Here is a 144,179-nt window from a genome sequence, read left to right on the forward strand (position 1 = left end):
CTTGGTAGTTGGTTCAACCCTTATACTGGGTTCTTGATCTGTGGGGCAAGAACTATCAGAGTGGGAAAGAATGAGTGGAAGCCTCTGCGACTGTATCCTTGTTTAGAGGTAATTCTCCATAATTCTAGCATTTCTGCCCCTCTTCTGAGCCAAGGGCCCTGCAAGAATGTTTCTATAACAGATAGCCTCAGAAGCTAGAAATAGCATCTCCCTAAAGATAGATACCCTCAGAGACATTCCAGGATAATAAAATCTCCTTCTTCCCAGGAGTAGAGTCTCTTATCTTCCAGAGTAATAAGACTAATCTTTCTCTGGAGAGGAGGATGGGCGTGTTTGCCAGCAGCCCCTTATAAGATTTAGCATTTCCTAAGCTCAATGTTTCTTGGCTGTGACCCAGATTTGTGTGTGCAGCATCTACTAGGTCCACTCCACATCACTCCACGGAAACTGGGTGGGGGGGCAATGGGAATCCATGGCCAAAAGACTGTCTAAATTCATTTTGCCTCATTGTTCTCTTACCAAATTTACAGAAATGTGGAAAGCAAACGTTAGCAACTGCTTGACTGCTTGAACTGACACATTCTCCCCCTCCAAATCAAGATAGTAAATCAAAAACAGTACCACATCCTGGGGAGGATGGCAGGAATTAGTGACACTTTTAAAGACCTAAAGCAGGAATTGGCAAATTACAGCACACAGGCCAAACCTGGCCCACCACGTGTTTCTCTAAATAAAGTTTTATTAGAACACAGCCATGCTCATTTGTTTATATATTGTTTATGGCTGTTTCTGCACTGCAGTAGAAGCATTAAGCAGTAATAACAGAGACTGTATGGCCACAAAGCCTCAAATATTTATTATCTGGCACTTAAAGTTTTGCTAACCCTGATCTAAAGGTTGCAGGGTATGCAATCTCCATTATATCTCAAATCAATTCATCAGTCCGGTCCCTGGCAGAACCAGATGGACCCTGAAAGATGACAATAAACTAAGACAAGCTCAACCAAGTGGTCATCCTAACTGCAGCCATCACGCCTGATGTGTTGACTTTGTTAGCTCAAATTAACATGGCCTCAGATACATGGTATATAGCCATTGATTTGGTAAATAAAATTTTTTATAACCATCAGAAAAGAGGATCTGAAACAGTTTGCATTCACATGGAATGGGCAACAATATACATTCATAGTTTTGTCCCGGGGAAATATGAACTCTCCTGATAAAAATGATAGGAATGATTTGGACATCCCACAGAACATTACATCCATCATCTACATTGATTATATTATGATCATTGGGCCAGATAAGAAAAAATTGGTTAATGCACTGGATGCTTTGGTATGACACATATGCTCTTGATGGTGGAAGGTAGGTTCTGCCACATCAATACAATTTTTAGGGGTGCAGTGGTCAGGGGCCTGCCAGGACATCTTCTCCCAGGTAAAAGGTAAAATATTGCATCCTATATCTCCCCCCACGAAGAAGGAAGGAAACACAGTGCCTGGTAGGCTTCATCAAGTTCTGAAGATATCATATTCCACACCTTGCAGTACTGTTCCAGCCCACAGATGAGTGAATTGAAACACTACATACTTGGAGTGGAGCCCAGAGCCAGAAAAGACTTTGCAGCTGGTCTAGGCTGTAGTGCAAGCAGCCTTGCTACTTTAACCATATGACCCAGCAGAACCTGTGATATTGAATTATTTGTGGTGGGAAAAGATGCTATGTGAAACAAATGGTAAGTTCCAATGAAACAACCACAATGCAGGCCCCTAGGGTTCTGGCAAAGCCATAGTATCTGCAGTGGAGAATTATACAACTTTTGAAAATAGCTCATAGTAGAGATGGAGATCCTGAACGTGGAACACCAGGTGATTTTGAGTCCAGAACTTTCCATTATGATCTAAGTCTGTCGGACCCACCATGTCCTAAAGTTGGGTTGGCCCAGCAGCAGTCCATCATAAAATGGAGTGGGATGAGACTGCATGACGATAGGCCCAGAGAACACAAGCAAGCTGCATGAACAGACAGCCCAGATGCCCATGACTTCTCCCTTAGCTCATGCCTACGGCTGTATGACCAGCGGAAGGAGGAAGACACTCAAGCTTGGTTTATAGATGAGTCACTGTTATGGGGTGAATGTTTATGTGCCACCAAAATTCATATGTTGATGTTCTAACCTCTAATGGGATGGTATTAGGAGGTGGGGCCTTTGGGAGCTAATTAGGTTTAGATGAGTTCACGAGGGTGGGATCCTCATGATGGGTTTAGCGTCCTTCTAAGAAGAGGAAGAAACACAAAAGCTTCCTCTCTCTGTCATGTGAGGATACAAAGAGAAGGCAGCCATCTGCAAGCTAGAAAGAGAGTCTTCACAAAGAACTGAATGTGCCAGCACCTTCATCTTAGACTTCCCTGCCTCCAGAACTGTGAGAAATAAATGTCTGTCCTTTAAGCCACACAGTCTCTGGCACTTTGTTATCGTAGCCTGAGCTGACTAAGATAATCAGCTTGGTATGTGAGTGTGAGCCAAAAATGGATGATGGTTGCACTAAAGTCTCACTCGGGGGTCGCCTTGAAAGACAGTGGTGAGGAAAATCTCTCCAATGTGCAGTTTTTCAGGCAGTGCACCTCGTCATTCACTTTATATGGAAAAAGAAGTGGCCAGAAGTAAGAATACATATGGCTCATGGGTAATGTGAATAGTCTGGCTGGGTGGTCAGGAGCCTGAACAGAGAAAGATTTGGAGATTGAGAACAAAGAGATCTTGGGTGCTTGCATGTGGATGGACATATGGCAGTGCACACAGATGTGAAGACCTTTATATCACATGTTAACTTCTCCCTGAGAGCATCCACCATGGAAGACACTAAACAACCAACAGGACAAGATGACTCAGCCAGTTAAATCAGCCACCCTAGGTCACTGGCCACCCCAGTGCTAACACAATGGGTACGTGAATGAATTGGCCGCAGAGGGAGGGGTAGAGGCTATGCATGGTCGCAACAGCATGGGATCCCACTTAACAAAGCCAGTTTAGCTACTGCTGCTACTGAATGTCCATCTGCCAGCCACAGAGGTAAACCTGAGTGCCCCATATGGCAACATACCTCAAGGACAACAACTGGACACTTCAATCCTTCCATCACAGAAATAGACAATTATTCCAAGTATGGATTTGCCCACATGGCCTTGGCCAGCACCATTATCCAAGGGCTTAAAATATTTTATCCACCAACATGGGATCTTACATAACATTGTATCATAGAGGACACACCATGCAACAAAGGAGATGTGGAAGTTGGCCCACATAGAATCCACCGGTCATAGCAAATAACGTACCACCCAGAAGCTGCCAGGCTCATAGACCAATAGAATGGCTTGCTGAAGGCTCAGGATGAGGATGGGGTGCCATCCTCCAGTGTGCAGAATACACATTGAATTAAAGATCTTTATATGGTACTGTGTGCCCAATAGGAGGAATGCATGGGTCTGGGAACCAACAGATGGAAGCAGAAATGGCCTTAACATACCTACCAGTGACCCACTGGAGAACTTTGTGCTTCCCATCCCTATAACTCTGGGTTCTTTGGAGTTAGATGTCCTGTTTCCCAACGGAGGCACCCCTTTTCCAAGGGCAGAGCAACAGTCCCATTGAATTACAAGCTATGGCTGCCACTTGGGCACTTCCAGCTCCTTAGGTCCAGGGACAAACAGGTGAAGCAAGGAATCATCCACTTGTCTCCCCCTGAATGTGAAGAGAAGCCGGAGCTCCAGGTGATCAACTGGGTCACTCTGGGTCCTCCCTGCCAATTGTGAAGATAAATAGACAAGTGCAGCAATTCTGGCTTGAGAAAGACGTGGTGACCAGGGACTCAGATCTCTGGGTCATTTTAGCAGGTAAGCCACCAAGACCAGCAGAGGTGCTGGCTGAAGGTGAGGGGAATCCAGACTGGGTGGTGGAGGAGAGAACAAGTTCCAGGTAGGGTCCCAAAACCAGCTGCTGTAGCTCCTTCTACTGGTCTTCTAAGATTCCCACAGGAAAGGAGGAGCTCACTAGGATCTTGGAGAAGCTGTTCAAGAACGTATATGAAGAAGTGGGTCTAAACGGTGCAAATAGTGGATTGTGGACACAGAGATGTCCACTGAGATTTCTATGGAAGAAAGGACTTGTTGCCACAGCTGCCGGGCATGCTGAGTAGACAACCTCCAGCTGTCAGCTCTTTCAGGGTTTGCCTCAGCTGCAGAGAATGATCTCCCTCAGGGCACGCCTTTCCAAGGGTAACACATCCATAACCTATTGTTGGAGGAGGGTAGAAAAATCTGGCCTTTTCCACACAGTGGGGGAAGAATCCGGTGGGCCAAATATGGTCAAGACTTCCCTGTGCGATTGAGCAAAACTTGTTAGGTCTGCATAGCAGTTCAACTCCTCGCTCAGTCCTGGCTTACTTCCTTTCCCTCTTTCCACTGTGGTCAATACAGAAATGAGCTGCCCAGAGCCCCATTCAAGGAAAGACATGCTGTCCAGTGCAGGAGATGCAGGCAACAGACAGCCTTTAGCTGTCAGCTCTTTCTGAGTCTGTCTCAGGGGTAGACAGCTGCCTAGTCAGGAGTCTCTCTTCCTGGGGGCAGCCTGTATCCAGTAACTGAGCAAGTAGGGCTATAGAGGCCCAGCCATTTCAGCCCCCTGCAAGAACCTCTGATGGATAACATTTGCCACAGTTCCCCTGTGGGTTGAATGAGGCTCTCCATTGGGCCTGCACTGCAGTTCAACTTCTCCTTCTCCCAATCCTCTCCCTCCCCCTGCTTTCACAGGTGTTGATCCCTAGTATCTTGTAACCTAAACTCTGTTTCAGTGCCTGCTTGCAGAGAACCCAAACTGAAACCAAGAGAAGGGGAAAAAATGTGAGTTAAAGTCACCCCAAATCACAACCACCACCATAAATATAAAGCTTGTCTCAGAGACGTGAGAACTCTGTCATAAGTATATGAAATCAGTCAAATAAATTGTAAACTGTTAAGTCACCCTGCTGTTTATTCGGTGTTTATTCAGCGTGTCAAAATCTCAATTTTTTCATCAGAATAAAATGTAGAAGCTTGCAAGTACCGTATCTAAGTGATCTGTAGCCCCCAAACTTTTTAAGAATGCTACATTTGTGCCATTCAGACGTACCGATGTCCAATATTTTCCAGTGTCTACCTCCAGACCTCTTACCCTGGGTATTAGTTATCTATTACTGAATAACAAATTACCACAAACTTAGCAGCTTAAAACAACACACATTTATCATTTCACAGCTTTGGTGGGTCAGGAATCTGGGCACAGGTTAGCGGGCTCCTCTTTTTTAGTCTCCTACAGGCTGCAATCAAGATGTTGACCAGGGCTGGCGTCTCATCTGAAGGCTCAACTGGGGAGCTCACTCAATAGTTGTTGGCAAGATTCAGTTCCCTCTGGGATATTGGACTGAGGGCCTCAGTTCCCCAATGGCTGTTGGCTGCCCTCAGTTCCTTCCCATCTGGGGCTTTCCAACTTGGTGGTTGGCTGCATCAAAATGAGCAAGGCAAGAAGGCAACAGAGTCTGATAGCAAGACAGAAGTCACAATCTTTTGTAACCTAATCACAGAATTGACATGCCCTCAACATTGCTGTATTCTATTGGTTAGAAAAAAGTTACTCACAGGAAGAGGATTATACAAGCCCATGAATACCAGAAGGTAGACATCACTGGGCGCCATCTTGGAGGATGTCCACCACACCATGGAAATATGTACATGTTTGCAAAAGTGAGATTGTTTTGTTGTATAACCTTCAACTTACTAAAATCCAAACCAAATTCTATATACATAAATGTCACCTATTTATGGTTGTTAATGACTGTATAGTATTCCACTGAATAGTTGTCGCCTGATTTATTCATGAAGCCCTAATGCTAGACATTAGGTTGTTTTTGATTTTTCATTGCTATAAATGACATTGTTATGAACATCCTTGTATTTAAACATTTCCGCTCACTTATATATTTCCTTAGCAAAACACTTCTAGAGATGGGTGGAATTGTTAGGTTGAAGGCATGCTCTTTTTGAAGACTTTTGTTATGTCATGAGATGTTTTTAACTGATCTCTATTTAATGGACTAGTTAGGTTAACGAGAGGCCTCCACTCGTCTCTGTAAATTATACTGCTCCTCCCAGGAGATGCTGGCTGTGCAGGAGGAACAGGCTTCCTTCTGGTGGGTCTGCACACTTCTGTTCTCACTGACCATCAACTCCCCCTATAGAACAGGTGCCCCAGGTGCCTGGGCTTCCATTATATCGCTAAATTGCCTTCCAGAGAAGTTGTTCCAATTTACCCTCCTGTGAACAGTATACGGGATTTATCTCCATTTATTTAAAATCTGTTACATGTGAAGGTGCTGATCCATCTTCAATGAAGTACACACATTCTGAGTTCTTTTTCCTAACAACAATGTGGGTTTCATGTCAATCCATTTCTTAGATGCCCCCGGAGCCAGGCGGAGATCAAAAGTGTGCGAATCAGACTGGATGTGAAATAATAGGGAGTGGTGGACCCTGTTGAGAGCTGGAAAGTCTGTGGCCGACTAGAGGCCTTCAGACTCAAAAACATTTTTAAACACTTTGCTGGCCTGAGAAAATATTTTGGGGGCTTGGATTAAACTTGGGCTATGAGTGTAAGATCCATGATCTATACTTGAGAGACAGTTGGTGAAAAATTGCTTCTGAACATGGGAGAAAAGCATTCCCTAAGCAAAGCCAGCTGCCTCACACAGTGACCTGAAAACAGTAAGTCTTTGCCTCAAAAGAAGTCGTGTGAAATGGGCCAGCAGGAACTCCAAGATGGACAAAGTACACAAAAATAATAAGCTTTCTCTTCCTGGGAAGCAAAACGAGGTGTCATAAAAAGCATAAATGAATGAACAAATGATGCCAGCTTCTGTGTGCTGTGTTCTCGTCTCCTCACCTGCTGCAGGAGCACAGCATTCTTGCTTTCAGAACCTGGGCGTAACGGCGGATGCATTTATAAATACACCCGCACTTACCATGAATCTCAGTAGCTTCAACTCCACATCCCTGGGGGACTACAGGAATCCGGCTAGTTAATGAGGGCTTGGGTGCAGCTATATCTGTGCAACATGTGACAAGCATCACCCGGTAACTGAATCAGGGATCTTTTGCAAAGACTCTTGGGGAAAAGCTCTGGCTTCTATTTCTTAACTATCAGAGTGTTGGACACATAAGGGGAAGGTATTTAATAAAGACCTCATGGCTGGTGTGTGAGCCGTGAGGACGCCAATGCTGGACGATCCCCTCTTCCTCCTTCCCCGAGGAAGCAGATTTGCTGTTTTATATACTTTCCCTAGAGGAGGAGAGGGGCGTCAAGAGTAAGACCCTGATTCTTGGTCTAATTATATGTCAGGATAACTGAGGAAAGGGGGGCGTTGCATATTTTTTAACTTTTCAATTGCAACAGCTAGAGATGCACATCTACTCTGGTTGCACCCAAATCAGGGAGAGAGCAAGGTGTGGATCTACCATTGATTTTCATTGATAGTGCAAGGTGTCAATCTACTATTGATTTCCATTATTGATTATTTGAAGAACTGCTCAAATTTAATTTCTTCACAAGGCTAGAAGAGGCATTAAGAAAAAGACCCTTCTGCAGAGATGAGCTGGATTTTCCAACCGGGTTTTGAGGATCCATGTCCATCTCCCCTCGATTTGTTGGCCTTGAATACTGATTTTCAGAGATACTGTCTACTTTCGATCTCAATTCCAGTTATGTGGTGATTGAAACTGACTTGTCTGAGTTTCACACAGGTCAGTAAGCAAAATGCAAGATTCTTGCCCTTCCAGCATTGTGTCCTCCCTCTAGCCTCATTGTCTGGATTTCTCTTTTGAACCTCCCTGCCCGGGACTCTCCTGGCCCTCCCTGGCCCTCCCAGCAATTCCACTTCATTTCCCGGCCCCTCGTCTCACACAGTGCCACCTGGTGGCTCCATTCCACTATTACAGCAGGATAACAAAAGCAGCAGGAAAAAGCTTATCAAATGAGTGGAAACGAAAACATCCCGATTGAGCGCAAAAAAGAAATCAAAAGACTGATAGAGAAAAAAGTTCCTCCTTTTGTGGAATGGCCCATGAATTCACAAGTTCTATAAGAACAGAGTAAGGATTGATTCAGCCAAGCCTATTTTACAAACATCAAAACTATATTCCTAACCACATCTCCTCTGAAAATATCTTTTATATTGTATTTTGTCAGTGGTTGAGGGTGACTTTTGAGCAGTTAACCACTCCCTACAGAGACCCTGTCTTTACCGGCTTCTGAAAGCAAAACTGTAAAATGGTTTTCTATTATCTAGCAAATTATGATGAATCATCAATATTATTGATACCTAAGAGTTTATCCTTTCAAACGGCAGCAGCAACCCTGGGACCATCATTCCTGCCTCATACAAAGCGTCTCGCTCTTGCTGCAGTAGCTGCCGACTGTACCCCCGGGTCCCGGCTGGTATTTTGCCATGAGGAAATAAAAAAAAAAAGAACAAAGTGGCAGTTGTCTTTTTTAGCAGTTATCTTTTTTTAACTGTACTTTAGAGACAGCAAAAATGTTTGCTGGACGTGATTTTTAAATTTCTCTATTTTTTTCAAGTGGGTGCTGCTTAGCGATTTCCGCCCCATCATTATTTGTGGTCAATTCCATCCTAGAAATGGAGAAAAAGAAGCTATTTTCCTGCCAGCTTCATCTTTCCCATTGGTTCCTCGCACCACACGTGCCCCTAATGGAGCCTGAAATGCATGCAGCCTGGCGCCTGTTTCTTCCCTTGTGGGCACACCTCTACCAGGGGCCAGCTGTGGTCAAGGCCACGGGGCACTGTCTTGCAGGAAGGCGCCTGCCCTCCCAGCAGCTGGCGAGCAGAAGGAAGGCTGGCAGACAGGAACACGCGTTCCCCTTTGCTAGGCCTGGAACCAGAGAGAAACTATCCTTTGAAATGAGCTGCACTGCAGAAAATTAAAACTTTAGGAAATACATGAGAGCCAGAAGTCAGCAATCCAGGTGGAAAGGTAGAATGCCAACGCTAGAAATGTGGGAGGCCCTTATAAAAGGCACAACGAAGTCACTTAGACCTTATGAACTACAAAATACATGTTACAAGGCATATCCCAAATGGTCCCAATGGGGATTACTCCCACAGAGGAAGAGCTAAAAAGAAGGACGTGCTAAAGAAAGTCTTCCAGCTCGGCTGTCACCGGTTCTTCTGCCTTTCAGAGCTTCCCTGTGACTCGAGAACCACAATCCACACAAACAGCTGAATCAGTGGACGTGAGCCCATGGGTCCCTCTGGCAAGATTGAGAGAGTCTGGCCAAGGATCTTAGGGGCTCTTTGAGACGTATAATAGCCCACAATGGGGCCTTTCTGGATCTGAGACCCCAGCTTTTCCCTTTGGAAGAAAACTGAAAGATCAAGCCGGCCTTCCTGATCTTTCTGGGACCCAGGTGCTGCCATACTGGAAAAATCACCGGCCTTTCTCTGACTCAGTATGTGAGTAACTCACATGCTCCGGGAGTTGCTGCAATGTGCCCACTCTACCTTGCAGTGATGTCAGATGGCTGGAGGCCACGGCTGCTCCCAGGGCCACTCAGGAAAATTTACTAAACTGCTTTCAGACCAAAAGAGTGACTCAGCACTCATTTGTCATCTCAATGAATTTCCAGAAACCTGCAAAATGGACTGTATTTTCTCCTTTGGATCAAGGCTATAATTAGGGTTCTGTTACTGACCAAAGACTTCGAAAGAAATAAATCATAGCTATTACCAATAGTATGTTGACATAAAGGCAGGTACACAGCTACAAATCTCTATAATCATTTAAAATGGTCAAAATTATCTCCCTGTGGGTAAACATTTACTCTAAGCTTCAGTTATACTTGGGATTCCACTGTACTATAAAGAATATTTGTAACACAAAACTAGGTCATAAAGATAGTCTTTCAAAAAAATGTTAACTATAATAAATGGTTGCAACACTACTAGGTCATAAAGATAGTCTTTCCAGAAAATGTTAACTATAATACATGTTAAGTAGTGGTAATACCCTCAGAATTTGGAAGAGTTTGAGACAGTTTGCGTTTTACAGATGTCTAAAAAAACCAAAAGCTGTCCAGGGAAACTTAAATTACTGCCTTTTTTTAATCTCAATAAATTTCCTTATAGCAAAATGAAGAGGATATTCCAAAATACGTAGTGATTGCACAGCTGCATTCAAGGTGGGGATTATCGTTCTCAATGAGGGCTGCGCACAGTGGGATGACTTGAACCCCTGGCCAAGGACCTTATTTGTGAAGATTTGAAAGGGAAGGATGTCTTGATTATGATCCTCATGTGTATCTTTCCCCCTCTGCCCCTCACGTTAACATATCCTTGGTACTGTTGCCTGCACAAAACCATTGGCAGCAGGATCTGAGCCATGGTAAGGCAGCGAGGGGAAGCAGGCGCCCAGCCCCTGGGAGATGGCGGCATTTGGGGCACTATGTGGGCGGGAAGTCACTGCCTCCTCTCCCTGCACGCAGCTCTCTGAATCACCCTGTTGCTCCAGAAGCCAGGACTTAGCTGTGTCGCAGAGCCATCAACAAAGAAGTCCAGGTTAGGTGACAATCCGGCAGCATCAGGTGAGAAGGAAGTGAAACGGAAGGATCTCCAGTGCCAGCGGGGCAAAGTTTTGTAGACTGTGTTTTCCTTTATCAGAAATTGCAATGTGAGTATTAGGTAGATGCTTGCAAAACATCAAAGAAAGGCTGGAAATTGTTTGCAAAACCAATTTTCTTTACTAAATATGTGTGTTTACATTGGTTTGAGAAAGAATATTAAACTCTGGCAGAAAAAAAATTCAGTGCAGAGAAAATAGGCACAACAAATTTTAATGACTTTTTTCCTGATTACAGAGTAATTTATGATCATTGTAGAAAATTTACAAAGTGGAGAAAAGCACGGAGAAAAATAAAGAGCAACCCAAATTTCACCATCCAGAGATAACCATTGTTTGTGTTTTATATAGATCCTTTCTATTTTTGCAGTAACCTAAATAATAAATACGGTTAAAGGTCCATATGTAATGAACACTTACTTTATGCTAGCATTCTACTAAGTACTTGAGATACATTATCTTAGTTCATTTTTACTGAAACTTGCGAATTAAGAATTATTATCTTCTCTATTTAATATCAAGGAAACGGAAACTTAGATCAAGATCACACAGAAAGCTAAGTTCTGAACAGTGCTGTGTGGTCTCAAATCAACTCCAAGCCAGAACTACTCAAAGTGTGCTCCATGGACAAGGGTGGTATGTGAACTGTATGTTACTGGTCCACGCTGAGATAAGCAGTCACGTGCCGCATAACAGTATTTTGGTCAATGATGGATTGCATGTACCACGGTCATCCCATAAGATTAGCACCACACAGCCTAGGTGTGTGGTAGGCTATACCACCTATGTGTGTGTAAGTGCACTCTATGATGTTCACACAACGACGAAATCGCCTAACGACACATTTCTCAGAACATATCCCCGTCATTAAGCAACACATGACTGTACGGAAGCTGAAGATGGGCATTTAGAAACTTTCATAGAAATTCACATTTTTCGACATCTATGTTTGCGATCAGTGGCCCCCCTTGATGGAGTTTGGGAGTGCCTGACACACGCAGTGAGTAACGCATGGTGTGAACTGCATACTAGTCATTGCAGTAAGTAGGACATGTATTGGTCTGCAATTGATGTGAAATTTAAAAACAAATAGTAACCTCGGTCCTGCACCACAAATAGTTTGAGAAGCACTGCTCCAAACCAAGTTTTTAAATATAAGTATTATTCTTATTCAGCTATGGTGAGGCCAATGGATCAGGAGCCGACTGCCATTGAAAAGACAGTCTCTTACAGTTCCCAAGAGGAGGGGCACACTGTGCCATGCAGGGCCACATGGAGAAGTCCCAGGGTCACTCAGGAGGCAGAGGGAGTGGGAAGAAGTGTGGGCAAGAGCCTTTATTGTGGCTTCCATGAGAAGAAACAGGCAAGGCAGAGTGAGCAGGCTTAGAATTGGCTGGTTTGCATGATGTCAGCAGGCTCTGGGGTGTATGGTTTCTCCCTACTTGTCTGCTACCTGGCCTTAGGGTGGTTAAGGCATAGGGATAGTGGTCCAGAGTGTGAGACCCCATAAAGGAGGTGGGGGGGCTGTGGGCTCTGGATTGGTTGGCTTGCACAGGAAAGGCACACTCCCAGGCAAGTCCTTTCCCATCCCTGGGAATTGGCTATCCCTCCCAGGGTCAGCAAAGGCCGCAGATGTCAAAGCGTTAGAATAAAGATACAAACCACTACACTGCCTCCCTAGGGCGGTAACAATGAAAGAAATGCAGCAAAGTAGGCTGCTAAGAAACAGAAAGTTGCGATAATCTGAAACTCAGCTCTGTTGCCCACAGACTCAGTCATTTCTGGTCAGTAACTTTGGCAACTCCTTGCTTTCATGCAGGGCTAATGAAGACTCATGTGCAGAGCTGGAGATGGGAGAGAAAAACCTGAGATGGTCTTTTCCACTCCCATTGTGGCAAAGCCTGGCAGTTCACTATACATCTGCCCTTCCCTTCTACTGTAAGACTTCTTAGCTGAGCACACAGAAGGCCACAATAAAGATTTGGTTCATGCTTCCCTTGCAGCTAGGTGTGGTCATGTGACGGTATTCTGGACAAAGGGCTGTAAGGAGAACCATTCTGTGGCAGGTTTCAGGAACTCTCCTTTCTTCTTTATCTCTTTCTCCAACCTATTGCTTGGAACCTGGATGTGATGGGCCATGAGGAAAGGGCCTCACCATAGGGCTGGTGGAGAGGTAAGCTGGAAGGACTTGAATCCCTAAGGACGTTAGGGAGCACCACGGCCAAACCAGCCCTGGCTGCCTGCTTGGGGACTTGCACATGATAGAGAAATAAGCTTCTGTTTTAAATAAGCCTTTGGCATTTGGGGGTCACTGTTGCTTGTAGCTAAACCAAATCCAAATGATACACTCATGCAGCCAAAACCACTGTCTCTTGATTCTCCCACAGTTTTCCCAGTCTGCTTTGTCAAGTTGGACTGGAGGAACTGGGAAGAGAGGATGCACAACCACAAAGACTCCATTGAGCCAGGGGACCTCGAGGTAGAAGAGGATTCCCCAAGGGACATTTTACAGGAAACCACTTGGGGCCCAGGGTCACTCTCCTTTAACCAGTACTTTGTGTTAAGATCCCAGCAGCTCAAGATTCTAGTAAATTCTGCCATGCCTTTGGGGACCACCCCATTGGGAGTTTACTCTAGAGATGGTGTTTCACTAAGTATGTTCACCAAGTTGATTCTGACTGTGGCAACTTCCCGTTGCCACTGATCACTGATGTTGTGCTAGAAATGGCTCATGCTGATCGTTAAATAGGGCCATTATTAAAAATTAAAGTATAAAAAACTTACAATTAAGTAAATTATATTTAAAACAAAGGCAATACATACTCAGAATTCATCACTTCCTAATTTTATTTTCTGCCTTTTACTATGATCTATGATCTTGAGATAATTTCATTTATTGCATATACATAGTTAGAAATACTATATCATGGCATGCCAGTGCAACCTCTTCCCAATGTTGCATTCGGCGACATGATGGTAGTGGCCTGAAATTGGCCATGGTGAGGACAGGTATTCATTGGGTTTCCACCATGCTAGATAATGTGGGACCAGAAGGGAATAAAGGTCCTTACCCCTTGGGAGTTGCACTGAACTCAACTAGGAGACGGGCAAGCTAGAATCTGTTCTCAGCCCTGAAACTAGCCGTAGACCTATGGGAGGTCTCTTGGTCTCTGGGTCCCCGGGTTTCCCATCTGTAAAATCCACTCGACTCCAAGCTCCACAAGGGCTCCTCCAGTTCACTACATCCCAGCCCTGTGGCATTGTTCCAGACACGATAGGTGAGGAAGCAACCCTGGTTAAGTGAATGAATGGACAGGAGCATACTATCTCTACCCATCTTTCCAGCTCTCAGAATGTGGAGGTCTGTGGTCCAAGAGAGGCTAATGGAAGTGACACAAGACTGAGAGTCAGGGACAGTTGACACAGGCCAGCTTCCTAAGATGCTTTATAGGGAGGTGCGTCGTGCTGGACTCTGGGCAAAGTTGGGAGAGCTGATTCAGAAAAATCTGAATCAGAGATCACAGTGATAATTTCACTGAAGCACTGTGACAATCATGAGAGGACACTCTGTTTCATTTATCTCTGTCATCTGGTACCTGACTTCATGCTTTGGTCCAAAACCACCTTTAATCCCAACTGAAAAGACTGGAAAAATCCCAGCAAAATATCAAACCATCTCCCCACTCCTCTGCTATCACTTCCAACTCACTGGGGAGCTCATGCCCACGTCCCTCCCAGGATCTTTTGCTGATAATCCCAGAAACATTTACAGCAATTGCCTGGGTGTATTTCTTTTCTTTCGTTGGCTAATATACAATTTTGCCATTTGCAAAAGCTACAAATGGAATGCAAATGTGCTCTTACACTTTTCCATATTGTCACCACTTGAATTCTGATTTTGAGGGAGGAAATGCCACATTTGTGAGAACATTCAAATTTAGTGTCAATTTCAAAAGCGAAGGCAGGTTCTCTCAGTTATTGGAGGTGCAAAAACACAATAGCCTATAATTCTATTCCAATTGTGATATCTTACCTCTTTACTTTCCCTGCAGATAGCCGTTCACAGCTCCTCCTTCAGAGATGATGAAAAAGCAAGTACCACTGTGTAGTTTTATAACATCCTAAACTGCTTTCTGAGCAAGTTCAAGAGTGTTTGGTACTAGGTCAGAATTTCGGATAGGAAAATTGTTACTTATTATTGAGTTAAAAAAAAAGTTTGGATTGATTGAAAGGACTAATCTCTTCCATGTGGAAAGATGAAAATTGAGATTTATGATTACAGTCTTAGCAGTGATGAAGGGTGTGCAATGAGCAAAGATCAATTTGTTCCCTGAATCCTGGCATACCAGAACTAAGGGGATACAGTAAGACTCAAAGGCAGTGCCAGCTCACAAATCCATTTAGAACTGCCCGAAGCGCTGGGGGGCCTTGGCAATCCCATGATCCCAGACATCGCTGAGGCCCAGGGAAGGCAACTGAATTAAAATTCCCTCTCTGTGACCTAAGCCATCACGGGCAACATAGTCTCTTTTGAACCTCAGTTTCCTCAGATGTAAAATGGAGGTGATGGTACCTATATGAAAGGATTGCCAGGACGATTCTTTATGACTCCCAAGAAGTGGTTCAGGTGAAAACTCTACACATCGGGGAGCGAGAAGTAGGGGGGAGTTTAGTTAGATGTGCAAATAGTAGATAGTCTTGGGGTTTCCGTGAATCTCTGCTCTGGGTGGGAGCTGGCATCTGGAAGGAGACGCACGCTCTTAGCCAGTGTCAGAGACAGGACTGCTGGCTGTCACTCCATTGGGCCCCTTCAGGGTTCTCCAGAGCTTCCTGCTCCGGTATCCCTCATGAATATGCACTTCTCAGGGCCTTATTAGGTGCCAGAATAGCTAATACATTCTATTAGTTTGAGTTAAAATGTTAATAAGTGGTAATGACTTTTAATTTGCTGCCACTCCCATATAACTCCTGTATCTTAACCCAAACAGTCAATGACTTAGCCTAAACCAAGGCAAGGAAAGGGACTTGCTTAAACAGAGGGATCGCAGGGAGGCAGGGGTCAGGGTGGCCAAGCCAAGCATGTGCCATATGGCAGTTTACCCAGCATCAGCAGGCATGACACTTGCTGCCAATCGGATCATTCTTCCTCTTTCCAGATCCGCAGGACAAACTCAGTTTTCAGAGACAGCTGCAAGTGGCCATGAATGTGCACAGATCATGGTAAAAGAAGCTGGTCCACACAGATTCAAACTGAAATGCATACAGACAGCATTTCATGGTCAACTGTCATGAGGGTTCCCCAGCACTCTCCGAGTAAAATCCCGTCTCAATGACTCTCAGTGCAAAGACATCCTCTACATTACAAAGCTCGCTCTATTTCCCAGCAGATGTACTTGAGGGATGTTGCTCTGTGGGTCTGGTGACAAGGATTCCTCTGTAAGGAGTGGAACTGTTCAACAAGTTTCCACTTTTCCTGGCCACTCATAATGACTCTTCTCAAGTGGATCCAAAGAAGGAAGACTCTGAGCCTGGAATGATAGCTTAGGTCACCTAATAGAAAACGGAAATAGACTCTGTTGTAACAGTGCTTGTAGCAATGAGGTTTACCTGTCCTGGGACGGATTGAGGATCACACAGTCTCTCCATGATGATCTGCACAGTAACAGTGTAGTTGGCAGAGAAGCAGAGAGCAGAGAGGCCGGCCAGTTTCTTCCTGCTCTCTTGCGTGATCTTGTTAATCAGTTATAAGCTACACAGGAGACCATAGCTGTATTGTAGCTCACATCCCATACCATAATTATGCAGTTGTATGTCTGTCTTCCTCCTGAACCCTGAGCCACTAGAGGGCAGGAAACGTGTGTCGCCCTCTCTTGGTTTCTCTAGCCCCCAGACAGAGTCGGGCCCAGGGTAGGTGCTCAGTAAATATCACTGAGTCATGAAGCGAATGAATGAGTAATTGAAACATTGAGCAGCCTAACAGGTGCACCCTGCTCTTACCTCTCCCTATTCCGATGTCCCAACCACTCATCTCAGAAAAAAAAGACAAAACATAACAAACATGGCTCCACAACTCCCAAACCACCCATCGAGCAAGACCTAGGGAAAGATCTGTGAGCTTGGAAAAGTTGGAGACAGGACAGTTAGACCACGAGGCCAGCTGAGCTGAAGGGAAACACTCTTTTGATGTCTATTACCACCAGTAAGGGACAGGGAGAGTGACACCCAACATGGTACTCAACATCAGAAAGTCTCGCCCCCCCAAAATGTGTTATTCTGGAGGAAGATACTGGCAAAGGAGTGGAGGCGCACAAATCTTGCAAGAGTTGGTAAGGAACCGAAGCTCTGTCATGGGAATCAGGACATTCCTCCTCTGGGGGAAAGATATCTGCTCCCCACATGCAGAGCTTTCCCCACTTCTCTGTGCCGCTTCTCTTTCCTGCTCTCCAGGCAGGGTGACAGGAACTCCTCCCGCAGGGGAGAGCTTGTCCTGGCTCCCAGGGTCAACAACAGGGGTGCAGCAGCCCCCTGGTTGGAAGCCCCACCTCTGCCCCTCTTTCTGACACACAAAGAGGCAGGAGAACTCCGCACAGGCAGTGCTTTGGTGGGGAAATCCCAAAAGGCTTCTTACCTCTCCAGGGTCCCCCTGAAAGGATTTAGCCACTGCCAGGCCCTACCAGAGCTCCTCTGAGGCCTGGCTCTGGTAAGGGTAGCCCTGGGGGCATAGTCAATCTGCCCCTCCCATTCATTTCCTCTCCAGGAAGTTAGGACATTCCATGTAGCTTCTAGAACAAGACTCTTCCCCAAACTCAACCCCCAAGGACCCTTTCATCAACTACATGATCATTTCTAGGAATTTACAATTCCTGATTTCAAGATTGTTCCAATTAGTGCAAGAACAAGAAATTTAGGTAATTATCTAATTCCAGTAAAACTTAATGGAACCCTTCCCACCCCAGGCTGATGGTTGGTGCAAAATGTAATTTGAGTTAAACTGTCTAATGCTGGGGAGGCGTAAAATATTCGGCATGGGGGGCATTGCCCCTTGTGGGAGCCACATTTTCTAGCAGGCCTTTGGATCAAAACAGGACTCCCGGGGCTACTAATTCTGCGAGGAAAGGGCAAGAGCTGGGGAGGTGATGCCCAGCCTGTAGTGAGCACCGCAAGGGCCAAGGCAGGGCGGGCGCTGAGTCTGCCATTGTGGGAAGAGCAGCCACTTCAGCAGAAGCCGAGGGTTCCAGCCAGGACTGCCTGACCTCAGGCGACTCAGGGAGCCTCTCGGGACCCAGTCTCGGGTCTATCAATGGAGAGCTAGGTGACCTTCGGGAGCGGGTAGTTTCTCGCGGGCCGAGCACCTCGCCCACAAATTGCAATCAGCATCTCCGCCGAAGTTGGCCTGTCGTGGATATTTCTTCCCCCCTCCCCTTCTCCTCACATCCTCTCCTAATTCGTCAACTGCTGAAACATCTGCCTGGCTGAAACCGCCTCCTCGCCGCGCGCTGGGGGCTGTCCCCAGGTGTTGGTCTTTGTGTCGGGAAAACTTTGCGAGAAAGCGAGGGCGCTGGACAAAGAGCGGGCGAGGGAGGGCGTTTACCAGCCGGCGGGGTAGCCGGGCAGTGCGCGCTCTTCCCCGGGCTCAGCTCGGCATCCGGACGCACGCGGTGCCCGGAGCCCAGCCTCCCTAGGAGGGCAGTGGCAGGCTCCGGCCACATCCCAGAGCCCACGGGAGCTAAAAGAAGCCCGGCGGGAGAAGCAAAGGCGGGCGGCTGGACAGTGGAGTTGACTAGGGCGGGAGGAGGCGAGCTGAGGCGCGGAGCAAAGCTGTCAAACTGCGCGCGGAGCCCCGCGCCGGGCGGGGGAAGAGAGGGGAGGAAAGGGGAGGGGAGAGGCGGGGTGGGGAGAGGAGGGGCGGGCAGGAGCCGAGAGGGAGCGAGCGGGCTCGCCGCGCCTGAGCAACCCCTGCCTGCCGCTGTCGCCTCCGCCGCCGCTGGCCCGGACTCCTCCGGAGCGCAGGGTGTCTGCCCAGCAGCGCACAGCGCGCGGAGGCTCCGGCGCCTGGCGCTGCGCCCTCCAGCCCCCGCTCCTCGCGCCGGCCCGCGCGGGTCCCGGCGGGCGCGAACCCACCATGCAGCTGCAGTTCCGGAGCTGGATGCTGGCTGCGCTCACGCTGCTCGTGGTCTTCCTCATCTTCGCAGACATCTCGGAGATCGAAGAAGAAATCGGGTAAATAGCTGCGCCCGGGCCCGTGGCGAGCCCTGGCGGGATCTCTCCCACCCCAGGACTCTCCCACCTCACCCCACAGTCGCTTTGTGTGCGCCGCGCCCCCCTATCGCTCTACTGGAGAGGGGGGGACGGTTTTGGCCTCGGGTGGCGGTGCCGGGGGCACGGGACGGTTTGGGAAGCGGAGGGTGGGGACGCGGCTGTCGTAGGGTGTCCCCGGGCGGGGAGCATGGGCACCCTCCAGCTGACCGGCGTCAGCGATCAGTCTCGCCCACCCTGCCCCCCCTTCCCCGGCTTGTCCACGCGCGATGTCGCCGGGGTCGAGGGAGGGCGCCGGGGAGTGTCTGGGGCGGGTGGAGGGGCTGAGAGTGGAGGAGGCAGGAGTTTCTTTGTCTCCGGCTCGGCCGTTTTCTCGCCTTGGCAAAGTGGGCAGGGGGCGCGCGGGGATCTCTGAGCTGGGGGAGGGGATCCCCGGGCCTGAGCTGAGGGTAGGGGCTCTGCACGAGCTCCCAGGAAGGGGAGTGTCCCCAGTACGTACAGACACACACACGCGCCTCCCGCCGGCCCGGGAGCCCGGCGTTGGGTCGCGGGCTGGTACCGCTAGAGGCAGAGCGCGCGGGGCTGGGCTGAGACCCCCGCCCTCGCCGGGCTTTGGAAGCTCAGCTAACGGCGCGGCGCCCCCTGCGCCCCCCAGGTTCCCGTGCGCTCTCAACGCGGAGACGGAGCCCTTTCAGGAAAGTCTGTACCGCCGCCCGGTGGTCTTTGGGCCCCCAAGAGCACGGGCTCGCCCTCTCTTTTCTCTGATCTCTTGAGGTGGGGCGGGACCGCGAGTCCTTGCCCTGGCGCGGGACTTCAGGAGCGCGCACTTGCGGCGCAGGACGCCTCCGCCGTGGGTCCCTGAGGCTGAGACTCGCGCCCCGCCGGGCAGTCTCCCGCAAGCCGGCCCGGCCCCTTTCCGCTTCGGCCCCACACAGAGCCTCCAACAGCGGTGGGCAGGTGGGGAGGCAGCCAGGGTTCTGAGGGGCCCCGGGAGAGCTTCCAGGCCCCGGGCAGGGAGAAGGTGAGGTCGCAGAGTGGGCAGTAGGTCCTTTCCTCCGTGAGGCTAGTGCCAAGCCAGCTGGGCGCCCTACGCGAGTCCGCGCCGCGTGCGCCCCTCCTTTGTCCCATTTGTTATTTCATTCATTGTCAGCGCGAGTTGAGGGCCCGCTACGCTGACAGATCCCTCCAAAGGAAAATGCCAGTCCAGGGTCCAGGATGCCAGGGCCCTATGGACCCAAACCTGAGGCAGGCTTCACTTCCTGCTCTCTCCTTTTCTCCCTGCCCCTTCCCATCTCCGCCACCCCAGAATTCTTTCTGTGAACTCCACTGCACTTCAAGAACCCCTCTCTCTGCCTCTTCCTCCTCCTCCTCCTCGGTTTCCCTAAGAGCTCCGAAAACTTTCACAAATCCCTGTCGGTTACGACGAGACATGCCACCAGCTCCCATGGGGAGATAGAGAAACGCGCTACTTTCCGTAGCTGTTCTCCTCAAAAACATGGATCGGAAAGGAAATCGGGCAAGCCAAGTCTTGGGGTGATGGACGACACAGTGGGAAGAGCCTTCCTCTTGGCTCCCCCCTCTCCTCCCAAAGGTGGGTTCTGCTTGGCATAGACCACTTGCTGACCTTGACATGTGAGAGGAAAGGACCAGCGGCTGCCCATTGTTCTGCTTTAAAAACGTAAGGTGAGCTGCGGTCATTCAGGCATCCTTCACTTCTCCATGCACCGAACTTTTACCGAATACCTTCTACAGACCAGGGACGTTTGATCTTTAAAATGTAATCAGGAAATCACTTTGCACATAATGCTGCGCTTTCCTGCCAAATGCATTGTAAAGCCTCCACTCCCCACATCTGGTTGTTCCAACAGGGTGTCCGGGCATAAGCTCCAAGGCCTGAGCTGAGAAGGGCACGTACATATATATTTAAAACCCAGGGCTCTTCTGCTATGGATGTGCCCCCTGGGACATGTTTCTCTGGGGTGGGGGGGGGGGGGTCTCTGCCTGGGCTGACCCTGGGAAAAATTGTCAAACAGGCGAAATGGTTTATCTTTCATGGCATTGTCCTTCACTCTGGCTGTCCTCTGGCTGCCCTGTGGCTTGACCAGTCCTGATGTGAGACACCTGTCTCCCCCAGTACCCATGTTTGACTCAGAGGAGTGCAGGCAGATCTGGGATTTGCTGTGGTTGGGGGAGGAAGGAGATGCGGCAGAGGATGGGAACCCCAGCAGCCCCTGTATCTGCTTACAAGCAAGGTTTCACGGTCAGTTATTTAATCCTTGGAACCCCCCAACTTTGAGCGGCCAGCAGGGGCGCAGTGTGGTAAGTGCCCTGGCACAGTGACTAGGGAGGAGCTCCAGGTGTGGGGATCTGTCTTCCTCACCATAGATTCTTCCAGGAGAACTGGAATCAGACTTGAGACCATGGTGCTCTTGTACCAACCCTGCTCACACTTCCCCAACTTGGTCTCCACCTGTGCGAGGGAAGATTGCAAATTACCTGCCAGTGTCAGTCCCTGGGAGAAAACAATGGTTGTGGAGAAGGATGGCTGTTTCTGGAAGGCAGTGAACAATGGGACCCTGTGATCTGTTAGGAGAGAAGGAAGAAACCTTTCTGGAGTAAATTTTCCAAGGATTAAGGAATGAGAAGTGAAAGAGGAAAGAGAATTACACCTGTATTGTCTGGAGGAACAAAACTGAAATAACTTTTCTTAAGCTCTTAATTCCCTTTCTTATAAAATGAGGCTTTTTTATGTGGCGGTCTCAGAGGTCCCGTCCTGCCCGAGGAATCTCATAACGGGTGGTGAGGGGCAGGGCTTTCTTCCAGGATCTTTTTCTAGAGACATGTCTCTTTTCCTAAGTGATGATTTTCAAAGTTCCATTTCTAACTCGCTCACTTGTGGAAATACCTCCCTCGGGCTGAATGAGAAAAAGAAATGTAGAAAGATGAGTTCTCTGCTAAGCACCCAAACAAGGAGTAAGTTGAAATTCTAAATCAGAGGTTGCATGGGGCTTTGGTAACATAGCTCCTGGTCAACTCATGCAACATCCCAAGTTTTAGGGTCAATTGGACCAAGTTATAAGCTAACATGTTTTTCTGACTGTCCCCTGGGGTTTAGTTTTGAGTGTAACCCCCATGAGGGGGATATGGGGCATGGCTGTCTTGCCCACCTTGGTGTCTGCACAACCTGGCATTCGGAAGACATTCAATAAACATCTGTTGGATCTGGTCCAGTGATGGGCACACACAACATCCTTGAGCAGGGCTGATAATCACAGAGCCTTAGGAGGGGAAGGAAGTGCAGAGCTCCCCCTAAGACTCCTCCTCTCTTTTTACCATCAGGGTAAATTTGATTGTGAGAAGCAACATCACTTATCCAAGATCACACCCTGGCTGCTTAAGGAAGGGTGGGCCTGCACAGGTCACCTCGTCTGTAACCCAATGGCCTAATCCCCAGATGAGCTCCTCTAATCATGACAGAGCTACAGAACTCTGGTTAGAGAGGAGGTAACTAGTCATAATAATAGTAATCAAGACAGTGGTGGAGATGAAGAGGATGAAGCTCGTTAGCATTTATTGAGCACTTGCTGTGAGCCAAGAGCTTTATAGACATAACACATGTCATCTTCATGACATCCTAGTCGTCACCTACCCATGGCACCAAGAGCTACTGTTTGTTGAGCTCTGTGTGCCAGACACTGTGCCTACTGCTTTAGAGCACTAGTCCACTCAATCCTTGAACCTCTCTCAGTTAGGTACTGTGGCACTCTCCAGTTTATCAGTGAGGAAACTGAGGCTCAGAGAGTTTGTGTAACCTGCTCGAGATGAAGCAAGTGAACCTCGTTCTACGAGAAGCTGAAGCCTGTGCTCTTGGCCACCCTGCTAGACTGCCCTGTCTCTGAATTCTTTTCCCCCCTGCAGTAATGTTACAGAATAGGTCTCAGAACTAGCCTTCCTAACTCATTCTCCAGGGTTCTTTCAAAGGCCCAGCATTTTCCTAAGAACCTGGTCTGGCCTCAGTAGTTTTTCCCTCAGTAGTTTAGAAAGAAGGAAGGTGAATGATGAGGACTGGAGAAGGACTCAGAGATCATCTCCCTGAAATGCTCCTCTGGTCCGGTCAAGTTCAGGGTGACACTAGAGGACAGAACAGCACTGTCCCCTGGCTAGCCAGACAAGCTCACCTGCCCTGGGCATGGGCATCCCAGACTCACAGGTGGGGCCTTGGGCTAAAGCTTCTTGAGGAAGGAAGACTCCCATTCTATTGTAAACCTGGTTCTGCTCTCAGCTGAATGGGCCTTCCTCGCTTCTACGTGCCACGTGGTTGGGCATCAGGGCATCTGGACCAGAGGTGATCATCAAGATATTTAACAACTGGTCCCTCTAGGCACTGACTTGTTAGAATGGATATCCAACTGGTCAGAACTGACACTGTCCATTACACCATAGCCAGGGGTCCTGGTTCATCCCAGCCGAACATCGGGCCCTGGTTCTGATCATCAGCAGTGACTAGATCTCTGAGCAGGCAGCACTACTGCCATCAGGCGAGAGTCGGGTGAGGTGCACCTTTTAGCGGAGGAGTCCAGGTGGATGTGAAAGAAAATGACCTTGAGCAGTTGCAGTCCAGGCACTCTCTAAGGAGCACACGTTTGCTCAAGATGATGCAACGTTTTTGTTGGAAAAGCCCATTCTTCTCCCCAGTCCTGGTGTACCTCACTCAAGTATAAACATAATTGAGGATAAAATAGGACAGAAAGAGGGTCTGGTTTTTAACTCACTCGCTCCAAGTCCTTGTTGCCAACTGTTCCTAGCATCAAATTTGAATTGTAAATAGATATCCATCTTAGAAACCAATTCACCACCCAGGGCCTCTTCCCCCTTGTTGAGCAGGGTTGCTAGGTTTTAAAATTGTTTAGGTTTTTAAAATTGGAGATGTTGTAAATTGCAAATTATAAATACTTCTCAGAGAGAGTTGAATTCCGTGAAGGCTCCCATTGCTTTTAGCACAGCGTCCAAGGTAATACATAATCTGGCCCCTGCATCCCACATCAGCCTTCCTGGGCTCCAGCCATTCTGTATTGCTCACAGTTCCCTGGAAGGTACTATGACTTCATGCCTCCGTGCCTTTGCACGTGTTCCTCCTCCTTTCTAGAACAACCTCCTTGCACACACTTATCCTTCCTGACTCCTACCCCACACCATTCTTCCTTCCAGTGATTCCTCCTTCAATGCTAACGGCTGGTATCCTTTGCAAAGCATTCCCAGACCCCAGACCCTTTTCAGACAGTCTGGAGTGGCTGCCCCTCCTGTGTGTACTGTTAGCATCCCATCATGCCAGTAGCCTATGGAGATGGGCTCGACAATTATATTTTATTTTTGCCCTTATCCCCAGCCCCAGTGATAAGTATGTGGTTTAGTACATGGAGCATACAAAATATTTTTCAAGTGAACAAACTCAGGTCTAGGATATGGCAAAAATAAGCATTCAGCTTTTCTGCCCCCAAAGGTCTATATTATTCTAATATCCATTAACACCCTGCACTTATTCAGAAAGCCCACTGCTTTTCCCAACGTGTGTATCCAACATGGTGGACACAGTCCACTTAAGGGCGTTGCTCATCATCTTAGAATGTTGGAGTGGGGGGCTGGTGAAAGGGAATGAAAGGCCCTTTCTAGTTTGTAAAAGAGGAGGATCCAGTGGTGTGTTTCCCACTGCCAGCTCAGATAGAAGGCGAGGATGTAGAACCCCCCTTCCAAGCCTCTGTCCAGACTTTTATTCCCCAGAGAGCCCCTTCTAGACCTGCCACTGCCAATAGTGCCACTGCCCCACCCACTGCCTGGAGAGGAGGTGCCAGCTCTGCCTGTCTTTATCACCTGAACAGCTTCCATTTGGGCATTAAGAGCAGGCTTAACTTGGGGCCAACTGTTTCCTTCCAAGGTCTGGTCCCCAAAAAGGGTACTGGAAGTTGTGTGTTTAGAATATTGAGGGAGTAAGAAGTGTGAGTTCAGATCAGTTGTGTGTCAACTCCAAGATTTTCTTTATTAAGCTCTTTTAAGTGGTGGTCTGATTTTCAAACATTGGTCAAACCAGGGAATCGTGATGGATTGGTCAAGACCTATGGCAGCTGCGTGGCCCCTAGATAAAGCTCCGGAGATTCATATCTCTCGGCTGTCTCCAGCAAGAGCGAGTTAGAGAGACAGGTGGGAAGATACAGTGAAAATGACTGAGGGAGGGGCAGGAACATGAACGCCACCAGCCGGGTGCATCAGGTGGGTGTCTCCTGCCAGGGGATGGAGAAAGGCTCATCTCCCCGAGGCTGAGAGCTTAGGTGCCATCGGGCCCAGGGAGCCGTCCCCTGTGTCTGAATGACTGCCTGTCTGGGGCTTGTCCTTAAGTGTTAAGATTAGTCACTCTCCTGGGTGGCAGCTGGGCTTGTTTTAAATTCTCCCCAGTCGCCTGCAATTCGTCACTCGGCTAGGAAGCCGCCCGGTGTCCTGACAGGACCTGTTTGTCCCAGCGTTTTCTCAGCTTCAGCTGTCACAGACTTCATGATGTCGAAGGGAACTGCTTCACCTGGGGAGAGAGCAAGCGTCCTGTAGATGAGGATCCGTATCCCACGTCGGCCGGCAGCGGCTCCTGCGGCGTTTCCAGAACTTGGATTCCGGATCCACCACTCTTGGAAATGCAGCGGCCGCCTTGCTTGCTGTGTGGGTGTGTGTTTGAGTTCTGAGCTCGCTCTTCCAGAATGTGGCTCTCAGTTCTGTCAGAGAGTTCCCCAAGCACTTCCTGGTTATTATTAGGGACACAGAGGGCCTCAGCTCTGCTCCCTGGGCCCTTTTGAAGGCTCAGGGCCACCGTCTCTCCTCCTCCTATAGACTCTCAGTTGACTACTGGAGGTCGAAAGGACCCTTCGGTCGGGGGTTCCCAAATGCCCATCCTAGTGATCCAGGAGGAAAAAGGAAAGGAAAAGCACAATGTAGCCATCACCGTTTTGGTCGTTTCAAGTTGCCATCTGTCATTTCTTGAGAACAACTCTTCTGTATTGTGAGGTGATGTTGTTTTTTTCCTGGGGGCCCTTTCTTTCCTGAAAGAGGGTGATGGTGGATAGAATTGTGATGGTCTTCCGCATCTGAAGAGGTTGGTAACCCTATGACTCCCCAACCCCAATTTTCTGGAAAAGTTACAGATCACTGAAATGTAATAGTCTGTGGTCTGAGTTTACCCTGAAGAGTAGACAGAGGGGATCGCTTCTGGAAACATAGCCCCACTCCTCACGCATCTCTCCTGCACGGAGGCTGACGCCAGCAGAGGATAACAACAGTCATTTTGGCGTGTCTGCTGTGTGCCATGTGCTATCCTAAGCACTTTAGTTATATTCACACCTGTAACCTTCCCAACAGTCCTATGAGGTCTATGTTATTGTCATGTCCATTTTGCAGATGAGGAAACTGAGGCACAGAGCAGTTAAATAACTCGGCCAAAGTCACACAGCTAGTAAGTTGCAGAGCTAGGATTTGAACCCAGGTTCCAGGGAATGAGGAGAACTATTCAAAAATGATGTACTAAATGGCATCCGGTGGGGAAAATATGCATGCTCATATTCCCGAAGGATGAAGTTGGAAACACAAAGGTCTGTGGGAGAGAGAAAGCTGGGAAGCAGAGATGCTGAAAGAGTCCTCAGGGCCAGCATGCTAGAGCAGAGGCCGCAGTGGACTATGGCAGCCCGAAAGAGCCATACGACTTAGGGTTGCCAGCTTGGAGTCCCCTTGTTGTGGATGGCGCCCCCTACTCTGTCCTCTTTCCCTCTCCTCCAGCCACCTCTTTGTCCCACTGAGACTCATCAGAATGGTTCTGGAGCGGGGCATTTGTTTGACCATCTCATTACCAGTGAGAGAGAGGTACACACTGAAGGAAGAGAAAAACAGCACAAATGATTAAGGCCAGGAGAATTCTCGTTTGGGGAAAGAGAGAGGGCTAGCTCCGGCAGCTTCCTCAGGCCGAGTGGAAAGGAAGCAAGTGGGGGGCATGGGCTTCTGCAGGGAGATCGTACTGCCCAGAGAGCCCCGTTTCCCAGGGGCTGACGCTGTGCCCACCGTTCTGCTGAGAGCCCCATGGGTCACTCACTTAACCCTCACAACCACTCTGTTTGCCCATTTGCAGATGAGGAAACAGAGGCTCAGAGAGGTTCCACAACTTGCTAAGGTCACACAGCTAGTAACAAGGAGCTGGGATTGCAACCAGGTTTGCCTGGCTCCGCGGCCCACACTGCTCTTGCTTCTTCTGTGTGCTAGAATGACCGGGCTACCCATTCCTATGCCTCCTGCCTCCCGCCTCCTGCCCTGGGCCTCCTAAGCTCTCGGTGCCATTTTCTGTACCACACAGATAGTTTGTGCAGGGAAGCTGCAAACACTTGAGACATTAGCAAAGACTCAATGGCAGGTCGGATGAGCCCCCCAAACACAGTGGCAGCCATCACCCTCAGACACAACATTTTGGGGGATGTCAGGGAGGCACAGCCATGGTTGGCCTCTGCCCAGGGTTGGTTGGGAGCTTGTTGTTAGGTTTCCCATCTCCAGTTTCAAGAACAAGAATATTGGCTGCACTGAGAGGAGCGATACCAGGACTAATTCTCACCTTCTTTCTCGGTGAATGCCAGCGTAGCTTAAATAATGCAGGGGGAGGAGGATAAGATGTCCTGAGAGAATGAGCTGGTAAGTTGATAGGGCCGGTGACTTGCACTTGCTGTTCTCCTGGAAGCGGCAAAGCCCCACCCACTGCACCTCTGAGGTTCTCGAACTTGAGAATTGACTTTAAGTGGACTTGGCGTGATGTCTGAACTGTACCCTAATCAATACGCTTGGTTCCCAGGAGAAGCAATGAGAAGGGCAAGGGAGAGCCCCCAATGGTTGCGTCCATCCTGGCCTGGGCGGGGAGCCTCGTAGGCCTCTGTCAGGGTGCTGACAAGTGGGACAGTACAGCCTGGGGGGTGGAGCCAGCCAGGGCTCCACAGCCCCTTCCCCAGTCTGCCCGGTGCTGCCCCCCAGAGCTCTAAGCCCCAGCAGAGGCTGACTCACTTAGGTCTTCAATGTACAGCCCTCATCCTGGGGCTGCCTTTTCCCCTATCTATAGAGACTGACACATCCTCCCTAAGGACCAGACTCACTGCTCATGCCTCCAGACTCTGGGCCACACCTTTCTGAGGCTTAAATAAAATGCAAATGATGGGAATGTACAGTGGTGTAGCCCCTGAGGAAAATAGTCTGGTTGTTCCTCAAAAAATTAAAAATGGAATTACCATCTGATCCAGCACTTCCACTTCTGTGTATGTACCCCAAAGAACTGAAAGCAGGACTCGAACAGATATTTGTGCGCCCATGTTGATAGCAGGATTATCTGCAATAGCCAAAAGATGTCTAGCAATGGATGAGTGGATAAGCAACGTGTGGCGTATCCATACAGTGGAACGTTACTCTGCCTTAAAAAGGAAGGTGATTCTGACACAGGCCACAACATGGATGAACCTTGAGGACATGATGCTGAGTGAAATAAGCCAGTCACCAGAGGACAAATCCTGTATGATTCCACTTATATGAGGTCCCTAGAGTGTCAAACTTGTAGAGACAGAAAGTAGAAGGGTGGTTGCCAGGAGTTGGGGGAACAGGGAATTTGTGTTTAATGGGTATGGAGTTTCAGTTTTACAAGATGAGAAGGATTCTGGAGATTGGTTGCATGACCTTGTGAATGTGCGTAACACTGCTGAACTGCGGGGTTAAAAATGATGACTGATGACGATGGTAAATTTTATATTATGTATGTTTTACCACAATTAAACACACACGCAAACACACACAGATGAAAACAGCCAGAAGAGTGCCTGGCAGGTGCTCAAGCCACGTTGATTTATTTCAAGAGCGTAGTTGTGGTCTTAACAAAGCAACATCAATGTGAGTATTATTCAATTCAAAAAATAATATAGTGCCAAAAAGCATGGTGAGGAGGGAGCAGAGGGAGAAAAAGAGGAAAGGACATAGAACTGGAATTAGAGAAATACAAACCATATGCTTGTTATGACTGTATTTGGACACTACTGGAGGTGGCCCCCATACCAACGCCTGGGAGTTAGGATGGTGAGAAGTGCAAACACATACTTTGCTTGTGGGCACTCTGTAAATAATTGTTGGCCTGCCTGCCTGTCTAAATTCGGTGGAGGAGCCCATCAACTCTCATTAAAGCCTAAACCACAGGGAAGGGACGGAGCAGTCCGGGAGGAGGCACGAGAAGGAGGTGGGAGGCCAAGCACGCAGACAACCCAGACCGCCCCCAACACAGACCCAGGTTCCCAGCTGCCCTTTCCTTACCACCTGTATCACGGTAGCCTCGTTTGGTGTTTTTGGCTCAAGGGTGAATCTGAAAAGAGAAGAGACTCCCAAAATGCTGATCCCCAGAGGTCCAGCTCCTGCCGGGCTGAGGACTGCTGAGAGAGCACACATGTATTATAAAACCCCTGGACAACCCATTTTATGGACAAGTCAACTGAGACTTGGGTAAAGGCACTGCTCAATAAACAGAGGAAACAGAACTGACTTTTATCAAAGTCCAGCTGGCTGTTCCCTGGGTGCTGGGGGAATAGCCCTGTGGATTAGCTGCTTCCCTCCCTTGGTCCCTTTCCCAATTGAGGCCCAAAGCATGAGGCAAAGCAAGGGGAAATCTTAACCAAGGGTTGAATTGATTCTTTAAATGAGTCTATGGAGGCTGCAGTATGTCTCTACCAGAAAGACCTTGACCCAGGGCTGGAACACATAATAGAAATTTCCAGAGAAGCTGGCCAGCAAAGTACTGCTTGGCTGTGTCATTAAGCTCTCTCATGAACTTGGCTAGGATGCGACCATTCATACAGTCAATGGCCCCACTTCACGGTTGGCACGTGCAGTAATGGTTCCCCAGAGTTCTGGGGGTTCCTGAGTGGTTTTGGTGGCTTGCCCAGCCTGCATTCCAATACCAGTCTCCACTCTCAGTTGTCAGAAGTGGAGGAATTGAGGAGGGGTGCCTGTAGCGGCGATCGAAGGCAAGGATAGGGGAAGCTTTGGGAACTAGTCTACTCCTCAGATAAAGACAGCCTCCGGGCAAGCTGGAAGCCAAGAACTGAATTGTGTTTATTTTTGCCATTACTTTCTTTTTAGGGCAAGGGATGTTGGTATTCCATTTATGGTAGTGATATAAAGATTCCTTTTATGATAAATTCACTGAAGTTTTTAAGTGAATTGATTTAAAGGAAAGTGTTGTCCATAACATGGAGTTAGCGTAATACACAAAGGTAGACCCAGAAATCCCCCTGACGTCTGTGCAGTGACGGCGTGCTAGCCTTGCTCCCTCCGCATGGCCGTGGTCTGCCCCCATGGCAGCAAGGCTGTTGCAACTCCTTGCAAAACTTCTGTAGAGAGTGAGGTAATCTTCCCAAAAAGTACCTGGTAACAGATATTATTTCTCCCTGAACCTGGGAAATTGCCCAGTACCCAAAAAAAGACTCCTCCAATGAAACAAGCTTGTGGGTGACTCAAAAGACAAGGATGATTTAGGCCCATGCCACCCTTCACCCCCAGCAACACACTAGGTTGGACCCCATCTTATAGTCTGCTGGCGCTCTCTGCTTCTCTTTTGCACCCACCACTCCTCACGCTCTGTGTGTTTCTTGCGTGGCGCCTTTCCTGCCTGCTGGATTGTAGCCCTAGGAGGGCCAGGACCATTTCAGATCTGGGCTGCATTGTGCTTCTAGCTCCTTGCACAGTCCTTGGCAGAGAGTAAGTGCCGTTTTGGAGAATGAAGGAAGGAAAGCTGGGAGGGCAGGAGGGGGGAAGTTGGTTCCTTGAGGAGGCTCAGAAAGGCCTCTGCTACCTACATTCTGCAATCATTTATGTATTTCTCTCCGTGGCCAAAGGAGAGAAAATGTGGTGGGTTATGTGAGCCCCCTGCATAATTGTCTGATTTGGAATACACTGAGTTCCATCATATTTATAGATGAAGCCCACTTTCCTTTTTCCTGATTCCATGGAGAAAGACCAGAGCACTGTTAAAGTAATTTTTCCCAGCCAGGTAATTCATGGTTCTCTACAGGCTCCATGACCTGGTACACAGAAGCCAGAGCACTGGAGAGATGTGGCCAGAATCGGGAATCAGGCCAGCTGGCTCCTGGCAGGCTGAGATCAACCTGATAAAGAGATTAATAAGAGTCTGCAACCTCCTCCATCGTGAAGCATCGAGAAGGGTTTTTAACATCACTGCCGGTCTGGCTGGCTTAATGGTACCTAATCTTACCTTTTGAAGCTGGAACATTTGGGAGTTGAGATCAAGTGAGATAAAATAAAGTAAAGTGTGTTGACTTCTGGATTTTCAGCCTTCATCAGAGTCCCATTGTGTAGTGTTGTTTTTATTTTCTGTCTTGGAAATAGGCTGAGATTAGCCACTGGAGAGGGTTGTTGGGCCTGGAGAAGGTTGTAGTATATTTACTTTTGGTCTTATTTTTTCATCTTCATGAGGTGAGGACCCATTTCCGTTCTGTTCGTCTCTGCACACCCAGTGCGTGGTACCTGCTAAATGCTCGATAACTATTTCTCAAATGCATAACCAGCACACACTGTCTGCCATGGGCCCGTCTGCTGGAAGAGTCAGGCTGTTGCCGATTAGAAACAGCAGCCTTATGAGGCACTCAGAATGCCCCCGGAGAAAAGCCTCAGGATGCCTCCCTGGGCCCTGGGTTCTGTGACGGTCACCGTGATCTTTGTGCAGACGTCACAAAGCTGTGTGAGCAAAATGCATCTGATTCACTAGACACAGGTGCTTACAAGTGGAAAGGAAGAGCGAGTTAGAGTCGTGGTTACAGAGAAGAAAAGACAGCACACCAGGGACTGTCACTCTGGGAACTGCTAGATGCTGGTGACTTGCAAAGATGAACCCAGCACAGAAAAAGTGCTGGAGGAGCTTGTGGTCCGATCGGGGGGAGAGTTCTCGTGTGATCATGAGAAACGTGTCTGGAGAGAGTGAGAGTTCGGAGATCTGGGCTTTGGTTGTAGATCAGACCCCAGCAAGCCATCCCTAAGCTCTCTGGGCCTCAGTTTCCCCATCTGTGAAATGAGGGTTGGACGAACCCAAAGGTCTTCTCTGGTTCTAAAGTGTCACAACTGGGTGCCTCCCTCAATGAGTTCCCCTGTTGAATGGAGTCCAGACTCACTGGAAATAGCTAATGCTTTTGCTATGCCTCTAAATTCCTTGCCCTGAAATTTTAGAGCAGGGCAGTAAATAGGTGCTGATCTATTTTCACCTACCACCTGCTCTACATTCTAAAGAAGAAAGAGAAGAGGAAGGCAACTAACATGCTGAGCATCTGCTCTGTGCCAGGCATTGCAGGAGACACTTTCACGTCTCTGTGAAACCTCTTGATAAACTTGCATGATAGGTTCAATAGCATCGTTCTCCCCCCACCTCTCAGCACCACTTGTAAAACCATCATATTACAGCAGGATTGGTGTTGCAGATAAATTATACTCAATATATCATGTTGTAGAAAAGCACGTGAGTGTGTGTAATAAAACATAGAAAAGCTATTATCAGACGCAGCTAAATTGGGGGATTTGGGGAGCCTTCTTCCATCAGTTATTGGAAGGATTTATTGTCACCAACAAACGTCTTGTGTGTGCAGTGTATCAGCATACTGGCAGTCCTTGTCCTCAGTGGTGAGCCCTGCCATGTAATAAAAACAAAAATGGCAATATCGTGTTAATGGTACTGATGGTTCATACTGTAGGAGGTCCAAAGAGGGAGTCCCCACAAAGGGCTGGGGACAAGGAAGACTTTTTCTGGAGGAGGGCAGATCAGGGTGGGACTTGAAGGAAGGGTGCGAGGACTTAGCTGGACAAAGAATGAAGTTGGTGATCCAGATGGGGAGAATGGCTGGAGCCAAAGAAGGTCCGAGTGCTCAACAAGCAGCTGTTCCTGCCTTCATGGCTCAGCTGGAGTGGAGGCTCCAGGAGCACCTGGAGGTGGAGGAAAATGAGGCAGGACAAAGGGCTCAGAGTCAGCCTGCCAGTCACCGAGGAACTCACACTTGATTTGGAGGTGGATTGCTTTGGTTTAACCTGGGGTCCAATGACCTCTAAAGAGTCTGTGATGAGTTTCAGGAGATCCATGAACCTATTGAAATGTTAAGCATTTTTCTGGGCAAAGGATCCATACATTTTTAAAGATTCTCAAAGGGATCCACAAAGCTGAAGAGGAACTGAGATGGATAGTTGGGACCTTCGAAGTGTTTTGAACAGGAATGTGCAGACAATTTGTAAGTTGCTCAGAGTGGGGCAGGAGCTGGGGAGACCACTCAGGTCATCTCCAGGAGCAGCACTGAGGGTCTGGGCTGGGGTGGCATCAGTGGAAAGGAGGAGAGAGTTAGAGTCTTGGTTACAGAGAAGAAAAGATGGCACTCTGGGGACTGTCAGTGATGCTAGGGACAACGGCTGAACCCACTGTGGGTGTAGGAATCCTTAGGAGAAGCTGTGTCTTATGGTCTGATGGTGAGTATGGTTTTAAGCGTGATGATTTTGAGAGGATGGAGTTCAACTATGTGGGAATGAAGGCATTTGAATATCACTGAATCACCGATTATTGGAGGGTAGGGAAATAGGAGGCCAGCCTGCCTATTCCCCTTTATTTTCCAGGTACAGCAGTGAGGGCCCTGAAATGGGAAGGGACTTACCCATGGTCACCTAGATGGTGGACAACCATGGACCAATTCATACGAGAATGATATTTAGGAGGGAGGTCTGGGCTGGAGACGGAGATAGGAAGCCATTTGTGGGGAGAGGGTAGTTGAAGCCATGAGTGTAGATGAAACCCCTAAAGTAGCAGAGACCCCAGGAGCAAGCCTTGGTCTTTCCCCTTATTTAGAGAGTTGGAAGGAGAAACCAAGGTAGCAAAGGCCACAGAGAAGGACGGTCAAGGAGGTGAGAGGAGAACCGAGGGACCAAAGCCGTGAGCAAGAGAGGCAAGTGCTCCTGGCGGAAGGACCATAGGGATGAGGATGCTCAAGCCTACTGGGCTGGGGCATCAGCGGGTTCCTGGTGACCTGTGAGAGACCTCTTCCCTTAGAGCCAGGAGGTGATGCGAGATTTCAGAGAGATCACCGATGAAAGGGGGCCACAGTTACAACTTGGTCTTGCTAGAGGTTTGAGAAGGAAAGAGAAGCAGCTTAGGGATGGAGACCAGGCAAGAGGAGAACGTTTTTACCAATAAAAGAGTGTATTTATCAAAATAAGATAAAGAAACAATGAGGGGAGGGAGGAAAGGGGGAGGCGGTTATGTGAGAAAGCCACAATCTTGAGGTGGAAATGGGACCAATAAACAGAGGTGGGGAGGGGAAGAGGAGGGATGAAGACTCAGAGACCATCTTCTGGGGTGAGGAGGGCCGAGAAACATCAATTTTAAAGGAGGAAAGACAGGCATCCGTTAGCCCATCTTCCTTCCTTCAGGGCCTGGCCTGAGCCGACTTCTCTTCCTGACACTCTTCCCACAGCCCTTTGCGAGGCTGGCCCTCCGTCGTATTTTAGGTTAAACAGCTCCCCCCTGTCCACCCTCGAGGGTCCCCTCCGTCTGTAATCCTCTATCGCCGCTTCTTCTCTGTTTTCTTCTTGGTGCCTCCCGATGCATGGATAGGTGTTTATGACTCTGTTCCTTTGCTGGGGTATCATCTTTCTTGTTTGCGTATGTGTGTGAGTGTTTCCTGTCTCCAAGTTTAGATTCTAAGCACCTTCAGACTGAGGACCATCTGTCTCCATCCCCACTGTCACCCCAGAGCCCAGCTCAGGTACTGTCACGCCATAGGTGCTCAATAAATGCATGTTAATTGGAAGAAAATGACGGGAAGGCAGAGGAATGCATCTGTGACCTACTCCGTCTTCTCAGAAGAGTTTTAATAAGAACAATAATGAAAATAAAATAAGAATAGCGTCTGCCGGGCTGTTGAGATGTGTTCACGATCTCTATTACTCTCCACAGTTCACTCATTCTATGGAGTGAGGAAGCTCGGTTATAAATACTCCACTAGCGAAGGTGGAACTAGGGATCACACCAAAGCCTGTGTTCTTTTTCGCTATCTCATTTTTTGACAGTATTAGATCAAAGAGGCATTTCTGGCAAGAAAACAGAGAGGCTAGATCCGTTTCTCCCACCCCCTCTGCCAAGTGGTGGGTAGGTTCTGCACATCCTCTCCCCACTCCTGCCCGAATTTCCCCATTCTGGACGTGGCTGTGTGGAGCCCTGCATATGCCAGGGTATTTTACAAGAGGAGATGTCTAGGGAAATGACTAAATTTCCCATTCACTTGTCAGTCCACTCTGGTCATGTGGAGAAGACGGCAGGTAAAGAATTCTCTTCGCCTCTGGATTATTCGAAACCCCAAGGAGAGGCAGGCTCTCCCCACTTACCCCTAGCTTCTTTCCTGGCATTTTCTGCAGGAACTCAATGGCGGGAGAAGTGGGGAGAAGGTGAGGCTCTGAGGCTGCCCCGATACAAAGCCCACAGTGACACCTTGAGCCATTGTCCCCAGAGCCACCAGCCGAGACCCTGGAGGCAGACAGGCCTGTGAGTATGGTGCCCCCTCAGGCCCCAGCCCACCCTGGGGCCCTGGACTGAGGCTCAGAGCAGGAGGGAAAGCAAAGGAGAGGCTGTCTGTTAAGTCTATCTTCGCACCTCTCACTTGTGCGTGTTTCCAGCAGAAACCAGGCTCCCAGCCTTCTGCACAACCTGAACTTCCTGAAAAGCTTCTGGAAACATTCAAAGCATTAGGGCCAAACCCTCCTAGAATGAGAGGGTAAGAATCAAGTCAGATGGGACAACCCCAGGCCCCTGTGCACATTCCCTTTGTCCTGACTTGGCTTCGTACCTCCTTCTCTTAGCTCTGCCAGGTGACGTTTCGGGTGTCTGTCTGGAGTCAGGTGTAGTGTCCCAGGTACGATGACCATCTGGCCCTGCTCTTTGCTTCTCTTCTGGGTTGGCTCCTGTTACACTAAGCTCCAGTTTTGGCTCAGCTCAGGCTCTGACCCCTACCCCACCCCTTGCCCCAAGTTCCCAATTTGGAGACAATCTGTCAGATAGAGCCTGGCTCAAACCCAGCCTCCAGCCCCCTCCTCGCTGTACATTCTTGGATATGATGCTTTACTCTCTAAGCAAGATGGGAATAATAAAAAACGCCAACCTCGTAGGGTTGTGATGGAGGTGAAAGGAGAAAATCCGCAGCAAGGGCTTGCCCCGTGATTGCCGTGTGCTGAGTACCCAGGCAGTGTTAACTGTGGTGATGAGCACTCCTCTTGGCTCTGTCCATCCCAGCAGTCCCTCCCAAGTCCCCTTTCAGGCACTCGATTCTAGCATCCACCTGCACACAGCATTGGGAGCCGCCATCCTCCCTATGCCCATCCCCACTCTACCCTCCACCTACTACAAGCTACAGTGACATTTGTTGAGTGAAGTCATTTTCCATGCCCTAAATCAACAGGGCTGGGGTTCATTTTCTTCCACCCTGAGCACCATCTCTGGGATTTTCTCCGAGGCAATCAGGAGTTGGCTCACGGGAGGACCCAGCCTCCATCCCCGATTTCTCCCCAGAACCTTGAACTCCTACAGAACACGGAGTGGGGCTTGGGGATAGAGGCCACCACTGACACCCGAAGACACTGGGGCTGAGTATCCTTCCAGAGGCAGGGCTGGCTTCATCCTATCAATCTATTCTATCAGTTGGTGATTCAATCAGCAAGCCCTAGACAGCAGCCTCACATCGTGTCATAGGTGTCACCTCTCAAATTTCCTTTGCCAGCACTTTCATCTTCTCAGCATTGCCGGGGGAAAGAACTGTGCTCCTGTATGTTCCTCTTCTGCTTGTGGTTGACTTTATCCATAAGCATCTTGTCAGTTGTCACTGAGAAGGAGCAAGAAGCTAGTGCCCCCACCACTCCTTGCATACCCTCAGGTCCTGCTGGCTTGCTGTACCTGGCATAAGAGGGGCTTCTGAGTCAGGGAAGTTCATGGAGAAGGTGACGTGAGCTGAGTTTTGCTGCCTGAGTAGGAGTGAGTCTAGTGATCTCAAACTCAAATGCCTTCAGGGTCGGAGCAGGTCACAAAATAAATGAAACAGCCCAGTGTAAGACAATAGGGAGCGGTGTGGACTGTGGGAAAATGTAGCGTATATCCCCCAAAATATGAGGCATGGCCACTTAGCAACTCCACCAGTTACAATGATTCAGTGTTGCCAGTTCTTCCGACTATTCAAAAGAAGCCAGAAATTCGAATATTTTATCATTTTTAAATATTGGCCTCTGATTCTAAAAAAGTTGAGCATATGCAAGCCCACCAAATACATATTCGGGCCAGATTTGACCTGGGGCTGGCAGTTCATAAACTCTGAATTAAGGAAATGAAAAGTAGAATCAGGGATTCCTGAGAGAGAGCATCATGTTCAAAGACAGTCTTGTTGTGATCTGACTCACATTCCAGAAACCACCCTTTGCTTGGTGAGTTAGCTGGTGGATGTGTAGGAAGGTGGAAGAGGACAGAGAGGGCCAGCTCAGAAAGGGTCCTTTGTGCTGTGTTGAGGTGTCCGCACTTTATTTTGAAAGCTATGGGGACCTGTGTGGGAACCCCGGAGAGTCTCAAGGAGGCTGTGCCCCATTCCACTTGGCATTTCAGAAAGCTGGGTCCCACGTGGGAGGGGTTGGCTGACGGGAGATAAGGCAGAGGTCCCAGCAGTGCTCCAGAGTGAAGGCTCCTGCTCTCCTCAGGTGGTAAAATCTGAGGGCTGGGTGGTCTTGGAAGGGAGACCCTGGTGAGAGGGAGTGGGGAGTGTTGACACCACCCTGATTCTGAATAGCGTGGTGGGGTGCCGTTCCCAGAGAGAACACTGGGAACGAGTGGGACGGAGAGTGAGTTCTGGTCAGGTTTGAGGTCTGTGTGGAGGGATCCAGGATGTTCTATGGTTCTGGAGCCAGAAGTGAGGTGTGTCTGAAGGTACATCAGGGCATCATCGGCATAGAGATGAACAATGGAAGTTGAAGTTTCACGAGGGCTCAGGGTGGGCTCTGAGCAGCCCCAGCATCTATGGGGAGGACAAATGAGGAAGGGCTGGGAGGAGGTAGGGGAAAGGTTCAAAGAAAACCTGGAGAAGTGTTGCCACTGATGGAGGAGGAAGGAGTCCACGGTCTAAGGGCTATTTTGAGGTCTTACTCAGTTCATCGGCAGAGCAGAGAGAACCGACCTGCTCAAGGACCAGGCCATACTGCGAGGGTCCAGCGTCCACACGAGAGTCCCATTTCTCCTGGCCCTCTGCTCCGGACGGCCCCTGGCACACCATCAGTGAGAGCAGCAGCAGCGAGGATCATGCTTCTGCCAGGATTAACACAATCCGTTTTCTTCCATCCACTGCTCCTGACCTCTCCCTAATGGACTGTGCTGTTGAAAGGGAACTTCCCCAGGACAGCTGTTCCAAGGGGCTCAGCAGAGTCCACACCCAGCAGTGGTTTGTTCTGATCCGGAGGGCCGTGGCCATCACCGTAACTAACAATGCCGCAGCTGACATCATGTCTGTCTGTGCTTCTCACTGTAGTCCCACAGCAGCACCCGCTTTGCAGAGAAGGACATCAAGACCAGGAGAGGCCTTGGGCTGCAAAGCTAGAACCCATCAGGAGCCAGAACTCCGGTCCTCTAACTGATGGTCCAGCCATCCTTCCAGATGACGCGGACGCTCCACGACCAGTGACCGCTGGGCGGAGGGAGCGGGTGTTCATCCAGGATTGGGCAGGGTGGAGAAGGGACACATCAAACCCCCGGAAGAAAGACGACTTCAAAGTCCTCCCCCACCAGGGTGCCCTCCAGGAGTTTTCTTGGGAAAAGGCTGCAGCTGACGTTAATGGGACGCTGTGTCTGAACGTGGGTCTATCAAGAAGTGAATGAAAGAAAGGGAAGAAAGGCTGGCTTAAGCCAGAGAGGCCTTTCAAGTCCCGGCGAGGTGAGTCAAGAGCAGAGCGCGGTCCGTTGGATGGGCGGTGCTCCGTCTCTTTAAAGAACACGGATTTATCCAGACCATGCGGCATGAATGAAATGAGTTTTCAGGGCTGACAACCTCTCAGTTAAGGTTTTGCGGCAGTATATTTCTAATACAATAAAAAAAGGGAAAAACGACAGCCAAGGTTAACACTGTGTCTGCAGCAGGAGGCCCAGTGACTGTCAAAAGTGGACACTAAGTAACTGGCCCATGGAGGCACTATGGTTTGAATGCTTGTGTCCCCCCAGATTCACATGTTGGAGCCCTACTGCCCAATGAGATGGTAATTGGTGGTGGGGCCTTTAGGAAGTGATCAGGTCATGAGGGTGGAGCCCTCATGAATGGGATTAGCGCCCTCATAAAAGAGGCCCCACAGAAATCCCTGGCCCTTTCCACCAGGTGAGGTCACAGTGAAAAGTCTGCAGCTCCCAAGAGGGCCGTCGCCCGACCATGTGGGCATCCTGATCTCGGACTTGCAGCCTCCAGAACGGTGAGCAATAAATTTCTGTTGATTAAGCCACCCAGGCTGTGGTATTGTGTTCCAACAGCCCGAACAGACTAAGACAGGAGGATTGGGTGAATTTTCATATAAAACTGCTCCTAAGCATAGCTTTTAATGGCAGGATCACATTTATCCTTATCGATGTGGTGCAAGTGCAGGATCTAACTAGAATATTTTCCCCGTTAGCTCACCAACTATCTCACAACTGCGTGTCGAGTAGCCTTTGCTTTCTCTTAATTCTCTGGCGCCACCTTGACTGTATGTTAAATCCTTACATGCAGCGGGCGAAGGACGGGGCGCCAGGGGTCAGCTGTCTGCAGACGCACGAGGTTTGGCTACACACAGACCACCCTCTGCCAGTTTGTTCACTGGGTGCCCTGGGGCAAATCACTTAACCATTTTGGGCCTGAGGGCCCTATTTCTAAAACTGAGTAAGAAATACGAAAATTAAAATGCAGCCGGTACAGTGCCTGGCACAAGATGGGCCTCAAACAAATGAAGTTGTTAATATTTTTCACTGGTCTTCGAATCTGCATCCCCTTCCTCGGGATGAGTTCTGTCAACACATCCGTCAGGGACAAGCATTGTCACCTGGGATGAAGGTATCATTCTTAAGGAGTAATTTTTATGGGAGGGAGGGAGGATGTTTCATTTGGGGGAAAAGTATATTCAGCAATATTTTGTATTTGGAAATTTTATAAAACTAGTATTTTGTAAGAGAAACTAAAAAGTATTGTTGGGTGTGAATACAGAGGAAAATCGAGATTTCTAATTGGGGGTACCGTCTGCCAGAAGAACAACAAGGATCAAGGAGGGAATTGATGCCGTTGCAAATGGGACCTTAGAGTGTTGAGAGAAGATGATTTAAAATAACGGATTTTCTGAGCCGGAAGGAATCTTAAAGATGCCTTGAGCACGCTAACCCATCTCTTCATTTGGGATCGTTCATCATGTCACTTCCCAGTAGCATAGTTCCTCCAGAGGGAGAAGGTCTGTCCAGGGCCACCCTGGGCCAGAACCAGGAAGCCCCGGCTGTCCCTATCCAGGAAGGAGTAGGTGATGCCAGCGTCAGACGTTGATGGGGCTGGAATAAGATGAGGACTGAGAAATGTCCATTGCACGGTGTTCACACGAGAGCTCTTTTGATGGAGTGATGGGGACAGAAAGCAGACTGGAGTGGTACCAGGAGAGGATGAGGAATGAGGAAACAGAGACCGTTAGTGTAGACGAGACTTCAAAAATGTTTGCAAAGTGCTGGGGAGAGAGGGAAGTAGCTGAGGGGAATACGGAATTAAGGTTGGGTTGTTTAAATAAGATGAGAAAAGCAAATATATATATAAATGCTGGTGAGTGTGAGCCAGCAACGTGGCAGAGTAATTAGGAGCTGGGCTCCCAAGCCAGTCTGCTGAGTTAAAATCCCGGTGTCCCTACTTAGTAGTTATGTGTCCCTGGGCAAGTTTGTCACCTTCCCTGTGCCTCAGTCTCTTATGTAGAAATAGATAATCATTTCTGCCTCAGAGGGCTATTGCAAGGCTTAAATGAAGTGACATCAAATTTGTAGAAGAGAGCCTGGCATATACTAGGTCCAAAGTGAGCATCAGAATTATTACACAGGTGAAAGGAAGCTGCTGAGTATCTGGAAAGGAGAAGAAATAGTTAATGGAAGAAGGGTCTCGAAAGGCAGGAAGGGGTGCAATTCAGAGCACAGCTGGAGGTACTGGGTTTGGATCAGAGGATGCTGACCCCTCTGTTGTGACAAAGGACAGGAAAAGGCAGATTCCTTCTATTACAGGTATTCATTGACCCCTTCTGATGTCCAGGCACGGTCCTGGCACTGGGCACAGCAGTCAGCAAGGCCCACAGCCGCTCCATCAGGGAGCTCACATTCCAGGGCAGAGTCAGGCCAGGCATTTAATGCTTGAGGATGGTAATAGGAAGATGAAAGGAGATGGGGGTCCCAGAGGGTGGGGAGTAGGGAGGGCCACAGTGCGGGGAATAGCGAGCAGATGCTGTTTCAAATGGAATCATTAGGGGATGCCACTCTGAGAGGGTGACATTGGAGCCAAGATTTGAAGGAGAGGGGAGTGAACCATGGGAATATCCGTAGGAAAAACATTCCAGGGAGAGGGAACAGCCAGTGCAAAGGCCCTGGGCCTGGAGTTCGCCTGGCGGGTACTGGTAGGAGTGGTGGGGATGAGGCTGGGGTTTCTCTCTTTCCTCCCCAAGCCATGCTTCCAGGAGGCGGGCTCCTCTTCTCTACAGCAGAGGGACGCCTTCAGCTTTTTTGAGTCGTCTATTCATTCAGCAATCTTCTCTAGAGCACATTTGATGAACAGATGATACGCTTCCCCCCCCCCCAGGGCAATACAGAGATGAGCATGACCCCAACCCTATGCTAGTTCCCCATCTGGGGGGCTGGTGGGGAAGCTGCAATGGCAGCTGAGTGAGGGAGCATCTTGCTGCAAGTGTGACAAGGACACTGAGGCAGGACAGGGGGCACTGGCTCACTGTAAAGGAGGACCTTCAGAATGGGGTGAGGGGACTCAGAAAAGGCTCTATTGCCATGAACACCTTACAGAAGACATCTTCTGTACTGACAGCTTTCACCACGTCCAGCTCAGCCAACAGCACGAATATCTATCGCCTCTGAGTTTTAAGTCCTTTGGTTTCTGGGTTTTTGAGTGGTTGGGATTTTGGAATGCAGCACTCTCTTAGAAGTCTCTGTATTATAAAGTCTGTCTCCTTTATAAGAAGGGTGTGGATTGGAGGCGTCCCACATGAATTCATAACCGCAGTTCATGGGTCTTCTCTGGTCGGTGCCTCCGTTTACTCAGAGAGTGTGTGGTTTGGACGATAAATTGCGTGGTCCCCCCTGCTTATGGGTGACAGTTTCATGATGAGAAAGGATCAGGAATGAGCGTGATGGGAAATGCTGGGCATCCCAGTGACTCGATTACTTGCGTCGTGATGTGCAGGTGCCTCTAAGTCCTTGTCTATGAAGACTGGGGAAATTGGCTGGAACATAATCAAAGCCCTAAGTTCTCACGGATGTTTTCTGAAGTTGAGCAAACGGAAGAGCCAAGAGTGAGCTGGTTCCTTTTCATCTACCGATGGAAGCTGACTAACAAGCAAACGTTTGCTGAAATCAAAGCAAAAGGTAAACCAAATCAAGCTAATATTTAATGTGAAGGAAGAGAGGATGGCAGAGAAAGGAGCTGAGCAGTCGATGAGGAGAGCTGGGGGCCTGAAGAAAAGAGATGCTCATGAGCTTGCTGACTTAACCCTCCTCGTTGGCACCAACAGCACCGGCGGAAGCCCAAGAGTGGAGATTGCAATTGTCGTGGAAACACCATGGTCAAGGCTGAAACCCACACTGGTCTCTTCAGAGCTCTGTGCCCAGCAGTGCTTCAGAATCTGTGGCTTTCAAGAGCTTCGGTACAACAATAAGACTTGCCCTATAGCAAAAGGTGTCTCAGAGACTGAGCACATCGGTAAAGCTATTAGGCCTGAGCTGATGAGCAAGAAGTTGAGTGGGTGGAATGGGAGGAGAGTAACAAACTGGTGACGGGCCTGGGTGGCACTAGGGATAAATCTAAACTTGGTGCAGTGTGCTAGAAGTTCCGCTTGCTGCCTGTAAAGCTGAAGGTGCTGAAAGGGGGCCCTCTGCACGGCCACACTGACTCCTGACTGCAATCCAGAGGTGACTGGCCAGCTCCAGCTTTCACTGTGACCCACGGAAGTTCTCACGCTCATAGTGAGCTGGCAGCACAGGAGTTCACGGTCCTGGCCGTTGGATCTCTGGCTTCAGGAAAGCTATGCTCATGGGAGCAGAAGCCTGCCTCAGCCAGAAGGATGCCATCAAGCAGAAATATGGCAAAGATGCCTCCCATGTGGAGGATGATGGGTGCTTTGCTCCTAACATCCTAGAGCAGGGGTCATCGAAGTATGGCTCACGGGTTCAATCTGGCCAGCTACCTGTGCTCGTGTGGCCCTCAAACCAAGATGATTTTGCATTTTTAAACGGTTGGGAAAAAAAATCGAAAGAAGTATAACATTAAGTGCTTTACGATATGTTATGCACTGTTCTCAATCTTTGCTTTCCTTAACTCATGGAATCTTTACAACAACTCCATGAAGTAGGTGCTATTACTCATTTCATAGGTGAGGAAACAAAAGGAAGCTTCTAGATAGGTTAAGTAGTAGTCAAAGATCACACAACTAATGATTAGTTCAGCTAGAATTCAGACCCAGGGACTCTAATCTCGGAGCTTGTGCTGTTAGCTTGCTTCCCCATATGAAAGTTCTCGAACGCTGTAAGGGTAGATAGAGCATGAGTCCAAAAGACAGATTCAGGGAACACGTCCCAGTGAGTCCATCAGAGGGAAGATAGTGTTTCAGAGAAGGAAGGGAAGGCTTTGTAGAAGAATGAGGCCACCTTTCTATCATGATGACAGGAACACTAACTTTGAACCTCACTTAAGTAAAATCTTATGCCCCGAAAGGAATTACATTCTTCTCATTAGTAGACCTAGTACCAAAAAATTGTACTTGATCATTATATTATATTTTTAATTTCGCCAATAAGAAATTTGTGGAAATTTCTTTTCTCTCTTGTGGCTTAAGTAGCTTCATCTGCATAAGACCTTTAATTTCTCCTCTTGGCCCACAAAGCCTAAAATATTTGCTGTCTGGCCCTTTAAAAGAAAAGTTTGCCAACTCATAAGGATACAGAACCTTGGAGTTGCTGTGGAAGGTGATTGGGAAGGCTGGCTACACTTATAAGGTGGTGAGTGGCACGGATGCAGTAGCCTCTAGTTCTTAGAGCTTGGAAGGGATGACCTTGACTTTTGGGTCTCCTGATGACCCCAGCCGTTACATCACTCCTAACCATCTGGTGAATGGGTACAAATAATTCATCAGGGACTATCCAGTGGCATCTGCTGAAGACGCCTTAGACCAGGATGACTGGAATCTTGGAAGAAGTTCTCCACTAGTTTCCAGGTGGTAGGGCATGGTCTCACAGTGACCAACCTGAAACGAATTACCAGGCCTATGGACAATGACTCCTGCAACTGCCTTCTGCTCAGAGTGAATCAGAGAGACCCTGTGATGGAGTCTCTTGAGGAGTTGAAACTGGCCCAGTCCAAAGGATGGGGTCCATATTTCCCACGGTGCTAGGGCGACTGAAGCTACTTTCAATGCCAGCCTCGTGGGGAGGATCTATCTGCACTGGATCAGTCTGGGCCGGGGCCCCCTTGCCCGTCTGAGCACTTGGCCAAGTGCAACTAGCTCCTCAGATGGAGGAGGAGATGGGCAGCAAATCTCAATTGCCAGCAACAAATGTGAGAAGTTCCTAATCAAGTAAGCTCTGGGCAGGAGAGCCCCTGAGCTGTTCAGACAGAGGAGCTGGTGAGACCTCTGCTCCTGTTCTGATCACAGGTGCTCAGGGCTCCACACAAACACGTGGGCGGGGCCCGTCCTTCCCCCATCTCTGTGGTGTTCCGCCTCCTTAGAGCTGCCACATCCAAAACCAGGCTTCTTCTAGGTACATGGATTAACCTCCAAAACATTATACTAAATGAAAGAAGCCAGACACAAAAGGACAAATATTGTATGATTCCACTTACATAAAATACCTAGAATAGGCAAATTCATAGACATAGAAAGTAGAATAGAGGGTATCAGGGGCTGGAGGGAGGAGGGATTGGGAAGTTGTTGGTTAATGAGAATAGAGTTGCTGTTGGGGTGATGAAAAGTCCTGGACATAAATAGTGGTAATGGCTACACAACCTTGTGAATATACTTGATGCTGCTGAATTGTATACTTAAAAGGGGATAAAATGGAAATGTTATGTATATTTTATCACAAAACATAAAACAAAACAAAAATACCCTTGAACCCTGTTGGAAGCCCTAGCTGTGTTCATGTGACTGACCCCAAATCATCCTTCTCCTTGCTTTTTTCCCCACCGTGTGTCTGTCAGGCCATATATTTACGGTGTGTCCCTGGGGTGTCAGCAGGCAGGAACCCCAGCAGCTTTTATGCACAAATTAAAAACAAACATTCAGCATCCTCCCAAAACTGTGAAGGAAGAGCCATCTGCAAATTCATGAATTGTCCTTTAGTTTAATCTTCTATTCTCAGGACTAATCAACTGTTTCAGTTGGATCCAGACTCTTAATTCAAGCTGTCAGCTCCTGAAAGTTCGTTTACTGAGCCTGACTCTCTAGTGAAAAACGGAGGACATGGGAGGTTGTAACATAACTCTTGAGATCCCAGTATGTGGACATTACCTTACCTATGAACAGCTGGGCTTGGGTGAAGAGGCCAAACAGAAATGCAGTTTTCAGGCTCGCTAATTGCTTTTCACTAAAGACGAACCCAATAGTGCATGGTGTTATTATTTTTAACATAGCATTTTTCTTTATTGTTTTAGTTTACTGTGCACACTTGATTTGGAGGGAATATCATGTCAGTGGTGGAAAGGAGATTGACATCCTCAAATGCAGAGCTTTAAAGTTGTCAACCTCTGTCGTCACTGTGGCTGAGAATACTTAGGGTCAAATGGACGGTGGTTATTACTAGTATTATATCTTGTTCTATAGAGTTCTTTATAGTGTGCAAACTGCTTTCCCATATCTTTTCTCACTTGGATGACCTAAGCATCTATGTTTCTATGATTTCAGCATGCTGCGAATTATCTCTAGCAAATATTTTTCACCTGGTCGTCCTCTTCTGTCACTCAACCTAGCAGGTGTCCCCATCCACCATCACAAGGAGTATAAGCTTATTTTAACAACACTGGAGGTAAAACCTAAACAGAAAAAAAAAATCCCTTGTCAATTCACATGATTCATTTTGAGCCAGACGTCTGCCATCTGAATTTCTTTGAATGACCGTCTGCCCCATTCTATGGATGTCTGAGGGGTGAAACTGTCTTGTACTCGTGTAAATAATATGTAGGAACACAGCGTGCAAATGGCAAGGAAGACTTTAAAGAAGTCCCATGTAACATTGAGGTTGGCTTTGATTCACTGAGCCCCAGTTGGGCAAGGCACTGTGCAAGGCTAAGAAGATGAACAGACAGGATCCCCACCCCATTTTAATATATATTTTATTATTATTTAGGTATAATCAGGCCAGCAGATCAGGAGACGGCTGCCACTGTAAAGATTGTTATACTCCCTGCCACCGCACGCAGGGCCACGTGGAGAAGCACCAGGTCCTTCAGGAGGCAGCAGGGGAGGAGGGAACTGTGGGCAAGTGCCTTTATTGTGGTTTGTATGGGAAGGAAGGGTGAGGCAAGGCAGGCAGCCTTAGGGTTCCCTAGTTTGAATAATTTCAGCAGGTTCTGGGGCATAGGAGCTGTCCCTGGTTGTCCGGTCCTTGGCCCCAGGTGATAGTGGCCCAGAGTGTGAGACTCCAGTAAAAGAGGTGGCAGGCACATAGGCTCTGGATTGGTTGGTTTGCATTCAAAAGGCAGACTCCCAGGCCAGTTGTTTACTGTCTCTAGGAGTTGGCTGAGTCTGGAAGGGGCAGTCCCTCCAGGGTCAGCAAGGCCCCAGATGTCAAAGCATCAGCATACAGAGGATAAAAGACATGGGTCATACACAGTCTCCAGGGGCTTCCATTCTAGGGTGGCGAGCAGCCAAGGAAACTGAAACCAGGACCAAATAAATCCCTAAGCCTTAGTTTCTTCAACTATAAGAGGAGGAGTTTAGACTATGTAAATGACAAGGTTTCCTTGGAGACTCCCGTCTTTGATCCCATGAAATAATTCAATATGAAAAGGAGGTGACAAATGCTATAACAGAACTGAGTGCTGTCAAGGAAAGGAGAAGGAAAAGGTGGTGAGTCTTGAAAATCCGGATGGTTTTGAAGGGAGGCACAGGTGTTGGGGTTGGGGTTTGGCATGGAAAGGTGATGCAAGTGGGCTGGTTGGTGGATGATTCAGCTCCCCAGAGGCACCAGGCAGAAAACAAGAGAGAGAGCAGAGGTCTGAAATGGAGACACTTGCGCTCCTCTGCCCAAGGGGACATTTGGCAATGTCTCAAGACATTTTTGACTGTCACACCTTGGGGGCTGGGGCGGGCTGCTGCTGGCACAAAGTGGGTAGAGACCAAGGATGCTGCTAAAGATCCTACAGTGCCCAGACAGCCTCCCCCAGACAGGAAAGGAATATCCTGCCCAAAATGTCAATAGGGCTGAGGCCTGGAAACCCTGAGTTAGAGGAAGGATTGGTAGGAAAAAGTACATGGATTTGTGGTGCCCAAGTTGGCAGGACGTGATGCTCCCCAGGACCTGGCCAGGAGGCAGGAGAAGAAACAGACAGTGGGAGACAGTTTGTTGCCAGGATTTGGTCTTCTCCAAGCCCCAGGTTACATTAAACCAGATAGATGCACAGATGTAGCACTCTTCTTACCCGGAGCCCTCTTGGATTTCACAAATGACACTGAGCAGAGTTTGTTGAGGTTTGCTTTTTGTGTAAGCAGAGTTTTAAATTTTTATGCAGTCAAATCTGTCTACATTTTCTCTCATGATTACCTCTTACACTTCTGAATTTAAAAAGTTCTTCACATACATTCCTCATACCTCATCGAAGATTTGATAAATATTCTCTTCCATTTTCTTATCAATTTCTCATGGGTTGCCTTCTTTAAATATTTAACCGTTTAATTCAGTCTTTCCCAGAGGATGCTGGAAGTATTCTTGGTGATAATATGATTTTAGAAATTCCATTGATAAAGATTTTGGTGTTAATGGCTTCGTGTTCTTTTCAAATGAGTATATAATCATGATATCAAACCTGTATTTTCACCGATGGCATTGCTTAGGATAAGAAGTTTTTAAAGATGAGGCAATTTTAAAACTTATACAGATAACAGAATGGGTGGTAAACAAAATACGGCCAGCTGGTGATAGCAATATGAGAATTACTGAAGTTTGGGAAACATTAAATCCGCTTGAAATTCATTTTGCTGTCTAGAGTAGGGTCACGCTCAGCTGATTTGTCTCCGACTCACCTCCAAATGTTAACCAACTACTCCGGACTGTTTATTGAATTTCTCATTGATAATGATTTTTAAAAATCAATTCTTCTATGCAGCATTGCTAGACGATCTTTTTTGTGCCATTAACCTTTCATTAGTCTTGAGCTATTACCACACATTTAATTACTGTACTTGACTTACTATCCAGCCCCACAGGTCTTCCTTCTCCCCCAGGAGTACTGATTTTGAGGACTGGGGTCAGGCTGGGGGGTTGTAAAAGGTCAGTGACATGTGGACAGCAGCACGCCCAGGAAAGCCCTTGGGGGTCTGACTGGAGTGGATTATGGTTCCAGGGCCAGAGCTGGCCAGATATTCCCAGACTCCTGAGTTCAAAGTGCCAGAGCTCCGCCATCCCAAGGGGAGACGAGGAGGGACGAAAAGGAAATGTTAGGCATTGGTTTCAACTGGGAAGAACCAATGATACTCTGTGTTATTTTTTTTTTTTTAAGATTTTATTTTTTCCTTTTTCTCCCCAAAGCCCCCCGGTACATAGTTGTGTATTCTTCGTTGTGGGTCCTTCTAGTTGTGGCATGTGAGACGCCTCAGCGTGGTCTGATGAGCAGTGCCATGTCTGCGGCCAGGATTCGAACCAACGAAACACTGGGCCGCCTGCTGCGGAGCGCGCGAACTTAACCACTAGGCCACGGGGCCAGCCCCGATACTCTGTGTTATTAAGAACTAGACTGGGAGTGATGAAATCTGAGACCCGAAGGGAGACCTGGGACTGGTCCCCGGGGCGGAGCGCGCTTCCTGCTGTCTGGTCGTCCGGCTGCGAGGTGGGAGAATACCGCCTATTGTCAAATAATGTTGAAAAGACATTTCAATCGATCATAAAAAAGACATGTATATATGTTTACACACACACAATTTTATATCCAAATCATACTAATGTTAAAGAAAGCAGATAGAAAAATCCAGACTTAAAACCAGTGTGGAGATAGGCATTGATTTCCCCCAGAGAGTTCTCATTATATCCCAGGATTCCCTTACATACACAGCTTTCTCAGTGATTGTCATTGTTTCTCTGGAGTTCACCCACACCTGCACTGAAAGGCTAGATGGAACTTAAAAAAGTGAGAAAAATACGAAGAAATATCTCCTCAAGCCACACATCCTATAAATCAGTGGAAAAAAATTATTTAATAAAAATAATTAGAGCCTCACACATACAACTTTTTAAGAACACACAGGGCACAAAGTGAGCTGGGTATCAGGGGCAGATCGATTCGACTGTCCCCTGTCCCCGTGTGATAGCAAAGCAGGCTGAAACTTCCTGGCCTGACAGCCCCATCCGGAATGGAATTTGACAGAACTGAATGGGGGGTGGGGAGGGGGGTGTGGAAAGGGCCTTAGGATCCTTTTACTCCAAAAACTTGTCCTCCAGAGGAAGAAGCAAAGGACCCTATTACCCATCTCCTGCTCCCCCTCAAAGTGACACCACTTAATGTTATTTTTCCTGCCACCAAAAAGCAAATTCTTGTCACATTTGGCTGGAGGCAGTGTTGAGTCAATCTTGCTGCCTCTGTTGAACTTCTGGTGTCTCAAGTTTGGAGAAAGTGTGATGGACAACATCTTACCACATGGGAGTGAAAGCAAGAGAAGACCAGGGGCAGATGCTGAGTCATGAGTCATGCTAGAGTAAATGCTGAGTCATGGCAGAGCAGATGCTGAGTCATGCTGAGGCAAGCTATCCTGTGGGATTAACCAGGGGAGATTAATCCCAAAGGGATTTGTCTCAAGACTCAAATGAGAGTCTCAAGTGGAAACCTTGGTGCGAATTGAAACAATGTTCATGTGGGAGGCAGAGGAGGATCTGGGAGGATCAGAGAGGATCTACCTCCCTGCAAAATGCTTGGATTTGTGGCTGGGCTGGGATGTTGCCCATTCTGGAAAGGCCAGAATGAGATCTCATCCTCCCTCTGTAGTTCTCCAGGCGGGCTTCAGGATCTCCTGGTGATTGAAAAGGGCTTTGCGAAGAAGAGCTGGGTTTATAAATAATGCATTTCCTTTGTCTTGCAGGAATTCTGGAGGCAGAGGTACAATCAGATCGGCTGTGAACAGCTTACATAGCAAATCTAATAGGTTTGTAAATTAGATTTTGTGTTCATTTGTTTTTGCTGTAAGGCAGCTATTAATCTGCTTCTCCCCTTTCCTGGATGGTGCCCTTCTTACTTAGCAAATAGATCTGTTTCGTTTCACTTTGGCTTTGCATTTCCCTAATCACTTTTGGGGAGGAGCTGTCCATATGAGAGTCCATGAGATGGCCCGAGGTCTGGAGCCTGCAGAGACGGAAAACTCAGATGGGTGGCAGCGCTTTTCAGAAAACAGCCCACCCACTTTGAAATGCTTGGGCCACCAATGAATTTATTCACAACTTGTATTTTTGCTGAGCAATGGAGACTCTGAAGGGAATCAGGACATGCACCCAATTTTGTTGTGGTAGATCTAAGCTTGTCCAGGTTAAGATGGAAAATAACTCAGGAACTTCACTGATACCTCATAAAAATATTTAGGGAGTCAACTCAGCAATGTTAAACTTGACTATTGAATGCACTCTCTAAATTCTGAAAGAATGCTTCCTCCATAACAGTCCTTGGCCAAGGACAGCTCGATGCTGGGGAGGGAACAAATTCTTTGCAAGTCAGCAGATCCAGGCTGACCACTGGCTGTGGTTGGACCATGCCTCTGAGTCCACCAGTGACAACCACCCCATATCTCTGACCTAGTCTTATAGGCCGGAGTTTAAGGAGCAATGGAAGGGAGAAGAGAATGCCAAGTTGTTTGACATAAACAAAGGCTACTACTCAAAATGAAGGTCTTGTTTCACTTTCTTAATATCCTATTTTGGTCAGTCTGGGAAGGAGAGGTCCAAATTATTCAGAGTAGGGTCTGTTATTTGCCCTTCTGTATTTTTTTTTAGGTCTCTTGACCATATGAGACCTGTCATGTATGTCCATTCCTGACCCTACATGACTGACTCAGTCATGACTGGCTCCCTCCTCTGTTTTTGACATCATGAGAGGGCATGATCTCCAATGACCTCTTAACCACCTTGGAACTACAAATGAAGCTTGCGGTGTGCCTGGTGAAATGCAGATAGATATGGCAGAAGTAAGAGAGGAAGCCATGTGGCCCCAAGCTCCTCTCTCTTCTAGTGGAAAGGTGCCCCCTTTTGGAGAAAGAAGATCCTGCCCCTTGAGCAGGATCCTGGTGCCCTGTGGTAACTTGGGGGCGGGAGGGCACTGTCTTGTTGGGATAGAGTATGAGAAGTGGGAAGAACAGTCTTGGGAGCCAGGCAGACCTGGATTCAGACCCTGTGCTTGTCAGCTGGAGCCTTGGGCAAGTGATTTCACCCCTCTGAGCCTCAGTTGCGTCATTCAATTAGAACAACAATGCAACGCCTTTTTCGAGAGGTGTTTCAAAGGTTAGAACTACTGAATATCAGTGCCTAGTGCCTGATCGGTTAAAGGCACTGAACTGATGCTCATTAACATCACTGTGGATGTGTCCATGGCATCAGGAGATGGCCACTGCGGCAGGCAAAGAAACAAGCCTGAAATGAGACTCTGGTGTCATTGGAGTGGAGGAGATGCTGGAGACAGGAGGACACATTCACCGAAGAGGAATATTTCAACTCACCAATCCAGCCATGTTGGTGCAACACAGAGCGTGTAAATCCAGTGCTCTCAGGTGGTCCCTGGGGTTATCTAATTGAGTCCTTTGGTTTTATTGATAAGAAAGGAGAGGCCAGAGACCCAAAGTGACCTTCCCAAGTCCCCTGGCTAGATAGTACAGAGCCAGGTTAAAGTCCAGTAGGACCATGGCTGGCCGTGCAGGATCCCGTCCAGGGTTTCACTAGGAAGTGGAGACAGAAATGGAATTTCATCGCTATCCATGCCAGTGTTCATCTCCTTCCCTTTCCTACCTCCACCACCGTGTGTCCCAGAGAAGCCCAGAAACCCCTTCTGGAGGTTTCCCACTAAGCCTCTGCAGGCATCCATGATAGAATACCTCTCAGACCCTTCTTTCCTGAGAGAGCCTGGGGTCGCCCAGGGTGCCCCAGGTTCTGAGGAGGATCACCCTAGACTGAGTCCACCTTAAGCCATAAGATGCCAGGCCCCAGTCACTGCTTACTGATGAGAACGTCAGCTGGCCTCTCAGGAAGACAGCTCCTCATCACAAATGTTACAGCGTTTCTATGGCAGACACCTACTGATGTGAGCTTCAGGGAAGCTTGGGGTCTTGGGGTGTGGCAGCTAAATCTGTGGTCCTGAGGACCATTGCTCCTGCCTGTGACCTACACAGAAGTAGGGGGTACCAAAGAGTTGCGGCCACAACCAGCTCCTCCAGGAGCCTCATGAGGTAGCTGCCAGTGGTAGGAGCAGGAGACAGTGGCAGTCCTTATGGAATTCTAGAACCTTAGAGCTGGATATCTTCCTCTTCTATCCTTTTTGTTATAAGTGGGGAAACTGAGGCTCAAAGAGGCCAAGTGACTTACCCAGAGTCACACAGCTTGTGAAATCTTTCTACTATACCCTCTGCTTCTTTTCATGAAAACAGCAAAAATTACAAAGGCTCGGGTCTTCTGTTTCCTCTCAAAGGCTCCCTTAAGCCTGCATCTTGAGTCCATCTGCCTTACTGAAAACCCTTTCATTTCCTATCCTCTGCAAAAGTTACACAGATTTCAATCCAAGACAAGTGATATCAGCCAGAGGAGTCAGGAATATCGAGGAACGGAGGCATGTGGAGAGAATGTGAGGAGACAATGTGTACCCCCAAATGGAGTTCTTCTGTACCTACAAAAAGCAAGAGAGGGCATTAGGTTTAGACCTCGTTAAAAGCATTTCATGTTTTTTAACTGGGCTGTTCCGAGATAAATGCGGAGGACATGGATGTTTGATTTGAATTCTTGAAAGCTCAGAATTTGGCATCACTTATCATCCCAACGGGGAGAATCTGCTGCCACACAGACAAAAGGGACTTCTGATATGACCCACATACATCTGTGTGCAGCCAGCAGAGGCGGGCTGCCTCCTGCACCGCCTTAAGAGATGGAATTGTAACCTAGTTTCTTAGAAACCTACTGGCATAGATTTCAAGGCTTGGAATTTTAAGTGGGTCCTGTAATGTCTGATGTCCCTGAGTCGGGCAGAAAGATGGTATGCACCAGAATTGTGATTTGCCCCCGGCACACAGAGCCAGCCAGCTACTTCATCCACTCCAGCCTCCCCCGGGGCAAAATCAAATTCAAATGCAATAAACATTTATTGAGCACCTGCTACTTTAGACCGTTGAGGAATATAGAAATGAGTGAGGGAGCTCCCTGCTTACGATCTAGTGAGAGAGAGAGACACGGCCCCGATAACTCTGGCAGCAGGCAGATGTTTGAGGTGGCATCTCAGAGTCACCAACAAGAGAGTGACAGGATATGGGGGAGGAGGGAGAAGCCACAGGCTACATCACTTGCTCCAGTATGAGTTTTTGTTTTCTCTTTATTAAGTTTCTAAACTGTCTTATGATAATTGGCTGCTAATGCAACTGCTATTTGGCGTTTTGCAAAGGGAGCTTAAAGAAGTCTTACTCTTCTGACAGTGACTGCTAGGTCCCACCGGGAGGAAACATCGGGGGTGGGGGTGGGGAGAAGAGGAGTTTATCACCCCCTTCCTGTCTCCGAGAATGTATGTAGGTTATCCCTGAGGGAGAGAGTTTGTGCATTCTAGAAGATAAATAGACTTCCTTCCCTTCTCAGGTAATAACAGCAATTTCGCTCTTCTCAAGTTTACATTCAAGCCCGAGCAAAAACAAAACTATTAGACTTGTCGTTGGCATGCTAACAGATCATGTCTACCCTCTTCCTCTTTTTTTTTCTCCTTCCAGAGCTGAAGTTGTAATAAATGGCTCCTCATCGCCAGCTGTTGTTGACAGAAGTAATGAAAGCATTAAGCACAACATCCAGCCAGCCTCGGCCAAATGGAGGCACAACCAGACGCTCTCGCTGAGGATCAGGTAGTGGTAATTACCTATAGGGCAAGAGACAGACCCGGCCTTCTGCCGCACGAGCCGGCAAATTGCCGCTCTCCATCATCTAAAGAAGTCAGGATAGAAATAAAATGTTTACTTCCCGCCGAGGCCGGTTTCGTCTGTAAGCGATCAGTTGGAAATGAAAACCCAGGGCCAGCGCAGCAGCCCAGCACACGTGGGTGGCGACTCAGGCTGGGCTGGTGGCAGGAGCACCTGGCTGAGGTCCCGGGTTCGGAAGGAGTAAGGCTCCTGGATCAGCAGCAACGAGAGCCTGGTCCTCTCTCAGCATCCGTCTCTGGCCTAAAGTGACATCTCCTGGTTGGGCCTGCCTGGCGTCCATGCCCCTTTTCTATGGTGACAGTCATCCCATTTGTCTTTGGAAAGCGGCCCCCTCCCACAGTCCCTGTGGCTGCAGTAGGCTGCCCCTCCCTGACAACGTGAAAATGAAAAACCAGTGCTGGGCATCCGGTGACCCAGGAGCCGATGTGACGCCTGGCTGCCGAGAGAGAGGTCTTGTCCTGCTCTCTGCAGGGTGATGTTGCAGAGCTCCGCGGTCGTTGTTGCGTGGTGGGAATGGGGAAGGCATTACCACATCAGCACTTTGGCCGCTTGACTTCGCTATAACAGTGATTGACCCAGCAAAGGCTGGGCAGTATAATCTAACGATTTGTTTCCAGGCGTTGTGCTGGGGGCCAGGGCTGCTGACATGAATCAGACACACTAGCAGGAAGACACGAATATAGGCAGAGATAGGACGGCACAGTGCGAGATTGCATCTTATAAATAAGTGCAAATAGAGAGGTCCTAGTGAGGAGCCAGTACTCTGTTTTTTAAGGTGATAAGATGGCTGACCAGGAAAAGCTTGCCAGGAGCAATGGGTTTTGGAGAATAAGTAGGAGTTTGCCAGACGTGCGAAGCTGCGTCCCACATGTGCAGAGTCAGAAGTCTGGTGTTTATGCTCAGGGCTGCTGGGACATGAAGACACGGGTAGGGAATGAAAGGATGTGGTTGGCACGGTAGCCAGGACCAGATGGAGAAAACCTTGACTATCACAGCCAACCTTCCCAGGCCATCACCATGGGGAGGGGTGCAGAGAACAGGGGCCTGGGGCACGAAGGACAACCTTGCCCACAGCTACTAAATGTGTCACCACACAGAGCAGGGAGCTGTCCCCTCCAGGCAGGCTCACTGTCAAAATGGAAATGCCCCCAGCCCCTGGGTCTCAAGGCCTCGTGTTGGAACGTGGGGTGTGGGGAATAGAGGGGCATGAGATCTGGGACCTGGCAGCTGAGAAACCAGCTGGAAAACCTCACTCGTCCTGCCCCTGTTCTGCCGGCCCTCACTCAGCGCCTCTTCTGCACCCCCTGGGCGCACCCTCCCCCTCCTGCTGCTCCAACAGCTGCAGGCCTGCGGTACTCACCCTGGGGTCACAGCCCCGTGGCATCAGTGAGAACACTGCATTCGTTTCCTGGGGCTGCCAGAACAAATTCCACCAACGTGGCAGCTTAAAACGGCAGAAATGTGTTCTCCCACAGTTCTGGGGGCCGGAGTTCCGAGCGCTCGCCCTGAAGGCTCCAGGGGAAATCCTCCCTTGCCTCTTCCAGCCTCTGGTGGCTCCAGGCTTTCCTTGTCTTGTGACCACATCGCTCCCATCTCTGCCTCCATCTTCACATGGCTTCTCTTCTGTGTGTGTGTCTTCTGCTCTCCTGTCTCCTATAAGAACCCTTCACATGGGATGTAGGGCCCACCAGGGTATTCCAGGATGATCTCATCTCAAGATCCTTAATTTTTTTTTCTTTTTTTTTTGAGGAAGATTAGCCCTGAGCTAACATCCACCGCCAATCCTCCTCTTTTTGCTGAGGAAGATTGGCCTTGAGCTAACATCTGTGCCTGTCCTCCTCTATTTTATATGTGGGATGCCTGCCACAGCACGGCTTGATGAGCGGTGCTAGGTCTGCATGGGGGTCCGAACCGGCGAACCCCGGGCTGCCAAAGCTGAGCGCACAAACTTAACTGCTATACCGCCGGGCCCGCCCCTCAAGATGCTTAATTTAATTACATCTGCAAAGATCCAAATAAAGTCACATAACAGACTCCAAGGGTTAGGAGGTAGACATTTTGGGGGGCCACTATTCTCCCCAGCACACGTCCACCCACAGCTCCCACTGGGCCTTTCTCCCGCCCTTGGGTGGAGAAATGAACACACACACCCCTTTCAGAGAAGACCGGACTGTGACCTTCATGGGGAGCCTATAGACACACAGCCACCTCGGCAGGAACAGCGTGCCTGCACCCAGGGGGAAAAAGAATTTCCTTCAACTCTCTTCGATGAATCACCAAAATGATTCATAATAAAAGATTCTGTGAGTGATTTGGAATGATGTTTAATAATTGATAGTAATTTCTCATAATGAGTTAGAAATTCATCCCCTCACAGAGGTGTTTATTGATGGGGGCTCTCGTTGCTTGTACGTACTTTGGGGTAAGTAAATGCAAAGATTTTAGCCATTTCCAAACTATATTAGTTTGTCAAGTTGTATAATCTCTGGTGAAACACAGTGGGTAAAAACAATGTGTATGGTTTCCATCAAGAGATACAAATCACTCAGCAAGGGGGACTTCCCGGGCGTGCTAAAAGAGATCCAGATCAGGAGTAAGGAAAGGCGAGTGGAAGAAGCGTGTGGAGCCCTGCCAAACGGTCCAGCTGCCTGTGGCTACGCTCTGGGCTCCCAAACCTGGTTACACATCAGTCACCTGCAGAGCTTTTGAAAGCATGCGGAGACTGGGCCATTCTCAGAATCAGCATTTCTCAGGGGTCAGCCCGGAGCTTCGGAATTCTTTATAGTTCCCCCAAGTGATCGAATGTGTATCCTACTGGGATATGCCACAGGCTGTGAGCATCTCGGATCCCCCAGGCTCTCAGGCATCAGTGTTACTATCTGTGCAATGGGCAACCATTTTGCAAATTCTCACCTTTGTAAAGTATGTGAAGATTGTGTCCCTCCAGGGCTCTGAGGAGAAGGAGACTGGCATCATTGTATCTGTTCTAGATAGGAGCTTTCTGCAGGAAATGAAATCCATTTCAGCTGATCTGCGTACCAGATTTATTTTTCTCTGTATGACCTGAATCATTTCTAAAGATCTTTTGGGCAATTTAGACAGTTCTTTAAGTAAAACCTCCAGCCAGGATCCTCAGATTCCTGGGGGCAGGCTCTCATGGTTTGAGTAAAACTTCCCTGGTGATTCCCAGGGCATCCATCCTTTTTCTGACCACACTCCATCCCATCTGTGCACTTTGCTAGATGATTCTAGAATGTTCCCCCAAATCAAAGTAACCCTAGAGCCCAGAGAGCTGTCCTTTGCTCACCTTTGTTCTGAAACGCAAAGGAACTCTGCTCTGTGGGACCAGAGAGGTATCAATATTTACAAAGCTGGACAGCAGTGAGGAGGATGGGGGAGCACGTTCCCCCGAAACAGACCAGCTCACGGATGGGAGGCGTGTTCTCAGCCTCTCGAAAGTAGGGTGGTTGACGCGCCTCACAGTGTCCACACTCCCATCCACCCCCTAGAGGCCCTTTTGGCCAGAGAAGCCTTCCATGGAAGACAATAGGCCACTGAGGAATGAGGGGCACGTGTCCTCTTGGTTTCCTGTTCCTAGTTCAGAACTGCCTGCCAGATGATGGCCCTGAATCCCACTAATAGAGGGGAGTGTGATGTAGGGTGACCCCTGTCTGGGTTTGCCCAAGACTGAGCGGTTCCCTGGAACACAGAGCTTTCTGTGTGAAAACCAGACTGTCCTGGGCAAGCCAGGACGGTGGGTCACCCTTCCTTCTAGGACCTTCTGTGATGGGCTCACATTGTGTCCTAATGGAGTCATTTCCCAGGGCAGTTGTCACATCTCAGAGGAAGAGGGCATAACCACAGCAACCAGATTGGCCCCCACCGTCGTCATCTCTGGGCCGTTCCTGACAATCCGCATCTGAAACCCGTTCTCAGAGGGCATTTGAGCTCTTAGCCCCACCTGTGCGCTGGCTGCAGCCGCCCTGCAGGGTGACAGAGGATGGGAAGGGCTGGGTTGGCAAACAGCAGCTGGCAGCAGGAAGACTTTTTCCTCATGTGTGTTTGCTTTTTGTAGGAAGCAAATCTTAAAGTTCTTGGATGCTGAAAAGGACATTTCTGTCCTCAAGGGGACCCTGAAGCCTGGAGACATTATTCATTACATCTTCGACCGAGACAGCACGATGAACGTGTCCCAGAACCTCTACGAGCTCCTCCCCAGAACCTCTCCACTGAAGAACAAGCACTTCCAGACTTGTGCCATCGTGGGCAACTCTGGGGTCTTGCTGAACAGCGGCTGCGGGCAGGAGATTGACACTCACAGCTTTGTCATAAGGTAACCACAGCAGGGCCTCTGGGCCCAGAGCGACAGGCAATTTAAGTTAAGCATTGCCAGTTGTCCCAAGAGGTTGAAATAAGATACACTGGTTGGGTTGTTCCCTGCTCTAATTTTTTTTTTTTCCTGCTTTTTTTGGTGAGGAAGATTGGCCCTGAGCCAACATCTGTTGCCAATCTTCCTCTTTTTTTTTTTTTCCTCCCCAAAGCCCCAGTACATAGTTGTATATCTTAGCTGTAGGTCATTCTAGTTCTTCTATGTGGGATGCTGCCACAACATGGCTTGATGAGCAGCGCATAGGTCCGTGCCCAGGATCCGATCCAGTGAACCCTGAGCTACCGAAATGGAGCATGCAAACTTAACTACTTGGCCACAGGGCAGACAGCACCCCCCCCCCACTCTCCCCCACAGCCCCGCCACCTCTAAATCTTGACTACATGTTACAATCGCTTGGGGAGCCTTTAAAGGTCCCAATGCCCAGACTGCACCCCAGATCAATTAAACCAATCTGAAGGCTTGGGGGCAAGTGGCCCAGGGAGCCCAGGTGTTTCTGACGTTCAGCCAAGGGTGAGAACCACTGGTCTAGCACAGAGGTGGGCAGACTGTGGCCCACAGCCTGCTTTTATCAATAAAGCTTTATTGGAACAGAGCCACGCCCATTCGTTTTGATACCCTCAGGGGCTGCTTTCTCACCAGGGTAGAGTTGAATTGGGCAGAGGGAAGAGTTGCAACAGAGAGAGCATATAGCCCACAAGCTGAAAATATTTATTGTCTGGCCGTTTACACACATTTGCCGACTCCTGCCTAGAGCCTGGTATAAAATGTTGGTAAAAAATCTCCTGGGCTGGCCAGTTGTTGGTCCAAGTTTGCAAAACTCTTTTAAGTGTTCTGGAAGGTGGTATTTTACTAGTCACTTTAGTATCCTGTAGTCAAAATCGGGGAAGTTGGGGGCCACAGAGCAACTTGGATTTTGTGCTTGACCATCGTTTTTGCTGAAATATCAGCTCTCATTTTTCAGTCGGCTGATACACAATTACCCCTGGCCCTGACACTTGAACCCCAACCCAGACAGACTCGGAAACAAGGCCTTGCTGTCTCCTGGTCAAAAGTAGGGCACATGGAGCCCTGGGTTTCATCCCAAGCAGCGCCCCAGCCATGGCAGAATGCATGCCGCGTCTCACGCTTCTGTCAGGACTGTCCCGATGCAGAGAGCCTTGTCCCTTGGGGCGCGGCCTTCTCCTAGAGCTCCCGGAACCTCCAGACGTGGGGGTGGACGGTGTGTGTACTCCCACCTCCACGTGATGGAACTGCTGCTGCAGCCTAGCAGCCAAAGTCATTTTAGTTCTGACATGCTTTGCCAGCTTCTGTCTGTGCCTGTCATAGCCAGTGGCTCAGCCCCTATTTCTCAAAGGCCTCCGGTCTGAAGTGTGGCGGGCTTGTCCGACTGGAAGTCAGAGAAGGGTGAGTGGGGGTGGAGTCCTCCTCTGGGTGGGGTTGGATCGCCTCCCGGATGCTGGGCAGCATGGAGGGCAGCCTTTCTGATCTGGTGTCGCACGTGGAAGCCATGCTGCTGCCTTTTTCACGAGTTCCCACCATGAGCTTTCCAGGCTCTACCCGGCCCTGCGTCAGGAAGGTCCAGAGGCAGCGGCAGATTCTGGCCACAGGTCCCTTTGTCGACACGTACACAGCAAGGCAGGCACTGCAGTGTCTGGAGTCCGGTCTTGGCTCTGCTGCCCCCATTTGTCATGTGACTTGATGTGTGTCATTCCTTTTTCTGGGCCTCAGTGTCGTCATCTGTAAAATGGGCTGGTTGGACTGTGTCTTCGAGGTCTGTCCGCTGTGAATACCACCCATTCTTTAGTCCAGTGCCTGTCGAACTCTAACGAGCATACAAAGCACCTGAGCTTATTAAAATGCAGAGTTCTCAGGTCTGGGATGGGGCCCGAGACTCTGCATTTCTTTCTTTTTTTTTTTTGTGAGGAAGACTAGCCCTGAGCTAACATCCATGCCAATCTTCCTCCACTTTGTATGTGAGATGCCTCCGCAGCATGGCTGATGAGTGGAGTAGGTCCACACCTGGGATCCGAACCGGTGAACCTCAGGCTGCCAAAGTGGAGCACACAGAACTTTAACCACTCAGCCATGGGGCCAGCCCCTCAAGACCCTGCATTTCTAACGCCCTGGCTGCAGGTGTGGGGACAGCACTTTGTGAGGCACGACCACAGCATGCTTTGCCTCTCCCCTGGGAGTCCAGTCCGCATCTACTTAGAAAAGAGAGACCTAAAACGCCAAGGAGAGAGCTACTCGAAACAATGCGCAAATGCCCTCTGACCTTTAGGCTTATGCACGTGGCTCTCACAGATCTGTGTGTCTGTGGGGTAGACAGAGTGGTGTTTTAGGACAATACTACACGACCCCAGTATGTATAGACCCCAGGTTTGATGCCAAGTGGCAGCACTGGCTCCCCTGGCCCACCGGGACCAATGCTCTGGGTCCTTCCCACGTAGGGGATTGCTGTGCCGTCCACCTGGAGAGCTCCCGAACAGAGAGCAGACAGAGTGTGGCGCTGGGAGCGCTGCAGGAGACGGCGCCCAGGGCTCGCCCACAACAGGGCACATTAAGTGTTCATTCCCCCGCCTTTCTTTGGGGTCCGTGGAGGTCACCCCACGATTCCACACCACCTCTCCTGTAGCTTTTGCCTCTCTGAACAGTCACTCTCCGTGAGCCCTGTGTCCCCACCCCAGCGCCTCACGCCAACTGTGGGCTCCTCCAAAGCAGAGTGGTTGTGTCCATCTCCGGACTCCAGTCCAAGCCTGTGCCTGGCACAGAGGTGGGGCTCCATGGCATCGCTGAGATAACAGACATGGAGGAGGTCCTGATGGTGTGTTCTCAGCCTCTGTCAACCTGAGACCTTAATCAGGTCTGCCAGCTCCGTGCTTATGGGGCCCCTCCGCCGCGGGGGAAACACTAAGACCTCATCCCATCTCAGAAGACTCGGCACGTGAATCGTGGGAGGACACACTGCATGCAAAATGCATGAGCTTGCAAAACGTGCAGCCTTCTGGGGGAGCGCAGAGCAGGCTTCAAGAAGCCACACTCTGAGTTGGCTGACTTTGTGTCCCAGGAGGAGGACACACCCGAGGAAAGGCACGGAAGCCAGAGGGTAGGTTCACAGACCAGGGAGGCCAGTGCTTGACCGAGCAGAGGTTGCATAGGTGTTGCTGGGAATTGAGGCCAGACGGGAGGGCTGGTCCCCACGAGCCTGCGATGCCAGGGCGAGTGGACTGCCTAACTCAGGGTCACGTGTGTGCAGAGTAAATTCCCAGATGTTTGGGGCTCAAAACTTCATTGTACACACACACACACACTCATGCACACACCCGCATATACACACACTCTTTTCTTAGGGAGCATCCTATGAACAAATGCCCCTTCACAGATAAGTCATCATCATTATCATCATCACTTCACATGCATTCGCGATTAGCATGCTCCAGGTGGGATTCTGCGCTCTGCATGTTTATTCACTTATTTAATTCTCACAACAGCCCTGTCAGGAATTTTGTCTTTTGTCCTGGCTTTTGCAATGCGACAGCCAGAGGTCGAGCAGCTGGTTCAAGCCAGAACCACAGCCTGTCAGGCAGTCTGGCTCAGAGTCCACGCAAGCTGCCTCTCTCACCTGCGGGCTTGCTTCTCCCCGTGTCCCTGTGGACGTGCCTGTTTCTAGAAAGGACTGACTCTTTTCCAGCCCAGAGCCAAGCCCATCCAAGCAACGCAGCCCACCCAGAATTTGCTTTGGGAGGCCTGACCTACTGTTGGAAAAGAGGGAGCTTAGATCAGGCTTGCCCCATCCTGAATCCCCCCACCGCCCCCTAAATGAAGAAATTCACACACGGGGAGGGAGGGGCATGTCTAGAGCATCCACTCAGGGCAGAGCTGCCCTCCAACATCCTCCCTCAAAAAGTGGCCCGAGACGTGGCATGGGAAAAGCCTGGCCCTCACAGCCCGTCCCTGCCTGGAACACCCCTGTGGACGACGCCCCAACTGGCCAGTATTGTAGTGGGGCATGGACTCCCCGGCTTCCGCTACCTGGACCCCCCTGGAAGCCCCTGGGAGTGGCTCCACCTCTTTCTCTCCCGCAGCCCCTCCTGGCCCCTGATAGACTCAGTATATCTGAACCGCACTGACTCCACCTCCCTCTGCGCTCAGGACCTGGAGGCTGGCCAAGGAGGGGCCCCACGTCCTCAGGAAGGTCTGGGAAGCCTGGCTGAGCCGGGCTGCAGGGCAACACGGGTAGCTGAGACCTGGGTGGTCCCAAACTGGCCGACATGACAACAAGGACACTGTGTTCCTCGGAGGTCTGTGATGGGCTCCCGAGGGTGTCCCAGGGCAATTCCACCCCTTTGCATGTTTAGCCACAATCAGATAGAAAGGCCGGGGTGGGAATGGCAAGAGAGGATGTTTTAGGGGGTCCAGGCTGACAGAGTAGATAGGCTTTCGAGGCAGACACGCCTGAGATTGCGTCCTGGTGGGTCTCTGGGACTTGGGCCTTGGTTTCCTCATCTGTAAAATGAGAGCGATTAAATATGGGACCAGAATAAGAGGCGCTGACCTCTGTAAAGAACCAGCCACGGCTGGCACACACCATGGGCTCAATGATTAGTTTTCATTCTCATTATCTTACTTTTTCTCCCCAGTTGTTGAAGGAAGAAACTCCTTCCTTAAAAGGAGGAGTAAGCGGAGTCTTTGGGGATGTCATCATGTGACGATGACCTGTGGCCCTGGTCCTCATGTCTCCAGCTCTGTTCTACAGATGCTTATTCTAATTTCTCAGGCTTCATTCCATTGGGCAAAGAGCTTTTCTGCCATCCAGTCCTCCAAGCCAAGCAACAGCCAGGTCTCCCCAGAGTGTCCCTGTTGCCATCTCAGTCCCGTCAGCTTTCAGCATGGGCCGGAAGCCAAAGTGTGCACACCCAGGCTGGACCCATGAAGGTCCCGCACAAAGCAGACCTCTGGTGACATAACAGAGGCTGTCCACCCAGGGCCCCTGGCTGGTTCAGCAAGAGATTGCCATGGCCTTTTAATTTGCCCTCCCAAACCCAGTTCTCTCCACTCCAGTACCTACTACAACTTCATCTTATTGTTGCCTAAAATGCAAATCTGTCTATGTTACTCTCCTGCTCAAGAACCTTCAGTGACTCCCTATTGCCCTTGGAACCAAGTCCTCAACATACAGACCCTTTGATAGGTCACCCTGCTTGCCTCTCCAGCCCATCTCCTCCACAGAATATGCCCTAGTCAGCCCAATTCACTTGCATTCCTCTAAATACCCACACTGTTTCACAGCGGTATGCCCTTGGTTACCTTTCTTGTGCCAAAAATGCCTTAGCATGATGTTTCCTAAACTGCCTAGTTATAAAACTTACCTGAAGAGTTTGGAAAAATAAATATCAATTCCTAGGCTACTGCCTCAGGCAATTCTTCTGCTCCGGCAAGCTGGAGAAACATTCTCCTAATGTGCCTTATCCATGGATGCACTTCTGCTTATCCATCCTTCTAGACGTCCCTCAATGGTCACCACCTCCAAGAAGACCACCTGAAGCTCTTCCTTCCCATATCAGTGATGACAATAGTTAACATTTATCGAACTCTTATGTGATCCAGCAGTGTGCTAAGTACGGGTGTGTGGTGACCCCTTTAGGCCCTGGGAGGAGGTGCTGTTCCATCTTGGCTAAAGAAACTGTTGTGGATATTCCTTAGCCAGAAGTAAGCTCTCAGAAAGCACAGAGAGGTTGAGCGGATTGTCCAGAATCACACAGATAGGAAATAGTCGAGCTGAACTCTGAACCCAGGAGAGTGCCTGATGTGGCCAGGTCACACCTGCCTACACGACGGTCATCTTGTGGGCCAAGGGCTGGCCTGCTTGCTCCCTTCCTCCTCTACTAGATCCTGAACTCCAGAAGACAGGCATTTTACACCCCAGGGCCAAGCTAAGTTCTACATATGTACTAAGAGCCTGGTAAATATGTGCAGCAGGACGAAAAGGCACAAGGATGACAGGAGGGACTTGGGAGTGCGGGAAGATGTCCTGGGACCTCGTTTTGTGATGAGGAGGAAGCGAGGAGAGGCAAAGGATGGGTAAAGTTGAATACAAGCAGCAGTGTCTCAGCTTTCCCAAAAGGACCATGTTGCCTTTTTCTCCGGCAGGTGCAACTTGGCCCCGGTGCAGGAGTACGCCCGGGATGTGGGGCTCAAGACAGACCTGGTGACCATGAACCCCTCCGTCATCCAGCGGGCCTTCGAGGACCTGGTCAACGCCACATGGCGGGAGAAGCTACTGCAGCGGCTGCACAGCCTCAATGGCAGCATCCTGTGGATCCCCGCCTTCATGGCCAGGGGTGGCAAGGAGCGCGTTGAGTGGGTCAACGAGCTCATCCTGAAACACCGCGTCAACGTGCGTACCGCATACCCCTCTCTGCGCCTGCTGCACGCCGTCCGCGGGTGAGCGGCCCCTCCACGGGGAAGGGGGGCCATCACTGAGTGTGGGAGGTGCTTGGTAGGCAATGCCTTGCCCAGATGCGTTTGCATCCCAGCTCTGCCACTCACTAGTTGTGTGACCTCAGCAAGTCACCTGACCTCTCTGAGCCTCCCTTTCTGGAGAAACGAGGGTGTTGGCAAGTGGGCTTCATCTGAGGATTGGTAGTACCTGCCTGGGGAGCTCTGTGGAGAATGTTCCTCCAACTGCTGCTGTGTGGAGAATAAGCCATAAGGCGACAAGGATGGGAGCAGGAGCATTTGTTGAGAAGCTGTTGGAATAGGAGGTCGGGAATAATTGTGGCTTAGACTAGGGCAGTGGTCATGGAAAGGCCACAGTTCGGTCAGATTTGCTATAAAATTTGGAGTAGGGGCAGCAGGATTTGCTGATAGATTCTATTTAAGGACCTCAAGGGGTGAGAGAAAGAAAAATCCAGGGTGACTGTCAGGATTACAGCCTGGACAAATGAGCGGACAGTGTGCCAGTTTCTGTGATAGCAGAGCCTGGCGGAAGCCCATGCACGTCGGGAATTGTTGAGGAAGAGAGGTCTCTCCTAGGCAGATTGACTTTAAGATGCCTCTTACACATATAGTCCACTCACTCCTGACCTCTCAGCTTGGGGTCAGGCCCTGCATCCAGCTGCCTATCCAACCACATGGCCGTTCACAGTCCTGTTCTACTGACGCAGGAGAGCTCTCTGTCCAGATCCCCAGTGACTGGGGGAAATTGGAATGCTCTCCACTGATGCCTTAGCATAACTCCGTGTGACTGTGGGAAGCCCTCTGAGTCACCCACAAAGAACTCTTGCTGTCCTCATAAAGGTGACCCCCGAGGAACCCAAGCCTGTGACCGGCACTGGTCTCATTAGGGTGAGTGTCAACACAGAAACCCACAGGCCCCAAGAAAGACCCAGAAAGACGTTCGATAAGAGGCAGCCACGTTTGTGGCTGATGGAGCAGAGCGATGCCTGTATGGGCACAGGGCTCAGTGGGCCACATCCCTTATCCTGGAGGTTGACTGTCTTCAGCATCTGTTTCACCCCGTCACAGAGTGGGTCTGCCTCAGCAACTTCCATCTCATAGATTTAGGCCCCATGCCTCCAATGTTGTTTCCTCCTGGAAGGAGGAAAGTGGCTTAGGGGTCAGAGGGCATAAGAGAAGGAGAAGCACTGCCCTTTGGTAACGAGAAAAAGTCCCTTTGATGGGGAATGGGCAACCACCTGGAAAAAACGTATGCAGCCAGAGCTATTTCCAGCTATAATTGACTCACTTTCATCTGTCAAAATAGCATTAAGCGCCAGTAATAAGCCCTTTAAACAAACAGGCTGTTAATCCTGAGATCGCATCATCCTCCTTCACAGGAACTCCCGGGAGGAAATACTGCAGGAGAGACGGACGGGCGGGCCTCTGATTTTAGCAAGCGGGGAGGGTGGCTTCAGGGGCCTTGGAATGGATTTCTGCCAACGGCCCTCTCCCTCTGTGGAGCCAATGGGCCTTGTAGGGTGTGAGGTCCAGTAGGGCATTGCTGAAAAGGTGGGCAGCATTTGTAGTGAGAGGAAGGGCTTGTCTCTGTCTTGGTGGGAACTTAGCTGGTGTTTACTGCAAGAGGAGGAATGGGCTGGTGAGGGATGCAGAGCAAAGCCACATGAGAAAAGACCAAGGGCTCGTGGAGAGGAAGGCTGAGAAGGGACCTGGCCAAGAGGCAGTCTAGCCTAGCATCAAAAACATGGGCTTTGGGGGTAGATACCTGGGTTCAAAGCCCAGCTCTGTTACTTGGTTGTGTGACAACCTTGAACAGGTCACTTGACTCCCTGAGCCCTGCTTTCTCTGTCTCTACTCTGGGGAACACTACCTACATCCTGTGCTGACACAGGAGAGACTTCCGATCAGTCAGCTATGGCTACTGGAGTCATGGCGGCTGCCTCCAACTGCCAACCAAGGGAGCAGACTTGTCCTAAGACTCAAGATTTAGAAGTAAAGCCAGAGGGTGGAACCATAGGAGGAAAGTACATTTAGGCTCAATTTGATAAACGATTCTGTAGAAGTCAGAGCCGTGGACTAAGTCCAATTCACCTGTCGGGAGTTCTTCACCTCAAAGTTCCAATGCGGACTGTAGTTTGCAGAATCACCTTGTTTCCTTATTTAAAAATCTATTGTCCAGTAAACCCCCTGTTTGTAGGGTGGGAGGGGATGAACCTTTTTTATTGTAGTAAAATATACACAACATAAAATTTACCGTGTTGATGCTTTCTATATAGGTCAGTAGTGTTAAGTATATTCACATCGCTGTGAAACAGATCTCCGGAATTTTGTCATCTTGCCAATCTGAAACTCTATACCCATGAAACAACAAATCCCCTTTTCCCCATGCCTCTAGCTCCTGGTGACCGCCATTCTACTTCTGTTTCCATGAATTTGGCTACTTTAGATACCAAATATAAGTAGAGTCGTATAGTATTTGCCTTTTTTTGCTACGGGCTTATTTCACTTAACATAACGTCCTCACAGTTCATCCGTGTTGTAGCGTGTTTCAGACTTTCCTTCCTTTTGAAGGCTGAATAATATGAATAGTATGGCTATGCCACATTTCGTTTGTCTATTCATCCATCTACACACGTTTGGGCTGCTTTCACCTCTTGACTATTGTGAATAGCGCTGTTATGAACATTGGTGTGCGAATATCTCTCAGAGACCTGCTTTCAATTCTTTTGGGTATATACTCAAGTGGAATTGCTGGATCATATGGTAGTTCTATTTTTAATTTTTTAAGGACACTCCATACTGTTTTCCATAATGGCTGCACCATTTTACAACCCACCAACAGTGCACAAGGGTTCCAATTTCTCCACATCCTCACCGACACTTGTTATTCAATTTCTTCACATCCCTGCCAACACTTATTTTCGTTTTTTTCTATAGTAGCCCACTTTAACCCCCTTTTTTTTTAAAAGATTGGCACCTGAGCTAACAACTGTTGCCAATCTTCTTTTTCTTCTTCTTCTTTTGCTCCCCAAAGCGCCCCAGTACGAAGTTGTATATGCTAGTTGTGAGTGCCTCTGGTTGTGCTATGTGGGACACCGCATCAGCATGGCCTGACAAATGGTGTCATGTCCGCGTCCAGGATCCGACCCAGCGAAACCCCAGGCCGCTGAAGCAGAGCGCATGAACTTAACCACTGGGCCACGGGGCCAGCCCCCCGACTTTAACCATTTTTAAGTGTAAAATTCACTTAGAAGAAATTCACTCTTAGAGGAAAATCTTTATGACCTGGGTTTGGCAATGATTTCTTAAGTATGACACCAAAAGCACAGGCAACAAAAGAAAAAATAGGTAAAATGGACTTCGTCGAAATTAAAACTTTTTACGCACCAAAAAGACAATATATCAAGACAGTGAAAAAAAACCATGCATAGAATGGAAGAAAATATTTGCAAATCATATGTCTGATAAGGGATGAATATCCAGAATATATAAAGCACTCCAGCTCAACAACAAAAAAATCAAACAACCCAATTCAAAGGACTTGAATAGACATTTCTCCAAAAGAGGCACACAAATGGCCAATAAGCACATGAAAAGATGCTCAGCATCACTAATCATTAGGGAAATGCTAATCAAAACCACAATGAGATACAACTGCATACCCACTAGGATGGCTATTATCAATTAAAAAAAAAAAAGGAAAATAAGTGTTGGTGAGGATGTGGAGAAACTGGAATCATTGTGCTTGCTGGTGGGAATGTCAAGTGGGAATCAATTTTGAGACACCCTAGTGTCTTCATTTTGCAAATGAGGAATTTGATGCCCAGACATGATGGGTGGTACGCATGAGTCACCCAGCCGGTAAGTGGCGCAACCAGGAGCTGAACCACATCATCTAAGTCTAAGGCAATGCACCAGATGCAGCAGAAATTCGCACCCATCCGGTACTGGATTTGGGGGCCCAATGAGCTCAGTGGGCTGGGAGATGCCACAGTGGAGAAGTGGCATCAGGAGACCACAGTGCTACAGTGTTAGCAGCACACCAGGACTCCATGTGCGCACACAGTCACTCTGAGCACGGGGCAGCTGTCCCACCAGGCAGAACAAGCTGAAAGGTCAGAACACCTCAGGGGCCCCCTAGACGCCTGCTGGCACCTAGGGCTTGTTTCAACAGTCCCGTTGAAATCCCACTTGAGGTTCTCAATGTCATTTGCCCCTTGACCTCGCCTTTGCCCTCCCTGATTTTCCTGACTGTGCCTTCACATCCAAGCCATCTTTCAGAAGAAAAGCAGCCACCCTCAGACAGCACCCGTGCTGAGTGCTACCTGTCCTGAATGCTGCTATGGTGGCTGGAAACGCCCTAGACATGTCCATATACAAGTCAGTGTGCCCCTAGGGCTGGTTTAGTGTCCCAAAGCCATCCATTCATGGGGAGGACACTGAGATATTCTATTAACGGCAAATAGGCTGATTGTGAAGATGAAAAGAAATTGATTGTATCAATCACCTCTCCTGGACCCCAGTGCTGGTCATATTGAGTCCACCTAGCATATGGCAGAGCCAGGCTTCATGTCACGAGACCTAGGTGACGATGGTGTCAGTGCGCCTGAATGAACCATCTCCCAGCACACAGCTGTGGTTGTTAACCTACTCCTTATTACTAACTGTTGTAATCCTAAGTGCCATGTGGCAGGGACGATGCCACTTCAGGCTGCATACTGTCCCTTGCATAGTGCCTGAGACATGAAGGCATCTGATGACTGGCCGGGGGCTCCCCAGTGAACTCAGATTTTAAAGGACATGTAGGAAAATAGACAAGGGGCACAAATAACGTAGCTAACACTTCTGTGCCAGGCACCATGCTAAGCATTATCTCATGTAATGAGAGATCTACTACCATTATGCCACTTGAACGATAAGAGAATTGAGCCTCAGGGAATAAGTAACTTGTACACAGTCAGTGGCCGGTCAGGGACACATCCAGGATTCCTCCCTTGCTCCTGATCACCACCCATTTGCCTCTATTACACAGCATCAGGAAATAGAGAGCTCCTAGAAGAATAATGTCAGGAAGGCCAAACCAGCATGAGTTTGAGCTTATGAAAATATTAAGAAAAACAAAAAGGGCTTTTTGTGATTCAAGTAAGAAGAGCCAAAACGATAAGGGCAGGTGGTGTAGAGGCTGCAAAAAGACAGATGGCAAACGGAGTCCTTGCTCCTGTCCTACACCTCTCCTCTCAGCAAAGATCAGTCTTTTACCTGGTTAGGGTAACGAGGACTGTGATATCTTAAGTCCTACTTCACTGCTCTAAACTAGCGGTTCTCAGCATGGTCCCCGGACCAGCAACATTAACGTCACCTGGTACTTGTTAGAAATTCAGAGTCTAAGGTCCAACCCAGACGTGCTGAATCAGAAAGCCTCGGGGTGGGGCCCAGCACCCTGTTTTAAGAAGCCTTCCAGGTGATTCAGATGCACAGTGTAAGTTTGAGAACCTCTGCTCTCAACAAAATCAAGACCAATTAACATCCCCAGAGAAAATGTGCAGAAAGATCACCAAGCAGCTGGTCATGATCTTCTCCAAATCATGCAAAATTGGAGAAGGGCAATCTGGAACAGGCCATCTTTGCCCTGATTTTCTAAATATGGGGAGACGATGGATACCAGTGAGCTTGATGTCAACCCTAAGCCAGAGCTTGAAAAAGGTTTTCATTCCCGTGGCTCATGAACACCTAAAGATGGAGAAGTGAACATCAGGGATTAGCTCAGTGGAAAATCCCAGGACACATTGTCCTGGTTTGCTTCTCCGAGGGAGGTTGTAGACAGGTAGCCCAGGGATGCCCATGGTCATTTTCTACCTTGATTTAAGTCAGCTACTTTGACAAGGTATTTCTTGAACAACATGGAGAACTGTGATCTGATTGACAATTCAGGGAATGAAAGTTAGCAAACATTAACTTTCTTTTCAGAACCTTATAAGACAGATGCTATTTTACTCATAAGGAAACTGAGGCTCAGAAATGTTAAGTAAATTGCTCAAGATCACTCAGATGAGGAGAAGGGGGATTGGAATCCACATGAACAGGCTTCAAAAGTCTCTACTCTTCCCACCGCCACCCCTCTTCCCATATCCTTGACAGATAGACTGACCACAGATAGACTGACCACTGTCTTTTGATCACTGACACCCAAAGGATGCCAATTAATTCCATTAATGTTGACTTGATGGAGATCTCTAGGAACCTGCCACCCACCTCCTATCCTGCCAACTGTCCCTATTTTTACCAATGCCTTAAATGAGGGCATCAATTGTCTGCTTAGCAAATTCACAGCTGACATAACTTTTGGGGGATTCCCAGTATTAGGGGTTTCAGAGTTGAATCCACATTTCTTTTGACAGGCTGACACAATGAGCCAATCTAAGAGGAAGAAATTTAATATGGGCAAATGCAAGATTCTGTCCTTAGGTTCTAAACAATTGCACAGGTACAGAGGGATGAACGGTACTGACCGTCAGCCTGTGTGTGGTTCCTCAAAGGGGTAACATGACCTTAGGTTGCAGCAATGGACATATATCATGTTGGAGAGTCAAGGAGGTCAGCAATGACCTTGGTCAAGTACCTCTTAGAGACTCACATTCAGTTTGGGGTACCAGGCTGGAAAGGGGCCACAGTGGCAGAGAAATTCGAAAGTTGAAAGGTTTGGGCAAAGAAGCCTCCAAGAAGTATGAGAGGAATCTTTCTTCATTCAGCAAATACATGTAGGCACCTAGAGGGCTCCAGGCCAGTGCTGGGGGAATCCAAAAACCAATAAAACAAGACTCCTGCCCTTGAGGGGCTCACGGATTTGGCCTGCGAGCTTCCAGGTGTAGACCTAGGGTTGGGAGAGGATCTACATGGAGTCAGGTTTCATCCGGACACTGGGAAGAACATTCCAACGAATAGAGATCATCTGAAATTTGTCTCTCAGTTCTGGAGGCTGGAAGTTCAAGATCAAAGCGTTGGCGGGGCTGGTTCCTTCTGAGGGCTCTGAGGGGAGAATCTGTCCCAGGCCTCTATCTCTGGCTTGTAGACAGCCGTCTTCATGTTCACATGGCATTCTCCCTGTATGCTTGTTCCGTCACCAAATTTCCCTGGTTTTTAAGGACATCAGTCATACTAGATTAGGGGCCCCCCTAGTGACCTAATTTTAACTTGATTACCTCTGTAAAGATCCTGATCTCCAAATAAGGTCACATTCTGAGGTACTGGAGGTTATGACTTCAAAATATGAATTTGTGGGAGAAGATATTTGCAAACCATTTATCAGATAAGGGGTTAATATCCAAAATATACAAAGAACTCATATAGCTCAACAACAAAAGAACAACCCAATTAAAAAATGGGCAAAAGATCTGAACATATATTTCTCCAAAGAGATATACAGATGGCCAACAGGCACATGAAAGGATGTTCAACATCATTAACTATCAGGGAAATGCAAATCAAAACTACAATGAGATATCACGTCGCTCCCATCAGAATGGCTATAATTAACAAGACACGAAACAATAAGTGTTGGAGAGGATGTAGAAAGAAGGGAACCCTCGTACACTGCTGGTGGGAGTACAAACTGGTGCAGCCACTATGGAAAACAGTATGGAGTATCCTCAGAAAATTAAGAATAGATCTACCATATGATCCAGCTATCCCACTGCTGGGTATTTATCCAAAGAACATGAAAACACAAATGCATAAAGGTAGATGCATCCCGATGTTCATTGCAGCATTATTCACAATAGCCAAGACTTGGAAGCTACCTAGGTGCCCATCAAGGGACAAATGGATAAAGATGTGGTATATATACACAATGGAATACTACTCAGCCATAAGAAATGATGAAATCTGGTCATTTGTGACAACTTGGATGGACCTTGAGGGTATTATGCTAAGCGAAATAAATCAGAAGGAGAATGTCAAATACTGTATGAACTCACTCATAAATAGAAGATAAAAACAATGACAAACAAACACATAGAAACAGAAATTGGATTGGTGGGTACCAGAGGGGAAGGGGGAAGGGAGGAGGATGAAAGAGGTGATTAGACACGTGTGTGGTGATGGATTGTAATTCTTTGGGTGAACATGATGTAATCTACACAGAAATCAAAATATATAACAATGTACACCTGAAATTTATATAATGTTATAAACCAATGTTACAGTAATAAAATATATATATATATATATACACACATATATATATATGAATTTGAGGGGACACAATTCAACCCATAACATTTGGGCTAGATAGCCGTCTTTCCCACTCAGCGATTCTTTGATTCAGCACAGCTGTGCTAGGAGCATCTCTAACCACTGCGCACTCTCGAGATCCTTGCCCCTCTGAGACTGTTGTGGGGCTGGGCATTGCAGGGAGGGGACAGCGTGGTGCAGAGAACCTGAATAGAAGGCCTGCCCTTCAACTCTCCCTGCCCCCTGCCCCGTCCCAGCCTGAACAGCTCTTCCAGGGAGCTTCTGGCCCTGCCTGCCTGTAGAGTGGCACAGCGCCCGGGCTGGCTGTTGGCAAGGGAGGTGAGCAACCGAGAGGAAGGAAACCCAGGCAATTGAATATGGCCACGGGAAGTGGGAAACTGGTTGGCAGCTGGTAGTAAATGGTTCTAATTCAATTACAAGGGGAAGGCTGTGACCCACAGAAAAGCAGACTGGCCCATTCAGCCTCCCAGCCCACGGGCCTGGTGCAGAGGTGGCCAGTGAATTGGTGCTTAATTAGGCACCAGGAGCGCTGAGCCTCAGCCCTAGGACGGCACTCATCCAGCAGGTGTCCCTGCCAGGGCTGGAGCAGCAGATCAGCAAAGCACACCCTACTGCACGTCAGTGGGGATCAGAAAGCTGAGGGCCGGAGGGCAGGCCCGGGGATGAGAGAAGAAGCATGGTACAGAGAATAAGGCGAGAGGCCAGCGCAGGCTGGAGCTCCCCCTCCCAGACATGCCCATCACGATCCAAAGAGCATGTCCCTAGGGCCAGTCGAAGGAGCCGTGGGCCAGTCTCCTCCAGTGGACATGGCATGTGGAAGTGTGTTCCGTGGTAGTGTTACATGGAAAAGAAGAGGGAGTGTTGCGACACTGAGGCACAAATGGCATCAGGTGATTTTTAATGGATTGTCTATTTTTTTTTAATAACAATGCACATAGTAAAAAGAAGCTCCAAATTGTATAAAAGGATTTAAAGTGACAAGCGAGCCCTCCTTCACAGAGGCAGCGTGTTAAACTGGTTTTCTGTGTGTATCCTTCCAGAAATATTTCCTTTTACACGTAAGGGAGCATGTTTTAAACACTGCACCTTGCTAACTTCTGGAAATTATTCCATATCGACACACACCACCTCGCTCTCCTTCACAGCTGCCTGGCGTTCCACTGTGTCTGGACCATAATTAGTGTAAGCAGAAGCCATTGGTGGGCATGTGGGTGTTCCCAATCTTTCGCTGGTGTAATCAGTGCTACAGTACCCATCTTGTACTGACAGCTGCACACGTATGTGCATCTATATCGTTGCTTTTTAGAAGCATCATTGCTAAAAAGAGATGGATATATGCATTGTTAATTTTTATCTATATTGCCAAGTTGCCCTCCTTCGAGGTAGGTACCAATTTACACTCCCACGCTGATTATTGAAAACACCTGTTTCCCCATAACCTCACCAACGTGATGTATTATCAACATTCGTTGTCTTTGCCAATCCAGTGAAAAACGGCATCTGATTGTTGTTTGAAATTAGATTTCTTTAATTATGGATGAGGTTGAATATAATTTTTTTTTCTGTGTGGAGTAGCATCAGTTTAATTTCCAGAATCCAGCCAGAGGGTTTAAGTCTCCATGAAATGGTCTTACTAGGTCCATGCTGGACGGAGGTGATACCTGTGCGCGAGCAGGGGTCTCTGGAGCCCCTCAAGTAACCAGCATCATGTTTTTTCCGCCTTTGTCTGGCAACACACTATCTAGGATGCTGTTAGCCTGCCTCTCACATGCGCAGACCTGGTGGCTGCCTAGGAGGGTTTAGAGTGAGGCCGGCCTCCTTCCCGTCTCCTGCCAGTGCCCACAAATGGAGCCACTAGCCTCTGCTTGCTCGTTTTTATTCATTGCTTCATTAAATAAAGACTTGTGAAGCACCCACTTCGTGCATGCACTATGCTAGAATCTGGAGCTATCTAGAAGCAAGTCAATCCATTTGCTCACAGAATTTAAAATTGTCGGGGAGGTGAGAGACAAGTAAACCAGTAATTATAATGTAGCACGATAAACGCTATGATAGGAAAAGGACAACATATGGGACACTAAACCATCCGGGGAGGTCCAGGAAGACTTTCTGCAGGAAGTGACACCGAAACTAAAACTATAAGAAGGGGTTGTCAGCCAGGAGACATGGGAGGCAGTGGTGTCCTGGGAGAAACCAAAAAGTTCTTCATGGCAGTGTGGCTGTGCACACCAGGTGGTAGGAGCGATTTTAGTCCAGATCTCAAGGGCTCTACAAGCCTGGCTGAGGCCCCTGGATGTTATCCTGTGGACTCCGGGAGTCACAGGGGAGGTTTTTGGTGGCACGGTCATACTTGAGGTTAGCTGGCTCACTTGAGTGAGAGCACTGGCTTGGGTAAGCATGGAGGCCTAGGTACCAGCAATCAGCCAGGAGTATCACCAGGGCTTGACCAGCTCTGCTCTCCAGCCCCAAAGTCTGAGACAAAACCCCCAGTGCTCCATTACCACAAAGCTGGGCAGCCTTGTCCTGAGGTGTCCCCCAGGATGCCAGAGCCCTAAACGGTGCTCCCAAGGAAAGGACAGCACTGGGCTGTGGAGCCCCCAGATCACCCAAGCCACTGATGTGGATGATGAGACCAGGAGTCAGAGAGTCCTGCTCCCGGCTTTGCTGCTGAGCTTGCACAAAGTGTCACCAAGTGTCCCCTGACAACCACCTGTGAGGCATTCCTGCTCCTAAGGACATATGAGCTCTGTCCCACAAAGTGCTTTTACTGGAGAAAGCCCTTTTGGTCCCTTGTTCCAGAAGTGGCTGCCACCATTCTTGCCACATACCGAGCCCAGGAATCCAGGAAGAAGGACAAATGTGCTTTTTGAGATGATTTTGGCAATCCTCATTTATTGCTGTCCATGCTCATAAAATACAGCGCCTAATCATCTCGGCAATGGGGGTAACCAATTTGAAAAATAATTACTGCCTTCTTTGAGATTACTTTGCCTCCTAATTAAAATCTCAAGACTGGGATATTAAAGGTTCATTGTCAATACAACGTCCCGGATGCACCCAGCTAACCTCATTTGGGAAGGCAAAATTAATTAGTTTGTGTTTTAACACCCAGCTGTTATCCTAAGGAAAGAAATAGTCTACAAGTCAGCCACGCACACAGTCTGTAAATTGGCCAGAGCGACGGAGGAGATACAAAAGAAATCCAGAGTGATTTGTTCCTGCATAACTCAGTCAGCTTCTATCACAAGCTGCTCATTAAACAGTGCCCCCGTGTCGCTGTCAGACATCGCTCAGGAGTTCTTGTTTACCCGTGGAGACAGAAGAGGAAATAAGTGGGTCCCTCCATGCCACCAAGCTCTCAGTTCGTTCTGGAGCCTCGTTGGCTGTTTACACCTTTCCCAGGGGGCGATTCTGGGTGAAAAGCCTGGCGCCAGATCTGAGAGGTTGGGCGTGTCTGTTTCTGGTCCAGCTGCCACAGTGACAAAGCTGTGCATGCTGCTAGCTTCCTCCTTTCCTCTCTACTTCTTGCCATTTTTCAATCCAATTTGAGTCAAACATTTGCTGAGTGCAACAGAAGCCAGGATAATCAATTCTAGACCATGCTACACTAACAAAGCCCAACCCCTCATGGGTTAGCACCACAGAAGTGTATTTCCGGTTCTTGCAAAGCGTGATGGAGGTTGGCAGGGGCTCTCTTCCAACCAGTGATTCAGGGATCGAGGATTCTTCCGTCTCAGGCTGATGCCATCTTACAGGAGGCTTTGAAGTTCTCCGAGGCAGGGGAAGAGGAAGCCAGAGGGCCTGATCTTAAGGAATGTTGGCCCAGAAGAGATACATCTCCTGTTGCAACCTATTGGCCAGAACTGGTCACATGACCCCAGTGCAATAACAAAGGATGCTGGGAGATGTGGGAGAACACATGGAGTATTTGTTGAGTGCTGCTGTCTCTGCCACAGGGCCTTGGCTGCACCACACACCGGAACCAGGTGCCTTTGAACCCTCTACAAAGGAGTGCAAGGCAGGACCCCTGCCACGTGGGAGACCAACCGCTACCCTACTGAGTTATCAGCCCCAGTTGATAAGCACAATAGGAGAAGTAGAAACAAAGCTCATGACCGTAGGTGGAAGGGATGAACTCAGTCTGAGCTGGGAAGAGGGTGGAACAAAGGGAATATTTCCAGGAAGATGTGATTCATGTGCTTAGTTTGAGGGGAGAAAAAAAGAGTTCACCAAGAGGACATGTTGGGGAAAGACACGTCTCCAGGGAGGGCACAGCACGTGTCTGTAACCTCAGACCCACCCATGAGCTATTTCTACCACTGATGAAGCTCTTCCCTCCCTGTCTCTGGGCCTAGCATTGCTGGCCTGAAGAGAGAGTCATTTCTGAAACGCTGCTAAAGTCTTACTCTCAGAAAAGAAACAAACCACAAATCCGTTATATGGCATGTGGCCGGCATTAGGGCTTGAATTTGCTCAGGGAATGAACTGAGATGCTCTCGTGTGGGGTCACTGCCAGTGTCTCATGTGTCCCTGGATAGTGTCAACAGCAGCTGTAGCCAGTTCACTCCTAGCCCCAACCCTCCCAGAACCACCGAGGAGTGAAAAAGGCCCCAGATCCAGAAGCGGGAGGAGCATGTTCCCCGAGCTCTATCTAACCAGCTGCACGAGAAGTTTGCCTCTTCTTAGGCAAGTCACCACGGACTCCCATGTTTTCCTCTGTAAAGTGAAAAAGGACCAGTTGAATCCAGGAGCCTTATGAGTTACCCACAGACATGGTCTGTTTGACTCACTCAATAGGACCTCACATGGTGTTTTAAAAAAAATTTTTAATTAGTTGCCAACATTTAAAAATTTGGCGCATTTGCATAAAAATCCAGATTTCTGATACCCTTGAAAAAATCAGATAATTTGGCATCATCATAACGGACAACAATAAAACTGGCTGCTCCTTTAGATGCCACAGTCCCCACCACTCCTTATTGCCTTGGCAACAGTGAGGCCAGGTGTCGGTTCTCCTTACACACGTCCCAACTCCCAGCTCGCTCTGTTATAAGCCCCTGCCAGGCCTCTGGGCTAAATGAGTTCTCCACGCCCAATCGTCTTTAAAACTCCACGACTATTGCTTACGCTTACTCTTTTTCCTTCTTTTTCTCTAAATATGTCTCATTCTTGGGTTCTTTTGGCAGAACCAGCTACCAGTGAGAGCAGGAGTTCATAGCCTTGTCTGCATTTGAATCGCTGGGTGAGGTCTTAAAAATCCCAGTGCCAGGCTGCCCCTGGAGGTGGGACCCAGGATCTCTTAAAGCTCCAGATGATTCCGTTGTGCAGCCAAGGTTGAGAACCACTGAGCTAGAGCTGAAAATGCAAGGGACTAGCTCAGGAGGGGGTGAGCTCCCCGTTATTGGAGGTGGTTAAGCCAAGGTAGATGAGCACTTTGCCAGGATGCCTCCTACATATTAGCTGTGATTAGGCTCCTCAGCAATGCGGGGAAGAAATGACAAAGGTCTGCAATGTGTCCACAGATGCTTTTTCCTTTTATTTTTCTATTGTGTTTGCCATCACTGGAACCATTGTTCTATATTCTCTGCCTTTGGCCCCTCCATCTGATTCTGAGTTGGAAAATTCAGCTGGAGGGAAGTTTTCTGGCCCAAAGAGGATGAAATAGGAGGAGGTGCAAGGAAAGGGGTTTTCAGCTAATAGACTTGTGAAACAGCGGTTGTCCCGGGGGCCACCCGGAGGGAGTTCACGTTCACTCCGGGAGCCTGGTGTCCATCAGCAACGTCGCAGGGAGATTCAGATCACCCCAGCCTGACAGACAGGTAGGGATGGGAGGGATCTGTGAAATAAGTTTCCTTATATCAAATATCACATGGTTTACTGAAATTATATGGGTTATTAGGAATCTATGACCTTGTCTGATGCCAAAGATAATGCCTCCTCCAAAAAGTAAAGGATTTAAGGTTGTCTCTCTGAAATGTTTTGGGACTCCCATTTGGAGCTGCAGAAGGACCCTCTTGCAAAAAGAAGGACTTACTTGAGCTTCTAGAAAAGCTGCCTGCCCCCCAAACTTTGAATAATGTGAAACAGATTCTCTGCTTTCAGTAATATGTACGTGCTCTGCCTGGCATGCTTTTACTTCTGGCATGAATTTAATTGGTATGTTTGACTATGAAGTCACACACATCACCATGCTGAGGGGTCCTCAGGAACTGTGCTGGCCTGCGCCTCTGGTGGGGAGTGGATGTTTTTCACAGTGGCAAATGGCAGCACATGGGGTGGAAGCCCATAGGGTTTGAGGACAGAAGAGCATGGACAGTGTGTGGTGTAGACACATAGTAGTAAGGAGTTTGTGATAAGGAATTACATCTTTCCACCAAGGCGTATGCATTGCATATAAAGGGGTTCAGCATAGGATAAGTAGAACAAAGAGGTTGGACCACACATCCCAGTGAGTTCTGAATCGAAGCAGGAGAAGAAACACAATGGAAAGCAGGAATGATGGCAAAGAGAATGGATGTCCCACTCCTGGAGAAACTTCTAGATTGTGTTGCAATTTGGAGGATCTCTTGGTGGTCCCCTTGTCTGTGGCGCATCATTGCCTAACTGTGAAGAACTAGGTCCAGCTGGGAGAAGTGACTTGCTCAAAGTCCCACTGATAGTTGGTGACAGAATGTCACTGAAACCCAAGTCTGATAAGATGCTTAGTTCCCCGGGGCCTCTGTTTCTAGCCTGGGAAATAGAGATGGTTCCCTCCTCACTGCATTCTTGATTCGGGTAAACCAAGACCCCCTATGTACAGAGGTAGCTCAGCGCCTCTCTCAGCACAGGGACCCTTCAGCCTAATGCCATGCTCTTCCCACTTCTCTGCATCTCCTCTCATTACCCCTGACAGATTCCTTGCGGCAGGAAGTGGGGACTCTCATTTCAGAGGTGGCTACGCCAAACACAGTGACATGCATTGAGAAGACAGAATGTGGCAGAACTCAGCCTCGCAGGGCAGACAACTGTCTGGTGCCCTCTCAGCTCTTCAGGGAAGCCACTCATGGTCAGAGATGAGCAACCTGCATCAGAGGGTGGGGGTCCTGCAGACAGGGATGGGAAGGCAATTCAGTGATGCCCAAGAGGCAAGAAAGTCGGTCCCTGCCAGAGTCAGGAATAGCGATACAGATGCAAAGGGAAGCACAGTGGGACCCCTGCAAAGGCGAGGCAGTGGGCACCATGCGAGAGTCAGACCTTTATTGGGGGTCAGCACACTGCAGCCAGAGCACCAAGCCTGGCCACACCCATGGGTGTTGTCTGTGGCTCTTTTGTGGTAAAACAGCAGAGACCAAGAGTTGCAATAGAAACCGTTTGGCTAAAAAGCCAACAATATTTACCATCTGGCCATTTACAGAAAATGTGTGCCAGCCCCAGCCTTAGATTTCAGCAGGCCTGAGCTCCAGTCAAGGTCCTACCCTTTCTACCTAGGTGACCTTGCACAAGCCACATTCGTCTCTGAGCCTCATTTCTGCATCCGTACCTATTTTGTTTCCATCAAATCATGTATGTGAAAGCACACAGCATAAGGAGCTGTGGTCGTCAGTCCTCCGTGAAGGGAACCAGGAATCAGTCGCTCGATTGGTCTCCACGGTTCCTGGAGTGGCAGGAGGTGGGCTGTGGGGCGGGCAGGCAGGATAAAATTTTCCTCTTCCTGGAAAAGGATATTTCACAAACCCATGTTTCTTTCTTGTTTCTTTCTTCACTCTTTTTTTTTTTTTTTCAGATATTGGCTGACCAACAAAGTCCACATCAAAAGACCCACCACCGGCCTCTTGATGTACACTCTGGCCACTCGTTTCTGCAATCAGATCTACCTCTATGGCTTCTGGCCCTTTCCGCTGGATCAGAACCAGAACCCCGTCAAGTACCACTATTACGACAGCCTCAAGTACGGCTACACCTCCCAGGCCAGCCCCCACACCATGCCCTTGGAGTTCAAGGCCCTCAAGAGCCTGCACGAGCAGGGGGCTTTGAAACTGACTGTCGGCCAGTGCGATGGGGCCACGTAAGGTGGGCGTCCCGTGAGACTCAGTGGCTCACATTTCCTGCCAGCTACACCACAGGCAGATGGGAGTCGGGGTGGCACAAACTATAGAACAAGCAGGCTAGTGGTTTTCTTTGTTCAAGTGTAAAACAGTGACCAGAATATATATATCTATACCTGCATATATATATTGACCTGAGTATTTATAACTGTGTGGTGTTTATCTAGCATTAGGCAGATAAGCCACAGGAAGAAGGTGTGGAGAACCCACTCGAACTGGATTGAAACTCAGTCCATCTTTGGGGGCAGAAGGACTTGACATGAAAAGAAGTCAGTCCCATGACTTTGAATGACTAACTGCCTCCTGGCTTGGAGGGATCTTTGGGCTCATGGTTGAATGGAGAGCCACCTGTTGGGAGCTGCCCCGAGCCTCTGGGAAATGTGGATTCTGGGTGAGCCGAGACCCAGAGGGGACAACTTAAGCCAAGTCTAAAATGGTGCTGTTCATGGAGGAGAGGGAGGTTGGAGCATTCAGCTCAGCAAAGGAGCACAGGGACACCAAGAAGCAGAGGGCACGTCACAGCTGAGGACCTTGTCCCACGAACTCAACTGCCCACAGGATGGATCACAGTTGACTCACCTGTCCCCGATGGGCCTCCACAGCTATGGAGAGAAGGCTAGAGAAGACACGGTGGATGGTTCATCTTCTGCCTTAGCAAGAACCACCAGGAACCTGGGATGGAGCGGGCAGATGCCACTGACAAGCTGGGGTGTTCCAATCCGTGTTTTTGAAAAATCGTGACCTCCTGCTAAGGCTTGGCCCTCCACCCCAGAATAAGGCAGAAGAGTGTCCAAAATGTGGTGGTTGTGGTGGGTGTCCTTTAAAGCAACTTGAGTCTGCTAAGGAAAAAGGGCCACTGAGATTTCATCTTCAGAGTTAGCCTCCTTCCTGCCCTGTTAGAATGTCACATGGGGGACTGTACCGTCTCCTTCTGCCACCAGGGAAGCCACAGCAAAAGCTTGAAAGGGCACTGCAAAGATAAATGTCATCCTTTTAAAAATATATATGATTGCCTTTCTGGGTGCCAAAACCCCAGAGTATGAGACTTGAACGAATGTTCAGCATCTCACTCCATTTCTCTGCAACCACGCTCTCTGTTTCCTTTCTGCATTGCGCACTCCACGGGGCCTTGCAGCCAGACTGCTGTGGCAACGTCACTTTCTTGTCACTTTTCTATCCTGATGGTCACACTAGCTGGCACTGAGCTCCAACACTGAGATTTTCAATTCTGCAGGGAGAGGCTCCCGTGTCCACCCCCACCCCCCTCTCCCCACAGAGGCAATGATTTTAGAATTTTGCAAAGTCTTTTTTTTCCCCTGTGAAGATTAATAGTTAAGACTTTTTTTTTTTAACCCAAAGCCAAATGCAGTATCCAAATACTGGACATAATCTCCCTGGGGAAATCTGGGCTCAGTGCCAATAACTTAGGGGCTGAAATCACAGGTCACATATAGACAAGCATGAGCCAGCTTGATTTGTTAGATGTGTTCCCTCGCCTGATAAATAACAGTGTTTTAGAACATATTTGAAAGTTAAGTAAAAAACCATTATCTTGAAGGTGAAGGGAGTTAAGAAAAGTAATCAAGATCTGCTCCCAAGCATATGAGACTGGACATAATTAATCAACGGCAACTCAGAATGGGACGTTTGGTCTAAACTAATGGCTGATGGGAAGCGAGTGGAGGGGGCGGAAGGATATTCAGACCCGTTAACCCCACAGGCGGGAGCTCCGGCTCCAGACCAGTTACACATCTCTGTGTTTCCTTCCTTGTTGTTCTGGATGCTGGAAGTTTGAGATTTGGGGTTTGCATTATAAAATGAATATTTAAAAAAGCAACAGCCCTAACCGCCTCTGTGGGAACTAAGTGGTTTGGACTCCTCACAAGAAGCGGAAATAATTAGTATCGTATTTTACACTTCTCCAGAGCCTTTCATGTTGAGGATCTCAGAGGCCTTGGAAGACGTTTAATTTCTGAAGCTTGCGGTGCCCTGGGTAGCACGCAGAATTGTCAACAGGGCGTCAGTGGATTAGCCAAGGTCTTGGGTTCCAGGACGTTCCAGTGGTGAGTTCTGAGGGGAGCCCTGAGGTCAGGTCCGTCCACCTGCCCGCACCCTCCCTGAGGAGTTTAAGGGCCAGAGCTCTTTGGAAAACATGGTTTGCTTTCTCTCCCATCTTGGTTCCTTCAACGGTAACTGATGGCAGTTGAAGTGGAAGGAGCCCTTACAACCCGCCTTCCATTTCTCTCCGGAGAAAGGCTGGAGACCCAGGTCAATCCACCCGTCACCATCCCCCAACTCGTGGGTCCTGAGCTGCCACAATGCCTTGGCCATGTGATGGCAGGAGCTCCAGGGCCCTCGGCTTCCCTCCCTCCTCGTCCTTCTCCATCTGGGCACGCACAGTCAGGAAGCGGCCTGGCCTTCCCTCGAGTTAGAGTTGTTTGAGTGAGGGTCCACTGTCGCCTCCGGCATAGGCCGGCCAGCCTCAGGCTGCCCTGAGGAGTCCCAGCCAGCACCCGGTACCCCGATCTGCTGCCTTGTAATTACAGTTGTCACAGGCATCCCAGGAGCAGGCCGTAGCCAGGTGACCCTTTCAGTCACCTCCTGTTGACCTTCAGCCAATCCTCAGGCACCCCACCATCACCCACCCGGAAGTCCCTCAGACGTTCTCCATTCGCCTCAAGCCCCCATACGACGCCCACCATCAGCTTCCTCCTTCGCGGAAAAGGTGGAGCTTCTGAAATGAGGCCTCTCCTCAGAATCTCTTGATCTCTTCCCTCTTCTTTCACCTTTTTCCTCCCATTTCGAAGGAAGCAACGTCTGTCCTCTTGCCAGAGACATTTTCTCCTACCCCTCAGCCACTCCTCTGCCCTCTCTCCTATCTGTCCATCAATGCACACTCGTTCCACCCACCCTGGCTCCTGTGGACTCTTCCCTCACCTTCCCTTCACCACAGACCTGGGAAGGGGTCTCCGGGCTTGCTCTGCCTTACTTCCTGACCGCCTCTCAGCCTCCATGCCCCCAGGACCAGCAACTTGGGACTCTCTGTGTGCCCATGTCCAAAAGCCCCTTCTCATCACCAGCTCTCTGCATCACCTGGCTCTACAGTGACCCCTCCTGGACACTACCTGTCCCCTTGGTGGACAAGACGCCATGTTTTCATGGTCTTTCTCCTCCCTTCCCAAGGACTATTTGTCATTTATTTATATATTTATTTATTTATGTATTTATGATTTATTTATTGACACTCTCACCTTGATCCAAAAAGGAGCCGAGGTAGACCTGACATTTCCCTCTCTCCTCCTTGCCCCACAGCATAGCCGTTGCCCACATTGGTGTCCTCTCCTCGGCCTGTTTCATTACATCCCTATCCTCTCCATCAGCAACCTCACGGCCTCCCTTGGGATCCACCCTCCGTTCTTCCAGCAGCCCAGCCCCTCTCCCCAGTTCCAGGCTCAGTCTGCACGCTGCTCACTGGACATTCACCCCTCCTGCTCCTGCAGCGCCACAAACTCAACACATCTAAAGCCGAATTTATCGCCTCTGCCTCCCCTTCCTCCTCCTTGTTCTGTTAGAAGACCCATGACCCTCTCAACCATCCAATTCAGAGACCCTAAAGTCATCTTCCAACTCTCCTCCACGTATTCCCACGAGCACCACCCTTGCCTTCTTGTGGTACGGCCAATTTCAGCAGCTGTCTCCTCCCCCCGCTCCCCCAAGCTTTCCTCAGGAGTGCTTGCACATTCTCCAGTCCATCCTGAACATGCATAAGCATTTCTATCTCCAGCCATTCACTAACTTTTCAAAGTTCCCCTGGCCCACATTAATGTACAAGTCTTCATCCTGACATTATAGACCACCCAATAAGGCCCCATTCTTCCTTTATCTCCTGCGCCAGTCCATCTAGAATAGTGTCATTCCTGGAAGGAAGGGGTGCCCAGTTTTCCTGTCTCTGTGCCTTTGCTCTTGCCGTTCTCATCTCCCGGAACACTCTCTTCTATTTCCTTCAAGGCCCCGCAGAAACCACATCTTTCATGACGCCCTTTCTGATCTACCAACCACTGGGATCTCTCCCTCCGCTGAACCACCGTAGCACTTTATTTGTCCCTTTCTCATGGCACTTACCATATTCTGCCTTGTATTATAGTTATTGTGCACTTGTCCTATGACCGTTTTTAGATTGTAAGCTCGCCAAGGGCAGGGACTGTGTTTTCTTCATCCGTGTCCATCACAGCACCGGGGATGGTGCATAGCACACAGCAGTTGCTCAATAAATGTATGTTGGTTTAAATCCTTAATACCTGTCATGGGCCGTATAATTAATGAAGTCGTTTTGCATCTATAATATCACGGGAACCTCCCAAAAAATCATGTGAGTCGGGCAGACACAGAAATCATTATCCCCATTGTAAAGGTCATAAAACTGGGGCAAAAAAACCACGTGAAGCCACATAGCTCACGGGCAGAATTTGCACCCACATCTTCTCATCCCCGCTCCAGGGCTTTTTCTGTTAATCCTTGTGGTTGGGTCACTGTAAACTGAAAACAGACCCTAAGCATCATCCTGGCTGCCATGGCCTGGGCATCACTTTCACAGAGTCAGGCAAAGCTCAGCTCATGTGCCCATCAACACAGGCAAAATCTCACTCCTTTGTAGGAAGGACAAAAGCCACTCAGGTTTTGCCAGGCCCAAGGGGTGGAGCTGTGAGACCTCATAAATCATTCCCGCCGCTGTTGTCACAGGATAGGAAACCATCCGTCCAGATGGCAAAGAGACCAACAGCTCCAAGGGGCTGCTGTTTGATAAATCTCTTCATGCCTAATTAAGGTTCCCCTTCCAGAATGTGTGGAACAGGGACTTTTTTGATGCCAGTCAGATGGGATTCCAGACGTGCATGCTGCCTCATGAATGCCCTTAATAGCATCCCCAATGACACCAGCAGCCTGCCCCAGCTCCTGTCTCTCACTGGAGCTGCTGGATGTCATCATCTCTGCCTGTCTTCACCCCCATCCTTTTGCTTCCCCTCTCCAGGGCTCTTCCCCTTGGCATCCACCAAGAGCAGGGTGAGCCTCGAGAGTTGACTACCAGTAGCTCTTGGGTGTGGGAACCCTGACCTGGCAGGGCAGGGGCAATGCAATGAGGTGGCAGGAAGGGAGGAGGATGGGGAGCACTCTCTGCCATCCCTCAGGGAAGCACAAACCAAGGGGGTCTGTTCTGGTGGTGGGCTGTCCACAGTAATGGGAAGTTTCCATGGTTACTGCCCAGAAGCAATGTTTTTGTTGCCTTTGAGCTTCGTGATGAGGATAGGAGATTCATTTTCATCGTAGAAGTCCACGTGGTGGGGCCAGTTTCCACACACAATGCATTGAGCCATCCAGCTCCAGATCACCAGTTCGTCTAGAATTACCCCAGTTGTCTGTAGCAAAAGCCCAATAGAACCACCCAAGGAGGACACCCAAGGTCCCTTGTGGCCTTTCTCAGTCTTCCTCACCACTTCCTCAGCCACCTCACCTCTCCCTAGAACCTGAGGTGGAAATGGGGCTCCCAAGGGGTTCCAAGAACTGTGTCAAGAAAGACAAATGCACCAGCCATGATGACATGTTCAAGTATTAAAGAGGCTTCTCCAGAACTGACCCAGTGCCAGCTGTGAGCAGCCAGCCCTTGGGGAGTTAACAGAAAATGAGGAACCGATAGCCAAGCAGTGGGGACACTGCCCTGGGGGCCCACGGACCTTAGCAGGGCAGGCCCAGCAGATGAGGAGGGGACTCCAGCGCCAAACACTGAGGTGAGTCAAGTCGGGGTTGGCTCTGCAAAACCCGTTCAGTTTGGTTCAAAGCATCTTCATTTTCTAAAATGAGGTTGTCGCAGTGGAGCTGCTGGACAGAGTCTGTGAAGGGATGACTGGCTCATGAGAAAAATTACCGCTTAATGGAAGCTGAATGTCGCCAAGAAGACCACTCCGGGGCGGGCTGTTTTGCTCAAGGAAAGGCAAGATCGTGCCTTCCCATTCCAGAGGCCAAGGTTGGCGAGAGTGTAACCCACTGAAATAACAGCCATGGCTGCTTCCTGTGCTGGCAAGCATCTCTGGGCAAGAGCTCTGGGACAGGTAACAGATGACCCAGAAGCCTGCCACTCAAGAGCCCGGGAGACATGGATAAGCCCCTCTACTCTGGTGCTTTCTCATCTGTAAAATGGAGAAGACACTGAAGAAGGCCACCTCTTTCAGAGTTATTGTGAAAATGCAAAGAAAGGGTCGGGGAGAGAGAGAGAAGCTGGATCAGGGGAAGGCGAGAGGTTCAGGGCTATAGAGCAAATTAAACGCATGCAGCTGTGTTTTCCAGATTCTGCTGCAGTAATTGCCCTGCTTAAACCCATCAGTGGCTTTCCTTCACCCTTAGAAGAAAATTCCAAGCATCTTTCCGTGGCTTAGAAGGTCTTGAAAACTCCTCCTCTCTGGTTCACTAGATTCCAGCCACACAGGCCTTTTTGCCTCTCCTGGAAACTTCCAGACTCATTCAGTCTCAGGGCCTTTGCACTTGCTGTCCCCTCTGCCTGGAAAGTTCTTCCCCAGCTCCTTGCAAGCTGCCTCCTCCTCATCTTTCAAGTCTGAAGTTGGATGTCACCCCCTGGGGAGTCTGTCCCCGGTCTCCCTCAGCTGATTACCCTCTAGTATGTATCACATCATCCTGCTAGGTGGTCTCTGAATCACCTCATTAATTTTGTAGTCCTCATCCCTGAGAAGCTTCGTAAAAGATCCCAATGCCCAGACCACACTCTGTGTGAGTTTAATCAATAGTTCTGGAAACTGTTAAAAGCTCCTTCTAGAGCGCAGCCAGGATTGAGAAAACTGACGTATTTTCTCTCTTGTTTGTTGTCTGCCTCCCCTTCTAGAATGTTCAGTGGGGACGTGTTTCCATAGTGGTGTCCTGTGCCCTGGGCCGTGGAAGCAGCCACCCTCCAGCGTTATTGTCAGCGTCTCTGCTCTGGGCACTGACAAGAGGCTGGCCGTGTGACCACTGTCCTGGCACTCTCAGGGGATACAGACCAGCCTCGAATTCTCACGGGTGACACTTTGTCCACTGCAGCCCCAGGTAGATGGCCAGTGTTTTACCCCTTTAGCCCAGCTGGCGGGTCAAGTTTTTCTGGTTCCCCTTCACCCACTCAGAGAACTTCATGACTCCAGGCTTGCATGGGGGGCTCATCCCCGGCCCAAGCAGCCATTAGAACCCCAGCCCCACCCCACAGACCTTGGTCAGCTCAGCTGCACACTGGAGTCACTCCAGGAGCTCGACAACCCACTAGTACCTGGGCGCTGCCCCCAGGGACTCTGATGCCCTTGGTCTGGGATGTGGCCTGCGCATCTCTAGAAGCCCCCCAGGTGGCGCTGAGGTGCAGCCCCAGCTGGGAAGCGCTGACCCGGGCCCCGTTTGTGAACACCTGCCCCTCTGCTCTGGCATTTTGTCTGGTGCGTTTTGTTGTTGCTGCTGTTGCATCTGTCACCTCCAGGACAAGGACTGCTGTGTGCTTGCAGGCAGAGGAAAGGCCTGACCGCCATAATGCTGCCTCCCCTTCCAAAAGACAAGCACTAGGACGGGGCCTGTCCGGAGTGTTCACTGGGGCATCCCCAGCTGCTGGGACCGTGCCCAGCACAGAGTAGGCATTTCATAAACTCCTGTTGCACAAATGAAAGAACGAGCATGGGCTGTGTGGATGAGCAAGTGCTTCAAAGGAAGACTTGCACCCCATTACCCCCAGAGTGGGAGGGAGTCGCATCTAATGGAAAGAACACCAGGGTGGCCTCAAGAGAAGCAGGGGTTGTTCCCACTTTCTCAGCCAGTCCCTGCGTTCTCGGCCCTGTGCAAGGTGCTTCCTATAACTCTTACCCTTTCAACAGCCCAGTGTGTTTTATTGCCCCCATTTCACAGGTTGGATAACCAAGGTTCTCAGAGGTTAAAAACTCGTTCAAGATACCAAAGCTCAGGAGTGGATGGTTGGATGCAAAGCAGACACGGTTAGCACCAGCCCACACTTCTAGCCCCTCAAGGCCACTTAATTCTCTCAACGCTCTGTCATGTGGCCATGGAGAGAGGAAAACAGGACTGGCTTCCTTCCACACAGACTCCTCACAGGCCCTGCACCAGCTCCTCCCATCGGCAGAGCTGCTATAGACCCAGAACACATCTGTGCAGCAATGTCAGTTGTTCAAATACTTCCTTGCCAGTTGGTCAAGAGCTCCCCAAGTGCCCCGTTCTCACTGTGGCGAGGGTCCATTCTGATTGGTTAGGTCCCCTCTGAGTTGTTAAGTATTTCACCCTCCAGGCAAGAAATCCAGGCATGGGAGGGCCATTTGGGCATTTGGTCCGTGGGCAGGACACCGGAGCCTCATCTCATTGGTGTTTTTGTGGTAGCAAAGCCTAGAGCAGTGGCTGGCTCTCCTCTTTCTTATTTTCCATCCTTAACCCAGGGCAGATGTTGTGTGTAGCTCATGTGAGTACAGATTGCAAACTCAGTTGTGGAAGCATCGAAAGGCACAAGAAAGAGAAGCATCTCAGGACGGTCAGCTCGGGCTGGTAACGGGAAACGATTGCCTTAAACAGCAGCTGTGAGGCACAAGTGAAGGGCAGGTGGGTGGTTGGGAACAGAGGCAGTGGCAGAGGACCAGAAAAGAGCAGGTAACGTTTACGGAGTACTAACTAAATGCTTTATAAGGACTGGTTCATTTAATCCTCACAGCCACCCCCTTGAGGTGGAGGCAATTATTTTCCTCACTTCACAGATGAGGAAGCTGGGTCAAAGAGGTTGATTAACTTGCCCAAGGTCAAAAAGCTAGGAAGTGGTGGAGCTGAGATTCGAACCGAGTCCTCGGGTTCCAAAGTGGTGCAGGAAGCCCCCAAGCTTCACCTTGATCAGCACACCTCCGTGCCCTGGGGGCCACATTAGCCTTGGCTGTGAGTGATCCAGCTGGTACCCGGGATGCTGTTCCCACATCAGTCTCAGCTGCCAGCCCCTCCCCACCCCCACTGTCACCCCCAGGCCCACAGAGTAGAAATGCTCATTAGTGCCATGACAGTGACAGGCTCTGGCTGCACAGCCTCAGGCCCCGTGGATGCAGCTGCTGCCTTTTGAACTTGGCGGGGAAGCTGGGACTAGACATTCTCCTGCACACGTTGGGCCTCTTGGCCCAGTGTCTGGGGCTGAGATGGGGGGGGGCGGCCAAACCACAGGCTGCTAGAAAAATGTGGAATCGCCCTCTGGCAGAGGCTAGCCTGGAAGGGAGAAGTAAAATCAAGGAAGCAGAGGAAAGAAGCAAATGAAGAAAGAGCAAGGGCACGACAGATCCAGGGTAGGAAGGGTCACCGTGCTTTCCTGCGAACTCTGCAAGGTGGCACCAGCTGTCCTAGTCAGGACCCTTGTTCCCACACACCAGGCTGGGTTATAGCTGAGAGGTGGCCTCCAGCCCTCCTGTGCAGCCTTAGGGAAACCGAGGATCCCAGATGACCCAGGCCCTAACCTTTCCCCCACTGAGTCCTGCCTGAGCAGTGGAGGTCCAGCCACTTCACCTCCCATCTCTGTTTCCTCATCAGCAAACGGAGAAAAGGAAGCCTGCCTGGCTCAGAGGCTCTTGTGACTCAACCTGATCGGGTGACTTGAGTCCTTCACCCACAGAAGGCATTCGATGCAAGGCATCTCACTGCCTTCTCCTCCCGGCCACACTCTCAGGCCAAGGGGGCGAAGACCAGCTTGTGGGGAGTTCTGCTCAGTTCCCACCTGGCTCAGCCAGACTCCTTGGCTGTTGTAGAAGTGAGTGGGCAGGGCCTGGCATGCAGTCGGTGCCCAATGATGAATGAATGCTAGTTGAATGAATGAGGGAATGCTTCCCAGTTTCCTGAAGCCATTTCTCTCTGGTTCCTCAACAGACAGGCTCCCCAGGCCTCAGTTTCCATAGCTGAACAAAATAGGTACATTTCTCTGCCTCCCCCTAAGAGCTGCAGTTATGATCATAGTAATGTAGCAGATAGCTATGGGTTTTGAATGCCAGTCGGCACCCCTAATTTACTGTTGGCACCCCTAAGTCGCCCCCCCCCACCGCCATTGCATACCATCAGAGGCACTTTTTTCCAAATGGTTTGGTGTCCTGCAACACCCTGAGTCAGGCAGCCCCAGCACCTTCCCTCTGTTGAGTGTCTATCAAGTGGCAGCCACTGCGTCGGGCACTTTGCCTAGCCCGCCCCCCTTCTCCACCAGGCCCCTAACATCAGTCTTATTTATCCCCATCTTATGGATGAGGGAGCCAGGACCCATGGCTTGTCAGATGGCTGGTAAGTGGCAGAGCTGGAATCGAACCCAGATCAAGAATTCCTTCTATGAGTCTCTGCCTCCCTAATCTTCACAGCAATTGAAGCCCATTCATTCATTCATTTATTGACTCATTCTTTCATCTCTTCACCCATTTAAGAAATATCAGGGAGTTTGCACCGAGTGTCATGACACATGAGCATGCTGTCCTTGCTCCTGAGAGGCTCACAGCACAGTGATGGGAGTGGGGGACGGAGAGGGAACACGTGGTACAGCGCTATAAGGGCTGAGGTAGGAGAAATGAGCAGATGCCGCAGAGAGAGAGAGAGAAAGTGACAGAAAGGAGCAAGGAACTCTGCTTGCAGGAGGATACACCACGGAGAAGGACACTGGGCAGGGGGTGCTTCACAGAGGAGGGGCATTCGAATTCCTACAGTGAGTGAGTGTTCTCCTTGCTGCTAGTTCTCCAGCTCACCCATGCCAGCTCCTTCCTCGTGAGTGTGCCCACTCTCTCTCCGACTACCTTTACTATTGAGGGGAAGAAGAACCTTGAAACAAGTCCTAGGGACTGAGTCCCTGTGCCTGTGAAGACAGCTCTCCTTTCCTCTACAGACACATGGATCACAAGGACAAGTGAGGCTGGGACACTTCGGCCCCTACCTCCCATAGCCCCAAAACTTGGTGACCCTCCAGCTCTGGGCTCTGAGGTGTGGTCTACATGCATGGTACACAACCCACACCAATAAGCCATCCGACAAATCTCACCAACAAGGACAGGGCAAGGAGAGGGCTCCGTGTGTGCCTAAGCATGTCTGCTTCCAGCCATTCATTCAGCTTCACAGACTGGGCACTGTGGGAGACCTAGTCCCTGCCCCTGGGAGCTCAGGTCTGATGGGAGGAACAATTACACACAACCAATGGCAGAATGAAATGAAAGAGAAACACCAATCCAAGTAACTGGGAGGATTCAGAGCAGGCTTCACAGAGGAGATGAGAGATGACCCGGGCCTTGGAGGATGACTGGGATTTTGATGGTTGGATATTGACCCTCTTGACTGCCCTGTCTAGGAATGTCCAACCTGCCTCAGTGGCAGCAAGGGACAAGGGATGGCTCAAGCAGCTGACTGCCACACTGCTGCTGGTTTACAAAAGCCACCAAGGGAATAAACCCCACCGCCACATGTCCAGCCTCCCTCCTAGGTCGCGATGCTGCCCAGTGAGACCCTTGATTTGTGGGTAGTGGTTTATGCCATGCCAGGAAAGGCAGGACAGGCAGGTGCCCACTCTGTATGCACCAAAGCCTGCTATGTCAGCTTGTTTCCTTCTGATCCAAGTCCATCCCTCATGTCTTCATCTTCTTTCCACTGCAATTTCCCAAGGTGGGGCTAGCAAGACCTCAGTGCTCCACTTCTAATCAGTTTCCTTACTTTGCTTACAGCTCTTCTCCTTGCAATACCATCACCGGTCCAGTCCTTGAGGAAGTGCCACAGAGTTTCCCAGGACTGCTGTTAAATACATAGGTCATTGAGGCACAAATGTGCTTTCTCTTAATCTTTCCTGGGGAGGATAGAGGTCTCTTGCTGCTCAGCAATGGGAGTCAAGTGGGATGGAAAGGAAGACCTAAGGAGGAAAGAAGTGGCAGCTCCGTAGAGCACTGAGCTGGGTGAGTAGGACTTTGCACTTTTTCCTACAGGAGACCCGCTAAGCAACTGGGGTGGGTTGGGGGCTGCTGAGTGGGTTCTTGGTAGCACCCTCCGCTCCAATTGGTCCACAGCCGGCTGTGCTCTTGGACCTCCTCCCTGTGGCCATGCTCTGGGGCTCCCTCCTGCTAATCTCGTCTCTTTCTCCCAGTCCTTACTGTATGAGACCTGCTCTCTTGATTTACTCAACACTTTTAATTCTACCAACATAACAGAGAGAATATGTCTCCACATATATAAGGACACCAATATGCCTCCATAAACCCCCAAACAGTTTCTAAACAAATATATTATCAATATGTTCTTTCCTTATCATAATATATGTGCTTCCTCCAAAACAATCCATTGTTTGATCAAATCTGCCCAACAGTAGAAAAAGTTGGAGTTAGAGGGAGCCAGACATCCTAATTCATCACCCACGGCCTGACATGGGAGTTCAGGTTTACTCATGAAAGATGCCCAGCCTAGCAACCACAAACTCCTCTGACTACGTCCAAGGCGAAATGGCTCTGAGACTACTCCCTCTCAAGTCCGGAGCCACAGGTGTCACCATCCCCAGTCTTTGGATGTAGCATGTCCGTTTGCCTGCTCCTGTTGGGCTTAACCTGCCATGTCCTCCCCTAGCTCATGGCCACTCATTACTGCTCTCTTCCATCTGACCCAGCACACTGATTGGATCCCAGAGTGACCAACTCCTGGCTCATCTCGAGATCTCTCCAAAGAAATCTCTCTTGGGCAGCCCAGGTGGGCAAAGAAAGGAATTTCCTGGACTCCAACCCCTAGGCACTCTACCCCAAGCCCATCAGGTATTAGGCGCAGGAGGGAACTACACTCATGCCTGAGGGGAAAACAGAAGCTCAGATAGGAGAAACCATCTGGACAGCAGATAACACTGACATTGCTTGTCTCAGCCCCAAACTGGTGTGGGTAGCCATGAACCGCTCAATGGAAGAGACACACCCCTGTTACTTGTCTCTCTTTATGTTTGCTCACTTACCTGGATTGATTTTGTTCTGGTTAATAAGATAACAGACTCCAAGTTTAAAACAAGGCTTTATCTTTTGCTGGAAACCTGCATGGATGAGGGGTGAAGGGAACACTCAAGAGGAGAAGTAGATTGACAACCACACCTCCGTGGCTGAATGCATCAAAATTACAGGCTTCCTGTTAGACCAAGATACAACCTGAAACCTGCTCTGAGAAGTGCCTCTGGGCTCCTGGGGAGGGGGGTCTTCATGCTTCTCCTCAGATAAAAGGAAGACAAATCTTATCATTTAGCCAACTCCGAAAGGGCTATTGAACAGGGTGCAGATGATATTCATTTGAAAGAGGTCAGGAGGTTTGCCCAATAAAACATTAAGGAGATATCATTTCACTGCAATTGTGGGTTTCTTCCACTCACCACAGGTTATGTGGGTGCACCTCTGTCTGTCATGGAGTAAATCTCTTTATTTCAGTCATCTCTTCTCCACCTAGAGTCTCATGTGCATCAGTATTAGGAAGATGATTTTCCATTTGGGTTACATTTTTCTTTGTTCAATTTATTCTGCTCGAGATCATTCTGCTGTCAAGAATTCCTTGTCCAGTGGCAGGGAAAGATAAATAATTTTGAAATCTCACTTCTTACCCAGATGCTCTGACTTTCCATTCTTTCTTCTTCAAGCTCTCATGGATGAACCTGAGCCAAGTTTTCCCAATTCAAATCGACCCCAGTTGTTACAACTGAAGCCCCCGAAGTCTGTCTTTCAGATTTGCAAGTGTTCCTCTTTCTTACTAAGAAAACATAAGACCATCCATTCTCACCAATTTTTCTGTATTTTTAAAGCTCAGATATGTTAGTAAGATTCAGCCAAGAAAACAGAAACCTCTTTAAGTATTTCAAACAGGAAGGGATTTAATTCAGGAAATTGGAGGTTTACAACACTATTGGATGACCTGAGCGGATAAAGTCAGGAAAAGAAACAACTGACTTTCAGGAAACGAAGAGGTACAAGGACCCCAGAAACTGACACTGGTGATCTGTGCCACCCATTGCCCCAAAGTGGGTAAATTTTAGGAGGAGCCTCTGAAAGCCATGGGCAAAACTTCATGTCTACTGTCTCCTGAAGCTCCTATGATTGTCCACCAAGTTTCAGGAGCAATAGTGACTTCTGTTTTTCTTCTACTCCCAAATCATACCTGAGCACCTCCCATTGGTGGAATCTAAATCAGAATCCTGCTGGTAAAGGATGCTGGGAAATGTAGTTCCAAGAATTCCAACCCCACAAATACAGCACAGAGTTTAGAAAGGAGTAGGGATGAATGTTAGTTTCCCAAATCCAACACATCAAGTGTCCACAGTTCTCTAAGTGCTATGTTAGTGGCTCTATATATAGATATTATCCACAATTTCCACATGAGGAAATGGTGTTCAGACTTAGGTAACTGGTCCAAGGACATTCAACCAACGAGTGATATTTGATCTCGTTTCTGAGCCCATGCTGTTTCCACAACACTCTCCTTCTTCATACAATGTTTAGGACATAAACCTTTATAACCTATATTGTCCTTCCCGCAGTGCGTTTCCAGAAACTTGCCAGGAACAAATTTCTTCCAGTCCAGGGGCAACCAGTTTGGGTGTCCTTGTTTCATAGCATTGCCCTGCAGCTTTGTTTCCCTCTCTCCAGTGGTATTCCGCCCCAGATGGTCCTGTTGTTGGCTGTCCATGTCTCTTTTACCAGCCTCAACTGATCCCTAGTTGTCTGCAGATCGTCCACTTTCAACTTGACGGTATTGACTTCCAAGCTGGTACATGGTGGAGGAGTCCCGGCCAGCCTCCACTCCAGCTTCCTAGATGCCTCTTCAGAAGGTCTGTGATGGCCTCTGAATGTCTGCTAGTCTCCAGTCCAATCTTTTGGGAAATACTACAGAGTTTCGCAGGATTAGTCAACTGCACAGACCATTCAGGAGCAGCTCAGCTTCTTCTGGTCTTTCGTAGGGACAATGGAAGTCTCTTGCCACTTTCTAACGGGAGTCAAACTGGACAGAGAAGAGGAGTTGAGGAGGAAGGCAGTGGCAGCACCATAGATCACACAGCTGGGTTAGCAGGACCCTACACTTTTCCTTCCACTCTGGAGAGAAGAGGACCTTTCTTGGATAGAAGGCGTAGAATCTCATCACCTAATGAAGTCATCAGTCAGGATCCCACTAAAGGCACCATAATCTCCAGGAGACTTGGTGTCTTATGCTGAACAAGGGCATCATTCTTACCCTGTCCATGGGCGTAAAGGATGTGTCATAAGGTCCTAAATCAGAGCCTCCCCCAACTTACAAGAGGAATAGATGAATGGCAGGAATGAATGCAGCCTGTGAAAGCCTGTTCCAGGCTGTAGCTTCAACATACTGTCCCCATGTCCCACATACATCCTCCCCTCCATCACAGCCTCCCTTCATTCTGCCTTATTCTCCAAGGAAAAAAAAAAGATCAATTACAATGTGTTTCTGGAAATCAGGTCTTTTACGACTCCCTGTAAAGAGAACAAAGTGGTCTCTCATCAAGCTTTAAAGAAACCATTAAATAAACTCTTAAAACACTAAGAGACACTACGCCTCTTCTAAGTTGAAAAAGTCCATGACAAAACCACAATATGCTACTCTTTCACACTCTGAAGGTTTATGGTCCCAGAGTCACAGCACAACAGTTTTAGGTCTTGGGGGCAAATTTGGGAGATGAATTTGTGTTCTGGCTGATGAGAAATAAAACTCCTCTTCCACATTCAACGGTCTTCCTCTACCAAGCTTCCTTGAATTAACAATGGTCTGTCACCAAAAAAATGCTCCAAAGTTAAGAAATCTACTTATCACCCTTGCTAAAGAGGAGGAAAACAGAGTGAGTAAAAACGCCCTTTTTTGCCTCTTGAATGACAGTGGGACAGAGCTCTCCCAAGTTCCAATGAAAACAACTTGAAATGATAAGATGTATGCAAGATTCTAGGCACAGTCATCCAAGAAAGGGAGTTTTCTAAAATTTGTGAGAACAGGTCTTCTGCGTAAAGATGGGGAGTGAAAGCACCCATTTACCTCTACGTCCTTCAGAAACCCTATTAAAATGAGGCAGAGGGACACAAGTCCTCCGGCACGTAAAGAATGGGGAGAAAATGAGAAATTTGGAGGATGAAAAGCAGATGGATGAATGAGAACTGACTTGGCTATGTTGTAAGCTGGCAGCAGGAAAGGTGGCACCAGGTGCCTGTGAATGTGGGAATGAAGATGAGGCAAAAAGCAGGAAAATTGGTTATAGGACTTTAAAGAAGTGCTTAGACCTTCTGATTTCCTCTCCCCTCTGGAAACTGGGTGATGGGTCCTCACACACCCAACCCTGGAGAGGACAAAACCAAGGAACTGTGGACAGCAGGCACAGGGACAAGACAGAGGGACTGAGTGACTTCAAGTGTACTGAATGCTGAGACACCCGCCCGCCCCCCCCCCGCCCCCCAGTCCAGCCTTCTTCCTTCCAGAGCATTGGTTACTAGGACTCATTCTCTATGTAAGAGATTAGGAGAGACTTCCTTTAGAATCTGACAACCTCAAGACAAAAAGCATAAAGATAGTGACACCAGGGGCCAGACAGATCACTGTACTCTGAAGCCCATGGTCAAAAGGCCTGTGGCAAAGGCAGCAATGGTCAACAAGCATTCCATCTGCTCTTCCACACTTCCCAACCCACTTTCAGTTAGGCAGGGCCTAACTGCAACTAGATCTGGCCAATTGGCCATATGCAGAAGGGGCACAGTACTTCTGGAATAAAACGCGTAAGAACCAGCACACAACTATCTGGCTGTCTATTCCCCTACTGAGGTGCCCAAAGAGACTACACGATCCAGATGAAACAACTACAGAATGATGGGACCCCCACCAGCCTGGCTCTCTGAGTGTGGAGCGGAGTCCTCTAGGAACCTTCACTGAAAATGTTGTGTGAGAAATTAACCTTTACCGTGTTAAGCCACTGAGAACTGGAGATTATTCATTTCAAAACATGTCTAGTCTCTCCCAACTAACACAAAGCCATACACACACACACACTTTTCAAACACCATTTTGGTGCACAGTGCTAAAATCTGAGCTCTCAAGGATCACCAGACATTGTTCCATCACCCTTCAAATTGCACCTCTTGGTCGAAGTCTCTTTCAAGAAATCTCCGGGTACAACCTCCTCCTCACGTCCATTTGACTCATGGGAAATTCACTACGTTGCCTCCCGGCAGCCTGGTCTTCCCAGCTCTGGTGCCTTAATCTCTAACTGAGTTATGTAAGTGATGTGTGTCAGGCCACAGTCCCCTGTGTCCCCCAGTTCCTGGGAAGAATAGCTTTCCAGGTGATCCTCCAGATGGCTTCCCTCACTTCTTCTGCCTCCTCTCCCCTACGGTGTGTGGATTGGGGTACAGAGTGGGTCACATCACATACTAACAACTCTCCTCTAAAATGTCCTCTCTTTCTGATTGCCAGTTTCAATGGTCTTATCCCCTTGAGACAGGTGATGGGCTAAGGGTCAGGACACTGGTTTCAGGTCACCCTCTTTGCAAGTCCTACATACATGTCTGGCTCCTGGCTTTGGAATGTGAGGGTGCTTGGCTGCTTCTGTTTTGTTCTTGGCCTTTGGCGTCATAGCTAAAAGAGAGACTGGAAGTCCCATTTTAATATGCTGTTATGGGTAACAGTTCAGGCAGCTTGTTTGAAAGCTCATCCTACAGGGTGCGGCAATCTCAGAGGCCTGGGTTTCTAAAGGCTCCATTTCTAAGGACCCAGAAAATAGACATTTGGTAACTCAAGGGCCGTGATTATGGTCGACTGAAACTTAAAGAACTGCAAGAAGATGTGGGGCACAACTTGGCAATCTGAAACAAGATGAAATTCTGTCATCTTCCCCTTCCTTCTGGTTTACAATCTCATTAAAATCAGAATTCCAGATTAGCTGCATCTGCGTTTCCATGACATCAAATGGTCTGTGGCTAGAACTGTTCCCTAGCCAGGAAGTAAAACCTCACAGCAAAGGGCAGCTGGACATGGGGGTGTGTACAGTGGCTCTCCTGGAGCTAGAGAATGATTTGGAAGCTAAAGTGTCCTTCTTTAATCACTAAATGGTTTCCAAATGGTGCCCAGGCTTCTTAAGGTCAGTTGCTAAAGCAAAATTGCAAAACATTATTGCTGGAAGGGACCTTGGAGACCTTCGAGTCCGAATCAAATAAGTGGTAAGCTTGCTCACTCTCAGATCGTGGGCTCACGGCAAACATCTAATTCATCTCACTGCCCTGCCCGCTAAGCCCAGCCACAGCCAGTGCCCATGAATGCCAGCTGGCATGAGAGATGAACTCTATTGGCTATTGCCAGTTCTGCCTACGTCCCTTATTTTATAAATGAGGAACATTGTCCTAGCACTTGTTCAAGGTCACAAAGCTAGTCAACAGCAGAGAAAAGACCAGACTCCCAGTTCAGTGTTCTTTCAACCACCCCACCCTGGATAAATGGGAAAATGAGTTCTTCTCACTTACTTACCTTTGGTCCCTCCATCCCATCACGTCTCCCCAAACACTCCAGGCTCATTCTAGTTGTAGATCTGATCCAGATGCCCTATTTACCAGTCTGACCTGAGCCACAGTACTGCTGCTCTTCCATCCTGACATCCCCCCAAGAAGCATCAAATTAAATTCAAGTGCTTTTCACTTAACTCATTCTTTCTAGAGACTCCTGACCTTAACGAAAAGTCAAATGTTATGCTTTCAAGTTAAAAGGCCTAACATATTCCTGGAAAAGTGAAAATGGAATACTTCCAAGTGCCATATTATGGTTGCACTAAACTCTTGGAGCTGATTGCATGTGAGGTCTTGAGTCTGGAAGGGGCCAGAGGAAACAAAACCATCCCTCCAGACTCTCAGCATCTTTCTGAATCTTTTCCAGATGAACTTACCTAACTCTGTCCAGAATGACAAGTGCTTGTGGGTTTGAGGTGACCGGAAATGCAGACATAGAGGAACAGTGCATTCTATTCTTGGATTGCATATTACTATTCCATGTGGGGGGGCAAGCCAAAACATATGGTGTTCCATCTGCAAGATGGGGCTGGCTGGGTCCCATGAATGGCTTTTAATGCAAGTAGATTCAGCCTGATTTGGTCTGCCTCCAAAGGAGAAGAAAAGCCAGTGATTCAAATATTGTGTAAAACCATTGAAATTAATGGCACAAAACAAGACTCATTTGTATTCCGCCTAATTTAAAATATGTCTGCTCGGTGTAAAGTAATGAATTAGTTACGGGGGTGTTTGGACTGAGTATTCAACATTCTCCTTGAAGGAACAAAGTGCCTTTTCTCCTTCTCTCAAGCCACTCTCTGTTAAGTTATTTTGTGCCATTTCCCCCCAGGAAATCCATGAAGCACATTGGCTTCCATTATAGGCCAGATTTCATAAAGTTCACAACACTAGGCACAGCGGATCCTGCTTCAGCTCCCCAAGACCAGGTTGGGAGGGAGAATTCATGAAGATGCTCTTTTAAAAACTACCTAACAGAGTCCTCTTGTTCGTGCCCCTCCAGTAAATCTCCAAGGACAACTCGTCATCAGCAGACCCAGTGAGCGGCAGACCTTGCCCTACCTGAATGCAGAGGGAGAGAACTTGGAGTTTATCCCTGAGTGATTGCAGTGTGCCTCCATGTCACACTTGTCACTGGAATGTCCCAAAGGGCTCAAATGCAACCCAAGCACTGCTCAGTCACTGAATTACAAGTCAGTCCACTCCCAAGATGATGATCATGATCATGATGATGGGAATAATGCCTGCTCTGTGCCAGGCATCATGACACACATGACATGACGTAGGCTCTTTCCTCCCCACTTTTCAGATGAAGAGGCTGATGTTCAAAGAGTAAGTTGCCAAGGTTACAGACCTTGCGAATGGCCGACCAAGAACACTGGTGGTCTTGCCCTAAAGCCAAAGCTGAGGTTAAACAGAATGAGGTGGCACTGCTGACCCTATGAACACCCACTTGAGCTGCTGCATCTCTCAGTGGGACAGCCCAGTCCCACTTAGTCAAGGCAGGACAGGGCAGAAGGCTGCACGCAACCTTGAGGGCATCATTCCCACCTGGACAGGACTGGCTTCCTCAATGCTGTTATATGACTCAGGTCAAGACACTCTTGATCAAGGCCAAAGTTCACCAGAAGCCCCACACAACCCATCTCTCCCTAGAGAGTGAAGGCTTTGTGCTTTATGGTCCAATCTCAGCTGTCTTAGTCACATGGTTTTCAAACCTATTTCAGCAACATAGACCTTTTTTCCGCCAAATGAAAGTGACAAACAGAACCCCTCCATCTGAAGAGAGAGTAGGAGGCTCATGCCTTCCTTCTGCTCCTGAAGAGTCTACGGAATTTAAAGGTTCCAAGCATCACCATTGAAAATCCACGGTTTTAGACCCATTTTTCACCTTCTACCTTAAGGGTCCTGGCAGACTCGGAGTCATGGATACATCCCTCACCTTCTTGCTAGGAAGCAGAGTTGTTGTGGAAGGCAACCTGGCTTGTTGTTAACAGGGGCCATTTTCATAATTGCACACACCAAATGAATTATGCCATCCTAGATGATCACAGAAGGTGGAGTTCAAGGGAGCCCCCGCCTGAGTCATTTCCAAGAGAGTGTTATTGGAGTCCTTTGGCCAAGAGCGGTCTTGTTTTTGCAGCAGGCCGCGCAGTGCGTGCAAGGCGGCCGTGCCTTGTTTATGGCTTGATTTGCGGGGGTCATGGAAGCCGCTGCATCTGTTTGTTATGTTCCTTCTAGTCCTTTCAAGATGGGGGTGAAGGTACAAGGAAATTAAAAGAAGATGGTTTTAGTTCTCCAGGGTCCATCCTAAAAGAATTTATTCTAAAAATAATGTGGGTTTCTTAAAAAGGTGGATCAGGGACTTTCTTTGCTGTAAAATCATGGAAGCTGTTTTTTTTTCCTTCTCTTTCTTTATTTTGACACCCACCATGAGGTTTAGCACAATTTATTGCAGGTTTCCCTATCACAGAGCACACCCACCAGAGTTCTTCACCGAGAATGATTTGTCAGCGGCTGACCCAGCGAGTGCCCACGTAGGCGAGTTTCCTGGGGATGGTTGTAAAAGTAAAGAAGCGATATGAAGGAGGAGATGCTGAGCTGAGCTGAGCTCAGGCTGGGGAAGTGGGCCTGGCTGCTCAGTCTCGGAGCCATCTCTTGCTTCTAAAAGCAAATTCGTCATGGAGCCCATGTCCTGGATAATTTTCATTAAGCCAAGACATCAGCCCCTTCCTCCTTACCTGCTTCCCTGGAACAAAGAAGTCAAATGACATCCCCCCACCACATGCCCCCTCCCGGCTCCCACTCTGTGCCTGTCCCTACAAGTGTGTGTTCCCCTGCTCCCTAATTCAGGACCGTCCCACCCTCCTTCTCCAACATCCAATCTGTAAACAAGCCCAGAGATCTGCCACCTGAAGAAAAGGCCTTTAAATCTTGCAACATGTGTTGCAGACATGAATTGTAGTCCCCAGTTAGTGTGCAAGTAATAAAACTCACCTAATTTTTCCATAACTCAAATTTATTTCTATTTTGAGCCATCACTCCATAGGCCTGGGGCAAACTCTAACTCAGGCAATTCAGAATTTTCTCATCACCTGGGAGTGCACCTAAATCCTGGGGACTTAGGTAGTGCCACGGCATGGGGTAGGGTTGCCATCTGGTCCTATAGCAACTGTCAACTCAGGCAGCTACCAGCACCCCCTTCATGCCTCTTTCCTGAATGCCCTTGGGGCCAGCTGTCCACTGCCTCTATGCTTGTTGGAAGGTCCAGGAACGATTCTGCTCTTTTGGGCCTCGGGGTGGGGCTGGTGGGGCTGGGGGTGGTCACCCAGCTTCCAGATTCTACCCTCGGTGTCTCCCTAAACACAGTCACTGCCTGGACTTCTCACCTTTGCTGAAGCCCAGTTGCCTGTGGGACCCCACAGGCAGTGGGCCCAGGCGGGCTTCGCTGCTCATTGGTTTTGTTGAGTTTGACAAGACTTGTTGCTGTGGGATGCAGGATAATTGCAGTGGAGTAGGGGAGGCAAAGATGGGAATTATGGAGGGACAAAAACAGTTAACATCTTTTAAAAATATGACACAACCCCCCCAGGTGACCACCGAGCAGCACCCTGGGGTGTGCGTTGTCTTCCACCCTCTTTAGAAGGAGATCCAGGCTTGAGAGGGTTGGAGATAAGGCAGCCTGTGGTCACAGAGGGGATGACCCGGGACCCGCTCCCTGGAAAGCAGGATATGAGCCAGAATGGCAGTGGGGTATTTTTGGAAAGAATGTCCCCCATGCAGAGGGGACTGGCCTTCCCCAGAGCTCCTGGCCATTTGTGCAGCGAGCTCCTAAGGAACTTGGAATCCTTGCAGCTGGCACCTTCCTTCACCTCATGCCACAAACACCATGTGCTCAGGATGGGAGCCCGGAGACCCCTGGGGCCTCCCAGCAACTCAGGGAGTTGAGGTTATGGCTGCTATTGCAAGGAAGCCTTTTTATTTTTCAATTTTCATGTCTCAGCTGTGAGCTTTTCAAAATGGCACAGGAGAGCTCTCTCCCTTCCCACTAGAGAAGGGTGTGGTGAGTGAACCCATGAGCCAGGGTCCTTGACAGGACAAGTTTTGAAGTTAGGCAGTCTCGGTTCATATTCTTGCCATGACTCAACCTAGCAGTGTGATCTGGGCCTCCTGGAAGCTCCCATTTATCTCTTTGTAAACCCACAGGTGCCTATAAGAGTTGAACGAGAACATTTGGGTACAATCCTTAGCACAGTGTTGGCCACACAGGGAGAGCCAACAATGCGGAGAATTCAGCTAATTCCATCATCACAACCCCCAGCCCACTTCCTCACCCTTCTTCCTGGGCAGGCAGACCTAGAGGAGGGGTTCTCCAAGGCTCCCTCCCCTCCTCCAAGGAGGGCAGAGGCCTCGACTGCCCCTGTTCCCACGGAGGCCCTGTCTTTATGACCTGACCCAGTGGGCCCTGATTTTGTCCCATATTTGTGGAGTGAAGAGAGGAGGTGGGAGGAGTAACAACCACCTGGGGCCGGCTCTGGGACCCTCTCTTCCCACTCCACTTCACCTAACAGGCTTCACTCTGCACAGGGAACATGTTCTGAGTCACCCATGTAAGCATCAGGGGACTAAGTCTGTGCCAGCCGCTCTTCAGTGGGCAACCTTGCTGCCTTTTGCTATAAGCTGAGCCTTTCCAGGCCAACCCACTGTCCCTTAGTGTCTTAGAGTGTCACCTTGTTCCTAGTTTATGTGTAAAGGGATCTGTAATACAAGGGTCTCTGACACTGACCCCAATATTTCTGATGCTCGGATAGCTAGAAGCCAAAGCCTGGAGCATTCATTTCTAGTGGCTTTGGGGCCAAAGCTTCAGGTTTTCTTTGGGGCAGGGAAAGACCACTCTGGCGGTGCTTTTACAGGTGCAGATGCAAGTCCCCGTTCAAGCGTCCTGAAAAGGGGTATCCTGAGCCTGATGAACAAGCCAGAGGCAGATGTGACGGTTGGGAGGTGGATCTCCAGGTTTGATGATAACGTAAGAGGAGATCTTGCAGGAGCTGGTGGATATCTCTCCAAAGAGGATTCTGACACTAGCTAATTTTCACTAGCTCTGACCTGGCCAGACGTGGGAGGCCAGGGCCTCTAGAACTGAGGTGGGAGTAGGGTGAGGCGATGAGAACACCAGACAGACTCAGCTGGAAGGAGAGGCCTCAGAAGAGCCAAAAGCTTGCTGTGGGGAGGGGAGAGGGGGCAGAGGCCGGAGCCATGCCAGACCTCAGGGGGGATGCGCTGGGAAGGAAGTGGAACCCCAGGGCAGGTCTGAAGGTTTTATTTTCTTTAATGTAATTCCTTCCAGCCTTGGCAAAGTTTTTTAAACAGATTGATGTTTGTGTTCGTCTCTTAGAAAATAAAGGGAAGAACCAGTGTTTAAAGCTGGGTCCATGGCAGACAGCTGGAGGAGGGGTACCCTCGCTAGCGGAGGGCCCCCCTTCAGCACTTGTGGGTGGATTTTCCAGATGTGTATGGGAGCTGGACACTGCCTTGTCAGAAAAGCATCTGATACAGCCGTCATTGATTTTCTAATAGAGGGAGAAATGAGAATGCATATAAATTCATTTACTCGCTGTTTATTTTTAAGCACACACCACGTCCTAGGCCCTGTGCAAGGTGAAAAATACAGTGGTGGCTCTTGCTCAGATGGAGCCTCCATTACTGGTAATGAATAAATAATAAATTAATAATTCTACAAGCAATATATTAATTAGGGCTCCACAGAGTATAGCAAAAGAGCAGAAGGAGAGGTGTGAGGGACTCTAAGGAGCGACCTAACCTGCAACTTTAATTATTTCAGTGGAACATTATAGTTCATTATGTTTTAACCACAAATTATTGTATTATTTAAACATCAGATTTTATTGGCATTCCATCATAACCGCAACTGACGTCTAGTAAAAATGAAGTTCCAGACACTTCTGGTGGCCTGCGTCTGAGACATACTTCTAGAGCAGAATGCTGGCTGTTCTCCCCCAAACACAGCGTGGGAGCAAGAGTGGCCCAGAAGAGAGGGCTGGTCAGGAGGAGATGGCTATTACGGGCTGGATTGGGTCCCAGCAAAATTCCTATGTTGAAGTTGCAAGCCCCGGGACCTCAGAATGTGACTGTATTTGGAGGCAGGGCCTTTAAAGAAGTGGTCAAGCTAAAATGGGTGATTCGGTTGGGCCTTAGTCCATTATGACTAGTATCTTTATAAGAAGAGGAGATTAGAACATAGAGACTCACAGAGGGGCAACCGTGAGGACACAGGAGGAAGCCAGCCATCTGCAAGCCAAGGAGAGGGGCCTCAGAAGAAATCAACTCTGCCCACATCTTGATCCCAAACCTCCAGACTCCGGATCTGAGAGGAAATAAACACCTGTTGTTTCAGCCGCCCAGTCGGTGATACGTTGTTATGGCAGCCTGAGCAGACGAAAGCAGCGGGAAAGACCTTTCAGAAGGAGGCAAGGACCCCAGTCCCACCCAGCAGAGCCCTCTCTTCTGCCTGCCCAGCACCCCCACCCCTCTTCTCTGTGTGCTGGCCAGAGGGTCAGGCCTCCCCTCCTCTTGGAGCGGACATGGGGCCTCTGCTTCTAAAGGAAGAGGGACTCAGAGACTGAAGGTGGCACATGCCCTTTCTAAGAGCGGCCTTTATCTTCCTTGATGCCCAGTCATCCCTTTTGCCAGACTGACTCTTAGCAGAGGATTGAGAGCCTGATCCATCCTCCCGCGGACCTGTGTGTGTCACATATTTCTTGCCTTCTCCCCGCTTCTTTTAACCTTGGGATGAATACAAAACAACCTCTTGAAAGTCCCCAGCAGCAATTGTGCATTCCAGCTCCTCTCCCAGAACAAGGAGCATGGAGTTGGTCGTTTAAAGGGGATTATCTCTTCAGATTTAATGAGAGTCACTGCGAAAACAGAGTCCCCAAGAAAACAGGGTCCCCAAGATAAAAAAAAAAAAAGAAAAGCAAAAAAGAAAAGAATATCCGTCCAATTAGTGTCTCTAACACGAACTCATTATAGCTCCACTTCTGACATTTACCAGTAGTGTTAGATTTGAGCTGTAAAAATGTCTTTTGAAAGGCAAATTGACATTTGCCATAACCATCCCCCACCCTTTCGCCCCCTAAAATGTAAGCACTTACCATGACATCTGGGATTAGGAAAAGGAGAAGAGGAGCAATGACTGAACTCATGGCGGGGGTGGAGGGGCTGGTAAACGGGGAGCAGAGGGTGCGAGAGAACATTCTAGCTCCATGTGAATGACCCTCATCTTCCGTGTCTCTGTGTGATTTCCTTTTTAGGGAACATTTAATAAGATACAGAAGCCAGATTTGGTTGAGCTGAATGCAGGATCGCCATGGCAACCTTCCTGCGGAGGTTATCCAAGTCAGGTGGTGACAGCAAAGCTGAGTTAAAGGTCACCCCTGCCGAGAAGGATGGGCATTGATAAAGTATTTTAACAAGACCCAGAGGAGCTGGTATTTGAAAGCTACCTACAGAGGATGGACTAGGTGCTAGGAACAGGAGGCAAACAACAGCAGGGAGAGAGGGGGCATCCTGCGGGGGTTCCCCCGGAGCCCTACAGCCTGGAGCTGCAAACACCTCATCCTACAGACAGAGAGCTCAGGTCTCCACCGGGAGCTCTGACTTGCCGCGATTCCTAATTGTTCAATGGAAGGGTAACAACCGTCGCAACCAGGCATCAGGATGGTAAAGGAACACACCTGAGCCACTCTGTGCCCAAGACGTGCATCCCTGGAAAGTTCTGAACAAGCCAAATTTTTGCAAATGGAACAGCACTGACCTTCTTTATCACTCCAGAGACACTTTATTTAATGCCTTTTCTATTAGAATGTTACTTTAAAATCTTGGCATTGAGAAAGCCTTTCTTGGTGTGACGCTGAAGCCAGAAAGCTTTGAGGAAACTCCATAAATATGAATGTCTGTGTGGCTGGCCCTTTGGAAAAGAGATAGAAATGAATTTTAAATGTAAGAAAAAGTGAAAAAGTAACCCAATCTTTCTCATAAATCAGTAAATGCCAATTTAAATGATAAATAACAAGACACACATTCAAGTAATAATATTTTTGCTTATCAGATAAGCAAAAATCTAGAAGTGTGGTAACACGCAGAGTTGACAAGGTATGGGTCTCCTACATTGTTGGTAGGAGCTTAAATTGGTGCCACTCCAGTGAGGGACAATTTGCAAACACCTATCAAAATTTAAAATGGACCTCCCTTTGAGCTGGAAATTCCACTTGTTCATATCTGCTCTCATGCAAAGATATGTGAACAAAAATGTTCATGTACCATTGTTTATCTTAGCAAAAGATTAGCAGCAACTTAAAGGTCCATCAGTAGGAGACCGATGGAATAAACTATGGACCATTCATGAAATGATTTGCTATACAGCTTTTCGAAAGAATGAAGGAGATTTATGGGTGCAGACATAAAACCATCTCCCTGATACACGGGATGAGAAAAGCAAGTACAGAAGCATGAGCATCTTGTGCTCACCTATAACTATCCACAATTAGAAAATTTTACTATGTGCATATATTAATTTTATAATTTAAAAAATTAGATTTAAAAGGTCACCTGGGCTTTGAATTATGGACCATTTGTCCCGTGTAGCAGACACTGTTGGTACCTTCCCAGCATCCATTTCTCCCTTCCTCCCTCACAGAACCTCAGCTTTGCTCAGGAGTCCATCCTCCCTTAACTACCTCGTGCGATCAAGGGGCATAAACCAACTCAGCTCCAGCGGTGGGCTCTGAGCCAGTGGGTCTCCAACTTGAGCAGCATCAGAAGCAGCTGGAGGGTTTATTAAATCAGAGTTTCTGACTCATTACATCTAGAGTGGGGCCCTGAGAATTTTCATTTCAAAGAAGGGCTGATAGTGGTTATTTGGAAACCACACTTTGAGAACCTCTGATTTAAGCCAAGTGCATATCACCCCTCCTTTTTGCCAGTGATGGCTTCAGAGATAGGGCGCCTACACTTTCTGAGCTATGGTGAGATGTTTGATGGGGATTTTTTGGAAGAAAATTTCCTCCTCTTAAGAGAAAGCCCCTTCGGAGCAAGCCAGACTTTCTCTCCTCTTTCCCCCTAAACATGAGCAAGGGGAGGATGAAGCCTTGACTGTTTCCGGCAGGTGTCCTATAACAAGAGAAATCAGCCTTATAATTGACAGGACAAGAAATAACAAATGTCGGAGAGGATGTGGAGAAAAGGGAACCCTCATACAATGCTGGTGGGAATGCAAACTGGCGCAGCCACTATGGAAAACAGTATGGAGGTTTCTCAAAAAATTAAAAAATAGAAATCCACTATTTCTAGTATAGGATCCACCTATCCCACTACTGGATATTTATCCAAGGAACATGAAATCAACAATGCAAAGAGATTTCTACATCCGTATATTCATCACAGCATTATTCACAATAACCAAGACCTGGAAGCAACCCAAGTACCCGTCAACGAGTGAATGGATAAAGAAGATTTGGTGTATATATATATATACAATGGAATACTACTCAGCCATAAAAAAGACAAAATCGTGCCATTTGCAACAACATGGTTGGACGTTGAGGGTATTAGGCTAAGTTAAATAAGCCAGACAGAGAAAGACAAACACCGTATGATTTCACTCATATGTAGAAGATAAACAAACACAAGGATAGGAGAACAGATTAGTGGTTACCAGAAGGGAAGGGGGTGAAGGAGGCAGAAAGGGATAAAGGGCACATATGGTACATATGTATGGTGACAGAGAAAAACTAGACAATTGGCGGTGAATACGATGCAGTCTGTACAGAAACTGATATGTAATAATGTACACCAGAAATTTACACAATGTTATAAGCCAATACGACCTCAATAAAATAATTTTTTTTAAAAAAAAAGAGAAGGCAGCCTTAAAATTCACTGATACTCTGAAAGGTGGAGCCGAAAGATGGAAAAGTCTGAGTGCTTGATCCGAGGCCCCCCCCACTGCTAGGCTTCCTTTTACAGGAGCCAATACATTTCATATCAGTTTCATCTGCTCTCTGTTATCTACAGACAAATACATCACCACTGACACAAGCCTAGGGTATATTACTTTAAGATATTTAAAATTAAAACAATCTTTTCCTTTATGGCAAAATGTCCTAAACTTAGTACAAAGACTCATAATAGATTAGGGAAAATATTTGCAAAATGCACCTCACGTGCCCCATCCCAGTTAATACCCTGGTCAAGTGAGCCTTCTCGCTCTTTCTAAATCCAATGTCACACAGAGATAAGTACTAAAGAAATACAGTTCTGAATCAAAGCTCAGAAAAGGAATTTTATTTAATAAATAGCTTGGAGGGAGGGGATCAGAGGCTACAAAGGAAAGGTTACAACACTCAGAAAAACGTCCTTTAAAAAAATGTTTGGCCCATCCATCTTCCCCACATCCCACAGACTGCAACAGCTGCCCTCAATCATCTCTGTCTACATTCGTCCTCCAAAATGTCTCCTGGTTCTTCTCTTTATGATGCCTGCCTTCTCTGGATACGTCACTATTATGTAAAGACATCCAATCCTGCCTCTCCCCGCATCCCTGGCGGGGTGTGGTTGAGGTGGGTGGTGTGAGAGGAAAAGAGTGATATTTCGTACCTGTGAGATATGAACTAATCTAGAGAGGAAGAAGTGACAACAGAGTCTAAGTAGCTTAGCCCAAAGTCATATCTGGAAAACCCAAGCTCTCAACCACTACTTTAATCTGCCATCAACAAAGGATTAAGATCCCTAACACAAAAATAACTTACAAATCAAAGAAGAGGAAGAAAACAAAAAACCACCCTAATGGAAAAATTTGCAAAGAACATGCACCAGCAAATTAAAGGAGAAAAACAAATTGAAAAAGATGTTCGAGCTCGCTAGTAATAAAACGAACGGAAATTAAAACAATATTTCAGCTAGCAGATGAGCAAATTTTTTTAAAAAATTAATTATAGCCAGGGTTGGCCAGAGGGTATGGAGGGAAAGGAACTCCCACATTCTGCTGATAAAAGAGGAACTGAGGAAAAATTCGATAATACCTCTCCAAATTTAAAATCAGCATCCATTTGACCCTGCGATTCTGCTTCTAGAAATAGATCATAATGAGTTCATCAGACAAGCAGGGAAGAAATATGTACAAGAATGTTTACAAAGCCTATGTTTTAATGGGAAAACATGGGAACAACTTAATGACCATCCACAGAGGATTAAACAATATATGAGAGAGAGGGAGAAAGAGAGAAAGAAAGAGAAATGCTCACTATGGGCTTCCCACTACAGAATCCCACAACTTGCCTACTTGATCACAGGTAACACTGGGCAAAACAGGCCCCCTCAACAGGACCAGATCTGTCCCTGTAAAATACAGCAGGGAGCCCCAAGGTAGAGTGGGGGCTCTCTGCACATCTCGGGGAGGTAGAGATGCTGAGCTTCTCAGGTCCAGCCTCTTCTCCAAGCCCCTCCTCTTCAGAGGATTGAGTGAGGCGTTAGAGAAAGGCTAGAGTGATGCTCTGACGGAGGTCCTACCACTTGGAAACATGAAGACAGGAGAAAGGAGGATCCCCCTGCCCCAGCCCTGACACATATGGATATTCACAGAAGAAAGTCTGGAGGTGGATATCTATCACAATGAGAGGAGTGGTCATCTCTGAGCAGTGGAACTATTTCCTTTTCTTCTTTAATCCACTATTCTAGCATGTTGGGTTAGTGAGAGGATCAGAGCCACACATGTGATTGCCTACTGCAGAAAGAGAAGGGAAGGAAAGCAGAGGTCTTTTGTACACCTACCGTTTGCTGAGCTGGGCAGTTTATCTGCCTTGCCTCGGCATATGTAAGTTGGGACGCTTTGAGGATGTTTCCATAGTGAGAGAGCAGTCGGAATCCTCACACTGGCTCACCGCTGGGAATGCAGGAAGTAGTGGAATGCTGCGACTCAGCAGGCCTGCAGTGACACTACCGTGGTGAGGGGCAAGGGAGCCCACGGAAGGCAGAGGTTGCAGAAGGGACGGCCCGAGCCAGTGGCCAGATGGAAAATATGGCGGGACTCAAGATCTGCAAGGCCAACAAGAGCCTAGGTGGGGCCTGGCCAATGGGGGTAGGGGTAGCACTGGGCCCCACCTTCAACAGAGGAAAGTAGCAGATGCCAGTCAGATACCTACTAAGCAGGCAGGACAAAGATCCTCTGCAGGGGAGCTGTCAAGAATCCAGAGGAGGGCAGAACCAGCCACCCTCCCCACTGCATGAAATCGCATACACCTACACCTACATGCAAACGCCATCTTGAAAAGATGGAGAGAATAGAGAAAGCATTCGAAAGAAGAAAAACTGGCCCAGTACAAGTTTGAACATTAAATTTTATTGGATATTTGTAGATGAGAGTTAGAACTTATGAGAGGGGCCAGCCCAGTGGCATAGTGGTTAAGTTCACGTGCTCCACTTGGGTAGCCGGGGGTTCACAGGTTCAGATCCTGGGCACGAACCTATACACTGCTCATCACACCACTTTGGCAGCATCCCATGCACAAAGTAGAGGAAGACTGGCATGGAAGTTAGCTCAGGGACCATCTTCCTCAAGCAAAAACAGGAAGACTGGCAACAGATGTTAGCTCAGGGCCAATCTTCCTCACCCTAAAAAAAAAAAAACTAACTTATGAGAACTGTTATAAGACTACAAAAGACTGCATAAATTTTTTTTTTTTAAATTATACCCAGTGTTGGGGCTGGCCCCGTGGCCGAGTGGTTAAGTTCACACTCTCCGCTGCAGGCAGCCCAGTGTTTTGTTGGTTTGAATCCTGGGCATGGACATGGCACTGCTCATCAAACCACGCTGAGGCAGCGTCCCATATGCCACAACTAGAAGGACCCACAACGAAGAATATATACAACTATCTACTGGGGGGCTTTGGGGAGAAAAACTTAAAAAAAAAATTATACCCAGTGTTGACTAGAATATGGAGGAAAAAGAACTCTCACAGTCTGCTGATAAGAGAGTAAAGAGGGGCTGGCCTGGTGGCATAGTGGTAAAACGCGCATGTTCGGCTTTGGTGGCCCCGGGTTCGCCGGTTCGGATCCCGGGTGCAGACGTGGCACCACTTGGCACACCATGCTGTGGTATGCGTTCCACATATAAAGTAGAGGAAGACGGGCATGGATATTAGCTCAGGGCCAGTCTTCCTCAGCGAAAAAAGGAGGATTGGCAGCAGTTAGCTCAGGGCTAATCTTCCTCAAAAAAAAAGAAAAAGGAGAGTAATTGAAGAATAATTAGGTAATACTTCTCCAAATTTAAAATCAGTATGTGTTTGACCCTGCAATTCTGCTTCTAGTAATTTATCCTAACAAGTTCATCAGACAAAAACAAAGAAAAAAAATACAAGAATGCTTATGGAGCATTGCTATGGTGAAAGAGTCCTCGATCACTGCCAGTATTGGCAATAACTGACACTCCCAGATGCTTTTTCACATCTGAGTTGGAGTGTGTTAATTTCCACCATATTATTTCTATCATACACTAGTGATATTAAAAAAAAAAAAAAAAGGAAAAGAATTAAATGCTTTGCCAGTTGACCTCAACCAGCACACTGCAAAGAACTCAAGGAACATTTCTAGAATGAGAAAATGATGTGTGAATCTTAATGCAGGAAGAAATGTGTAAGGCCTTAGAGACAATTCACTCCATGTCTTCAGGCAAACCTACAGGGGTTTTGTTTCTACTCCTTTGCCCTCACTTTTCCTCACTTTGAGGTGTGTTTACATTCATTACTTTAATGTGATTTTCATTTAAGATAGTGTTCATGGTGGAGAGGGTTGGTTGCCTGCCCACTTCCATTTCATTCCTGGCTTTTCTGCTGGCAAAGCAAAGCCCAGAGCCCCCTCCAAGGAGAGCATGTAACGGTAGACCCCAATAAAAAGCTGAGACCCTAAATGCTATCCCTCAGTGTAAGAGTGATCTAGAAATAAACCCAGCCCTTCAAGGACTGCAAGGAAAATGACCTGTCTCAAACCTTTGTGGTGAGTAGAGGAGAAAAAAAAATTCCCCTGAGAGTTTTAATCTCAAGTCAGACTCATGCAAGTTCACACGCTGAATTCAAACTACTTGGTTGATTTGAAAAAGCTCAAGGTGAGAATTTAGTTCAAATAGTCCTGAGCAGGTAATTCCCCAGACATCTGACAGTGAGCAACACCTTCCCCTCTGAAGGAGTCATCTTCAACCCAGCCCTCGAAGTACTGCCTCAGAGAAAGTTCCAGGTAATATAAACTCACGGTCAACAACAAGAAATCATAAACCAGGGCCAGCTGAAAAAACAGTAGAAGGAGACCTGAAAACATGGTAGATACTGGGATTATCAGACACAGAATATAAAGTAAGTTTACTGTGCTTTTTAAAAGCAAAGGAGAGTTGAGTAAGGAGCAAGTGTATCTAAAAATGACTAAGTAGATTGGCAAAAAGTAGGAAGACGGCTAATGCCAAGGGTTGGAGGAGATGTAGAGACACAGAAACACCAGGTACTGTTGGCAAGAGCTGTTCTGAAGTGCCATGGGGACCATTTCATCAAATTAAGAATATGCTTCCCTATGACCCACAATTCCATTCCCAATGATAGATTCCAACCACACTCTTAGGCAGGTCTATAAGGGGATCTAAAAGGAGATGTTTGTTGTAGCTCCGTTTGTGTGGCAAAGAGATTTTCTGGGTCATTACTGAGAGAATGAAGAGGTAAAATACAATAGATTTACTATGAAGTCGTTAAAAACCATGGATTAAGTATTCATATATTGTTGAATATAAGAAGAAAGAAGCAGAATGATCTATATAACACAACACATTTGTGTAAATTAAAAATCTATTCCTACAAAACAATAATATCTATCTTCCAAGAACGCATACAAAGGAAAATGCATACATTAAACATGTTGGAGTGGTTGACTGTGGAGTATGGGGAGGGTAGTGGGAGGGGAGAGTGTTAGAAAGGGGGAATAAATAAATGACGCAAGAGAGGTGCCTTGCATGAATCAATTATGATAATACACTATGAACTGAGAAGCATAATTAACTTGACCCTCTGCTCTTGAGGCCTAAAGAAAAAAACAGAATAATAAAAAGAACAAAATTTTCCATCAAGAAAGAAAATAAATAAAGATTGCAAAGGAAGAAACAAAGCTATTGTTTGCAGATTATCCTATTAAGTACATAGAAAGCGCAAAAGCATCTACCGATAATTAGAACTAATAAGAGAGTTTAAGAAGGTTGCCAGATTTGAAACCAAAATATAAAAATACTTTTCGTTTCCATTTTCTAGCAAAAAACTGTTCAAAATGTAATTTTAAAAGATGCAATTTAGAACAGTACACAATTTATAACTGCACGTATCACCATATAGCCAGTATCTAAGAATAAATTTAATTAAAATTGTGCAAGACCTATATCAAAATTTATTAAAGAATACCTACGTAGATGGATCAAGAGACTTAAGATCATATAATGGTCAATTATCTCCAAATTAAACTTTGGATTTAATAAAATTATAATCAAAATTCTGAGAGTTTTTATTTTAATAGAACTTGCTAGGCTGACTCCAATACATACATATATGGAAGAACAAAAGGCCAAGAATATTCAAGACATTAGAATGAGTTGGAGTCATTTGTCTCAGCAGATACCAGAAAGAGCAACGAAGGCAGCATAGCATTGGCACAAAATGAACAAACAGACCAGAAAAATGTTATAGAGGGCAGGAAATCAATCTTCTTATATACGGAAAACTGGTTTATAACAGAGCTGGCATCTCAGGAGCAAAAGAAGACTAGCCAATAACTGGTGCTGCGATAATTGGTTATTTATGTAGAAACAAATAAAATTGGGCCCTTACCTCACATCACATACAAAAATAAATTCCAAGTACATCAAACACTTCAATGTGAAAATCAAAATTTTGAGCTAAGAACACAATACAAAATAAGACTTTGAGAGTCAAGATTTACTTCTTATACCAGACCTAGAAAACACAAACTACAAAGAAAAAGGTTAACAAACACTACTATATCAAAATTCTTCAAAAGATATCAAAATGCAAGTGGAAAGTCAAGGCAGAAATTAATATCATACATACATAATCAAAAAAAGATAATAGATTTGATCCTATTGATTTCAACAGGAAAAAAATGAGCAAAACTGATAAACAGGAACTTTATAAAAGAGGGAAACTGAATGGCCAATAACTACATGAAAAGATGTTTTATCTCTTTGGGAAAAAGGGAAATGCAAATTAAAATCCCAATAAGAAAGCATTGACTCCCACCACATTGGCATAACTCAGAAAGTCCAGCACTTGTGTAGAGTGAGGAGTCACTGTGTCTTGTGTAATTAGAACACTCATGCTGCACTGAGGGTGGTGTGAGCTGCTCAAACACTTTGGAAAACGACTTGGCAGCAGTTCCACTCCTAGGTGTATACTCTTGTGCTGTTTCACCTCCAAATTGGGTGTGCTGCAATACACTTCTGATGCTAACCACCCAGAGTTAGTGTGGACCCCACAGGCTAACGGCAAGGTCTGGGAGGGCCCCAGACTCAGAGCTTCTATACCACTCCACATAGAGTCGAGGCACAGCACACTCCCTGCACATCAACGTGCTCCACAACCAGGAAGCTCCACTGAGCTTTGGTGTCCAGAGTTTTTATTGGAGTCTCAGTACATAGGCATGAATGATTACATCATGGCCATGTGACTGAATTCAATCTCCAGAGGTCAGGGGGCTGAAAGTCCCAACTCTCTAATGCTTGCTTCTTCTGTTTCAAGTTTGCAGGTTTTCTCAGCCCCCATCTTGAAGCTATCTGGGGACCCACCATGAGTCACCTTATTAGCACAACAAAGACACTCCTATCACTCAAGAATTTCTAAGCATTTTTGAAGCTGTGTGCCAGGAACTAGGGACAAAGATAAAATTCTTTATTATACAGCAACCCTAGAGAAACTCTTGCATCTGTGCTCCAAGAGACATGTACAAGAATGTTCAAGAAACAGTGTTTGTATTAGGGAAAAAAAAGAAACAACCTACGTGTCCTTGAATGTATTGTGATAAAGTCATACAGTGCAATACAGCATATACAGTGATGTTGGAGGAGGGTGGGGGAACACGGAGTCGTCAATTGGAAAAAGAAAGGTACAAGCCATATGCCCCTCCCCCTGCTGGAGTGATGACTCAGAAGACCCTCTCTTGAGATTAGGGGTGACTGAATATAGAGGGTTGTGTCTTCCCCTTGATTTCATATTTCTGAAGGCAAAGCACTGAACTGCAGGGTCCCATGACCAGTAAGAATGAGAGGGTAGATTACTTACTCCATCTCTATCATCATCAATAACCATCTATCATCTGAGGGGCAATGGCCATGGAAAGGGATCCAGCATCTCTTGGTCATCCCCAGTGGGTCAATGGTTAGCTGGGAGATGGGAGCCAGCTACTAGTGCCACATACAGCACAGTGATAGGCCAAATGGAGCCGAGGCTGCAGGTCTGAGAGGCACCTGCAACAGGAAACCAGCGTGAAGCCAATGCAGCCCAAGGAAACCTATGTGCTCTGCCTAGAGAGACCAGCACACAGAGACAGGCACCATGGCCAGGCCCATTTGGACCAAGAGGGTGGGCGCCTCCCCTCCCAGCCCAGCAGCAGGAGGCCCAGGACAGAGCTAGCAGAGAAACTCCTTGACCAGACATGCAGCCCACTCCTGCCACCAGGATGTCCACAGGCCACCTCATGGAGAGTCAAGGTGACAACCTTCAATTAACTGACATCTCCCCCGAAAGATCAAAGTTCAGGCCAGAAATGAATAAGTGCCCTGCGGTGGCGAGTTTACAGGTTTTCTACCCTCATAGAAGTGGGGACTCCTCCTAAGCTGAGTTTGGAGGTAGAGATGAAAGAAAATTCATTTTTGTAAACTGAAAAACTGAGTTTTACAAACTGCCCTACGACTGAAACATTATATCCAACACATTTACATCTGTATGAACACACATGCGTGCATATGTATATATCTTTGTTAACATTTTCAACAAAATATGAGCATACACTAACCACACTGTTCATCCATGAGCTTCTTTCAATTCACAGTGCATCGTGGGCTCCTTCTCCAGTTATTGACATAGTTTTTAACCGTATGAATTATATATAACATTGATTTGAAGACAATTACCTTGGCCCCCTGAGCCTTCTCCTCAGAGCAAACACCTCCAGCTCCTTCTACGGCACACGCCCAGAGCCCTGTTGGCCTTACTCCTGAAATCTCCAGCTTGTCACTGTCTCTTGAAGAGTATTGACTAGGGATCTACCCGTCAGGCCTGGGAGGTGAGAAAGGCAGCTAAGGAGGTGATTTTCCTGGCCTAGTGCTCAGCAACAGGGCCCCAGCAAGGATCTGGCCCTCATCACGACCCTTTCTGAACCCCGACTTACCAGTCTCTTTTCAAGGTGCTGACAATTCAAAGGCACTGTCTTTTGACCTTGCGTTCTGACCAACCCCACTCATCCACCTGCCCAGAACTGGCCTCCCAGCCAACACTTAACTCTTTCTCAATCAAAGCCAAACAACTTGGCCTTTGCTGCTCAGGTCTGGTCTCAAGGATTCCTCAAGTGCAGCTTGCATTAAAGAACTCCACCTCGAGTGTTAGCATCCCTTTCTTACTAAAAAAAACAAGAAAGAGTTAAGAAGGTAAATTTATGGTGTGTATTTTTCACCACAATAAAAAAAAGAAAGAATAAGAAAAGGGAGCACAGTGGCAGGTGCGGGCCATGAGCAGTGTTTGCAGCGCCCAGGAGAGGGGGCTCCCAGCCCCAGCTTACACTTTTTCTCTTCCCATCCTGGCTTCATGGGACACACAAAGGCCTCCCATGCACATTCGTGTCCGACCCAGTCTGTAAGTGGAAGTTCTCATGACACTCCTCTCCCTAAAGGTGGACTCCCCTTGGCGGTCCCTCTGACCCCTGGGAGCAGGCTGGGGCCCTCTGGGCAGAATATTCTGGGTCCTGAGACCCAGGGTGTGGTCTGGATGAGGGGCACAGGTGCTAGGTGGGCAGGGCCCAGCTGGAGGAGGAGCGCTGAACCCGGGGCAGGGGCCTGGCTGTCCTGCTGTAAGGGGTCCTGAACAGAATGGGCCAGGGCAGCTGGCTTCCGGGAGGAGTGACTCCTCAGCTGAATCTCCAAGGATGGGCAGAAACTGCCTCATTTTAGGTGGAAGAGAAGATCACGGGCAGAGGAATGATGGCAAAAGCGAGTCTGGGGAGTTCTAGGTGCTGCCGACAATTCTGTGCGGAGCACAGGGGTGAGCGTGATTGGCGGGTGGGAGAGGAGCAGAGAATGCAGTGGCAGGAAAGTGAGGCCAGATGAGGCTGGGAGGCCATGCGTGGACTCTGTCCAGAGAGCAACGGGGAAGCAGGAGTAACTTCATGCCAAGGGGAAATGTGATGGGATTTGTATTTTAAAGAGGCAGTATTCTGCCATAGAGGAAGATAATGGGATAGAAAATGAGTGGGAACAAAAGATAATGGCTAGGAAAACAGAGGCTGCTGGAAGCAGATGCTGTAGGGGCAGGAGGAGAAAGCAGGGGTCGGGGCAGGATGGGAGGCAGCCCGTGACAGGACACTCCCCAGATCAGGCTTCAGACCAGAGCTGAAACCATGTCCTCATCATGGAGGAAACTGGTGATGTTACTTGACCTCCCTGAACCTCAGTTTCCTCTTCTTCAAAACAGCATAGCGATCTACTGAGATAATTCAACTAAGTGTTAACAGAATATGCGTCGCCCGGCAGGCCTCACTCATGGGAGGTGCTCGGAAATGGGAACCTTCTCCCGGAAGACGTCTACAGAGTTTGCACAGAGAGTAATGGGACACAGCAAGAAAGGCTGCAAAGAAAGGCATCTGTGAGTTCACAATTTTGCCAAGATCCTTGAGCAGAAAGGGAGCCGAAGAAGGACATAGACAGGGTGGAGCTTTATAAAAATGTAGAGGCCCGGCCAAGCCTTGGGGACGTGCTGTGTGCTTCTTTGACAAGTAGGCTGGAACCTGCTGGTAACAAAAGGGGGGCAGCTTTAAGTCATTAGGAGTCTAATTTTGTGAAGCTTGGGAGAACCACCAACCTCAGGGTTGTGGCCCCCGACAGCGACCCCAGCCCACCACCCCATCACAAAACACACTTCCGGGGCACTGAACAGGGCCACATGCTTGGAGTTTCCCCAAACTAGCTTCTCAAGGAGCTATTCCTCCAGCGACAACCAGAGCCAGAGGCTCAGTTTCCCGGGGAACAAAGGAGCCGATAACCCAATGACCGGGACTCGTAAAACAGGACAGTATCAAGGAAGGTGCTGGTAGGAACCAGGAGCAGTAAGACAGGCAGGAGAGGAGAGGAAATAGAAATGCGACAGCTGGGCTGAGCTATTTATCAGTTTTTCTTTTAAACCTCTGCATACAGAATGACTTCATCAAGAGATAACATTTATAGAGATAGATAGTAGATAATAAAATCCCATTAAATCAAAATCATCATCAGTCTGTAGCCCTTTGATTTGGGCCAAGTTATAAAGCTGATGCTCAGCCTATAGCTGCCCTGCCCCACTGCTCTGTCCCACCATCTCAGGATGGTGAGAGACACAGAAAAGCATCTCACACAGGCGCTCCCTCCTTGCCATTTATATCATACCTACCAAACACACATTCTCTTTTTCACCCCACAGGGTGAGATCCAAGGCAAAATTAACTTAAAAGTAGCACCCTCCACCACCACCCAATCTAGCAATAAAGTCCTTTTCTCTGCTGGGTTTAATGTCCTGTTATTCACCACAGCACGAATGACAAACACATAGCACACACAATACCTCTCATCCTGCCCAAGCCCTCTGCAGACATGACTAGCCGATCAGAGCTTAAGGATCCTTCTCAACCCAGCGCTCCAAAAGAAGCAAGGCATTCTGAATGTTCCTCTTTCCAGGGAGGAAATATCTGTTCTGTGCCCAAGGTCCTAAAAGCTGAGGGTCCCTACCCAGTGGAATTACCCTTTCCAGTGCGGGAAGAATTGGCAGAGTAGGCGGTAGAATAGGGCTTTCTAAGGAGAGAAAGAGGAAAGATTCTTAGATGCCCACTCAGCCAAGAGTCAGCCTAGCATGTGGGTTAAGCACATGGCTCTGAGTTCAAATCCTGCCTCTGTTATATTTACTGTGTGCCCTTGGGTATGTTACTTAACCTCTCTGTACTTTGGTTTCCCCATCCATAAAATGGAAATAATAACAATACCTGTCTCATAGCGTTGCTGTTGGGATTTAAATGAGATAATCTATGAAAAGTTCCCAGCACATACGACTAGGTACAACAAATGTTGCTTAATTGTCGTGTGAATTCTTACTATCAGGCAGTGTGCTATTGGTGCAGGTAGCACGAGATTCAGATAAAGGTGCTGATGGCCTCGCAGGGAGTCCAGAGGTAGGGCGTTCTAGGCACAGCTGGTGACATCACAGCTGCTTTCCATCGTTCTGTTCTGGATCTCAGGGGTCAGCAGTGGTTTCCCCACTGTTAGAAGGCAACCCTGTATTTCCAAATGTCATGTGGCCTCTAGCCAAAAAAAGGAGGAGGCATTTTTTGGGACCCAGATTGATCTGATCTCTACACGAGGCTGCTTGGTTTGCCTCAGCAGGGAAGGGAGGCCTGACCATCAGCATTTAGACGCTTCTGCCCGTCAAGTTACTTCTGCTCCATTACAACGACTCGAAGCCCTGACACGGAAAACGGCAATGGTCAGTGAATCAGAATTAGGGGGCAAGTACGTATTGGGGAATATGAGAAATATCTATATATCTACCACAGATATGAATTCAGTGAACTTTGTCTCCGCATTTTAATAATCACAGAGACCCCAGTATGAATTGACATGGAGAGAACCACCGCAGGCCTGGGTGTTTTCCGTCTATTTGCTACCATCCGAATGTCGGCCCTGACCCTCCAGACTCCACAGTGAGGCAGCTACAGATAATAACCAGTGTATAGGGCTGTCATTTTATTTTTCTTCGTCTGGACAACCATTCACCCCCACCACCAAGACTCATAGGAACTCAGGCCCGAAGAACCTATTAACCTTAGACGCTCCACAGGGTCCGCGGTAAAGAGCCCGGATCAATGAGATCAAGCAAACATTTTCTCAGAAGTCTATAACAAAAGGCAGACGGCTGGCGGCCAACATGAGACACCAAGACTCGTGTTTGTGGGCGTCTGGCAGGCGCCTGGGGAAGCTGTCATTTTTCTAACAGGCCTCAGAGTGGAAATGGATGTTTTACCTGCCGAAGGAGCCACCAGTTAGCAAACATTGCCCTCCCAGGAAAACAAACACACAGCTGGCGTGCTCATTTTTCTTCCGTTATTAAATATTGTTAGCTCAGTTAAAAAACATTTCAAATACGGAAGCTCTTTAAAATTCCCTCCCTCCCTTTCTTCCTCCCCTCCTTCTCCCCGCCCTCCGACGGAGTTGCAGCACCCCCATGCATCAGTAACAATATTTCAGCTTCAATTTCTATAGCAAGAAATGTAGGTCACTGCTCTTAGAGGTGGCCTAGTTTCCCAGCTCTAAATAGAAAATCTTTCCCCAGGTTGAGCGTTTTATCTGGGTTTGTGTCTAATAAAGTGTAACCTCTTTGCCGGGCCAAAGAGATGGAGCTCCAGCATCCTCCTCTCCACCCAGTTGCCGACCTGGGAGGTTGGAAGGATAGCCCCGCCCATAGGGCTTCCAGCCCTAGGCAAGTCCAAGGCCACAGCTTTCCCTGCAAGTAACATGAGGGCCAGAAGGTGCCTCTGTGGGCACAGATGACAGGGCCTAACAAGGAGATCATGTCACCTCTACTCCACCAGGGAAAGAAAGCAAGGATAGAACAACTAAGATTGGGCTGGACACCCCCTGTTCTGGATACCTCCACTCTTCGTACTTCCCTGTCCAGTGAGCTCAGGGTTCTTCTCTTGCTTGCTTTCTGGTTCTTCATCCCTCCCTCCCTCCCCCTCCCCCACCTCTCTCTCTCTGTCTTCCTTCCTTCCTATCTTTCTTCTTTAATTTTTTTTATTTATTTTTTTGAGGAAGATTAGCCCTGAGCTAACATCTGCCGCCAATCCTCCTCTTTTTGCTGAGGAAGACTGGCCCTGAGCTAACATCTGTGCCCATCTTCCTCTACTTTATACGTAGGATGCCTACCACAGCATGGCTTGACAAGCAGCGCATAGGTCCGCACCCAGGATCCGAACCGGCGAACCCCGGGCTGCCCAGCAGAACGTGCAAACTTAACTGCTATGCCACCGGGCAGCCCCTCTTTTTTTATTTTTAATTCAAGTTCATTGTGGAAAATTGAAAAACATAGATGAGCTAAAAGAAAAACAAAAATTATCCATAACAGCACTAGAGAAAAACCATGCTATCATTTCTTTGGTTATCTTTCCAGTTATTTTTCTATGCATATATACTAATAAAGACTTATTTTTAACAAAATTGGGATCACAATGTTCTGTGGCCTGGTTTTCTCCCTTAACCTATGTTGTAAATGTAAATGCTTTTTCTGGTCAATTCACATATGTATATATGTGTATGTTTACATACATGATGTTAGGTTTTTATTTTTTCTAAAATTACTCACAGAATTTTACAGAAATAAATTCTAACCTGAAAGAGATAGCTTGTTATTTTTTATTTAGACTGTAAAAAAAAAGTACAAATCATCCCTAATTCCATCATTTAAGTCTGCCTCCCCTCCCAACAACTATATACTGCCTCTCCAATCCTTATGGACCCGTGGACCTCAGTCTGGGAGGGCAGCCAGGTGCCCCAGCTCCGTTATGGTAAATGTGATATGAATTCTCTCAGCAGGGGGCGCTGGAGAGTCATTGCAGGAGGGGATGCCCTGCGGTTTCTGGCGGCACTCAGAGGTGGTGTGAGGGCATCCAAGAACCTGCCCCTCCCCCAGAACTACTCACCCGCCATGGCTCAGAACACAGTCCGTCTGGGCCCTTGCAGCCTTGGCCCAGCAATAACCCTTCTGCAGCCCTCTCGACATGGAACCCAGGGCCCATGCATGGGCGGGTCACGTGCTCTAAAGGTTCCTGGTCTCCCCCTGCACACCTGGCTGTTGGTTGGTGACAGCTGCATGCCTAAGAATGGCCTGTGGCTTGTCCAGCTGCTGCAGACCCACACCAGCCAGGCTGAACCAGTAGACCTCTCTGCTACCCAGTGGCCAAACCCCCCTCCACCAAGATCAGAACCCCTTCCCGCTTCATCCTTCCTTGGGTAGACTTCCTCAGCCCTAAGGATCCACGTAGTTTCCTGACACCTTACAGCTCTTCTTTCATACGTTATCGTAGTTAATCATCCTCTGTATTCACCTTCCCTGTTTAACCTGCTGTGTGCTGCTCTCCTCGCCGGACCCAGACTGCTACCATCAGGTTCCTGGCCTCCCCCGACAATGCTGCAGTCACCTATGACATGTCACCCAGCACAAATAGGGCCCCTTTATACTAATGTCCACGTAGCAGTGGCCTCCAGACTTCCTCTGCCCCAGCAGAAACTTACCTCCTGCTCACAGTGCCCTGAAGAATGCCTGGCAGTTGTCACACAGGTCACTCTAGGTCACCCCACTCCCCGGTCTCTCCTCCTGCTCTTTCTCCCCAGCTCCAGTCTCACAGTCTGCCATCAAAACAGATTCCGTGGCTCCTGACCTTCACCCCTGGCTCACAAAGGATGGCAGCTCCGTGAACTTGAGCAGCTCGGCCATGGTTCACGGCCCAAAGCAGGCTCGTGGATGTCTCTGCATTTAAGCCAAACTGTGGCAGCGCAAGGAAGAGAGGAGCCCCATCTCCATTTCACAGACGAGGAGACTGAGGTTCCAAGGCTGAATGCTCGCCTCTAGCCACCCTGAGAATAAACGGCACTTCCAGGGCTGAATCTTCTGGTTTCCAGTCCCGGGGATTGCCCAACACCACTGACTCCCTCATCCCTTATGTAGGGTGTGAGACATGCTCGTTTCTACATAGTGGTGATCAAAGTCACCCAGGGGAGGTCGGAAGCTCCACCACACTGGGCCTGCACACTCGGTCGCACAGGTTAAGCACTGCACAGCTGCAGGCTTCAGTGGGGTGGAAATCAGCCTGCGCCCCACGAGCTACACCATGCACCCTGGTGTAGGGCTGAGTCAGGCTGGGGAAGTCCCATTTTGACATTTGACCTCCTAGAAGAGGCATGTTTATGTAGTTCACACAACCACACAGAATGTGCTAGCAGCTGAGAAGCACAAATGTAACGTGATCTGAGGGCATCCCCAGCCTGGGCCAGAGCAGAGTCAACACTGTGGGGCTCCTGTGCAAGGCACCTGGTAGGTGGGTGATGAGACAGGGAGACAGGGATAAAAGTCCCCTCTATGGACCCAAGTCATTTGTCCCTGCAGACATCCACTGATCTGTACCTCCTTTTGTCTATCTCCCAGGCAACTGTCCATGCACGTCCTCAAGGAGACACTCTCTTGCTGGTGCCCTGCAACTTACTCTGCCCCTTCTGTGCCGTGTTTGGGTACCCTGGAACCACTCTGCTCCTCCCTGTCCCCGTGGAGCATGGCAATCCCCATAGAGCTCCCCATCTGCGTGGATTGCATGCAGCCGTGCCCCCTCTGGGTCTTGCTGCCTCCCAAGGGGAGTGAGGGCAGGGGGTAGGGCCCTCCACGCAGTCTATATTCCCTTCATCTCGCCTCTTCCTGCCAGACCAAACACATGTGCTCTGGACGAAGCAGAAGCCCTGCTCTCTTTCCCATGCTCCCCCCCAAACATTCTGTCCCCCATTCCCCTTGGGGCATAACCCTTTGGAGACTAAAGTCCAGGAAACTCCCCTCTGTTTGGCTTTAAACCCTGTCTTTGCCTTCCCCGAAAGGCCTGGTCACCCCAACGCCGGAGAGAGTAAAGAGGACATATACGGAGGGAAAAGAATCCCAGATTGAGAGTTCTGAAATATTCACGCACCGCACAGTTTTCCTAAACCAACCACACAGCAGGGAGGAAAGCCTGCAACTCCCCATGTGGCGGCAGAGCACCACTAAGGCTCTTGTCTCCAGTGCCAACAGTGAAACTCAAGCATTGGCCATCCCAACTTCATGACCCACTGCCGGACCTCACGGTCAGTCCAAAACCTCATTCAGGGTGATGGGAGCGCCGTGGTCAGTCTGGATGAACTCAGCAGACAGAGCAGCCCCTGACCTCTGAAGTCGGAAGAACCCTTCACATAGGCAATGATTTTTCTCCTGAGCCTCAGACCTGAGCGCGACTCCGTGCTCAAGACGGACTAGGAAGTGTTTGAGGATCCAAGCAAAAACACCAGGGGAATGTATCGGGAACTCAGACGTGGAGCCAAAGAAGAGACTGAAAAACTTGCTGCTTGAATGTCCCATCAACTTTGCTCAAGTCATGTCCCCTGGCTGTCCCCACCTCCACCAGAAAGAAAGAAGAAAACCAGCTTTAGCCGATACTGCACTCAGTGGATGCAGGGCGCAGGCTGCCCTGTGAAGAATGAAAGTCAGATGTTGGGGGTGATGGTGATTTCGGAGACAGCTCCAAATGCAAAACTGCCCAGTGTAGCTGCTTTGGCAAATCAAGGCATAAATGCTACCCTAAAGCCCAGGAGACCCCAGGTCCCCAAGATGAAGACTAAAGGTTAAACAGAGCGGGTGTCTCCTGAAGACCCTGCCTGGAAGGCCTGCTACCCCCCAAGGAATTGCCAGACCCCCTCCTCCTGCCCTGCCAGACTTTGGTCTGCTCCAGAGAAAACCCACAGCAACCCAGACCAGGAAAGAGAGGGACACACTTGGGCCTACTATTCAGAGAGGACCCAAGTTAAAGCCAAATGGCCCCCCACAAGCTACCGCGGACAGATGACAAAAATGGCAACTCTGCGGTGGTCCAGCCTGGGCAGTGTGAAGCAGTGAACTCTAATCCACTTCCTCTCCTCCCGCTAGCAGACAAGCCTCAGGGGACCAGAGGGAGCGGAGAAGGCACGCTCCAGACCCCCTGCCCCACGCTGACCTCTGGAGACAGGACTCTGGCTGATCAAGTCTCCTATTTCAAGATCAGTCTGCAGAAACCCAAAGGACTCTATTCCGAATCTTCAGGGGAGTTCAGAAATCTATCCCATCAAAATCCAGCAGAGGGAAGAAGCTTCAAAATCTTAAACCCACATGCCTTCCCTAGCCTTGCCCTGAGCCTAGGGGCTTTCACAGGAATTACAGGCCCCATTGCCTCTCTTGCAGGGAGGGAGTCATTTCAACAGGACTTTCCTTTTAGGAAATTCAGATCAGACATTCCTATCAATAGATTTAAATTCTAACTATTGCCCCTTTTAAATGAGGCAATTTTTTTTTTCTTTTTTTGGTGAGGAAGACTGGCCCTGATCTAACATCTGTGCCAATCTTCCTCTATTTTACATGTGGGACACCTGTCACAGCGTGGCTTGATGAGCGGTGTGTAGGTATGTGCCTGGGATCCAAACCCTCAAACCCCGGGCCACTGGAACAGAGAGCACCAACTTTAACCGCTATGCTACCAGGCCGGCCCAACAGGCAATTTCTTAATCTATTAAAGTTCTAAGCAATTGACTTTTTCCCCCTAAAGAGAGCATGATGACACAATGGCAGCGACCCCTCTTCCTCCTGCTTTGGCCCCAGTTGTGCCCACATCACAGAGCCCTGCCTGTCCACGCTCTGGGCTCAGTGCACCCACAGCTTTTCGGAAGATCCTCACTTCCCCAAGCATGCGTCTGCTCCTTCTCCTGGCTCCAAAGCAGGGGTGAGTCGCGGAGCTGCAGAAGCCTCACACGCTCTCAGCTGGGCCTCCGGAGGCTTCCGTGCCCCCGCATGCTCGATACTTCCTGCGGTGCTTGCGTTCATCTTCAGTGGGGAAACGGAGGGGGTGGGGCTGTGGGGGAGTGGCTAGTGTTTCTCAAATTTGAATAATGTGTGTACCTTCATTGACACAATTTTTTCTTTTGGACTCCCAGTGTTGTCTTAAATTATTGTTATTATTGTGTTAGTTGCAACAGAAAAGCCAATTAAAACTGGCTTGAACAAGAAAGGGGACTAATCTGGATCAAACAAAAGGGAAGAACCCTGGGGTGTAATGACTACCAGGATTGAGCAGTCAGTCTCTGGCTGGGCTTTTGTGTGTGTGTGTGAGTGTGTGTGCGTGCGTGTGACTCAGCACTGTGCCTCTCCCTCCAGGATTGTCCTGACCCTGCCACAGCCGGCCGCTAGGAACACTTGGGGGTTAGGAGCTTCCTTTGTTCCTACGCAGGAGACAGAGCCTGTTGACTAGCCCTGAACCAGCCCCCGAGGCCCGAGGAACGTCTGGAGCTGGTCATCTGAGGCCATCCCTTGTGTGATCACTCGCTACAGCAAGGGCAGTCGGGTTACCCTGCTTGGTTGAGACATGAAAGCAATCAGGGCCCACCCCTGGAGCCGGAGGTGCACGGAGCCCCTCCAGCCAACCTAGCTGCCACTTCAGGTGGAAAGGAAGAATGTGGATGGAGGGGAACCAAACGCACGTCTGTCTCGTTACAACGTGTTGGTCTTTGGTGAGTTTGCCCTCGGAGGATTGCTTCCCGCTTGGCCTGCTCTGCTCTGTATTGTCAGCGTGTGCGTGTGCGCATGCGCGCGCATGCCCGCAGTGGAGAGGGGCTGGTCCCCGGAGGATGTGTTTCCCCGTCTCCCAGGGCCGCTGACTTCTCCTGGCCTCAGCCAATGGGAAGCGTTATTGAAGAAGCGGAGAGAAGAGGGCAGGGAGAAGCCAGAGTATTTCTCCCCATCTCTGTCGGCCTCGGGCAGCTTCTCTGGAAACAGCCGCCTCGCCTGCCAGGCTCCAGCTCCCCCAGACGGGCCCTTCGTCATCTCAGCTTCCACCTGGTGGCCCCATCCCTGGGCCCCGAAACCACCACCTTGTGTCCCTCCAGCCTACGGGTGGGGGCTTCCTGCCGTTCCCAGGTTCCAGGGCGCACGCGTCACCACCCTGTTGGGTCTCAGCAGCTCCACCCCTGTGTAAACCACTTCCCTCTGGTAAGTTGAATTTGTTTCAAATATGTAGAGTGGTTTCTATTTTCCTGGTGGAACTCTGCTACGCTCCTAAATATGTGCAAACATAAAACCAAGTATAAACTGTGTAAGCACAGGGCTCTTACATAACTATAAAAACAAAGTTCAAAATAACATTAACTCACAGTGATAAACCATATAGACTATATTATTTTGCTGAACTAAATTCCCTTTTGGAATGTGAATCTAAGTTTATCCACTACAGTGCGGCTTCTTTCTGAGTTCAGCAGTCTCTGCCACCCCATGTTATACGACATGACTTGATTCTCCCACTGCTTTTCTCTGTTTGAATTTCTGTGGAACTGCCGCTCATGAATATCAGCATCGATTGCTGGTTTGCACATCTCAAAACCATCGTAAGATGAGCTCTGAGATCTCACAGCCAAACTCAGTTATAAGACCACCATCCAGATTTTCCAAAAATTATGTATATTGTTTCTATTATTAAAATAAAAGCACAACATTTAAAAATGTAGAGTGAAAGAAAGATTATCATGGTTTTCATGTAGATACTGGTGAATAAGAAAGAGCCCTGGGCCGAATTTCACAGCCCCTGGAATAACATCATTGTGCTCAGACTCTGTGCTGGGAACGTCCTGGTTAAACCTAAGGCCAATCCTTGCTGGCAGGAATTAGAATTTTTGTTTTACAGATAAGGAAACACACTTAAAGAAAGTCAGTCACTTGCCTAAAATCTCACGTCTAGAGTGAGACAGAGTCTGGCTCATTCTAAAACCCATGCTTCTCCATTTCCCTCATTCATCCAGTGGGCACTTGAATTGGAAAGAACATTCACTGATTCCACAAGTATTTGTTGAACCCCTACTGTCTGCCAGGCCCTGTTCCAAGCACTGGGTGCAGTAGTGAAGAAAACAGACCAAAACCTGCCCAATGAGCTTACCTTCTAGTGGAGGAATTCGAAAATAAACAGCACTAATAAGTAAGTGGGTACATGGGTAGTGACAAGTGTCAGGAAAGCATGGAGGGGAATATGAAATGTTGGAGATCGTGGTAAGGACACCGGCTTTTACTCTGAGGGAGACACAAAGCCACTGGAAGGTTCTGAGCAGGATCACTCCAGCTGTTATGTGGGAAAGAGATCGTGGGAACCCAGGAGGGATGCTGGGAGAGGAGTTAGAAGGCCGTTGCAGTAAATCCAAATGAGAGCTGACAGTAACGAGACCAGGTTGCAGGTGGTAAGAGTAATTGAATTCTGGATATATTCAGGATTTGAGATATGACTAGGCATGCCTTAACCTCTCAGCCTTGCTGGCCCATCAGTTCATAAGACCCAAATTCAATCGATGCAGGGAGCCACAAAAGGACTCCCCAGCACCAACACAGTCTGGAGCAGTGCTGTCCAGTAGAATTTCCTGCCGTGATGGAAATGTTCTGCGCTCTCCAACGTGGCTGCCAATGGACACATGTGGCTCCCGAGAACTGGAGATGTGGCTGGTGCGATTGAGGAACTGGCTTTTTAATTTTATTTAACTTTAATTAATTTAAATTTTACAAGCCATATTGGACAGCGCAGCTTTAGAGAACCAGTCTGATAAATGGTGTCCCGGCAGCTCACTCCCCTGTTGGGATTTCCTTGAGAAGACAATCGCCTGTGCTTTCATCTTATTCGCTCCCATCTCAGCTCCTCAGACATGAGTCAGAGTGTCTTTGAGAAATGGCTGTGATGTGAATAAAGTGCTAATTTTATCTCTGAAATGGTCCATTAATAAATAACAAAGTGTTTATAAATATGCAAAACACGCAATTAGTCAATTCCACCAAGTCTCTGTGACGGGAGCCTTGCAGCATGTCCTGGAGTGAAGGGTGGGGGAATCAAAATAAATTTGGTTTCTCTTTAAACCCTACAAGCAGTGAAGACTGAATAATTCACTTCTGAGAGTTGTAACACAAAAGCAAGTCGTTTATTGGTTCCTCTGAGCACGAGCAGCACATTCTAACTTAATTCATATATGTGAAAACCCATTATAAGAAGTAAATGAGTTGCCAATGAGAGCAATGGCAGATGGCAGCTGTTTTCGCGCTACTTCATGGACCCTGAATTACTCTAATCGTCACTTTAGTTAAGCCCAGAAGGCCATAAGAAATAAGTTACTGACTCCACTGAAATATGTCTCCTTGAACACATAAACTAGAACCTGAAATAGGTACATTGTTCAAACAATTTCTGGCAGCGACAGGCACTAGCCCGCAGGCCAACGGCAGCCAAGATATCCTGCAGTATTTCCTGGGATATGGTGAGGCCCTCTTTTGAAGAGAATTTAGAAGGAGCCCTCTTAAGCAAGTAAGATGCTCTCCAGCCCAGCAGAGTGACTGCTATTCTAGAATCCTTTTGGCATATCTGCCCCATTCCCTCTGCCAGGAAAATGACACTGTGTTGGCACCTGTTGCCCAAACCACAAATCTGGGCGTTATCTTTTTCGGGTTTTTTCCAGCTTTGTTGAGGTGTGATTGCCATATTACATTGTGTAAGTTTAAGGTGTACAATGTGTTGATTTGATACATTTGTATGTTGCAACATGATGACCACCATAGCATTAGGTACCGCCTCCATCTGGTCACTTAGTTACCGTTTCCTTTTTGTGGTGAGAACATTTAAGACCTACTCTCATAGCAACTTTCAAGTAAAAAATGCAGTGTTATCAACTATAATCACCATGCTGCATGTTAGATTCCCAGAACTTGTTAATCCTATAAGTGGAATTTTGTACCCGTTGACTAACATCTGCCCATTTCCCCCACCCCTTCAGCCCCGCATAACCACCATGCTACTCTCTGTTTCTCAGGGTTGAGCTGTTTTAGATTCCGTATATAAGTGAGATCATATAGTATTTCTCTTTCTCAGTCTGACTGAGCTCATTCAGCATAATGCTGGGCATTGCATTTTACCCTTCTCCCTCTCCAGTTCCACTCCACCGTCTCGCTGGACTAAACAAGCCTTGTAAGCCGTCTCCCTACCCCCTGCCCTGGCCTCTTGCTCCAATCCATTCTTCACACAGCAGTGTGAAATGTTCCTGTGCCAAGAAAGTGCCTGGCTCACTGCAGATCCTTGACGCTGCTGGGGAGTGAATAAGTGAGGTCTGAGAGGAGGGCAGCGTCAAGGGATGAAGACGTTGGGTAAGGGTTTGATTTTGACTTTGAGAGTCATGGGAGGTGAGTAAGAAAGTATCTTAACCTGATTTGGGTACTGTCAGTGTCCTCCAGCCCAAGACCACTGGGAATACACCTGTGGTTGAACAAGAGGGCTTGACTGCCTCCTTGCAATGAGGGAGAAGACATTATGGGGAACTGTGGGAGCATCTCAGCTAAAGGGTCTTAGAAGTGCCAGCATTGGGGCTTATGTTAGGGGATTGTGGACAAGATGCAAGGAGTAGGGTTTGCTCTGAATTCAATGTCTTCAGGAAGCAGGGGGAATGCTGTGACTGAATTTCTTAATAAATCTCATCTTGAAGGTGGGAGAAAGAGGGAGGCTAAAACTGTGATTGGTAAAGAAGCAGGAGTAACATTTTTCAGCCGGGATGGAAGGCTCGTTGGTCATTTTTATGGTTTGGACATTGTTTATGTTGTTGTCTCTGTTCAGACATGATCACAGAGTGGTCTTCTTTTTGTCGTCATCTATCAGGGTCACAGAGTGGCCTTGGCTGATGTTGGAGTTCGAGGCTGTGTTTATGTTGAACAGAAGAGCACCAAGGCCCAGCTGGGAGTGCCAAGCCAGCTCTCACCTGCCAGGAGCTGCTTTTCCTTGGTGTTAATAAGACACAGAGTAGAAGCGTGAGTCCAGGCAGAGGGGCAGTGGTCCACGTGAGAGGTGAAGGTGTCTTGCACTAGGTGAGCGTGGAGCTGAGGGGAAATAACTGGATTCAGGATACATGTGAGGCCACGGCCCGCGCTCAAACCACATGGAGCTTTCCAGCTCCTGGGAAGGATGCCGACCACTTGCTCCTCCAGGCCCTTCCTGGATGGCTCTTTCTCGCCCCTCTTCTCCGGCTCCACCGCCACCCAAGCCCTGTTCCCTGATGCAGTCCTATTTATCTCACTCAAATGCTACACTCACCAGGAAGTCTTCCCCAAACCTCCCACCCCGAATCTGGGGTAGCAGTCCCTCCTTTGTGCTTCCGTAAGACCTCGTTGCATTATGATTGTTTACATATCTGTACCCCTCCTAGACTGTAAGCTGCATCCGGGAAGGAGTGATGTCTTGTTCACTGTGTGTACCCAGGTCTCATCCCTAATGGATGCTTAACGAATACATGTGAAATAAATCAATGCTTTACTGATATTTATGTTCTTTCTGCACTGGTTTCCAGCAAGTCATTATCCACCCCGACGACCAAGCCATAATGCCATTTCTAAACGAAGCTCCCTTTTCTTTTGAGCGTACCCACCAAATGATATGGGATTCCTGGCACTGCTGTGTATATTCGGATTTCCTGAAAATTACATCTGTAAACCACTGAGCAGAAGAGACTAGGGGATGCTGTCATTAAGTGGCAGTAAGTGCCTTGGTTGTGAATAGTTTTGATTTAATTTGTTAGTAGACTTGAGAGAGATTTACAAGCTTTCTACCCATTATGATTTTATAGGTCAAAAATAGAGCTTTTTGGCTGTGTCGTTCATGCATTCAACAACTGGTTTTCGAGAGCCAGTGCCAGGCATTGCTCTAGAAGCTGGAGTTGTAGGAGTGGAAAAATAGAGAAAAATCCCTAACCCAGTGGGGCTGATAGCATAGTGAGTGGGAGAGACCATAAAAAAGTAGAGAAATAAAATATATAGAATGTTAAGTAGCAATGTATGCTAATGAGAAAAAAGAAAGCTGGGAGGGAGACATAAAATGTCACAGGAGTTGGGGATCCTAAGCATTGTCTCCAGGAAAGGCTTCCCTGAGAAGGTAGTTTGGAGGAAAGGCCTGAAGGAGGTGAAGGTGCCCAGCTCAGCAGACGTCTGCGGGGAAGCACTGCAGGCCAAGGGCACAGCCTGTGCTAAGAGCCTGGGGCAGGAGAGTACCTGGGCTTGATGCAGATGAGGGACGCCAGGGGGACTGGAGCAAGGGAGAGAGGAGGGGTGGAGAAGAAGATGTCAGAGGGGCCATGGGAGCGAGATCACGGTGGGCCATCAAGGCTATCTCAAAGATCGTGGCTTTGTCTCTGGGGCAGGGGTAGCTTTTGGAGGGTTTGGGTGACAGGTGAATATTTAAAATAAGTAAGCACTAAAACACTTTCTGTTCTTTTCTAAGATTAAAAATAGATAAAAACTTGCATCTTTTGGTTTTTGACCATTTCCCTACAATATAGTTTTAAAATTCATTGCAGCATTATTGACAATAGTCAAGACTTGGAAACAACCTAAGTGCCCATCAACAGATGAATGGATAAAGAGAATGTGTTGTATGTATGTATATATATATATATATATATATATATATATATATATATATACACACACACACACACACACACAATGGAATACTACTCAGCCATAAAAAAGATGAAATTGTGTCATTTGCAACTACATGGATGGACCTTGAGGGTATTGTATTAAGCGAAATAAGCCAGACAGAGAAAGACAAACACTGTATGATTTCACTCATATGTGGAAGATAAAAAACAACAAGAAACAAACAGAGAACAGATTGGTGGTTACCAGAGGGGAAGGGGGTAGGGGGAGGCAAAAGGGGTAAAGGGGCACATTTGTATGGTGATGGATGGCAACTAGACATTTGATGGGGGGACACAATGTAGTCTATACAGAAGAGAAATATAAAGATGTACACCTGAAAAAAAAGTGATGTACAAAATACAAATATGATAAATAAAATGGAAAACCGCTGCCCTCCTACTACGCAGTGATAACCATTTTTATTTTTAGTGTATTTCCTATGTTTTCTTTATATGTATTATTTAAAATTTTTACATAGAATGTATATATATATATATATACAAGTATATATACACACACATATGTACGTTAATCGAGACTTTTTCCCCCTTTTTAATCATAACCATATTTTCAATGTCATTAAAAATTCTTTCAAACAACATTTTCAATGGCTCGGAAGTATTTCATCACAAGAATGAACCACAATTTCCCTATTGTGCATTTCACTCCTTTTCTCTCCCAGGCAGCAGCTCTACTTACAAAACAGATGAGGTTCTAAAAGAATCTTCCCAACTGTCTTTGTTTCCTACTCCGAAACCACACACAAGTGACGGCTCCCGACATCTGAGGGGTCCGGCTGGAACAGCTTGTGGTGGTACGCGGTGATTTCTTCTATGGCAATAGCCTCAGGTTGAACAGTCCTGGGTTGACGATATTCTGTGCTTGGATTTGCTCAGAGGCAATTACTGTTCCTTTGAAAACACAAATCTGGCATCATTTCCATGAAAACAGTGGTCCTGGAGCCCCATGCTGCTTCTCCTCCCCCCTGGTCCCCTCTGCCACGTCACACTGAATCAATCAGGAAGGAAGACAAAAGTGCTGGCCCTCCTGCCTGACTCAGGGGCCCCTGAGCGATGCCACTGGCCTGCCCCAGCCTGTCCCTGAGGCCTGCTGGTGCCCACCCACTGCTCTGACATCCTGACAGACTTCTCACTCCCCAGGACTCAGCCAGCCTCACCTCACCCCTTGCCCTCCCAGCACTGCCAGGCTCTTTCGGAGCCACATGTCACAGAAGTTGGCAGGAAGTCTCAGGGTAGTGACTAAAGATCGATCAGGTTGTCATTTATAGTGTAGTAATTAACACTGAGCTCCCTAAAAAGTCCCCAAATGCCAGCCCTTTCCAATCCAGGTACCCGGTGAGGCTCGTGACTGTCTCCCGGCCCTGAATGGCCAATCAGAGAAATTAGGGTCTCAAGGTCCACGTCTTCTGGTCCATGGGACAGAAATAGACCCCAGCCTCCATCTCACTCTACCCCATAGAGAGATTGGTCCTCACTCTTGCCATTTCAGGGTGAGCTGGGCACAGCTGTGATGGCTTAAGACAGTGGTTCTCAACCCTATCCACGCAGAGCTTGTTAGAAATGCAGAATCTTGGGCCCCACTAATGAATCAGCTAATAAGTCAGTTAATGAATCAGAACCTGCATTTTAACGAGATCCCCAAGTGATTCCGACGGATGGTAAATTTGAGGAGCATCGCTCTAGGTCAGTGGTTCTCAAACTTGAGCGAGCATCAAAATCACCTAGAGTGCTTGTTAAAACACAGGTTGCTTGTTATTCAGCCACAAAAAGGAATGAACTTCTGATATATGCTACAATACAACACGGATGGACCTTGAGAATATCATGCTTGGGAATAAGCCAGATGCAGAAAGACAATATTACATGCTTCCATTTATATGAGGGACCCAGAATAGGCAAATTTGTAGAGACAAGAAGTAGAGCAGAGGCTGCCAGGGGCTGGGGGCAGACAGCAAGAAAGAAGGGGGCATTATTGTTTAATGGGTACAGAGTTTTTGTTGGGGATGATGAAAGATTTTGGGTATAGATAAAGGTGATGGCTGTATGGCATTTTGAATGTATTTAATGCCACTGAACTGTATGCTTAGGAATGGTTAAAATGATAAATATTATGTATATTTCACCACAATAAAAATATATTTCACCGCATGTCTCTGGGCCCCACCCCCAGAGTTTCTGATTTGTGATTCAGCAGGTCTAGACTGAAGTCCGAGAATTTGCATTTCTAACAAGTACCCAAGTGAGGCCGATGCTGCTGGTCCGAGGACCATGTTTTGAGTGGCAAGAACCTGAGCACTGTTCCTAAGTAAAATTAAAGGAAGACTGATGTCCAGCCCAGCCCAGAGATTCTGATTGGACAGGTCTGGACTGGGGCCTGGGCTTGGGGCTCTTTCAGCCTCGTTGAGGTTGCCCTACTGTGCAGTCAAGGCGGAGAAGCACAGCTGGGTGGGGCCTTCTGGGAACCTCTTCCCCTGCTTCTGCTTCCTATCGGTGAGGAGTTCCCGGTGTTTCGCTGCAGAAGCTTTAAAAAGTACTGAGGAAGCCGGCTTCTGGTGGTGGAGGGGTTTTTTTATGCTGGGAAAAATCGCCCCACCCTTTGTTCTCCCAGAAAGTGCTTTTAAACCATGGGACAGACCCTCAAGAGAGAGGGGACATTCACTCAGTGACTGAATGACCAGGGTTGATAGACAGATTTCAGCTTTGTTATGTTCCCCATTTTAGTGAGTGTGAAGTTATTAATTCCTTCAACAGAGCTTCTCTGTTTTAACAAAATTTAGGGCGCCCTGACTCGCACTTCATTTCCTAAGGGCTGGCAAGTCTGTCACAGGTGAATCCACTAGAAGAAAACAGGCAAGACAGCGTGAAGGCCAAGAGTGCTTTTCAGATCTTTCCTCAACCCAAAGCAATCCCATGAATAGCTAGTTTGGTGATTTTCCACCAATTCTAAAGAGTTCCGTCAGATCGTAGAACTAACCGTGGATGCCTACACAGATGGTAAGGGGACAATGGAAGTCTTGCACACTTGAGTCTTTGGTTAAAATCTCCTTAGCCTTTTTGCACTTTACTCACTAAGCTATTTATCTCTCTGCAGCTCCTTACCCACTGGTCTGGCATCTTGGTGGACACCCTGACTGTCCAGGGTGGCTGGAACCTCTTACCTGCTGCTTCTCTCCCTCCACCCTGCACCCACCTACCCCTCTCCCTGCCTGAGAGTCAGCTCACTCCCTTCCACCACCACCCCACCACCCCCGCAGCCCCTGCCACCACCAGAAGGAGCGGATGGGAGGGGCAGCCTCAAGACCACAGGCGCTACCCAACTCAACTATGGGGAACTTATGATACGTTAAAAACAACAGATTTAAGAGGAGCTCGAGCAAAGAAGACAGACATTCAATGTTAGCTAAGGCCTCAAAATAAAATATTGACTTCAAGACAGACTTTTTGAAAGACTCTGGCAGAAGCCAATAAAAAAGAATTCATTTTCACTTAAATCTTCTGAAACCCACCCTCCTTGCATCTTTTTCTCCATACTGTAAATTATCTTTACTCACCGACACCCAATTATACCTCTCCTGCTCCTTCTTCTCCTTCCCCTGACCTGCTAGGTCAACTACCTGTTCCCAGCATTTTTCTCAGGAAAGGGTCACATTTCACAGTATGCCCTCAAAATTGCTCGGCTAAAAGGCTGATCTGGAAGTCAAATTTAAGTTAAGGGCTATAATTAAGGATTCCAAAACCTCAGGAAGACAGACAAAAGAAGTCTGCAGAATTATGGATTTTGTTAGTTAGTTACTATCCTGGATGACCAGATCCATACCAATGAGTTCACTCAACTTTAAGCCCCTCACGTGGGGGAATGTTTAAGAGAATGGGAAAAGCCAAGGAAGGATTTAAATAACCCAGCTGCACATGATTCAGATATTGGCCTTGAGAGGACAAGCAAACTAGAAAATGAAATACATATGGCCATTACCGAAGTCTTCCCCTTAAAGGGAGATTGGACAAAAAGTCAAAGTTGTGAATAAAATGAAGATGACTCAGTAGGACACTAGACTTCAGGAAACCTTTCAACAATATTCTAAGATCCATCTAGCAGCTGAAGTAAAAGGAGCCTTACCCTCTCTTTTTAGAAATAGACTCACATCTCAGATAGAAAACTTAGTCAGAAAAATAAATTGGAGTGGGAAATTGCCAATTTAGAAGATCTGCAAAGTGCAGCTTAACATTTTCAAAAAGCCCTAGAAAATAAACAAGCTAGAAATGAAAACAAACTCTTGGCTGTACCAATTAAACAACTGGTCCTGAAGTGAAAACAAAAGCAAAAGGTTCTCTATTGTCTGCGAATTGAGAGACTCTGAATAAGGACAGCTGTCGATACTGCAGGCAGAGGGTCTTTGAAAAAACTGTCCCCTATTGGTTGAGAAACGAAAACAGCTGTCCCAAATCTGTCCAATGGTACTGCAGCTGAGAGAAAGATTAGAACCCATCAGTTTCCTGTCCCTCTAGACACCCAAGGGGAATGGTTTATAAATATGTATAGACAACAGTTCTGCTTTCTTCTTGACGTGGGTGTCACTCTATCTACCATTAGTCTCACTATGGTAGAACATCAGATCTCTGAGAGTCCCAAAACCACTCAAGTAGTGGGAATTCCTAACGATCATAAGCCCTTTCCCGTGTCCCTACCTATAACTGCTATCTTGGGACCATGAGCAGAAAAACATCCCTTTCTTGTCTGTGCACAGCTCCTGTAGATTTAATAGGTAGGAAACAAGTTCGCAAGTGGAACTGCCAATGAATCCTTCTGCCTACAGAAGGATTATTTTTGGAAGTCCCAGAAATTATAGCTGGTATGCATGTTAAAATACCTACAGTGTGTGCGATTTGAGAAACAACTAAAGAATTAGCCAGGGTCTCAGAATCCCTAAAGGTGAAAGACTCTACAAACACAAGAAAATTCATTGGAGCAGAGCCATGAGAGTTCAGACTGATGCTTCTAAACCTTTACCGAGACGTCCTCAACACTCTGCTAAAACTAAACGCAAAGAAGCCTTTACACCAATTACAGCCAGCTTAATAGAAAAAGGATTAATTATCCTTTGTGCTAGTCCCTGAAATACCTGTTTCACCTGTTTAAAGCCTAACCGTTGGGGATGTAGGTTTGTCTAAGGTCTATGAGCAGTTGACATAGGCTTGCTCCCAACAGTGCTGAACCCAAATACCACACCCTAGATAGTCCCACCTGAAGCCAAATTCTGTATAGTGATAGATTTATACTCAGCTTTCTTTGATATCCCAGTTGATAAAGATAACCAATATTTATTTGCCTTCACCTCAGAAAATCAACAATTCTCCTGGATAATGTGCCCTAGGGATCCACCAAAGCTCCATCCTTCTTTTCTCAAGTCTTAAAATATCTTAAGGATATACTGTTTCCTTGTGGGTCCATTCAGATTCCATATGTAGATGACCACTTCTTATGTTCCATTAACCTTGAAAATTCTAAAACCAACTCTATGCATCTATTCACAGAGCTAGCTAAAAGAGGACACAAAGCTGCTAGGAAGAAATTCCAATTCTGAAAAACAGTAGTCCATTGTCTAGACTGTGACCTGTTAGCAGCAGGAAAGGCACTAGCTAAAGAGAGATTATAAGTAATCCAGAATTACCCAACACCAACCCCTAAAAGATCAGAAGAGTTATGGTATTGAACTGGGTATTGCAGAGAACATGCACAAAGTTTTTCTGGAATATCAAGGCTCTATATTGTTTGAGAGAGTCAAACATCTCAGAACCCTCAATGGAACAAAAAAAACCTGATAAGGCCTTCAGTGATCTCAAATATCCCTTTAACAGCCACCTAAACTGGATCTCCCAAGTTATTATAAGCCTTACTCTTTGTTTGTGTTTGAAAGGTTAGGCTGTGCTCTAGGGGTATTAACTCAAAGACATCCACACATCAAAGACCCATTGCCTATTATAGCCTCTCCCTTGGTCCAGTAGCCAAAGATTATCCTCCTTGCCTCAGAGCAACTACACCCTCCACTAAATTAAACAAAGCATTTCAGATCTTGTGCTTGGATCGCCTTAAACCTGATGGTACCACATGGAGAACAATTCCTATGGCTAGTTGAAAATAGCAATATTTTTCTTCTAGTTGATTAATAATAAAATACTGTTACTTTCTCCCTTCTCATGTTACCATACACCATTCTGACACTTTTGATCTAGCAACTTTATTACCCTTACCCCATGAAGGAGAATATTATCATTGAGTTTCTGTTGCCCAGAACACATATGGTAGGGATCCCCATTCCAAATTCTTACTTGATACTGTTTGTTGATTGGTCTTAGCTTAAAAATGAAAAAGGTGTACACTCATGTTCATAGCAGTATTATTTGCAATAGATAAAAGGTGAAAGGAACCCCAGTGTCCATCAGTAGGTGAATAGAGAAACAAAGATACACACACACACACACATATATATTCCATTGTGTGTGTGTGTGTGTGTGTGTGTGTACACATTGGAATGTTATTCAGCTTTAAAAAGGAAGGAAATTTTGACACATGCTACAACATGGATGAACCTTGAAGACATGATGCTAAGTGAAATAAGCCAGTCACAAAAGGACAAATGTTTTATGACTCCACTGATACAACGTTCCTAGAATAGTCAAATTCATAGAGACGGGAAGTAGAATGGTAGTTGCCACCAGCTGAGAGAAGGGGGAAATGGGAGCTGTTGTTTAATGGGTACAGAGGTTCAGTTTTGCAAGATGAAAAGAGTTCTGGAGACGAATGGTGATGATGGTTGCACAATGTGAATGTACTTAATGCCACAGAACTGTACGCTTAAAAATGGTTGAGATCACATATGTATTTTTTTACCACAATAAAAAATAATGAAAAGGGGCAATACCGGGCTGGTTATACAATGTCTGTCACAGATTACCTTGAAAAATCCAATCCTTTACTAAAAGTCAAATCAGTGTAGGTGATCAAAAATATATCTTTTTCAAAAGCCTAGCTAAATTCACTTTTATTGCTAAAAATAAAAGGGTAAATATATTCACTGATAGTTGACATGCTTTTGGAGTAGTTAATGACTTTGAAATGATACGGAAGCCGAAAGATTTCCTAACCTCCTAAAGGACTCCTATAAAAGCAGTGGACAACAAATACATAAATTACTTCATGTCTTAATGCGACCCAAGGAAAAGGTTCTTGTAAAAGGACGTGGGATACTGTAGAAATGAGGGGAAATGCGTCAGCAGATCATCCTCCTAAACGAGCTGCTCTAGTAATCATCCTTATGCAAGAAATCTCTTACAGAAAATAATAAATAAATATCCAGGGAGAAGTTCAAGAATTCCATAATAGATGCACAAAATTTGGCTGCCAACTCTGAAAATAAATGCTGTGAATGATTGGATAGTAAGATCCATGAGGATAAGATCTAATGAAGCCAGGACGGCTGAATGGTAACAGCAGATAACCTCAAATATACACTGGCTAAAGTATACCATGGAACAACTCATCACAGTATGAGCAAATTAACCACAATATTAAACAACCACTGGTAGAGAAACTTTTCTAGACTATCTCAAGACATGCCCAATTCATTCCTTCTCTGTAACCAGTATAATCTGGGGAAACTAGAGAGGTGGACTATGGACTGCAACCATGTCCTGAGGGATACTTTGACAGTCTCCAAATGGATTTTATTCCTTTGCCTTCCTCTACAGGTTATGTATGTATAATAGTAATAGTATGCTTATTTTGTGGGTGGGTCAAAGCATTTCTCTGATACAAACCCAGCATTCACTGTAGCCTAAATATTATTAGTTTTGTGGGACCTTCTTGCGACCTTCCAATTTATCCATGCTGGGATAGAGGAATACATTTTACTGAGACAGTTTGTAAATTATGCAAAGCTTTGTTCTTTTCTCAAAACCCTGTTGTCCTTGTCACCTCCAACCCTCTCAGAAAGTAGAAAGAACAAATGAAATATTAAAACTGAAGATAGCTAACCACCTTTAGGTCTTATAGTCTTGAGTTCTTGTTCTTCAGGAGCTCATAGATTACCTCCTGTAAATTGGTGACTGGCAAATCCATGTGCCCAGGAATATCTCCACGCATATTTGATTCCGTATTTTCCAAGCTGATCTAGCTAAATATTATAGAGGACTAACCCAATATACTCAGTCCTGTCATTATACAGGCTACTGTGCCCGCAGAAATCATTTAATCAGCCCCTCTGTGACCTAAAGCAAGGTCATCTAGTGTACTGGGAAAGACATCAGAAAAAGATTGCCCTTGAATCTCACTGGAAAGGACCTTATAAATTACTCCTAATTACTAGTGTATCTGTTAAATAACAAGGAATTAATCCTTGGATATATATTACTCAGTCAAAATTACATCATCCATCTAACAAGAATTAGAAAGTTACACCCCTTAAAGAACTTCAACAGATTTCCAACATCTTCCAGAAATAATCAGTCCACAGAGGGTGACTTCTAACTCTAGATACCCAGAACAAGCTGATGATCACATGAAGAAAACAGTTTTCACACAAGAAGATCAGAACAAGATTTTTCTATATGCTACACTCTCCTTGACATACTCTTCATCATTACCCTTTTAGCCAATCATTTCCTCATTAACGATTTTATGTTATATACTTTGGACTTAGATTATCATGTTGCCCTTACTGATAATAGTATCCTGAGTCTAGGCCTTACTAAAGGTAATCACTCTATCTCTATAATACAGCTCTCTCAAGTGTGGGCCACGGTGTGGTCAACTCTCAGCAACTCCCAAATAATAGCAACCCCCAAATAATAGCCATACATGCAATTAATCCTACTAAAGAGAATTTTGCTCAAGAATATGCTAATCAGTAATGTACAGTATGGTGAATATGAGTTAATAATACTGTATTGTGCATTTGAAAGTTGGTAAAAGAGTAGATCTTAAAAGTTCTCATTACAGGGAAAAAAATTTATAAATCTTGTGTGGTGATGGATGTTAACTAGACTTATCATGGTGATTATTTCACAATATATACATATGTCAAATCATGTTGTACACCTGAAACTAA

General features: G+C 47.9%; 1 protein-coding gene, 1 long non-coding RNA gene and 1 other non-coding gene across 3 annotated transcripts; all 3 read left to right on the forward strand.

The window, feature by feature from the left end:
• Positions 1 to 18,650: 18,650 nt before the first annotated feature.
• On the forward strand, positions 18,651 to 86,156 carry ST8SIA2 (ST8 alpha-N-acetyl-neuraminide alpha-2,8-sialyltransferase 2). Its single transcript, XM_070618564.1, has 6 exons — positions 18,651 to 18,942; positions 50,617 to 50,679; positions 54,475 to 54,603; positions 58,754 to 59,011; positions 65,219 to 65,512; positions 81,540 to 86,156. The coding sequence occupies exons 1-6, from the start codon at positions 18,845 to 18,847 to the stop codon at positions 81,823 to 81,825; spliced, it is 1,128 nt and encodes a 375-aa protein (XP_070474665.1). The 5' UTR covers positions 18,651 to 18,844; the 3' UTR covers positions 81,826 to 86,156.
• On the forward strand, positions 39,035 to 39,164 carry LOC139078540 (small nucleolar RNA U109). Its single transcript, XR_011531548.1, has one exon. It is a non-coding gene; the product is annotated as a small nucleolar RNA U109 (small nucleolar RNA).
• Positions 86,157 to 129,202: 43,046 nt separating the features above from the next.
• On the forward strand, positions 129,203 to 133,898 carry LOC139083261 (uncharacterized). Its single transcript, XR_011539829.1, has 3 exons — positions 129,203 to 129,565; positions 132,525 to 132,736; positions 133,242 to 133,898. It is a non-coding gene; the product is annotated as an uncharacterized lncRNA (long non-coding RNA).
• Positions 133,899 to 144,179: the final 10,281 nt, after the last annotated feature.

Source organism: Equus przewalskii, chromosome 1 (assembly GCF_037783145.1).
Source record: "Equus przewalskii isolate Varuska chromosome 1, EquPr2, whole genome shotgun sequence".
Classification (NCBI taxonomy): domain Eukaryota; kingdom Metazoa; phylum Chordata; class Mammalia; order Perissodactyla; family Equidae; genus Equus; species Equus przewalskii.

What these genes read in the sequence shown, in the direction of transcription:
- ST8SIA2 (XM_070618564.1), top strand. Translation starts at nt 18,845, where the DNA reads ATGCAGCTGCAGTTCCGGAGCTGGATGCTGGCTGCGCTCACGCTGCTC. An exon ending in GAGATCGAAGAAGAAATCGG is followed by an intron (nt 18,943 to 50,616) that starts GTAAATAGCTGC and finishes TTTGTCTTGCAG; the next exon opens with GAATTCTGGAGGCAGAGGTA. An exon ending in CTGCTGCACGCCGTCCGCGG is followed by an intron (nt 65,513 to 81,539) that starts GTGAGCGGCCCC and finishes TTTTTTTTTCAG; the next exon opens with ATATTGGCTGACCAACAAAG.